At 43.7% G+C, this 144,179-nt stretch overlaps 1 protein-coding gene across 3 annotated transcripts; it reads left to right on the top strand.

Moving 5' to 3' along the window:
• Positions 1-57,734: 57,734 nt before the first annotated feature.
• Positions 57,735-133,046, top strand: S1PR2 (sphingosine-1-phosphate receptor 2). Of its 3 annotated transcripts, none has more exons than XM_087710949.1 (3): positions 57,735-57,915; positions 121,651-121,768; positions 130,550-133,046. In XM_087710949.1, exon 3 carries the CDS (start codon positions 130,665-130,667, stop codon positions 131,712-131,714), a length of 1,050 nt encoding a protein of 349 aa, XP_087567075.1. In that variant the 5' UTR covers positions 57,735-57,915; positions 121,651-121,768; positions 130,550-130,664; the 3' UTR covers positions 131,715-133,046. The 3 variants fall into 3 exon arrangements, with proteins under 3 accessions (XP_087567075.1, XP_087567077.1, XP_087567076.1); XM_087710951.1 differs by lacking the exon at positions 57,735-57,915 and adding an exon at positions 80,874-80,962; XM_087710950.1 differs by lacking the exon at positions 57,735-57,915 and adding an exon at positions 101,530-101,724.
• The last annotated feature ends 11,133 nt before the right edge of the window (positions 133,047-144,179 follow it).

Below are 144,179 nucleotides of genomic sequence, written 5' to 3'. Positions count from 1 at the left end.
GCTGCCATATTTTTTTGCATTTTGGCACACATCACAGCTGGTGCCAATATACATTTGGATAGTTTTGTTTTTTTTTAAAAAAAAAACATGTTTTAAGGGTAAGAACTGCCATAAATGTTTTAGGGAGAAAGGTGATATTTTGTGCAAATAGAAGTTTAGGGGGAAATGTTGCTTGAAATATCTGGTTTGCAATCCTGACAGGCTACAGTTTGGGAATCATTTGTTGTGCAGTTGGTTTTGTTCTGCCAAGTTACTATGACATTAACACATTAGCCAAAACTGTTGTACGATGGCATTGTTACTAGGCAAAAAGAAAGGAAAGGTCAAGTTGGAACAAAAAGAAAATAGTGAAGTTTCAAGACTTCTACAACAACTCTGGAAGGCTGAGTAGAATGAAACATAGGAACAATTAACAATGAGATAGGCAGAATATAAATAAAATAATAAAGTATAATAAATAAAATAAAATTATTTACCTGGGAAGATTCTACAAAACGGACATTCCTGGTAAATAACAGTTGATTGAAGAATCGCCCAAGTTTAGAAGTCCACTGAAGATATTTTCCAAATCAGGAAGTAGATTAAGAAGAATTAAGAGCAAAACAAACTATTTGCAAGTTAGCATCTCAAATCATAGTAATTTGTTTCAATCACAATTTACTGACTAAGCCACTATTGTCTGGTTCTCATGTAGCATGAAAAACAAACCTCAACAACTGAATTCAATGTGAAGATCCAGATATTTTCTAGGCTTTTGCTGATTTGTGTGTGTGTGTGTGTGTGTGTTTCACACTTTCCTAGATTGAAGTTTAAAATGTTCCGACTGAATTTTCAACCTTGATTTTAAATTGAGATATCAATTGAAGTGTGTGTGTGTGGATGGATGGATGGATGGATGGATGGATGGATGGATGGATAGATGATAGATAGATAGATAGATAGATAGATAGATAGATAGATAGATAGATAGATAGTCAGTTAAACATTTATTCAGTACAGTATGCTGATAGTGGGTCACAATAGAATTGGAAAGTATTGATAACAAATGCACTATTACTGTCATATCCTATAAAATATCACAGATAAACTGAGAAATAAAATAAATAATGGAACGGTGTATTTAAAAAACATATAAAGGGAAAAACAATAAAATAGAAATTAAAGGCAGCGATGGAACTACCAGAGAGCTCATTCTAATTCTTTTTGTGAGGGTTTTGATTGAGAAAAAGTTGTAAAATGTATTTTAAAGGAACCATAAATTTTGCCCAAGGAAAGTCAGGACTCTCTTTCAAAGGGACGCTCGAACTAGAATCATAAAGTGCGTGGGCAGAAGTAAGCGATCACATGTTTTAACCTGAACCTAGTGAACTCCTATTTCGAATGCTACAGATGCTTACCCTTTTTCCACCCCCTGCCTAAGAACAACTCATTGTGGTCTGTTCGAAGTTTTGTTAACCTGGGACTAAGCCAGTTCCACTCTATTTAACACGGTAGCCTTCCCATAAACCATTCTGGGCCTTTCTGCCAGCGTGAGATCATTGTCTTGGAGAAGAGAGGGTGGCTGAGGAGGGGGTGGGTGGGGGGCGGGATAGGACCTTTGCAAACAGCTGGGACCACTTCACGTCTGAGTTTGTTGACTTCACCGCTCGGCAAACACAAGATAAATCCCTCAAGTGCAAATGTGCCTGAACTATGCCAGAGACAAATGGATTCCATGTGAGCTGAGTAATGCTGGGGAGAAAGGCGGAGGGGGGATGACGGTCAGAGGAGAGGGAAGGAGAACAAGACTGGGAATGCAAGTGCGAAGGAATCTGTGTTCCCTCCACCTCAAACAACTGTTGCTCAAAAACACCAAATGTCACCACTAGTCCTGCTTAAGGAAGAACTTTTGTGTGGGGGATATGGAAACTCCTCCGGGCATTGTTCTGGCCCTTTCAGAACTCCTGCTTCAATTTACTGGAGCCTCCCACCCACGCATGAGGCCCTCTTGTTGAATGCCAGAAGATTTCTGGCTTCTAAGAGGAAGGGGCAAAAGTCAGGGGGAAAAGGGTCTTGGAAGCAGGGAACCAATCCAGGGCTTTACCCTGCTCCTGACACTTCTTTCTCGTGTTGAGGCTACAATTTCCGGCCACTAATCAAGTTTGTTGTGCCTCTTCCATCATTCCCTGTTGCCCAGGGGTCTCAGTGGATCCAACGTTGGTGTATAAAACTGACAAAGGGGAGGAATTTTGCACTCAGCAGGGTACGGACTGGTGGCCACCGACTTCCAATTGATTAAATGATCAATTAAATGGTCAAAATATATTAAAGCAATTAATGGAGGATTGATCTCTCACTAATTATTAACAACAGCTATGTACTGGAATTTGAGATTATTCTTGCTGTTTCTGTAGTGGTTATAATTTTTACAGGGACCAGTTCAGAGGTGGGTTCCTACCAGTTCGCACCTATTCGGTAGAACCGGTTCGTCAAATCTACCGAACCGGTTAGAAGAGGTTCCACCAGTGGACCCGGAAAGCAGGCCACTCCTACAGAAGAGGTTCCAAGATTTTTTGAAACCCACCACTGGTCCTTGGATATGATTATTCTACAATATCATGCTCATATTTATAAAACTCAGTGCCTCTGTGAAAGGTAAGGATGACTGCTGCGTTTGTGGTGCAATCGGAACATTGCGTGTGTTGACGTTGTTTTAACACAAACCAAAGATGCCTTTTAAAAAACAAGTTGACATCCTATTCTTATGCAGGCCAGTGCTGTGTGCGAGGTAATTTAAGGTGGTTCTGACAAGTGTCGTCGGCATCTTCGTATCCGGTCACATGGGCGGCAAGCCACTCCCATCCAGTCACATGGACGGCAAGCCACTCCCACAAAAGAGGCCACACCCACAGAGTAAGTTCGAACAATTTTTGAAACCCACCACTGGACCAGTTGGTAGCCCGATGCCCAAATCCTCCTCTTTTCTCATCCGGGCTTGGGACCAACAATGGCGGAGTGATAGCAATTAGAAGATTAAAACAACAAGGCAGCTGGCTTAGAAGAGATAACCGCAGAGATCCTAAAACGGGACAGCTAGGCTGTGGTGAAAGAGCTAACAACGTTGTTTAATAAATGTTGGCAAAATGGTGTAGTTCCAGAGGACTGGCCAAGTGGGGTTATTGTTCAAATCCCCAAGAAAGGCAATGTCTCAGAAATGCACCAATTGGCAGAGCATTACCACCCTCTCAGTGCCTGAAAAGACCTTTTGAATAATTCTCCTTAGGCAACTACAAAGTGCCATAGACCAACATCTGAGAGAAGAACAAGGATTTTGATGTGGAAGTTCCTGCTGCAATCAAATCTTCACCTTACGAAATGTCATACAACATTGCATTGTATATCAACATCTGCTGGTGATTGATTTTATTGATTTTAAGAAAGCATTTGACAGTGTCCCCAAGAATCTTATGTAGTAATAGAAAGTTATAGTTATTGTTATGAAGTTGTTTTTTTTTTGTTATGATATAGAGCACTACTCACATGATATATAAAGGACAATAATGATTTCAATGTATAAGAGTGGGATGATTTGAACACTTTGGCATAATTGTATGTAGTGACCATTTTATATTAGAAAGATCTTTGTATATTAAACGAACCAATGATGATGTAATGAACAATTGATATACATATTATTTGAAATACTTAACCACTATATGGATTAATAATTAATAATGGAAAACTATTTTTGGAACTCTGGATGATTGGTGACATTATGGTCAATTGAAAATATGAATGTATATTACAAATTAATGGGAATTCTTTGTTCTAATTTCCGCTTTTTCTCCTTGGAGATAGGTTATATTATAATACTTTAAAGACTTATTGTTATTTGATAGGTAATTATGAATTCAAGGAAATAAGGATTGTTACAAATGAAAGAATATTAATGGTAATTTGAACACATAATGCTCAATGACAGTGAAATATTCGGTTATGTTTCATACAAAACCAGTGATGTTATTCTTAATCTTAAGAATCGATGCACAAAAACTTGTAATCAAACGACATGCTTGATGAAATGGAGGAAAGTTGTTGTTTTTTTCTTGTTCTTGTTTTGTATGTGTTGTTTTGTTTTTTTAAGAAAAAGAATAAAAATATATAATAAAAAAAAGAATCTTCTCTGGCTGACCCTATATTTATATGGTGTACAGACAGTCTTTATTATTATCTTTATGGACTTATACCTACAATCAATCTGCTGTGTTAAGACCGAAAATGGTCATATGGAGATCTTCACAATTATTAATGGGATTAGACAAGGCTGTATTCAATCACCACTTGTCTTCCTCGTGGCCCTCAATTATATTATGTTATGAACATCACCCACTGGGGAACACATTCATTTTTCCGTGGCACGACAACACCACGCTCGTCAAAATAGCGGTGATAAAACCGTGTCGCTAAAGCCGCGACATCATCACCGCGCATCATCACCGCCGCGACAACAGCGCGGCGACAGAAGGGCGCTTTAAAACAGCGCGGTGGCAGAAAGCCGATTTAAATTAAGGTAAGGGTTAGGATTAGGTTTAGGGGTTTGCTTTAGGGTTAGGTTTAGAGTTAGGTTTAGGGTTAGGGTTAGGGTTAGGGTTAGGGTTAGGTTTAGGGTTAGGTTTAAGGTTAGGTTTAGGGTTAGGTTTAGGGTTAGGGTTAGGGTTAGGGTTAGGGTTAGGGTTAGGGTTAGGGTTAGGGTTAGGGTTAGGGTTAGGGTTAGGGTTAAGTTTAGGGTTAGGTTTAGGGTTAGGTTTAGGGTTAGGTTAAGGGTTAGGTTTAGGGTTAGGTTTAGGGTTAGGGTTAGGGTTAGGGTTAGGGTTAGGGTTAGGGTTAGGTTTAGGGTTAGGTTTAGGGTTAGGTTTAGGGTTAGGCTTAGGGTTAGGTTTAGGGTTAGGTTTAGGGTTAGGTTTAGGGTGCTGAGTGCTTCGGAAGGCGCGGATTTGCCCTCCACGATTATGTCATCGCGGTAGGGTCGCGTTTTTCCTTAGCGCTTTGAACGGCGCGGATTTGCCCTCCGCACTTATGTCAGCGCGGATAAGGGCTTCGCGGTTTTTCTGACCATGGCTGTCTTGGTGACCTGGAATTTGCACATGATATTGCCTTACTTGAGGAAGAGGAGATGAAACTGCACAAGTGACAACTGCCTTAGATGAAGAAGCAACCAAAATGGGCTTCAGGATAAGTGCCAAAAACATTAATGGTCAGGTATATGAGCTCCAGTGCATAGATACAAGGAATCACAATTGGATCACAGTGACTTGAGGGAGTAGAAAGGTTTGATATAGTACGCTATTTGGGTACTATAATCACCCAAAATGGAGATTCAGAGACGGAGGTCAAGTGTCACATTGGAAAAACAACAGCTGTTTTCCAGAGGACGAACAACATCTGATCTTTGTTGTCTATATCACTGAACCTTAAATTCCGTTTTCCCAAAGTTGCTTTTCAAAAGGCAACGGGACTATTTTTCCAGTTTTTGGTTTTTTTTCCCCTGAAGACGTTTCACTTCTCATCTAAGAATCTTCTTCAGTTCCAGTTGCCTTTTGAAAAGCATTTGGGGACAACCATGACCTGGATGACTGAAAATCTCCACAAACATCTAAAGTCCATTTGCTCATCTCTATAGTCAGCGACGTGCGGTGAGCTTCATGGCCGGTGAGGCAAGCGCAAAAGCCTCGCCGAAGCTCCACTGCCGCATCCGCCATAGAGCGGGTCCCGGTCCCAGATGCTGCTGCTCCCAGATCAGGAGGCAGGAGAATCACGTGCCTCCTTTGCATAAGGAATTTTTCGCCTTTTAACCCTTGCTTAACTCTGAGCAAGGGTTAAAAGGCGAAAAATTCCTTATGCAAAGGAGGCCTTCCCCTACAGTTAGCACTAAGCAGACTCAGAGTCACTGTGACTCTGGAGTCTGGCAGCAACTACCTTAGCCTTTTTAATTATTTTAAATATTCCTTTCTTTTCCTCATGACACTGGTGAGGCCTCCCCTGACTGCACATCCCTGTCTATAGTGATCCCAACAGCCATTTATGACAAGTGAGATCTGGAAGGGTCAGTGAGAATTAACAAGAGACTTGATGTCTTCCAACTAAAATGCCTTCGCTGAATCCTAAAGATTCCCTTTTTTTGACCATATTACTAACAAAAAGTACTCTAAAAGAGTTTCACCTGCAAATCACATAACATTTCACACGCAGATGACTCCAACTTGCAGGTCATATTCTCTGTATGGAGAACAGAACCCCCAAGATGGCAATGATGGACTTCCCTGATGCCAAATGACTAAGAGGACATCCTTGAAATACATGGCAAAGAAAATTCATGGAAGACCTCAAGAGTCTAAACATCACACTGAAGTATGAGCCCAAACCAGAAAATGCTTGATAAAAATCCCTTGCTGCCCAATATGTTACACAGCAGGAGAGGATCTAATGCTTATGCTAATGTACTGGAAGCTTCCAATTCATGGCAATGCATCTTTATGTAGAGAGGCATTGTTCTGCCGAGGTGGCGCAGTGGTTAGGGTGCAGTACTGCAGGCCACTTCAGTTGACTGTTATCTGCAGTTCAGCGGTTCTAATCTCACCGGCTCAAGGTTGACCCTATGAAGCGGTATATAAGTCTAACTGCTATTGCTATTGCTATTGCTATTCTGGGAAATGGGGGAGGAAATGACAAAAACAGCATGATATTATATTTATAGAAAAGAAACAGAGCTTGCAGCTTGACAGTGTAACACTGCTTTCTTCGTTTGGACAAAGGTTTACGATCCCCCAGTGGTCTTTATCTGCCTTTATCAAGATAGAGAGAAGCCATCAATTTGATCCGTTGTTCTTGAATGCAGTAAAGAATCTGGCCACCTGCGTTGGGAAAGAAAACATCTGACTAACCGATCTTTGCTTCTTCAACAAGACCAGTCTAATTTTCATAAGAAAATAAAGATTAAGAGCCTCGGATATGCCAGTGTCAGCCTCTGCTTTGCTGCTGCTTCAGCTGCCATTGAAACGGGGAGGGGGGGCATGGTATTTGGGAGGGGAATACTAATTGTGCTGGAGGAAGATTCTGGAGTTATGCTGCCTGTCTTACTGCGCATGCAGAGGAGGTTTCCCGCCAAGGCCAACAGCACCGACATTCCATCTTGGTGATGCCTTTCGAAGTTATCTCGCACCTGACACTTGGGAGAATTATGATTGGACTGTGACTGGGATGCCAAGGGGAGGGGAATGGGTTATTCTATATATCATTTGCTTTCGCGCCTAAATAATCAGTCTTCACTTTGCTACGCTTCTGTTCATTTATAATTAGTAAAAGTACACTTGATTTCTATCAATGGAGTCTTGTGGTCTTCTTTCCTGATTATCCAATGAAGGAGTGCTGACAGCCAGTTTCTGGTGAAAGTAACCAATTGCCCTTGTTTAGCTTATCCCTCCCTAGTTATGGTATCTTTGATGTGGGGTCTTTGGTGCTCTCTGAGCTCGGTCATTTTCTTGCAGATGTTTCATTATCCAACTAGTTAACATCATCAGTGCTGAACATGGACTCTCACAATTTCCAAGCCAGCATTGCGGAGAATAATAGGAAATGAAAACCACACGTTTAGAGGTCATCTTGGTTGTGATGAAAGAAATGTCCTTCTGGGTTCGGCTCCAAGTGGGGAAAAAGACACTGGAGACATGGAGGCTGCTTGGAAAAATGGTTTATTGGTGGACGGGACCACATGGATTGAGGTCCTGAACAGAAAAGGTGATCACGTGCTTCAATGTTGGTGGAGAAGAAGAGAAGGGCTGAAGGAGGGGCTTGCTAGGCTTTTTATAACCTGTTCAGTCCCACCTCTCTGTTTCTTGTTCCTGTGTAAGAAATGTATTCTGATTGGTTGTCAGACTCCCATAGGGCCATGCAGGGGCAACTCTCTGGGCTTTGTTTTGAATCCAGGTTTAGTTGAGTTCTCAGATGCCATGGGGTCAGTTGGGGCCAATATTATCATGCTTTAATCCCATCCCCTGGAGCTGAAGTGGAGAAGTCTTCATTATGTAAAGTGGACTAGCTTGGCCTTCTTAATGGCCCATTGACAAAGTGGGGATGGGCAGGAAGCTACAGGCAGCTATTCTGTCTTTTAAAACATGTTTCTTTCTTTTCACATCCAGAGAATTATTCTGTCTTTTCAATATTTCCTAGGATATTTCGTTTTTCTGGGAGGGGGGCTGGATAATAACTTCCCACAGTTGAAAAGGTAGATCTAATGATAGTGGAAACTGTCCCCCTTTGTGTACACTGTGCATAAAAAGATGTGTATAATCATTTGAAACAGGCAAGTGAGTATTTCCAGCAATATACATGCCTTCCCGGCATCTTTGCTAATTTCCCTTCTGTTCAGTCACCAAGCATAATCTGAATGTGGTACATGACCTTTTTTTTCTGGAGCCCAGACTATAGCATAAGCCAAGTTGAGAGATTTGACTGGCGCCACTCGAGAAGAACAGCAGCCGCCTGTATTTGCTGTCAGTCATCTGGATTCACAGAATCCTTCAAAGCTGCTTTCCAAATGGAACATCCTCCCTCTTTCTAACAGCAAGTTTGATTATTATTTTTCTTCTGGAGCCAAGGGCTGTCTCTAGTTGGGTGACCTCAACTAGGCTTCAGTAGTTGTGAAATAATTTACCCCAAATGATAGAAGTGGGAAAATGCATCCAAGGCTCAGGGTTAGACCAATGTTTTCCTGTAGGATCCGGATCTGGATCAGTTCCTGGGGCCAGAGGTTTAATGTTCTGAGCTTTCCGACTCCTGCTGGAGCCCATCCTCAGGGAACTCTCTCTCACCAGAAAATTAGCCTTCATTTGCAAGGTTTTCCTATTCAGAAGCAATACAAAGCCATTGGGACCAGTTCAGCAGGAAATAATGAAATCATCTCTTGGGGGAAAAGTATTCCAATGACACAATCCAGGAATGTGTTTGTTTGTTTGTTTGTTTGTTTGTTTGTTTGTCTGTCTGTCTGTCTGTCTGTCTTGTATGCCACCCACTCCCGGAGGACTCCGGGCGGCTCACAAAAGACAAGGGAAAGGGGGGAACGAGACAAAGACAACATATTAACAACAAAACCAACATTCACAATTTCCGTGGAGGCAGATGCTTCTCAGCTCCCCCCAGCCTGCTGGAACAGCCAGGACTTGGTGGCTTTGCGGAAAGTCGGGAGGGTAGTAAGGGTCCGGATCTCAACAGGGAGCTCGTTCCAGATTTCTCTGGATATGAAAAGAAAGAAACATGTTTTAAAAGACAGAATAGTTGCCTGTAGCTTCCTGCCCATCCCCACTGTTAATGGGCCATTAAGGCGGCCAAGCTAGTCCCTTTTACATAATAAAGACTTCTCCACTGCAGCCCCAGGGGGGATGGGAGTAAAGGCATGATAATATTGGCCCTTTACCCAACTGACCATGTGGCATCTGATAATTCAACTAAACCTGGATTCAAAACACAGCCCAGAGAGTTGCCCCTGCATGGCTCTATGGGAGTCTGACAACCAATCAGAATACATTTCTTACACAGGGACAGGAAACAGAGAGGTGGGGCTGAACAGGTTATAAAAAGCCTAGCAAGCCCCTTCCTCAGTCCTCCTTCTCTTCTTCTCCATCAACATTGAAGCATGTGATCACCTTTTCTGTTCAGGGCTCAAGCCATGTGGTCCTGTCCACCATTAAACCATCTTTCCAAGCAGCCTCCACGTGTCTTTTTCCCCACTTGGAGCCGAACCCAGAAGGACATTTCTTTCATCAGCTTATGTGACAGCTATAAATGTAATGGAAAATGAACATGGGGAGGGTTGTTGGAAGAGGCCTGGAAGACATCTGTACCTGCTATAGGCAATGCACTAATGGACTCACCAGTAAAGTAACTTGACTCCTAGAGATTTAACTTTCAGAGCACCAAGGCAAAGGGCTTAAACTCTGAACAATGAAGCCTGGAGCTACTCTCCACAAGTTTTGCTTCTCAGCCTAGCCCGAGCAATCCTCACATTAAAGATAAAAAGAAGCACAATGGCAAAGAAAGCTGTTTGTTTACTGAGCCTGGATTCCAGGGAGCATAGACCATCCTAATTAAACAAAGAAAGCTGGAGCCAATTGCAAGCAGAAACTTTTTTTGCAACTGCAGGATTAAATGGCAATAGTGGAATAGGTAGTGTAAAGTGAGCCTTTGCTTGACAAGTTTTTTTTGCTGAAGAAATAGCGGCTGAACAGAGATGGAGGGAAATCTCATGCGAAGGCCTTTTGCAAAGCTTGGGGGAGGGCTAGTCTCTATGTATTTCCTTGGTCTCCAGACTCTGTGTGTGTGTATAGTCTGCATACATTCACTCTATAGGTCTTGGACGAAAGCCCAGGCTTCATCCGTCAGTGCCTTTTGCAAACTCACACCCTTTCCCCTTAATTTTGAAATGGGAGCTTCAGACTGCCGTCATTTCTCCCTGCAGCCGAGTAGGGCAGAAATGGGAGCATCAGGATACCTGTTTCCAATTAGTGTTCTTCCCGTCAGCCTAGAAAGAAATCAAGGAAATCTGATCTACCAGATCCTTCCAGCCAAAAACGTGGGAGAAAAGTGGGGGCTGTTTCTCTTCCTTAAGAAGGAAGAGCTAAATTTATTTATTTGTTTGTTTGTTTGTTTGTTTGTTTGTTTGTTTATTTATTTATTTATTTATTTATTTATTTATTTATTTATTAATTATTTATAGGCCGCCCAATCCCGGAGGACTTTGCTTACAAAGCGAGAAGAAGAGTAATTAATAAAAAATAAAGGAAAACAATTTAAAACGGTTCCACCACAAAACTGCGTTTGACTAAAGCACGCTCGACAAAACCGCGTAGCTGACGTCATCACAGCGCGACAACAGCGCGGAGAAAAAAGCATGCTGTAAACGCTAAAGCTAAAATTAACCCCTAAACCTAAACCTAACCCCCCTAAACCTAACCCTAAACCTAACCCTAAACCTAACCCTTAACCTAACCCTTAACCTAACCCTTAACCTAACCCTAAACCTAACCCTAAACCTAACCCTTAACCTAACCGTAAACCTAACCCTAAACCTAACCCTAACCCTAACCCTAACCCTAACCCTAACCCTAACCCTTAACCTAACCCTAAACCTAACCCTTACCTTAAGTTGAATCGGCTTGCTTTCAAAGCGCTATTTAAAGCGCCCTTTTTTCTCCGCGCTGGCTGTTGTCGCCCTGCTGATGACATCAGCGACGCAGTTTAATCAGGCGCGCTTTAGTGGAGCACGGTTTTGTCGTGCCACGTTTAAAACATCACCCATGCACCCAATCTGATTGGGGCTGTACCTCAGCAATGAGGTCAACAGCCCCAGGCCTGCCGGAATAGCCAGGTTTTAACAGCTTTTCGGAAGGCCATGAGAGTGGGCAAGGTCCGGATCTCTGGGGGTAGTTCATTCCAAAGGGTCGGAGCAGCCACAGAGAAGGCCCTCCTCCGGGGAGCCGCCAGCCGACACTGGCTGACGGCATCTGGAGGAGGCCCACCTAGCTGACTCAAGCCAAACAAGCAAAATGCCTAATCTATGGGTTCTACCAGCTTGAAGATCTGACTTCAGTGACAATCTAAGTCAGTATTTCTCAACTTTGGCAACTTTTAAGATGTGTGGACTTCAACTCCTGGAATATTCCAGCAGCCATGTTGAAAAATACTGATCTAGCCTCTCAAATCCAGGATGCATTTTATTCTGTGGGAAGTTATCATCCAGCCCTCTCCCAGAAAAATGAAATATCCTAGGAAATATTGAAAAGGCAGAATATTTCTCTGGATGTGAAAAGAAACATGTTTTAAAAGACAGAATAGTTGCCTGTAGCTTTCTGCCGATCCCCAGTTAATGGGCCATTAAGACTAGCCAGGCTAGCCCACTTTACATAATAAAGACTTCACCAGCAGCTACAGAAAGGCATGATAATATACTCAACTGACCACAAGGCATCGGAGAACTCATCACAGCCTAGAGAGAAGCCCCCTGCATGGCACCATGGGAGTCTGACAACCAATCAGAATACATTTCTTACACAGGAACAGGAAACAGAGAGGTGTGACCGGTTATAAAAAGCCTAGCAAGCCCCTCCCTCAGCCCTTCTCTTCTTCTCCACCAACATTGAAGCATGTGATCACCTTTTCTGTTCAGGGCTCAAGCCATGTGGTCCTGTCCACCAATAAACCATCTTTCCAAGCAGCCTCCATGTCTCCAGTGTCTTTTTCCCCCACTTGGAGCCGAACCTAGAAGGACATTTCTCTCAACAATTCTACTGAATTCTAATTTTATGATGTGAGATTTTGCTCCCAAAATTCATGTGAACACTTGTTACTCATAAGGTTCCAGCTGAACGTTGGTTGACTTGGGTTGGATCCATATAGCACGCTGAATCATGGAAGCCAAACCACATTTTAATTGAGCAAATTATGAACCCAACCATTTATGGTTCAGCATTGTGTGAACCTAGGAATTATAAAAGCCAAGCACAGCCTTCGTTCTGAAACCACGTTGTGGAAACCAAAGCTCTCCACAGTGATATAACGCTTCATGGAATGGATTGCTTGCTCTTTTCTGGATTTTTTTCTGGCATGTTTGTGATGTAGGGGCCAGAACAGTCCTTTCATCCAAGTTGTTTCCAAAGAATACAACAACAGCAGTTGATTTTGATTATTTCCTAATAGGATTCATTGCATCTTTCATGCTAGTCATCTATGAATCATGTCCAAACCTCCAGTGTTTTTATCTCCCCAATGTCCTTTTGGCATTGGGTATAATTGTTCTCCCACAATTGTTCTCCCGGAAGCAGTCAGTGGGCTTCTCATTCACGGGGGAGTAAAAAATATGATCACCTTACAATTATGTTGTGAAATAGATTAACAATGATACAATGAAAAACTGATGCATATATGAATGGAATACTTTAGAACTGGCCAATATCATACTGTCATCCATTGCACTTGTGGGAATTCTCCATTGGTCTCAATTAAATGTCACCTAATGATAGAAGAGTCTGCAGAAGGCTTCTATCGGCCCTAGCCTCTTAGCAGTTAGCAGTTAGACTTATCTATCACTTCATAGGGCTTTCAGCCCTCTCTAAGCGGTTTACAGAGTCAGCATATCGCCCCCACAGTCTGGGTCCTCATTTCACCCACCTCGGAAGGATGGAAGGCTGAGTCAACCTTGAGCCGGTGAGATTTGAACAGCCGAACTGCAGATAACAGTCAGCTGAAGTAGCCTGCAGTGCTGCACTCTAACCACTGCGCCACCTCGGCTCTGGTGCATGCAAGGAATAGAAAGGAGGTGAACTGAATGAAGGTTTTACCATTTATGTTGTCCTCCCACAAGTCTGGAAAGCCTCCTTGGGTATGCAATGGCTTTTCCTTAGGGGTGGCGTCGCTGTGGCCTATGTACTGAGGCAGATCAACTCCTGTGCCCTGTGCTCCAGCCACATCAAGTCTGGATGTTTTCAATTTGCTTCCCCTTGGAGGTTGCGCCAAAGATTGATTTATGTTTCTTGGAATCAGCCAGGACATGGATTCCTGGGAGAGAACATTTCTCTGGCCAAAAGAGGAGGATGGAGGAAGCTGGGGGAACCTTTCTCTGATAAGCCTGACCCACATGATACGGATACTGACGGATTTAGCGTGTTCAGAATAATTTCCTTTGTGTTGGTAGGAGGGCCCCTAAGACAGAAAAAAAGTAAGGGTTTTTGAATGGTTTTTTTTTTTTAATGGTTTGCAAAAGGAGAACAAATTCATTTTAAAAATATGGTTTGCAGGAAAGAAACTTTTAAAGAGCAGGGAGTTCGTCTGTGGGAAGTTATCATCCAGCCCTCTCCCAGAAAAAATGAAATATCCTAGGAAATATTGAAAAGGCAGAATATTTCTCTGGATGTGAAAAGAAAGAAATGTGTTTTAAAAGACAGAATAGCTGCCTGTAGCTTCCTGCCCATCCCCACTTTGTCAATGGGCCATTAAGAAGGCCAAGCTAGTCCACTTTACATAATAAAGACTTATCCACTTCAGCTCTAGGGGGATGGGATTAAAGCATGATAATATTGACCCCAACTGACCACATGGCATCTGAGAACTCAACCAAACCTGGATTCAAAACGCAGCCTAGAGAGTAGCCCCCTGCATGGCCCCATGGGAGTCTGACAACCAATCAGAATACATTTCTTACACAGGAACAGGAAACAGAGAGGTGGGACTAAACAGGGTATAAAAAGCCTAGCAAGCCCCTCCTTCAGCCCTTCTCTTCTTCTCCACCAACATTGAAGCATGTGATCACCTTTCCTGTTCAGGGCTCAAGCCATGTGGCCCTGTCCAACAATAAACGATCTTTCCAAGCAGCCTCCATGTCTCCAGTGTCCTTTTCCCCACTTGGAGCCGAACCCAGAAGGACATTTCTTTCATCAGAGGAAAGCCAAATTTCTGCACTGTTTTATAGTTTTGAAGGAACCGAATACCTGATTTAAAGCATTCCAGAGAGGTGATTGTCTAACCTCCACTGCAGTGGTGGGTTTCAAAAATTGTTGGAACCTACTCTGTGGGTGTGGCCTCCTTTGTGGGAGTGGCTTGCCATCCATGTGACCGGATATGAAATTATGAATTACTACTTAGGTCGGTCCAAGTATCTATTCAGAAACTCTGGCATTGAAGCATGCAAGTCTTAAAGCTGTCAAGTTACAAGATCCTTGCATCCCTAACCCTTTAGCAGTGGTGGGTTTCAAAAAAATTTGGAACCTCTTCCGTAGGTATGGCCTGCTTTCCGGGTCCACTGGTGGAACCTCTTCTAACCGGTCCGATAGCTTTGACGAACCGGTTCTACCGAATAGGTGCGAACTGGTAGGAACCCACCTCTGCTCCACTGGGATACTTCTCAGAGTAGCTGGTTTTCGCTGACATGTTTTCCCACTTATCTACCATTGTCCATTCCTGTTCCCAAAAAGGCACTACGCTGTTTCCTAAGATGGCCTGCGAGCGGGAATTTCCAAAGCAGCTTGTGCAAGGCAAAATAATTGCTCCTATCCCCTTGATGGGGAAGGCAGGAGACTTTTGGCTGACTCCATTCCAGCTATGATGGTATTAATCTAAAGGCGAAAGCTAGTGGGGAGGGAGTATCATTTCTCGGTCTGGGGAGAACTATTATGTAAATAGGGAAGCAGCTGTCTCCAACTCTCCAGGCCTGGAGAAGAACAGGCAAAAGTTAATGGAAGGAAAAGGCCTGCAATTTAAACCCTGGAACATATTTATAAATAGGGCTTGATTTTTATATTCGGCAGTCAACAGATCTTTGAGATATGTACATCCCCATCGCCAATAAAGAAACTTATTATTCATGTTAACACTGCAAAACTTCACACTGTAAAATAGCAATAGCAATAGCAGTAGACTTATATACCGCTTCATAGGCCTTTCAGCCCTCTCTAAGCGGTTTACAGAGAGTCAGCATATTGCCCCCAACAATCCGGGTCCTCATTTTACCCACCTCGGAAGGATGGAAGGCTGAGTCAACCCTGAGCCGGTGAGATTTGAACTGCTGACCTGCTGATCTAGCAGTAGCCTGCAGTGCTGCATTTAACCACTGCGCCACCTTGGCTCTAACTGTTAGGAAGTCCCTGAAGGAGGGAGGAGGGGGGCATTTTAACTCCGTGACCCGACAAAAGCGCAAACGTCATAAGCGCGCCGACAACACCGCGGCGCTAAAACCGCGATGTCAAAAGCACGCCGACAACAGCGCGCCGACAACAGCGCGCCGACAACAGCGCGCCGACAGAAGCGCGATTTAATTTAAGGTAAGATTTACGGTTAGGTTTAGGGTTAGGGTTAGGGTTAGGGTTAGGGTTATGTTACAGTGCGCTTCTGTCGGCGCGCTTTTGTCGGCGTGCTTTAGGGCTCATTCGTCGCTCATTCGTCGCACGGTTTTGTCACCGCGCTTTAGACACCGCGGTTTAGTCAGGCGCGCTTTTGTTGTGCGCGCATTTGTGGTGGAACCTTTTAACTCAGCTGGGAGGAAGAGACTTTATAACTGTGTCACTCAAGTGTTGAGGTTGAAATGTGGGCCAGCTGTAGAGAGATATTTATTTGCAATACAAGTGGGCATTTTTTTTTCCCCAGAGCAAAACTGATTTTTATCCTCAATCTTAAGAGCTGCTTTAACTTCCCTTCAAGGAAAAAAGGTTTAAGGCAGCCTTTACCATCATGGAGGCTTTTTAGATAAGTTGGGGTGCAACTCCGGTAATTTTTCACCAGTACAGCCAACCATTTGGGAAACATGGGAGATATTGTCTAATTGATGTAGAGCAGTGATTCTCAACCTTGGCCACTTGAAGATGTCCGGACTTCAACTCAGCGAATGCTGGCTGGGGAATTCTGGGAGTTGAAGTCCGGACATCTTCAAGTGGCCAAGGTTGAGAAACACTGATGTAGAGGATAAATATCTGGGAGAAAGTAAATGTAAGGAGGGAAAGGTTTAGATGGCAGTGGACAATTATTATTTTTTTTCATTTTTATATTATGTTGCTTTCAGTGACGTGCGGTGAGGTTTATGGCTGGTGAGGCAGTCCTTTCCCCTGGCACCCCACTGATTAAAGCGCTTTCTTTCACCCCCAGCAGAGCTTTCAAGAGCTTTCAAGAGGCAAAAGCCACCCCGGTACTATGTCCGTCATAGAGGTGTCCCGCCTCTATGGCGGACACAGCGCCGGGGCATCCAAAAGCCCTGCCATTATGTCCGATATAAAAAAAAAGTGCCAGCCCGCGCGCCAGCAGAGGCAGATAAAACACACACACACACACACACACACAAATTACTTACAATAATACAATTGCTCACAAATCACATTAATTTTGAATTCCTCCCCCTCCCTCCGACCCACCTACCTTTTCCAGCTGTTTCACAGAGGATTTCAACTCTGCTCTTACCTGCCATGATGAAAATGTAAAAATGTAAAAGGAAAAAGGCAAGAGCTGCGGAGGTCAGGCTGGGTTAGCCGCTGCCAGAGTCTCCAATGGATGACTCTGGTTATCTCTTTAAAAAAGCCTCTTAAAAAAAACGCCCTCTACAGGAAGAGGCGAGAGAACCACGTGCCTCATCTACATAAGGAATTTTTCGGCTTTTAACCCTTGCTTAACTCTGCTGGAGTGATCATAAAGTCAGACTAAATGAGGCACGTGGTTCTCCCGCCTCCTCCTGTAGAGGGCACTTTTTTAGAGGCTTTTTTAAACAGTTAAGCACTAAGCAGAGTCATCCACTGTGACTCTGGCAGCAACTAGCTCAGCCTTTTTCCTTTTACATTTTTCTTTTCTTTTCATGATGACAGTGGTGAGGCCCCGTCTCCCCTGACTGCACGTCACTGGTTGATTTGTATTGAGCAACCCATATTATTTTCACAGATATTAGTGGAAAATATAAAGAGGTATACTTGTATATACTATACATATACTTATGATTGTCGGTTCTGGTATAAATGCAGGAATAGAGCAGGGATCCCAAATGTGTCCTCGTTTCTCTTGCCATCCCTCTGCACCGAGCAGAGTTTTTCTTTCTCCACGATAATGTTTTTTTTTCCCCCTGGGAAATACAACGTGGAGGAATCTTGCTGGGTGGTAACTGGTAGCACAGGGAATATTTTATCCCCCCCCCCCAAAAAAAATGGTTTACTCTCCCCAAACATAAGAAAAATCCTTCCCAAAAGCAATGCCAGTATGAAACTGTTATTACCATCTGCCATCTATAAACTTGGTTGAACTAAGATATGATTTGCTTATAGCTGCTTTATTGGGTAAACCATGTTTAGCTTCTCCACACAACATGCTAAGCCATGAACCATGGTTTTTCAGCTCATAGTGCCTTCTACAACTTGATACACTACAAATAAGCAGCCCACTTTATAGCTTAATGTGAATCCAGTTAAGACCTTATGGGCAACTGATAAAACAATTTGTGTGTGTGTGTGTGTGTGTGTGTGTGTGTGTGTGTGTGTGTGTGTGTGTGTATATATATATATATATATATGTATGTATGTATGTATGTATGTATGTATGTATATATAGTGTTTTTTTATTTGTGATGATAAATAAATAAAGAGAGACTTTATCAGCACAAATAAAAAAACACAAATATAACAAAGGCAACAGTAAAAAACATTGGGTTTCTGTCGTGATGGACTCTTGTGACGAGCCGATTGACAGATGATGGAAGCAGTTAGCTTCCTGCCATAATTGGGGCTTACCAGGGGTTGTAAAAATCTAATAAATAAATAAATATATATATACACACACATCAGTGGTGGGTTTCAGCCAGTTCGCACCTATTCGGGAGAACCGGTTGGTAACTTTCTAAGCAGTTCAGAGAACCGATCGTTGGAAGAAATATCCTTTTGTTTTTTCCCCCACTTTGCAGGGCTAATCCTGTAAGGAAGGCAGGAAGGAAACATTCTGGTGTTATTTCTAGCCTAATCTTTATTGCCCTGCTTACAGAAACTGCCTCTCCGGTTAACCCTTATTACATTGCAACAGCTAAGGCAAAGCGCCCATCGACCTGAGTGACCTTGAGTTGGCCACCCCCACCCAGTCACATGACCACCGAGCCCCACCTACCCAGATGGTCATTAGGGCAGAGAACCGGTTGTTAAATTATTTGAATCCCACCACTGATATATAGATGTGTGTGTGTGTGTTTCACTGGCATCTCAGCCAGGTGAAAGAACATGCTTCATTCTTTCCTTTCCAGATTTATTTTCAAATGATTTAAGAGAGACAAAGGCAGATGCAACCAATTGATATTTTAAAACAGCACATTGTGAATGAATCACATGTTCCCTGAAATGGGGGTTAGGGAGACATGAATTCATTCTGCAGACATGAATTAAGAGAAGATACCACTTTTAGCACAGGGGTGTCAGCCTCTGCTTTGCTGCTGCTTCGGCTGCCATTTTAACGGGGAGGGGGGGCATGGTATTAGGGAGGGGAATACTAATTCTGCTGGAGGAAGATTCTGGAGTTCTGCTCCCTGTCTTACTGCGCATGCGGAGGAGGTTTCCCGCCAAGGCCAACGGCACCGATGCCTTTCGAAGTTATCTCACACCTGACACTTGGGAGAATTATGATTGGACTGTAACTGGGATGCCAAGGGGTGGGGAATGGGTTATTCTATATATCATTTGCTTTCGCGCCTAAATAATCAGTCTTCGCTTTGCTACGCTTCTGATCATTTATAATTAGTAAAAGTACACTTGATTTCTATCAATGGAGTCTTGTGGTTTTCTTTCCTGATTATTCAATGGAGGAGTGCTGACAAGGGGTCTCCCCAGAACTGTCTTCCTGATGCTACCTCCACTTTTCATTCCCTTCCTAGGTAAATAAGGGCTGCCTTTGCAATGAGCTTATCCACCTCAAAGAACCACATACAGATTGGAACCCAGCTCTAACTTCCCATCTAACCTCCTGAGTCACCATTACATTTTAGATAATTGTGACTCTGCTCCATTCCCGGTCTGTTATTCTTCCAAGCCTATAATACTACCCTGCCTCAATTGGATAATTAGCGGCATGTCAGTGGCCGCACCGGGATAAATGTTTCATGCAGCTGCCGGTAATGTCTTTCTTTGCCAGATGTCTTTGCCAATGGACTTCAATTAGTGTACGATTAATAACTTCCTTTTATTTAGGGAACGGCCTTTGGATTGGCACAGGCAGGAATGTGGTTTCCTAGCTGTGGCCATCAGCCCAACCAAAGCCCAGCATTGTAGCCCGTGGATTAGGGGATCTTGAAAGATGGTAGTTAGCAAGAGGGAAGCAGACATGCTGGGTGATCCATCAGTTAAAGTTCATGCTGGGAGCGCCTAAGTCTCCCATGAAAGAACTAGAAACTAGTTTCCAGTGTGAAAGAGTTGAGTCAGGAGGAGAGATGGTTAAGGGGCTCAAGGACACCAGTCTAAAAGTGACAGGGCAATTTTCCTGCTGCTCTTACAGCCTCCTTCTCTAGGTGTGTGAGCCCAGAATTTATTTTTATTTATTTTTAATAAATGTTTTTTTAATTTTAGTTTAAAACAGGTACAGCATCTTTCTTTACATCTGTAGAAAATGTATCAATCAATTACAGATAAGTTTTGGTACATCTCCTCCACAGTCAATCAACATAACTCGTATTAACTAAAGCATTATTATATATCCATTTTCATTTAACTGTAATTATTATTTAGGAATATTGATGAAAGTAATAATCTTGGACAATCCCTGCCCACACCAGTGGGGGAGGAAAAAATCAAAAGAAAAAAAAAAGAAAGAAAGAAGACGGATAAAAAATAAAAATTAAAATAAAAAATAAAAATAATACAAAAAAAGACAAAAACGACAAGAGACAAGGCAGGAAAACAAAACAGAACACAGGTGTCTCTCATAAGGAAAAAAAAAGAAGTATATCAACTGGTTACAACATGCTTTGGTGCTTCTCTTCCATTAACTCACATTAATTCAAATATCTCAACTCGAATATTTACCATATCAACATCATTATACCTCCAGTTTTAATTACCTATGGTTATTTAAACATCCCTCATCCTTAGCTATGCATTACATAATTAATCCATAACACATGCTGACATTTCATTTACTTATTTGTAAAATCCTCTATTATCATCAAATCCTCATATCCTATTTTAGCTGGACATCCATAATATTTAATTATATCATATATCATAACGTTTTCCCAGTATTGATTAACATTTGATTGTATGTATTTTATTTAGTTTTTTAATAGCGATAATTATTGTAGTTAATACTCTTTATGTATAATCTTCCAATTGTTAGTTATCATATCAACTCCACATTATATACATTGCTATCAATATCAATTATTATTATTCAACTACATCTGTTACAAGAAAAAGCAATTAGATTTAACTAGTTTTCAATTGTATTCTTCAATCTATCAGCCAGTTCCAAATTATATATATTGCTATCCATATCAGTCATTATTCAGCTATATCTATTACACATTAAGGTAATCAGATTTAGCTAGATTTTAAATTACGTTCTTCCATCTATCAGCCAGTGTCTCTCCAATAGCAAGATCTTCTCCAGCCAATTGCCACGCGTTGGATAAATTTACCAAATGTTTTCATAATCAAAGAGCCCAGAATTTCTGATCAATTCCAATGCATCAGGAAGGCATCATGTTGAGAATTTTGAGAACCCTCTTTCGGCCTCTGCTGAACTAACAGCAATTGTCCTGGCAATATCTCTAGCTTTTTTTAAATACTGTCAGGAATTTTGTAGGTCTTTGGATCTTCGATCACATTTTCCAAAAAAATCTCTGTAGTCATTCAAATCAATTTCATGATTAAGCATCTCGCCAAACTCAATCAATCCTGCCTCTGCTTCTGCTCACGGAATGACTACATCTTCAATGTTCCAGTAATCTGGCTCCAAATATGTGAGAAATTCTAATTTGTTTGAGTCTGGCAATTGGCTACCTGTTTTTAGATGGTCGCAATCCATCAGCCTTTTCTTCAAATTGGTGGTGATGCTTGCCAAAAAATTCTCATGAGGAAGGGCAAGAAATTGTTGATTTGGAACTAATTTTATGTTTTTGAAGGCTTCTGAAGCTAACATTCCATCAACCTTTTTTTCATATGGGCCCTTTCCCTGTCTAAGCATTTCAAATGCTTTCATTGATCGCAATATCAATTTTTTGGCCTTGATGACATCTGTGTTTCTCCCCCGCAGGGCATTTGACAGAAGAGAAATCTCATTTAGAATATCAATCATGAGGGCCAAATCGTTAAAAAAAAAATTAAATTTTCAAAATGGGAAGCCATGCCTGGGAATCTTTCATTGCCAAGAGTAGCAATAGCAATAGAAATAACAGTTAGACTTATATACCGCTTCATAGGGCTTTCAGCCCTCTCTAAGCGGTTTACAGAGTCAGCATATTGCCCCCAACAACAATCCGGGTCCTCATTTTACCCACCTCGGAAGGATGGAAGGCTGAGTCAACCTTGAGCTGGTGAGATTTGAACAGCCGAACTGCAGAACTAGCAGTCAGCTGAGGTAGCCTGCAATACTGCATTTAACCACTGCGCCACCTCGGCTCTTTTTGAAAAAAAAATGATGTAGTGCCGAATAAGCACGCCACACAGTTATGGTTGACCTTAAACTACAGGCAGCCCATCTTGGTCCCAAAACTGGCAATCTTCATGATTTGAATGCCCAGTTGTTCAGAGATTTGGAAAAGTTCATTCTGGCTCTTGCAGGATTTATGGAAAGTGGTGTGTAACTTGTTAAGGAATATCTTGAAGTGGTTCACTTGTTTTCTTTCTTTTATCACATCATCCAGCACAAGTTTGGGGGGGGGGGGGGAGGTGTTTCAAGCAGTGCCAGATTACAATGTTTGGGAAATCTTGAGCTATTCTGGTGCTGACTCCAGATTTTCCCCCAAGCATAATGATCACCACTGGAGCAGAATGCTATTAAATTCTTATGCAGATATTTGGTGGTAAACCCAACTTTATGTCAGCTTCCCATCGCTGCAGAACATACGGTCTCCACATCTTGTTTTTCCAATTCCAATAGCTCAACGAAAATAGTTGCTGGGCATTCTGAATCCTCAACTTTAACAAAAACTATCAGAACTGCTTTCATTAATAGCATTGAGGCTTCATCGATTATTAAACACACCTTTAGGTTCTTTGCAATCATGCTGGCAAAACCCAGTGGTTTTAATTTCGTTTGCAAAGAATTCAACTATTTTTACTGCGGATCTCCGTGAATGCAAGCCTACTCCCACATCTACTCGAATCACAGTTAGCAAATCTACCTGCTCTTCGATGTCTGAGAATGGTTTTGAATTTTTGTACTAGATTGTAAACAATAAAAAATATTTTGCAAGTACTGGATAAATGTTTGTCAGGTGACTTATCTATGGATTTGGTTTAAGCATCCTGCTCCTGTTGTTTACTATTCTCTCTACAAATAAGGTGTGCTTTTGATTGAAAATGTTCCTTCAATATTTTTTTTCTGAGAGATGATTGCTGATTCTCCTTAGTTTTCCCTGTTGCCACAACCTGGAAATTTTTCCACTCTCTAGAAACATTAATACCTTTCTCTAATGAGAACATGAGTTTTGCACAGTACTCACAACTTAACTTTTTGTCAGCTACTGCCAGTCCATCATAGCCGAGGTGGCGCAGTGGTTAAATGCAGCACTGCAGGCTACTTCAGCTGACTGCAGTTCTGCAGTTCGGCTGTTCAAATCTCACCGGCTCAAGGTTGACTCAGCCTTCCATCCTTCTGAGGTGGGTAAAATGAGGACCCGGATTGTTGTTGGGGGCAATATGCTGACTCTGTAAACCGCTTAGAGAGGGCTGAAAGCCCTATGAAGCGGTATATAAGTCTAACTGCTATTGCTATTGCTATACTTCTCCTTGAAGTTTCTGTATTGCTGCAAACTCCAGCAATGCCAGATCCATCAATTAATCAAGTCAGTAAGGATCGGATCAGCAAGCGAGCTACGACGCGAGAGCCAAAGCAGAAAAAGAGGTAAGTGGGCCATCTGCGCCATGGTATATATAGGGCTCTCAGAGGCGGGGCGATCGGTGAGTCAGTGAGCGGCAGGCGGGTAGACAGGCGGGGCAAGTATGGTGCGGATGGGTGGGGGGAGCAAGCGAGCGGCGATCGGATGGGCGAGGGAAGCAAGCAGGGTGGCAGGCCAGGGGCGGGGCCATTCTGGGGCAGCACCTCTGGAAGTCCTGGTACGGGAAGGCACGCTAAATTCTACGACCCATTACGAGCGTACTAGGGTGTACCGGCTGAAACCCACTTCTGTCATGCCCCCTCCTCCCCCATTACAAGTGGTAAAAAAGATTTGTTTTATTCCATTCTCTTTTAAAGGTGACATGCATCTACTGAGGTAGCTGTCTCAGGTTCCTGAACTAGCCAGTCCTATCAAGAGAACATATACCTGGATCAGTAAATTTAAAATTGCAGTTCTATACCAGTGGTGGGTTTCAAAAATTGTTCGAACCTACTCTGTGGGTGTGGCCTCCTTTGTGGGAGTGGCTTGCCGCCCATGTGGCCGGATGGAAGTGGCTTGCCGCCCATGTGGCCGGATATGAAGATGCCGACGACACTTGTCAGAACCACCTTAAATTACCCCACACACAGCACTGGCATGCATAAGAATAGGATGTAAACTTCTTCTTTAAAAGGCATCTTTGGTTTGCGTTAAAACAACTTCAACACACGCCATGTTCTGATTGCACCACAAACGCAGTAGTCATCCTTACCTTTCACAGAGGCCCTGAGTTTTATAAATAGGAGCATGATAGTGTAGATTAATCATATCCAAAGACCAGTGGTGGGTTTCAAAAAATTCTGGAACCTCTTCTGTAGGTGTGGCCTGCTTTCCGGGTCCACTGGTGGAACCTCTTCTAACCGGTTCGGTAGATTTGACGAACCGGTTCTACCGAATAGGTGCGAACTGGTAGGAACCCACCTCTGTTCTATACCCTAGAAGCAGGCAATCCACTGGCCACCTGATGGTTGGGATCAGCTCTTATAACTCCTAGCCAACATGGCTAATGGCAAGAGATTATGATTGAAAGGTATCAGGTTGCCATCACAAACATATAGTAGCAAGTATTATGGATTCCATTCCTAATCATAGATGCCAAAATACAAAAAATCTTGTGATATAGTTAAGCATAAGCTTCTCCCTTTCGTGTTTCCATTGTATGGCATGCAAATATATAAAGAGTGGAGTTTGAGTCATGAGGTCACTGCTCAAATTTTTTTGTTGTTCGCCCCCTCATGCTCCTTAGGATGGTCACCTGCAAAACAAACTTATACATTTGAGAAAGGGGGAGGGCAGGCCTTGCTTTGTAAGAGCCGAGGTGGCGCAGTGGTTAGGGTGCAGTACTGCAGGGCACTTCAGCTGACTGTTATCTGCAGTTCAGCGGTTCTAATCTCACCAGCTCAAGGGTTGACTCAGCCTTCCATCCTTCCGAGGTGGGTGAAATGAGTACCCAGATTGTTGTTGGGGGCAATATGCTGACTCTGTAAACCGCTTAGAGAGGGCTGAAAGCCCTATGAAGTGGTATATAAGTCTAACTGCTATTGCTATTGCTTTTTCTCTGCCAGATCCATCAATTCTAAAGCCTTTCTTTGTGTTAAAAAAATTAAAATCATAGAATAATTAAGCATCAAAAGGGAAAAATCCTAAAATGGCCATTTAATGTTGGATTATTACAAGCATCTGGGAGGGGCTCTCAAGGAACTAGCCAGCCCCACATTTGCATGGTCAACTGTGTGTTCCCCTGTGCCCTGATTTGCAGAAGACCAAGAGAGTTTCCCTTGGTAGTGAACTCTGCCCGTTATAATTTGCAAACTTTTGATTATGATTTAGCACATTAAATAAACTATGGTTAAACACGAATCACCAAGATAGATGAACCCATCTGATTGTGATCTAGATCAGGGGTAGTCAACCTTTTTACATTTCAAAAGTTTTATTTCTTTTAAGGCAAACATTTCATCATTCCTCAATCAGTAAGACATCGAAGTACAATTTCTTGTATATCAAAATAATTCTAGTTTACCACCAAATTCTTGTCCAGCCTAATATATACCCCTCCCTCCCTCCACCCTCTCCCCCAACCCCCCTCCACCTTCCCCCCCCCTCGACTTCCCAGAACCCGTACACGGTATGGATTTCTAACAAACACAGTCTAAAATCTATTGAGAAAAAAAAAAGAAATAAAAAAAAATTAATAGCATTCTACATTGACCTTAGCTTCTTCTTGCTGAACCAACTTTAAACAATTTAAATCATTTCTGATCTTAAGCATAGGCTAACTGGAATTTCTTGGTCCCATATTTATTTTGTATATAGTCAATCCACTTTTTCCAGTCTCGTTTATATCTCTCATTTGAGTGATCTTTAAGAATCCATCTGATTGTGATCTAAATCAGGGGTAGTCAACCTTTTTATACCTACCGCCCACTTTTGTATCTCTGTTAGTAGTAAAATTTCTTAACCGCCCACCGATTCCACAGTAATGGCGATTTATCAAGTAGGGAAGTCAACTAAATTTTTAAAAAAGCAAAGTGCTTCAGGATCGGATAAAACTCCTACCGCCCACCATGAAAGCTGGAATGCCCACAAGTGGGTGGTAGGGACCAGGTTGACTACCACTGATCTAGATCGATAAATCTTGCCTCAGAGTGCCAGGACCTATCAAGTGGAATTCACTTTTGCAGATGTGGTTCTTTAAAAACTGTGGGAGATCCGGGGATAAATTTCCTATTGTCTTTCTTAATTGCATTCTATAACTTCCACTGCATAGGTATGTGGGAGGTTTGCATTTTATATTCCATCAGGTTCAGAAGAGGATTAACACAGCTGGATCAGCCCCCTCACAGAGGCACTGAGTTCTATAAATATGAGCATGATAGTGTAGAATAATCATATCCAAGGACCAGTGGTGAGTTTCAAAAGAGTTTGGAACCTCTTCTGTAGGTGCGGCCTGCTTTCCGGGTCCACTGGTGGAACCTCTTCTAACCGGTTCGGTAGATTTGACGAACCGGTTCTACCGAATAGGTGCGGACTGGTAGGAACCCACCTCTGTTCAGAGTTTTACAGCTTTGTACTTGCACACTGGAAATCACTTTGTGCTTTCTTTCTCGTTTTTGCCTGGCTTGTCCTCTTAGTTGCGAACCCTTTGCTAGATCTGATGACATCATCTGAGGAGTTTCTTTCATTTCCCCTTCTCTCTCACCCTCCTCCCAGCGAGTTCGGTCACCCTGTCCAGTCATAGAGAGAGCCAGTTTGGTGTAGTGGTTATGACACCAAGCCAGACAGCGGGAGACAATAGGTCCTAGTTCCTCCTTCGCTTTGAAAGTCAGCTGGGTGACTTTAAGCCCATCATTCTCTCTCAACCCACCTCAACTCGTAGGGTTGTTGAGCCGAGGTGGCGCAGTGGTTAAATGCAGCACTGCAGGCTACTGCAGTTCTGCAGTTCGGCTGTTCAAATCTCACCGGCTTAGGGTTGACTCAGCCTTCCATCCTTCCAAGGTGGGTGAAATGTGGGGGCAATATGCTGACTCTGTAAACCGCTTAGAGAGGACTGAAAGCCCTAGGAAGCGGTATATAAGTCTAACTATTGCTATTGCTATTGTTATGGGGAAAATAGGAGGAGAAAGACATCTTGGATAGGTTTGTAAAAATAATAAAGACAGGATAAAAGTGAAGAAATGAATGCAGTTTGAGGTAAGTTGATCCAAAATGCCAAAAGCCAAACCAGCACTCCTTGGCAGGCTACGGATAGAAAATGTTGCTGTCCTGGCCATGGCAACCAGATTTCTAACCTTCATGCAGCTGCATGATAGAAACTGCTTACTATAGTTAGTGTCGTAATCAACATTTGTTTTAGGTAATTCAGGGAAACTATAAAACCAGCCAAGGTAAAGTGTTGTGGCCCGGCAGGAGCCGTTGGAGCTGCCGCCAGATTCCGACAGCGAGGGGTCTTATGAGTCAGCCTTGGAGGAGGTGGAGGACCCTGGACAGGGTGTCGACTCCGAGCAGGGCGAGGAGAGACTGGTTGGCCACCGGGTGGCGGCAGAGCATTGGATCAGAGGGAATGTTCAGGAAAACACTGGGGAGTTGTTTCAGGATGCACGCAGGCGAAGGGCTACTCGAAGGAAGGAACAACTGCATAATTGTAGGAGATGATTGTGAGTAGCTGATGCTGATTAAGATCCCCTCTTGAGTATAAAAGAGACTGTTTGTGCCACACCCTGGTGGCAGGAGTCAACGTTCTCGTTCACGTCCATGATTCAGAGAAACCAACTTGGATAAGTGGTTTGCTGTGAGAAGCTTATTTGTATTAGCAATAGCAGTTAGACTTATATACCGCTTCATAGGGCTTTCAGCCCTCTCTAAGCAGTTTACAGAGTCAGCATATTGCCCCCAACAACAATCCGGGTCCTCATTTTACCCACCTCGGAAGGATGGAAGGCTGAGTCAACCCTGAGCCGGTGAGGTTTGAACAGCCGAAGTGCAGAACTGCAGTCAGCTGAAGTAGCCTGCAGTGCTGCATTTAACCACTGCGCCACCTCGGCTCTAGGTTATTGCCTATTGCCTAGGTTCGTAATAATTACTGCCAGAGAGCTTATCTATTTGTTTATTTTGGCTTGCAGCCAACGAGAGTCTTGCCTGATTAAAAGAAACCTTTTTAGTTACGTGGCTTTTGGCTTTCGTTCCTGGACGGAGAAGGGGGGTCTGAACAGTAAAGTATATCTTCTTAAGGGAAAATAGCATGAGGAGAGCAAGTTCAAGAACATATGGTCCTCCTTCGGAGCGACGAAGATATCCTGGGACACTAAGACAACACATGTGCTAATTAATCCCAAGGAAGCAAACATTCCAATGTAATTGCAGCAGCAACAAAGGAAAAAAGGTCAATTAATCCAAACAGTAGGTTCAAGTTGTGATAACACTACTGTACTCCGTGATTGCATTATTGAACACAAGGAAAGGATAAAATAATTACTGCAGGCTTTTCTTTTTATTGCTCTGAAGCAGTGGTGGGAGTCAACTATTTTTAGTGCCGGCTATGTGGGCGTGGCTTGGTGGGCGTGACATGGCGTGGCTTGGTGGAAGGATACTGTAAAATCTCCATTCCCTCCCCACTCCAAGGGAAGGTTACTGCAAAATCCCCATTTCCTCAGCTGGGACTCGGGAGGCAGAGAATAGTTGGGGGCGGGGGTGTCAGTCAGAGGTGGTATTTACCAGTTCTCCGAACTACTCAAAATTTCCGCTACCGGTTCTCCAGAACTGGTTAGAACCTGCTGAATACCACCTCTGCTCTGAAGGTTGGAAACTAAAGCAAAGGGAGATTTTTGTTAGAATATTCACGACTGGGAGAGACATGGGAACAAGGTCAGCCAATGAATAGGCATAGCAACTAAGTCAGCCAATGAGAGCTTAAACAGTTCTGAGTCTGTGCTGAGAATCGAAACTGAAACTGGTGGGTAAGCTCTGAGCTCTGAGTTTGCTGCTCTGAGAAGTAAACTTGTCAGGACTTGCTCTGTCTGCTCTGAACTCTGACATGAAACTAACTGTTCTCTCCTGCTTATGTTCTGCTTGTGGCTTCTACCACGTTGAAAGAATCTACTATTGGTATTGTACATTTATTCATCCGTTTTTATGTATATAAAGAAGTTAATGAATCCAGATGAATCAGTTATCTGTGTGTGCTTTCTGGATTTGATTTTTTTGCAATAAACTCTGACAGATTTGGACCGGAAAACCAGCCAGCAGAATGAATGAATCACCTTTTTTCCCACCACTCCAAACCATGCACTAAAACCAGGTTGTCTGGCCTGGATAAATTTAGATCTGTTTATCATTCCTGTATCTATTAGCCTGATTATTTCCTTCTCAGCAGGCTTTGTTTCTGCTAACCAAGCACTAGCCATTTCTCCACTGTCCCCATCTCCCCCTTCATTTTAATATATATGAGGAGAAATATATTTACATTGTGTGTCAGGTGTTTTCAAGAAAAACTAAGCTTCTTTACCCCACAGTTATTTTTGTTAGGTATAATTACTGATTGTACAGTTATAGAGACTAACTTGATTTTGCATTTAATAATGGCAGCAAGACTGTTGGTGGCGCAATACTGGAAGAAGGAAGATTTGCCTACTATTCAAGAATGGACATTAAAAGTCACAAACTTAGCAGAGATGGCTAAAATATCAGCATATCTCAAGGACCACTCAGACGAGAGATATAAACTGGAGTGGAGAAGATGGATTGACTATACTCAAAATAAATATGGGACTAAGAAATTCCAGATAGCTTATGACTGAGGAAACAAGGAATGACATAATCTGTTTAGAGTTAGCCTAACAAAGAGGAGTTAAAGCTCAAATGGTAGAGGATATTAATTTTTTTACTTTTAAGTTTACTTTAGAATATTTTTGTTAAAGATTTATACCCTGTATTGGTTCTGGGAAGTTGGGGGAGGGAAGGCTGGGAGGGGTGGGGTTTGGGTGGGAAGGGTAGGGGGAGGGAAGTAAACATTTGTAAAAGGTTTTTTTTTTTAATTTTCAATTAAAAAAAGAAAAGAAAAACTAAGCTTCTCAAGAATACACAGTGGTCATGAGTATTTACAAAACGTGCACTCAAAAACTGTGGCAAATAGGACAAACACACAATGCACGCATACACATTCATGTGGGAGTGCTTCCAATCTTTATTGAAGAGAGCTGCCGCATTTCAACTATTCTATTGCTTTCTAAGTCACCTTTGTCTCATGTATTAAAATAGAAAATGCACACTATGGGTCACATCTCGGCACCCCAACAACCAGATCTTGTGGACATAGTGATTAAGGAGAGCAATACTTAAGAAACTTTAGGTGAATTAGTGCCAGACTGAATAGATGGAAAAGGATACTCTGGGTGTGGATCTGTAGGAAGTTATCACCCAGCCCTCTCCCAGAAAAATGAAATATCCTAGGAAATATTGAAAAGGCAGAATATTTCTCTGGATGGGAAAAGAAAGAAACGTGTTTTAAAAGACAGAATAGCTGCCTGTAGCTTCCTGCCCATCCCCACTTTGTTAATGGGCCATTAAGAAGGCCAAGCTAGTCCACTTTACATAATAAAGGCTTCTCCACTTCAGCTCCAGGGGGATGGGATTAAAGCATGATAATATTGGCATTTTACCCAACTCGTCACATGGCATCTGAGAACTCAACCAAACTGGGGATTCAAAACGCAGCCTAGAGAGTAGCCCCCTGCATGGCCCCATGGGAGTCTGACAACCAATCAGAATACATTTCTTACACAGGAACAGGAAACAGAGAGGTGGGACTGAACAGGTTATAAAAAGCCTAGCAAGCCCCTCCCTCGGCCCTTCTCTTCTTCTCCACCAACATTGAAGCATGTGATCACCTTTTCTGTTCAGGGCTCAAGCCATGTGGTCCTGTCCACCATTAAAACCATCTTTCCAAGCAGCCTCCATGTCTCCAGTGTCTTTTTCCCCACTTGGAGCCGAACCCAGAAGGACATTTCTTTCATCAGATCATATATCCATAAGTTCAGAAGTTGATTGCCCTACATTACTTGAGCAATATGGTTACGATAACAAAAAGTCCATGTTCACCTAACATACAACAAAATTATCACGGATCCTCCTTTCAATTCTAGATACAATTCTTCTCCCTCCTGAAGTGTCCCGTCCCTTTTTGCTGCTGGGAACGGTCTCAGCTGGAGGTCTGAAAAACAATTTTTTACTGCTAGATAAACACAGGGGCAGGAAAATAGCGTTGGTGAGCTAAGACAAGGGTTAGTGGTGGGAAAGCGTCTGTATCAAATTATCTAGCCCAGTGTTTCTCAACCTTGGCGACTTTAAGTCCTGTGGACTTCAACTCCCAGAATCCCCCAGCACAGCTTTGAGAAACACTGATCTAGTCAATGCTTGGGGAAAAAAATACGTCTTTCAGATCTTGCCATTCAGGACAAACACAAAAGGCCTTTGTGTGTGAACAGGGCACCTAACAACTAAATTCCATTCACTAACAATGAGGGAGAAAAAACTACCTGCTTAGCCAGAAACACCCCCAACCTGTCACGTGAACTTCAAGGAAAGAGGAAATTTCCAGGAATGGTCCCTGCTGGCCCTTTTTCCTTTCCTACCAACCCTTCCCTTGGGAGGGTTTCCTCCTGGCCCTCCCCAGACTGTAATTGCTGCTGCAGAACATTTTAGAGACTGCCTCCTAAATTGGAGGTGGGGAGGGAGCGCATTTCTCCCAGGTGCTGGTTATTACCTTTAAAGCCCTACATGGCTTAGGACCAGGGTACCTGCGAGACCGCCTACTGCCACATAGCAATAGCAGTTAGTCTTATATATAGCAGTTAGACTTATATACCGCTTCATAGGGCTTTCAGCCCTCTCTAAGCGGTTTACAGAGTCAGCCTATTGCCCCCAACAACAATCCGGGTCCTCATTTTACCCACCTCGGAAGGATGGAAGGCTGAGTCAACTTTGAGCTGGTGAGATTTGAACAGCCGAACTGCAGAAGTAGCAATCAGCTGAAGTAGCCTGCAGTGCTGCACTCTAACCACTGCGCCACCTCGGCTCTATACCTCCCAACGGCCAGTGAGATCCCACAAGGTGGGCCTTCTTCAGATGCCGTCAGCCAGACAATATCGGCTGGCGGCTCCCCGGAGGAGGGCCTTCTCTGTGGCTGCTCCGACCCTGTGGAATGAGCTACCCCCAGAGATCCGGACCTCGCCCGCTCTCATGGCCTTCAGAAAAGCTATTAAAACCTGGCTATTCCGGCAGGCCTGAGGCTGTTGACCCCATTGTTGAGGTCCAGCCCCGAGCAGTTCGAGTGCATGAGTGATGTTTTTAAATTTGTATTTCTTTTACTTTTTACCGACTCGGGATTGGGCGGCCTATAAATTTTTGCAAATAAATGAATGAATGAATGAATGAATGAATGAATGAATGAATGAATGAATGAATAAATAAATAAATAAATAAATAAATAAATAAATAAAATGAAGGCAGGGGCCATGCTTGGCCATTGAAGCACTGTGCCTAATGGGCCCAGACTTCAAAATGAAGTTGGTTTGGCAGAGAGAAAAAGAAAAGGCTATTTCCTTCCATTTACCTATACTGCAGGGGTGGGTTTCAAAAATTGTTCGAACCTACTCTGTGGGTGTGGCCTCCTTTGTGGGAGTGGCTTGCCACCCATGTGACCGGATGGGAGTGGCTTGCCGCCCATGTGACCGGATATGAAGATGCCAACGACACTTGTCAGAACCACCTTAAATGACCTCACACCCAGCACTGGCATGCATAAGAATAGGATGTAAACTTGTTTTTTAAAAGGCATCTTTGGTTTGCGTTAAAACAACTTCAACACACGCAATGTTCTGATTGCACCACAAACGCAGTAGTCATCCTTACCTTTCACAGAGGCACTGGGTTTTATAAATACGAGCATGATAGTGTAGAATAATCATATCCAAGGACCAGTGGTGGGTTTCAAAAAATTTTGGAACCTCTTCTGTAGGTTCTGCTTTCCGGGTCCACTGGTGGAACCTCTTCTAACCGGTTCGGTAGATTTGACGAACCGGTTCTACCGAATAGGTGCAAACTGGTAAGAACCCACCTCTGCTATGCTGGTTCCTTTAATATGGAATGAAAAGTAGCTTTCTCATTCAGAAGATGTACCAGATTTCCCCCTTTCACCAGACTATGATGTCACTTAAGGGGCTTCAGCCAAGGCTTTCAAGAAACCTACCAGACCCCCACCTCTGTTATAAATAATGACTGAATGACTGAACAGAGCACATATGTTGTCTCCCTGTTAACTAGTTATGCCTTCAACTATTGATAAAGTCATAAAATTAGAAATGCTGGTTAGGGATGGCAATGTATATGTGTAATGAAAATGATTGCTGTAAATGACAGGCAGATGATCTGTTGAAATGGATCTGAAAATTGATGGATCAAAAACCAAGGTAATTATGGGGATAAAGAGAAAGAGAAAATGGTTATTACAAGTTATGCATAAAGTTATGCATCCTTCATCTCAGTACCTGGAGTAGCCCTTCTAGGATAGCATCGTTCACCCTCAAATGAGTCAGGGGGTTAGAAAAGGAACCTTGAACACTGCCTGGCTCACAACAACATCTGGCTAATTAATCACAGGCAGTAGATCATCTCCCTGGCAATTGAGAATTAAGGAAACAATCAAAACTCATTTTTGGAACCTGGAACATCTGGACTTTGCTGGATAGAGACAAGGTATCATAGCCTGAAAGATGAACACCCGCATAGGAAGTGAACTTCGGGCAGACGAGAGTTCATGGCAGGAAGCAAAACAGTGGTTATATGTTATTTTGGCAAAGGAAACCACAGACTGACAACAGGACTCACAGAGAGGATTTTGCAATAAAAAACTGCCTGCAGAAGAACATTTTCTGTTTTACCCACTAGAATAAATGAATTCCTAACGAAGTTCCACTTTCTGCTCAGCATGTCCCAGAATATCGCCACTGCCAGTGCCTACGCACCAAGTCTCATGAGTCCAAATGAAGATAAGGAAGGTTGTACGTGCAATGACCTAAACCCGATTATTTGAGCAACCTTCTGCCAGTGACTAACTCGTGATTCTGAGTGATTTCAATGCTAGTGTGGGGACCAGTGGTGGGTTTCAAAATGTTTTGGAGCCTCTTCTGTAGGTGTGGCCTGCTTTCCCACTGGTCCACTGGTGGAACCTCTTCTAACCGATTCGGTAGATTTGACGAACCGGTTCTACCGAATAGGTGCGAACTGGTAGGAACAACTGGAACAGAGTCCTTGGGAGACATGCTGTGGGGAAACTAAATGGTAATGGCCTGCTACTTCTGAGCAAATGTGCTGAACCCCGTCTATGCATCACTGACACAATGTTCAGACTTGCAAACAAGTGTAGAACTACCTCTTTGCATCCCAGATCCAAACTCTGGCACTTATTTGACTATGATGTAGTACGTAAAGGCATCAACATCTCTCGTGCCACGCAGGGTTGGACCAGCCTGTGTACAGATCACAGGCTGGTCCAATTGTTCCTCAATATAAACACACTCCCTTTACATCAGGGGTGTCAGACTGGATTTCATTGAGGACCACATCAGGGTTGTGTTTGACCTCGGGGGAGGGGGTGAGCTTTGTGGCCAGGTTGACAGCACTTGTGTCAGGGGCACCTATGATGCCGGTCCTTTGCTGTTTCCAGATCTAAGCACCCTGTGGGCGAGAGGTGGGTTCCTACCAGTTCGCACCTATTCAATAGAACCGGTTCGTCAAATCTACCGAACCGGTTAGAAGAGGTTCCACCAGTGGACCCGGAAAGCAGGCCGCACCTACAGAAGAGGTTCCAAAAGTTTTTGAAACCCACCACTGGTCCTTGGATAGGATTATTCTACACTATCAAGCTCCTATTTATAAAACTCAGTGCCTCTGTGAAAGGTAAGGATGACTATTGCGTTTGTGGTGCAATCAGAACATTGCGTGTGTTGTTGAAGTTGTTTTAACGCAAACCAACCACACACACACACACACAAACTCACACAGAGAGAGAAAGAGAAAGAGAAAGAAAGGAAGGAAGGAAGAAAGAAAGAAAGAAAGAAAGAAGAAAGAAAGGAAGAAAGAAAGAAGAAAGAAAAAGAAAGAAAGAAAGAAAGAAAGAAAGAAAGAAAGAAAGAAAAGGTGAGAGAGAGATGAAAGAAAAAAAGGAAAAAGGGACAGAGAGACAAAAGGAAGGAAAGAGAGAGAGAGAGAAAGAAAGAAAGAAAACACATGGCCGGCAAGCCACTCCTACCAGGTCACATGGCCAGCAAGCCACTCCCACAAAGGAGGCCACACCCACAGAGTAGGTTCAAAAAACTTTTGAAACCCACCACTGATTTGGAGGTTAAATCGATGAAAGGAACAAAGTATGTTTAGCCTAATGTATAGAAGGCTAAAGTCAGGAGTGTCAAACTCAAGGCCCAGGGGTCAGATCCGGTCCATGGGGTACTTAGATCTAACCTATGGAGCCGCCCTGGAAACAGCGAACTTCTGCCAGTGAAAACAGGCTCCTGAGCTCCATTTTTGGCTGCAACCCTCTGCCAGTGAAAATGGAACTTGGGAGCCTGAGAGCATTCGGGCCACCACAGGCACCCCTGATAGGAGTGAGGTCGAGCTGGCCCTGGGTTAGGTTTAGGGTTAGGTTTAGGGTTAGGTTTAGGGTTAGGTTTAGGGTTAGGTTACAGGGTTAGGTTTAGGGTTAGGTTTAGGGTTAGGTTACAGCGCGCTTCTGTCGGCGCGCTGTTGTCGGCGCGCTACAGCGCTCATTCGTCAGCGCGGTTTTGTCGGCGCGGTTTTGTCACCGTGGTTTGGTCAGGCGCGCTTTTGTCGTTCGCGCATTTGTGGTGGAACCAACCCTTATTACCATTGTAACAACTAAGGCGAAGTGCCCATCGACCAGAGTGACATTGACTTGGCCACACCCACGTGATCACATGACCACCGAGCCCCGCCTACCCAGCTGGTCATTAGGGCAGAGAACTGATTGGTAAATTCTTTTGAATCCCACCACTGCAGTTGACTTACTGGTCAGGAAATTACTGGCCAGTGATTTTCATCATGGGAGAACAGCAGTTCCAGGCCATCACTGACTTGACCTCTCTTGCTTGGGTGACTAGATTAGATAATTAAGATTGTGTCACTAAAAAAAGAGAAGTCTCTAATCAACTCTGGTCTGAGGGACAGAGTTGGTTCTCTAGCAGATTGATTCAATCCAAAGCTGAAATCATACGGAAAATCATTGCACTGAAGCAATTTTCTCAGAATAAGTGCTTTTTTTAAAAGCTAAACACTAAGAATAGAATAGGAAGATGAGTCAAGATTATTCAGAATTTCTTAGCCTTTGTTCAGTTTCTTTTTACAGAAAGTCCAGATGACTTCATAAAAGACAGCTGCGTTACTTTCTTGTTTGTTTAAACCTGATTTGGTCATGATTTTGCAATAAAATACAACTCCCTGTCAGCTGCCCGACTGGGTAGGCAAAACATCAACACCGTTTTTTAAAGTTGTTTCTTCACTATTTCCTTTCTTTAAACTTTTTTTCGGTTTTGCTATCTGCTTAGCTTTTGTGGAATTAATGACAGACAGCCTGTTAACGTTGAGTTCCTGTTCCCCCCAATAATAGGGGATCATTTGCTGGTTCCTTTTTATCTGTTTTTTTTTTCTTTTGTTTTGTGGGTGGATGTTTCTTTGTTTTTGGGGTTTTTTTTTTGATCCTATAAAAAGCAGAACAGCTGGAAAAAAAGAACACGATGAAATGAAATATTTGATTTAAACCTTGCCCTTTTTGGAAGGACAGGGATAATTTTTCAGCTGTACTAAATGAGAAAAAAAAATGAAATGGCTTAGAGCAGTGTTTCTCAACCTTGGCAACTTGAAGATGTCTGGACTTCAAGTCCCAGAATTCCCCAGCCAGCATTCGCTGGCTGGGGAATTCTGGGACTTGAAGTCCAGACATCTTCAAGTTGCCAAGGTTGAGAAACACTGGCTTAGAGGAAGCACCTTATTAAATCTAATCTATGGTTTACATGCGAGTAAGTATTGGGGACCACAAGGAACAGATAATACAGTCATTCTGTGTGCAAAAATCACCAATGAAAAACCCACTTCTGGCTCATTGATTAAAAAGAAATCAACTTTGGCACGAAAGGAGTAAATTCTTCAGTATAAGTAGAGAATGAAAAATTATTTTCTTCCTCTTCTTCTTCTTCTTCTTCTTCTTCTTCTTCTTCTTCTTCTTCTTCTTCTTCTTCTTCTTCTTCTTCTTCTTCTTCTCCTCCTCCTCCTCCTCCTCCTTCTCCTTCTCCTTCTTCTTCTTCTTCCAGGATGGATTTTAAGAAAGAGACAGCTATGAGAAGAACACCATTTCCATTTTGGCCTTATCTAAACACAGGTTGGTTTTGTGAAGCTCTACACTAGAGTCTTCCATAAACTCCTTGTTACATATTTGTTGAGAAGAAGAATAAGTGAAGCCAGGAAAGCAGATCCAGCCTAACTATGGGGTGATGAATTACAGAATTGGAGTTGTTACAAGCTCACACCAAGAGGCTGTTGGAAGAAATGTCCATCTTGATCTGGGAGAAAGACACCAGAAACATGGAAGCTGATTGGAAAGATGGTTTATTGATGAAGCAGAACCATCAAGCATGTGGTTCTCTGGTGCAGCTGAACCAGAGGTGGGTTCACACCAGTTCGCACCAGTTTGGTAGAACCGGTTCGTCAAATCTACCGAACCGGTTAGAAGAGGTTCCACCAGAAAGCAGGCCACGCCTACAGAAGAGGTTCCAAACATTTTTGAAACCCACCACTGACACACACAGACACACAGACAGACTCACACAGAGAGAGAAAGAGAAAGAAAGGAAGAAAGAAATAAAGAAAAAAAGAAAAAGCGAGAGATGAAAGAAAAAAAAAGGAAAAAGGGACAGAGACAAAAGGAAGGAAAGAGAGACAGAGAGAGAGAGACAGAGAGAGAGACAGAGACAGAGAGAGACAGAGAGAGAAAGAAAGAAAGAAAACACATGGCCGGCAAGCCACTCCCACCAGGTCACATGGCTGGCAAGCCACTCCCACAAAGGAGGCCACACCCACAGTGTAGGTTTGAAACTTTTTTGAAACCCATGGAGTTGAGAGTGAGGGGATTTTGTTACTTTCTCTTGGGCTTTGAACCTCAACTTCCTGTTCCTGTGCAAGAACATGTATTCTATTGGCTGTTGTCAGATTCCTATGGGTTCATGTTTGTCTGAGCTCCCAAATTTGGCTGAAGTTTGCTGGGTGATGCAATGTCCTTAGGAGATTGCCGTGCAGTGGGCTCTCTGTCCTCTGCTAAATGGTCCTATTATTACCCTGAAGGGCCATGCTTTAATCCCATCACCCTGGAGCTGAAGGTCTTTTGTCTTGTAGATAGGCTGGCCCAGTCCTGCTGGGGCAATTAAGAAAGACTAGGGGGCTGCCTTCTGTCCTTAAAAACATGTTTCTCCTTTAGGGGAAATATAATACTCTGTCTTTTTAATATTCCTTTAATATTGGCCTTAGACTAAGAAACCTGTCCAGCCTAAGGAGAAAGTTGGTGGCTTATGTTATGGTTTCACAAAGCGTCTATACCAGTGTTTCTCAACCTTGGCAACTTGAAGTCCACAGGACTTCAAGTTGTCAAGGTTGAGAAACACTGCTCTATACCAAAACAGTCAGCGCTGCAGAGCTCCAGATGGCCACCCTGTGGTAGCAAAGAGCGATTGATGAATTGGCGCCTTCTAGTGGTTGTTTGGGATCTTGCAGCTTAGTTCCGGAGCTCTATTCTAAATCCTTGCTGTATCAGACAGACTGCATCCAGTACAGTGCCAACCTATTTGCTTGTAGAACCAAAACCCGATAATTCCGATAAGGCTGACATGGCCTTAACACAATGGATTCCGAACGGGAAACATTCTGAATCTCGGATCTCTCAAAACCAGATAAAGGGTCACCTCTTATTCTTCAGAGATTCCTCAAAACCTCACCTTCCATTTGGCACAGCTCTTTCCCTGGTAGGAAGTTATCACCCAGCCTTCTCTCCCAGAAAAAATGAAATATCCTAGGAAATATTGAAAAGGCAGAATATTACATTTCCCTGGATGGGAAAAGGAAGAAACATGTTTTAAAAGACAGAATAGCTCCCTGCAGCTTCCTGCCCACCACCCTTGTCAATGGGCCATTAAGATGCCCAAGCCAGTCCCTTTACATAATAAAGAGTTCTCCCCTTCAGCTCCAGGGGGATGGGATTAAGGCATGATTAGTCTTTACCTACTCACCACATGGCATCTGAGAACTCAACCAAACCTGGATTCAAAACGCAGCCTAGAGAGTTGCCCCTGCATGGCCCTATGGGAGTCTGACAACCAATCAGAATACATTTCTTATACAAGAACAGGAAACAGAGAGGTGGGACTGAACAGGTTATAAAAAGCCTAGCAAGCCCCTCCCTCAGCCCTTCTCTTCTTCTCCACCAACATTGAAGCATGTGATCCCCTTTTCTGTTCAGGGCTCAAGCCAGGTGGCCCTGTCCACCATTAAAACCATCTTTCCAAGCAGCCTCCATTTCTCCAGTGTCTTTTTCCCCACTTGGAGCCGAACCCAGAAGGACATTTCTTTCAACCCCCTGAAACGAAAGAGCTCTGCTCTATAGTTTCAGTGTTGAGATTCAGTTCTCTTCACCAATACTTAACGTTTGCAGAGAAGGAATCTACCTTTGAATGTCAACGGCTGGGTGAAAAATATTGGGAGAGCCGCTTTTTCTGGACGTGGGGAAGCCTTAGCTTGTTATGGCAAGAGATTCTGGGCATTTGAGCTCTGGTGGGGCAGCCTCTTAGAGCAGCAAGCGATGTGCTCTGACCCTATTTTTTCATGCATGCAGAGTGCAGGGGTTTTTTTCTTCCTTTCTAAGTGGACCATGCAAGAGGCCTCTTTCTCTCTGCCCCACATACACCCTTATTGAACTCCTACAAACAGTTTCCCTCAGGCAGACACAAGGACACTAGGAGCCTATTGTTCTCCCGCAGACATTTACGCACGCTGGGGTAGGGTTCTTTCTCCCTGGGTGCATCCCATCATCCTTAATCAAGGGGGCAACGCAAGAGAAGTGACCAGCTGCAGGCCTTTATCCAAGAATGGGTTGATTGTGCCTGGAGAATCTTCACAGGCAAAGGCAGAGAGCCAGGGCAATTAAATACCCAAAACCTCCCTTTACTGTAGAAGGATAATCCTGCATTTAGCCTCAGTTCTTTATCTGTAAAATGGAACATAATTGTCCCTGTGTTTTTTCCCCCTATCAGCTATGAAGATAGGTTCTGCAGCAAGAAAAGCTTATTTGTGCAATGAAGATAAATTGTATAATTTAAGCGTAACTCTGGTCCTGCTACCGGTGAAGGACCACAACCAGACACAATGTAGGACACTCAACGTCCGTCCCCCCCCACCGTTTGCCCTCAAAGATACCATATTATCCATGCGCTTTCAAGTCTCTTTGGATCACTGGGGAATAGAGCATGAGTTAAGCTGCCTCCTCGTCCCTCTTTTGGGGTGCTTATACTGTACTCACTTCCGTGGTGGGTTTCAAAAGTTTTTTGAACCTACTCTGTGGGTGTGGCCTCCTTTGTGGGAGTGGCTTGCCGGCCATGTGACCTGGTGGGAGTGGCTTGCTGGCCATGTGTTTTCTTTCTTTCTTTCTTTCTTTCTTTCTTTCTTTCTTTCTTTCTTTCTTTCTCTCTCTCTCTCTCTCTCTCTCTCTTTCCTTCCTTTTGTTTCTCTGTTCCTTTTTCCTTTTTTTCTTTCATCTCTCACTTTTTCTTTCTTTTTTCCTTTATTTCTTTCTTCCTTTCTTTCTCTTTCTCTCTCTGGGTGAGTCTGTCTGTGTGTGTATGTGTGTCAGTGGTGGGTTTCAAAAGTTTTTTGAACCTACTCTGTGGGTGTGGCCTCCTTTGTGGGAGTGGCTTGCCGGCCATGTGACCTGGTGGGAGTGGCTTGCTGGCCATGTGTTTTCTTTCTTTCTTTCTTTCTTTCTTTCTTTCTTTCTTTCTTTCTCTCTCTCTCTCTCTCTCTCTTTCCTTCCTTTTGTTTCTCTGTTCCTTTTTCCTTTTTTTCTTTCATCTCTCACTTTTTCTTTCTTTTTTCCTTTATTTCTTTCTTCCTTTCTTTCTCTTTCTCTCTCTGGGTGAGTCTGTCTGTGTGTGTATGTGTGTCAGTGGTGGGTTTCAAAAGTTTTTTGAACCTACTCTGTGGGTGTGGCCTCCTTTGTGGGAGTGGCTTGCCGGCCATGTGACCTGGTGGGAGTGGCTTGCTGGCCATGTGTTTTCTTTCTTTCTTTCTTTCTTTCTTTCTTTCTTTCTTTCTCTCTCTCTCTCTCTCTTTCCTTCCTTTTGTTTCTCTGTTCCTTTTTCCTTTTTTTCTTTCATCTCTCACTTTTTCTTTCTTTTTTTCTTTATTTCTTTCTTCCTTTCTTTCTCTTTCTCTCTCTGGGTGAGTCTGTCTGTGTGTGTATGTGTGTCAGTGGTGGGTTTCAAAAATGTTTGGAACCTCTTCTGTAGGTGTGGCCTGCTTTCTGGTGGAACCTCTTCTAAGCGGTTCGGTAGATTTGACGAACCGGTTCTACCGAACTGGTGCGAACTGGTAGGAACCCATCTCTGACTCACTTTCACTCTGTCGATGTTGCCTCTGTCAATGCCAAAGATTTTTCCGATGTGACATCTGAAAAAAAGAGCTATAAAGCTCCTGCTAGGATTGATCCAGCTTATCAGAAACTGAGCATTTGCTGACTTTGAGGGATTTTACATCTTTGGGCAAAGTTTCTCTCCATCCTGCAAAACGCCAAGAACAAAAGGCAGCCGCCACATTTTTCAAGCAGCCTGAGCAGATAGAAAACAGCCTTTTTTGCGTTCAAATCCTCACATTGTCTTTTTCTATCCCAGCCAAGCTCTGAAAACCAATTTGGCAAGAGCTGAAAGCAATTCCTTTAAACTGGGGGGGAAAAGCTGGCTAAGGTGGCCTAAAATTGACCAGTGCTCGGGAGACATCAGCTTCTCAATAATTAGCCAATAAATCAGTGGTGGGTTTCAAAAAAATTTTAGAACCTATTCTGTAAGTGTGGCGTGTTTTGTGGGAGTGGCTCAGCAGTCATGTGACCGGTGGGCACGACTTGGTGGGTGTGTGACCGGGTGGGTGTGGCCAACTTGGAAAATATGGTGAAACTCACTTAACAATGCTCTTGCTTAGCAACCAAAATTTTGGGTTCAATTGTGGTCATAAATTGTCTTTCTTCTTTCTTTCTTTCTTTCTTTCTTTCTTTCTTTCTTTCTTTCTTTCTTTCTTTCTTTCTTTCTTTCTTTCTTTCTTTCTTTCCTTCCTTCCTTCCTTCCTTCCTTCCTTTTGTCTCTCTCTCTCTCCCTCTTTCGTTCTTTCTTTCTTTCTTTTGTCTCTCTCTCCCACTTTCTTTTTCTTTCTTTCCTTCCTTCCTTCCTTTTGTCTCTCTCCCCCCTTTCTTTCTTTCTTTCTTTCTTTCTTTCTTTCATCTCTCTGTCCCACTTTCTTTTTCTTTCTTTTTCTTTTTTCTTTCTCTCATTCTCTTTCTATCTGTCTCTCTCTTTTTTCTCTCACTCTCCCTCCATTTTTTCCTTCCTTCCTTCCTTCCTTCCTTCCTTTCTTCTTTCCTTCCTTCCTTCCTTCCTTCCTTCCTTCCTTCCTACCTACACTAAATTTCACGAACCGGTTCTGGCGTACCGGTGCGAACTGGGAGAAACCCACTCTTGTAATAAATCCTGATATCCATGAAAAGACTAGCAGCTTGATTGACAGACACAAAAAGAATTAGGTGGTACTAAGACCAAGAAAACCTGTTTCAATCAAGTCCACCTTGGCCATTGAAACACAAGTGGGATTTGGAAACATCCGCTCTTTCTGAGCCCATCCTACTTTTGTTTATTGGGATGAGAAATTGAAGGAAGGCATGCATTGGAGGCCCTTTGAACTTCTGAAGTCAATAATTCGATTTGCCCCCAAGATCCCACATGCAGAGCTGAACTATGAGACTTTTTCAGTCCTGAAATAGTTTATTCTAACACATGTCTGAAGTCTTCTCTCCATTAAAAGAGCCGAGGTGGCGCAGTGGTTAGGGTGCAGTACTGCAGGCCACTTCAGCTGACTGTTATCTGCAGTTCAGCGGTTCTAATCTCACCGGCTCAAGGTTGACTCAGCCTTCCATCCTTCCGAGGTGGGTAAAATGAGGACCCGGATTGTTGTTGGGGGTGATATGCTGACTCTGTAAACCGCTTAGAGAGGGCTGAAAGCCCTATGAAGCGGCATATAAGTCTAACTGCTATTGCTATTGCTATTATCTTGGGTTGAGTAAGTCCCACCTGCTCTATGGAAAGCACTTTTGAACTTAGTGCAAAGGTACCTCTTGATCTCAGACTAGGATTTTTGTTCAGTTTATAGTTGGAAAGAATATGACCCAATCTTGACGAGCCGGACACCTATCCAAGTTCGTATGGAATTCCTTACTAACAAATCAATTTAAAAAAAAAAATCAAAACATATCTACATAGAATAAGTTGCATTACGCAATAAAGGTATTTCAACATGCACATTTGGTGAAGTAGTTCAAAAATAGAGTGAATGTGGGCATAAGCCTGAATTTTTGTGCAGTCGATTATGATTCTGCTGTCCCATTGCTGACAACGAAATATTCCAAACACCGAGCAAGGCAGCAATTCATTCACCTTGATCTATGAATGAGGTGCAAACCTGATACAGTTTTGCTGGGGGGTGCAGGAAGCATCTTGACACGACATCCTTTTTTCTGAAACATCAGCGTTTCCTTTCTAACGCGACTGCTACCTCTACCTTGCAGCTATTATTACTCCTGTTCCTGTGTGGGTGAGCAGGCTGATGCCACAAATATTGGGGATTTCCCAAAATACATGGAGACGAGAAAGTACTTGTTCCATGACGTTTGATGTCCTGGCACCCAGGATGTCTGCAGCCTTGACCATGTCATGGGGCTAGCAAGAACCTGCAATGCACGTGGCGGAGTGGGAATCAGAGAGTAGACAGTAGCCAGCACTATCTGTTCAGAGTTGACTCACCACCCACGGATTTACTCACTCTATGAATGTGTTTTTAAGAAAAAGACCACGCTGTTGGTGAGATAGGACAGTCCCCAAATCAGAATTCTGAAAGGGAAATCAGAGTTTCGTCATCTTCGCCATCCCAGTCTAGACTACATGCCTTTGCTTGCTATTGGTACTCACTGATGCAAGGAAAGTTGAACTGTGTTTATTTATTCAGTCAATGGCCAGCAATATCAAGTAATAATAAAAAGGGAGGTAAAAGATAGCAAGAACAATCAGGATCAACCAGTAGAAGTGGACGCACTTCAGGGACATGCAGTCATTGGAGGCAGGAGAGGCGTGGCCTCCCCAGTCTTATGAGGAAAAGGAAAGAATTTTTAAAATAATTAAAAAGGCCATTTTTAAAAAAAATTAAAAACCTATTCTGTAGGTGTGGCCTGTTTTGTGGGAGTGGCTCGGGAGTCATGTGACCGGGCAGGCATGACTTGGTGGGCATGTGACTGGGTGGGTGTGGCCAACTTGGAAAATGGTGAAACTCACTTAACAATGCTCTTGCTTAGCAAACAAATTTTGGCTTCAATTGTAGTCATAAATTATCTTTCTTTTTCTTTCTTTCTTTCTTTCTTTCTTTCTTTCTTTCTTTCTTTCTTTCTTTCTTTCCTTCCTTCCTTTTGTCTCCCCCTCTTTCTTTCTTTCGTCTCTCTCGCCCACTTTCTTTTACTTTCTTTTTCTTCTTTCTTTCTTTCTTTCTTTCTTTCTTTCTTTCTTTCTTTCTTTCTCTCTTTCTCTTTCTCTCTTTTTTCTCTCCCTCCATTCCTTCCTTCCTTCCTCCCTTTCTTGTGTGTATCTCTCCCCATTCCTTCCTTCCTTCCTTCCTTTCTTTTGGAACGGGTTTCAAAAGGTACACTAAATTTCACGAACCGGTTCTGGCGTACCGGTGCGAACCGGGAGAAACCCACCCTTGATTACTTTCATTTCCTTTGCATTTTCACATTTATTTGTAGCACTCTATTTAAAAATATTCCTCAACCACCCTGTCACTTCTCCTACATAATCTACCTAAGTATCTATATTTATTATCATAGAAAAAAAGAAAGTGGAGAGGGAGGGGGGAGCGTATCCTGAGATAGTGAGCAATGCCAGGAGTCTGGTCCTGGTTGCTATTTCTGTCCAACAATTCTCCTGGCATAGGGTGGACTCATATCATGATGCAAAATGTAAATAGAGTTCTCAAAAATCTCTATGCATGGAAAAGTCCCATGCCGATAGATCAATATAGAAACACATCCGATCCATAAATTCCTTAATTTATTAAGTTATTATAAACAGGCTATAGAACCGATGATCTGGCCCTGCTTTGCCTAGAGACTGTGTTTTGATCTGTCTCCCTTTCGTGTGACCTTTCCACATTATGAATACCTTGGTCTTCAGCCCAGAGCTGATGTCAGAATTGGCACGTCTGAGTGGATACCAGAGTCCATCTAATTGAGGACATTCCAGCTGCCACTGCAGATGTCATCAGGAATAATCCATAGCGCAAGAACCTTGGAAATACCATTCAGGAATCTGGACCAGAAGAAGGTAAGAAGAGATGTGCTACGTCAAACCAACAGCATAAAGAGTCTAATCTGCCATTGTATCATAACAACCTGACAGATGTCTCCAGGGAGCTCAAAAGCAAAGCACGAATACTGTGGCAACCTCCTACAAATATATCCTTCCATGAGCTTCATCACATTAAACTATAGGGACAATATAGGTTTGTGTTGTGGCCCAGCAGGTGCCATTGGAGCTGCCACCAGACTCCGACAGCGAGGGGCCCTCTTGAGTCGGCTCTGGAGGATGTGGAGGACCCTGGATAGGGTTCCGACTCCGAGCAGGGCGCAGAGAGGCTGGTTGGCCACCAGGAGGCACCTGAACCTTGGATCAGTGGGGAGGAGACAAGGGAGAGTGAGCCGGAAGCCAGTAGTGAGTTGTTCCTGGATGCACGCCGTCAAAGAGCTAATAGGCGTCAGGAACAGTTGTGCAGTTACAGGATGCAATTGCACTCAGCTGGTGGTCATTAGGCTCCTCTCCAGACTATAAAAAGACTACTTGTGCACACACCCTTCTTGCAGAAGTCAACGCAGGAACGAATGTTGGAGAACATTATTGTGAGCTTGGCAGGCTGGATTGCTGCCAAGCCTTATCTGCGTTTATTGCTGCCCAAGCTTGTCTGTGCTGGTTTGCTGCCAAGGACCTGTCTGTCTGTTAATTAAATGCCGTAACTTATCTTTGGCTCGGAGTGTGCTTTGGTGTGGAACAAGGGGGGTCAGAACAGGTTTGTTACTTCATATGTCAACTCTGAGTTCGACTGGGGTGGGTGGGGGCTTCCAGAGGACATTTCTCCACTACAGCTTAAAGCTGTGGATTTTCCTTGATAAACCAGCTGGAAATTAAGCCAGCTTAATCCACTTTGGTTACTATGGTGGCCTGATGTTCTGCAAGTCTAGAGTGGATGTGTCTGCTTCTTTATCTCTCTTGGACTAGTTAAAGAAGGGAAGGAAAGACACATGTATCCTAGGTTAACCATTTTTGCTATCTCTATGGGGAAAGTAGCTGATATTTTTTTTAAAAGTTCCTAGTTCGAACAAAGCCAAATCCATCCTTTTATTGTACTGCTTTACTTAGTGGCGATGAGCAGTGATTGGAGAGAAGGGGGACATTCCTGCCAGAACATACAGTAACCAAGTCGAGCAGTTGCCTAAAATGAGCCACAAAGCAGACAAATCAGAAAACTACCCCAAGTTAGGAAACATCACTTCTAATGCACCCTAGAAAAGAGGGTGAAAAAGAGGACATCATTTTTCTAATCCTCAAGAAAGAGTCGATAGCCTGAAAAGTTACTGTAGGCTGTTTCTACAGATTCAGCAGGAGAGCCTGAATTTGTATGAATTTGGTTTTTTTTCTTCTGATGATTTATAAATTTTTATTTTAAACACATGAGCACATCAACAGAAACAAACACATGACTTAAAAACAACATAGGAACAATAAGTTCCGTCGTATATTCATACAGCAGTTCTGAATCGGTTTCTTTGCAGTTAGTGTTTTCCCTACTATACATTTCTATCTTGCGTTCATAATCTCCTTGTTCGTTATCCATTTTTATGTACAATTCTTTCTTTATTTATACTTAGCTACTTATGACCAAATATTATTTACCTATATTGTGCTTTATATTTTTACTGTCATTTATTCTCTTACATACAGTTATAGGTATACGTTCACATAGTTATTCTTTTTCTTTGCCATTCTAATATTATTATTATTCCATTTAAAAGGTTATAAGGTATAGTTTGGAGTGCTTTGTTTACCATCCTTCGCACCTGCTATGACACCACCTTATTTTCTCTTACTTTTCTTTTCTCCCTCCCTTTTCTACTTCCTTCCCTCCTCCTCTCCATCCCCTTCTTCCTTCCCATACCTCTCCCCTACTCCTACCTTCTTTCTTCTCCTTCCTACCCTCTCTCCTTCTCTCTCTCTCTTTACCTCCCTCCTCTCCTTCTCTTTCTCTCCCTTCCACCCACCTCTCCTTACCTCTTTCTTCTTCCCCTACCTCTCCTCCACACTGAATTTGTATGAATTTGTACCTACCTGTAGCGCACCTAGAAACATAGGCTCACTATCTAATTACATAGATAGTACCGAGAGGGGAACATATAAAGCATCCATAAAACAGTGTGGAATATATATAAAGTTTAAAAGTGCTTACTTAGGACTCAGATTTTATTTATTGGTGTATCATAGAATTTGATTCTGTGGTAGGGAAGAGAAAGAGTGGAGGAGAGGCAAGGGAAGAAGAAAGAGGTAAGGAGAGGTGGGTGGAAGGGAGAGAAAGAGAAGGAGAGGAGGGTGGAAGGGAGAGAAAGAGAAGGAGAGAGGGCAGGAAGGGGAAGAGAGGGGGTAGGAGTAGGGGAGAGGTAAGGGAAGAAGGAAGGGGAAGGAGAGGAGGAAGGAAGGAAGTAGAGAAGGAAGGGAGGGAGAAAAGAAAGGGAAAATAAGGTGGTGTTACAACAGGCGCAAGGGATGGTAAACAAAGCAACCCCAAACTGTATATTATACCCTTTTAAATGGAATAACAACAGTATAAGAATGGCAAAGAAAAAGAATAACTATGTGAATGTATACCTATAATTGTATGTAAGAGAATAAATGACAGTAAGAATATAAAGCACAATATAGGTAAACAATATTTTGTTATAAATAGCTAAGTATAAATAAATATAGAATAGTACATAAAAATGGATAACGAATAAGGGGACCATGAATGCAAGCTAGAAAGGTATAGAAGGGAAAACACTAACTGCAAAGAAACCGATACGGAAGTGCTGTAGGATATACGATGGAACTTCTATGTTGTTCCTATGTTGTTTTAAGTCATGTGTTTGTTTTTGTTGATGTGTTTATGCGCTTAAAATAAAAATAAATTTAAAAAAAGAATTTGATTCTGTGGTGATACTGCCTTACTATAAAAGGAAAGATTATTGTCTTGAAAAGAAATTAAAAATAGGAAAGACATTTAATAAAAGCTAAATATTTTAAAAAAACAACAACAATAAAGCCCTTTCCACAAGCTGAGCTATATACTTCATGCTACACCAGTTTTTAGAAAGCCCCTACTTCCCATAAATCCACTGTTTTGTTTATTTTCTCAACTTCTCTTTGATGCTGGCCTCAGCAGCGCCAGTGCCCTGAAATTGGTCTTCCTTAGTGCAGCTGGCTACCAGCTGTTCCTCTTGCGTTTTAAAAATTTCCTACACTAATGGCAATGGGGATGTTTCTCAGAATGATGTGCTTGTACCTGAGGTTGATTATGAAACAAGGAACTTCATGGCATTGGGGTGGTTTTTCTAAAAAAATCCTCCCCCCCCCCCATTACTTCCTTTTAAAAGAATCAACGGGGAAGCATCACAAGGGGAAACCCCAGATCATGTTGCTGGATTTTTTGACTGGGGCAGTCTAGAAAGTATGATAAAGTAAATACCTACAAATAAATAAAGTTAAAAAAATATATTCAACAGACATTTCTTACTGCGGTAGCGATGCAGCTCCAGAGATGATCGGGCCGCCTATATTAGGCATGGTCAACTGAATATACTATACCAGCCAATTTCAAATATTTTTATTTTTAAACACAGCGGCTCATTTGGAATTTTGAGGTTCCCTTGTTGTATTTTTTTTAACGTAGCTTTTGTAATAAGAGCAAACAAAACGGCACTTTCCGAAGTATTATTTGATTCTCTGATCTTCTTCTACCCAAAGCTCCTCTGTGAACACCATGTTTAGAAATTGTAGTTTCCAGCTGAAGCTTCTGCAGAAATTGTAGTTTCCAGCTGAAGCTTCTGCAGAAATTGTAGTTTCCAGCTGAAGCTTCTGCAGCTTCAAGATTTTTGTAGCCGCCAAACTTTTCTAAATATGGCCTTCCCCACCTTTCTCTCTGCTCATGGCAATTTAAAAAAAAATTAATTTAAAAAAGGGATAAAGTTAGAAAAATGAGCCAATCATGAAAAGATGGTGGACAGAGATTAAGAAAAATATATACATCTGGATAAGCCCTTTTATCTTGCCATGCTCAAACATGGCCCACAAATTTGGTAAAGAATTTTAAAAGGCCACTTGTGTGTGTCCCAGAATAAACTACAGCCATCACACATAACATCCTGAAACATTGTTCCCTTACATCAAAGATGTCAAACTTGATTTCATTAAGGGCCGCATCAGGGTTGTGTTTGACCTCGAGGGGACCGGGGTTGCTGTGGCCAAGGTGGGGGTGGCCAACTCGACATCACTCGTATCAGGGGTCCCTGTGGTGGTCTGAGCACTCTGCCAGTGAAAATGGGTTCCCGAGCTCCATTTTCAGCTGCAACGGCCTCCTGTAACCTTCTGCCAGCGAAGATGGAGCTCAAGAGGACCGCATGCAGCCCTCCCAAGCTCTGTTTTCTGGCAGAGGCACCACAGGCTGGCCCTTTGTAGTTTCAAGGGTGTTGTCACATAACTCTTTGTGTAGGTGTGGCGGTCACCCATGGCCCACTGCTTAACAGGGCATGCGCAGCCACGCTGAACCACACAGGAATAAACAAACTCCATAACATCCTGATAGTGCATAACATAATATCCTGATAGTTCGCTCTAGATGTGCCTTACCCAACGACGCCCAGGATTTTGACCATATTTAGACAGAACTTCCCTGAGCAGTAGATTAGCAATTGTAGTTTGACAGGCTGTCTTAAATCACATGCTGATTGCTCCTCCTGCCTTTGTCCTAAAAGGAGCTACCAGAACCCAATCTGGGTCGTCCTATCCCGAGAAAGCTCGTGTCCGTGTCTTTTTCTCAACATTGGCCTCATGGGCGAACCACGGGTACTTCACACAAGGGTGCCCCCCCCAGGCCAGATCAAAGCACCCCTGGGATGGATCCAGTCCCGCGGGGCTTGAGTTTGACCCCCCTGGCTTACATGCTCCAATCACGCCACTCATAGGAAGCAAGATTTCAGTAAGCGTCAATATGTATTGAGGGAAGGCGGCATGTGTGAGATGTGTTTGCTTTTCATGATATAAGAATTAAGATATTCTTCTCCACTTGCAAATATTTATTTTATTTCTTTAAAAAAAACACAAATATTTCATCATTTGTCAATCATTAAGACATTGAAGTACAATTTTTTTTGTGCCCCTCCCTCCCTCCACCCCCCCAACCCCCCTCCTCCTTCCACCCCCCCCCCCGACTTCCCAGAACCCGTACACGGTATGGATTTTTAACTAACCCAGTCTAAAATCTATTGAGAAAAAAGAAATAAAGAAATTAATGACATTCTACATTGACCTTAGCTTCTTCTTACTGAACTAACTTTTAACAGTTTAAATCATTTCTGACCTTAAGCATAGGCTAACTGGATATTCTTCTTGAGTCAAAAGCTTAGGCTGGAAACTCCATTAGTTGCTGCAGTTGAGGAACTATTGAGTTAGTCTGTGATATTTCAGCGATGAAAAGAAAACCACAACCAACATTTGTCTCGCTTGGCTGCCTTGTCTGATTTGGCAATGAATTTTCTAAAATGACGTGTGGCATTTCCATCTTTTTCTGGCTAACACAGTAATTATCCGCTCCCCTAATAAACCCGAATCTGGGTGCAATTTTTCTCCCTAATCGAAAATGTGTAGATGGGATTATTCAGCAGTGAAAATGACTACCGTAGTTCCATCTGTTAAATTAAAACGTGGAACCGAAAATGGGCTCTAAATGCAATTTTAGGATTAACTCTAGTTAAAAAGAAAAAAAAAAAGCTTCCCCCTTTTTTCCTCTTTTGGAAGTCTGATTTTTGGAGGCTGGGTTTAAGAAGAAAGGAGGGGAGAAATGGCATGTAATATATGCATTACAGAATGAAGTATTCTCTGGAACTTTCAATGGCTTTGATATACTTGTTGTAAAAGGACGCATACATTTTTCCCCTTTAAAAAATTCATGCGCTGAACAGCCAGCCAGGTGGCCTCACTTAACAATGTTTAGATACCTTATCCAGCTAAGGTTTTTTAAAAAGGGAAACAGGTATCTTCCTGCTAGTATGAAAATTATATGCAGACTAAGTGCTTAAAAGGACTGTCTTCTCTGACCACATCAAGTCATCCAAGGCATTCCCTCCCCCCCCGCCAAGAAAATTGTGAGTAGTGCACCCTCTTCATGAAGTGAGGGGAGCTGAGCTAGGAGATCCTTTCTAATAATCCCCCGTACTTTGGCGCAGCCCCTCCTTGGAAGCTAAACTAGCTCCTTCTAGATTTCCCTCCTGGAGTCTGGTTAAAAAGCAACTCTTCCAAAAGATATTTAGGTCTTACAACAGGGGTGGGTTTCAACCGGTTCGCGGCGGTCACTGCGAACCGGTTGGTCGGCAAACCCGGAAGTAAGTAACTTCCGGGAACGGCGAAGGGCCCACCCACCCGCCCGTGCTCCTTACCGGTCTTTGAAGGCTTCTGCGCTTCCACGCAGGCGCATGGCACATACAGCGCCTGCGCGATTCTCCGCAAGCAGCTGGATGGCACATACAGCGCCTGCGCGAGTCTCCACAAGCAGCTGGAGCATCGCGCAGGCGCTAAGACGCATGCGTGAACTGCGCGCGTGCACGAGGACGCCGCCGGCCCCGTTCCAACCGAACCGGTTGGAACTGGATTAGCAACCCACCCCTGTCTTACAACCACAATTGGGGCCAGAAGTTCCATTGGTAAGCAAGATGGTTGTTAAATGAGTTGCACCCAATTTTATAACCTTTTATAGCATAGTGGTTAAGTGAACCACATGGTCATTAAGTGAATCTAGTCCACCCATCCCCACCCCCCATTGATTTTGCTTGTCAGAGGCTGGCTGGGAAGGTTGACAATGGCAACCACATGACTTTGGGACACTGCAACTATCATAAAAACATGCTGGTTGCTAAGCAACTGAATTTTGGTCACAAAACTGTGATGGTCATAAGTGTGAGGCCCTCTTGTGCATCACTTTTTTGCAGTGCTATTGTTAACTTCAAAGGGTTGCTGAGGAAGCCTACTGCTTCCTTTCTCTGTCTATCGGCTCGTCACAAGAGACCATCCAGACAGAAACCCAATATTTTTACTGTTGCCTTTGTTACATTTGTGTTGTATTTGTGCTGATAAATAAATAAAGGGAGACTAGTATAGATCTATTTCAAGCTATTTAGCTCTCATCAGCTAGCCATACCCTTACTGAGATTCGAACCTGGGCTGTATTACATATCAGGCAGATGCGTTAACCACTAAGCCACAAGGTTCTCCTCCTTTATCAGCTGAGCCAGGGAAATAGGTATGTATTTAGTGTCACAACCCCTGGTATGCCCAAATATGGGAAGAAGCCTACTGCTTCCTTTAATATGTAATACAGCCCAGGTTTGAATCCCAGTAAGGGATTGGCTAGCTGATGAGAGCTAAATAGCTTGAAATAGATCTATACTAGTCTCCCTTTATTTATTTATCAGCACAAATACAACATATACATACATACATACATACATACATACATACATACATACATACATACATACATACATACAAACTGCATCAGAGGTGGGTTCCTACCAGTTCGCACCTATTCGGTAGAACCGGTTCGTCAAATCTACTGAACCGGTTAGAAGAGGTTCCACCAATGGACCCGGAATGCAGGCCACACCTACAGAAGAGGCTCCAAAAGTTTTTGAAACCCACCACTGCCACACACACACACACAGACAGACAGACAGACTGACACAGAGAGAGCGAGAAAGAGAAAGGAAGAAATAAATAAATAAATAAATAAATAAATAAGGAAAGAAAAAGAGTGAGAGATGAAAGAAAAAAAGGGACAGAGAGATAAAAGGAAGGAGAGAGAGAGAGAGAGAGAGAGAGAGAGAGAGAGAGAGAGAGAGAGAGAGAGAGAGAGAGCACATGGCTGGCAAGCCACTCCCACCATGTCACATGGCTGGCAAGCCACTCCCACAAAGGAGGACACACCCACAGAGTAGGTTCGAAAATTTTTTGAAACCCACCGCTGCATTTACAGTTTCATTATTTATATTGCATGATTTTATTGTTGTTAGCTGTTGGAAGTCTTGGGAGATTTAGTGGCATACAAAACTAATAAATAAATAGGCAAATCTCCCTAGCAAGGAGCTATGATTAATGAAGTCTGCTACTTTTTTTTTTTTTAAGCTCTGCTCATCTGACATCAAACCCACAGAAAATACCAAAAGGTTGAATTGTAGGCTGCCCAGGGACATTGGCTGAGAAATTGAACAAACAAACTAATAAAAGACAGGTGTGTATGTGTGTGAGGGGGTGCTGCTGGAAGTAGAGAACGCAGCAGCAAGGAGAAGAAAGACAATATCCAGCTTTTTCCCAAGGAATTATGCCACGACTAATCCAGACATCCAGAATCTAGAACAGTGTTTCTCAACCTTGGTGACTTTTAAGTCCTGTGGACTTCAACTCCCAGAATTCCCCAGCCAGCTGCAGGGGTCTCCAACCTTGTCAACTTTAAGTCTGTAGGACTTCAACTCCCAGAATTCCCCAGCCAGCTGCAGGGGTCTCCAACCTTGTCAACTTTAAGTCTGTAGGACTTTAACTCCCAGAATTCCCCAGCCAGCTACAGGGGTCTCCAACTTTGTCAACTTTAAGCCTGGTGGACTTCAACTCCCAGAATTCCCCAGCCAGCTGCAGGGGTCTCCAACCTTGTCAACTTTAAGTCTGTAGGACTTCAACTCCCAGAATTCCCCAGCCAGCTGCAGGGGTCTCCAACCTTGTCAACTTTAAGTCTGTAGGACTTCAACTCCCAGAATTCCCCAGCCAGCTGCAGGGGTCTCCAACCTTGTCAACTTTAAGTCTGTAGGACTTCAACTCCCAGAATTCCCCAGCCAGCTGCAGGGGTCTCCAACCTTGTCAACTTTAAGTCTATGCTGGCTGGGGGATTCTGGGAGTTGAAGTCCACAGGACTTAAAGTCACCAAGATTGAGAAACACTGAATTCTAGAACAAAAAGAGCTCTTTCCATTGCTCCAGCGACGGGGAAGGCGAAGTAACAGGACGCCTTTCGAGTTGAGGTTGTTTGGAGCACCGTTCCGGACTCCGGACCAAGCCTTGCTCAAATCACGAAATCGGAACCGCCTGTCCGTAAAAACAACACGCCAACACTCAATTCAGCCTCCCTTCGAGTGGAATCTCCCAATTGCTCACCAAACTTTGGAGGGGCTGAGATTCGGTTTGGTTTTTTCCCCCCGGCTGGGATTTCCTCTGGTTCATTTTAAGGTTTACCCACATTGAAAGACTCACAAGAGTTCCGTTTATTGTTGCACGCGCATTTTATTATTATTATTATTTTGGCACGGAAAAGAAGCTTTGCGCATTCTGCCAGTACAGTAACAAGTAACTTGCTGGGCTGCGTGGCGATCATTTGTGTAGCCTATTATTTCCCAATAAACTGAAGAGCGGTATGTTGATCTAAGGCAGTGTTTCTCAACCTTGGCAACTTGAAGATGTCCGGACTTCAACTCCCAGAATTCCCCAGCCAGCATTCGCTGGCTGGGGAATTCTGGGAGTTGAAGTCCGGACATCTTCAAGTTGCCAAGGTTGAGAAACACTGATCTAAGGGCCTGTTGCGATCCAGTTAATAATATAATCCAGTTAATAATATAATAATAATGCTGGCTGGGGAATTCTGGGAGTTGAAGTCCAGACATCTTCAAGTTGCCAAGGTTGAGAAACACTGCGATCCAGTTAATAATATAAGCGAGCCGTAACCGCCAGTAGTTGTTCTGCCATCCCACTCCGCCCTTTGGATCGCTCTCATTACCTAACAGTTTCAATCAAGCATTTTTTTTTTTAATGAACAAGAAACGACCCAACTCTATGGAGGGAAGAAAGGATGTAGAAAGGGGGAGGAGAGAGGGGGAAGAAAGTGTCGTATAAGGTATAAATATGGTGTATGGAGAGCAGAAGAGCCAATAACTGTTGTTTTTTTCTCCCTTTGGTAGTCGATGGCAAGATGAATTGATGTAATTACTTAATAATGCAACATGATATTGACTATGTAATAGTATACATGTGATTATATGCTATGAAAATGGAAAATTAAAAATTTTCTATGGGGGGGGGAAGAAACGACCCAACTCTCTGTAACGCATTTATTTTTTAAAAATTTTTATTTTAAACACATAAACACATCAACAAAAACAAACACATGACTTAAAACAACATAGGAACAAGAAGTTCTATCATATATCATACTACAGCAGTTCCGCATCGGTTTCTTTACAGTTAGTGTTTTCCCTTCTATACATTTCTATCTTGCATTCATGGTCTCCTTATTCGTTATTAATGTACATTTCTATATTTATTTATACTTAGCCATTTATAACCAAATATTGTTTACCTGTATTGTGCTTTATATTCTTACTGTCATTTATTCTCTTACATACAATTATAGGTATACATTCACATAGTTATTCTTTTTCTTTGCCATTCTTATACTTTTGTTATTCCATTTAAAAGGGTATAATATACAGTTTGAGTTGCTTTGTTTACCATCCCTAGCGCCTGTTGTAACACCACCTTATTTTCCCTTTCTTTTCTCCCTCCCTTCCTTCTCTACTTCCTTCCTTCCTCCTCTCCTTCCCCTTCCTTCTTCCCTTACCTCTCCCCTACTCCTACCCTCTCTCTTCCCCTTCCTGCCCCCTCTCCTTCTCTTTCTCTCCCTTCCACCCTCCTCTCCTTCTCTTTCTCTCCCTTCCACCCTCCTCTCCTTCTCTTTCTCTCCCTTCCACCCTCCTCTCCTTCTCTTTCTCTCCCTTCCACCCACCTCTCCTTCTCTTTCTCTCCCTTCCACCCACCTCTCCTTCTCTTTCTCTCCCTTCCACCCTCCTCTCCTTCTCTTTCTCTCCCTTCCACCCACCTCTCCTTCTCTTTCTCTCCCTTCCACCCTCCTCTCCTTCTCTTTCTCTCCCTTCCACCCTCCTCTCCTTCTCTTTCTCTCCCTTCCACCCTCCTCTCCTTCTCTTTCTCTCCCTTCCACCCTCCTCTCCTTCTCTTTCTCTCCCTTCCACCCACCTCTCCTTCTCTTTCTCTCCCTTCCACCCTCCTCTCCTTCTCTTTCTCTCCCTTCCACCCTCCTCTCCTTCTCTTTCTCTCCCTTCCACCCTCCTCTCCTTCTCTTTCTCTCCCTTCCACCCTCCTCTCCTTCTCTTTCTCTCCCTTCCACCCTCCTCTCCATACCTCTTTCTTCTTCCCTTACCTCTCCTCCACTCTTCCTCTTCCTTTCCTACTATCTCTCCTTCTCTTTCTCCCCCTTCCACCCTCCTCTCCTTTCTTTTCTCCCGGAACGCATTTAATCCCGCATTTAATGCCGAAAAGTTGCTCTTGCGAGGCTGAACCAAAATCCAGGGAGTTCCCCTAGCGCCGTAAGTTCGACCCTTGCCGCCCCCTGCAATTCGCCGGGTAACTTTGGCCTCCTGTGTTCAAGTGGAGACTCGCGACCTACCTTGGAGGGTCGTTGTGTTGGTTGCTAGCGCGTGGATTTCCCTCGCCTTTGGCCACGGCTAAGCACTGTTGGGTTAGCCGGAAAGGGCAGGTATTGTAGCCGGGGGAGTTTGGGGACGGGGGCGGGGATAGCGGCTATTCTGTGTTGAGATTTTAACCCTTAGGCGTTTTACGCTTCCTTTGGGGCGATACGAACTCGCCGCCCACGCCCCTTCCTCACGCCCCCCGCTGCCTTATTGCGGATCTGCTCCGCCGGCTGCAGACAGAAGAGGGAAGAGCCCATGAATATCCCCCGCCTGCCCCGGCTGGCTTGCGAGCCAAAGCAGCGCGAGGGGCGGGCAGATCGAAGAAAGGGGCGCACCCCCCCTGCCGGAGGAAGCGCCGCTGAGCCCGCCGGGCGCCGCGCCTCCTTTCCGCTGCTGCATCCAAGGCACAGCTGGATCGCATCGACGGCTGGGCGGGAGGGAGGTCGGGCAAATGGAGGCTGCTCGTCAGCCCCTCGGCTCGAGCCTGCCGCCGACGTCGCTCGGGCTTCCACAGCCGGCTGAGAGGAGACCTCGCCGCTGCTTTCTGGGCCCCTGACCGAGCCGGGGAGGTGAGTCCGGGCGGCTGCGGGGAGGGGGGGGGGCGCTCGCCTCTTCGATTCGGCTCTGTCCCGCCAAGTGGGTGGGTGGGTGGGGTGGCTTCTCTTCCCTCTGCACCCTCCGCTTCCCTCTTTTGTGGAAGTCCGGGCATCCCCCGCTCCTCCTGGAAGGGAGAGAATCGCCTCTTTCTCTCCCTCCCGACCCCCTCCCCTTCCCCGCTTGCAACTTTTGTCCTCGGCTCCGGAGTCCAGCCTTTGTCAGGTTGCCCTCGCTTCCCGCTGCCCCTTCGGCAGACCCTTCGCTGGGGGCTTTTTTTTTCTGCAGGAAAAACAAAATACCGTGGCTCTTCTTTCTTCCCCCACCGCCGCCGCCGCCGCCGCCGCTGCCGCCGGGACAGCGGAGCCGTCGCGCCCGCCCTCCGCCCCGCTTCTGCTCTTTCCAAACGTCCCCTCCATCCTTTCTTCCCATTTGAAGGCGCCCCCTCCTGAGCGGACGCTCTCGTGTACACAACACACACACACACACACACAACACACACACACACACACAACACACACACACACACACACACACACACACAGAGCAAAAGCGGGAGAGGTGAAATCTCTGCGATTGTCCCGATGAAGGCCTTAATGCAGGGGTCTCCAGCCTTTTGTCAACTTTAAGCCTGGTGGACTTCAACTCCCAGAATTCCCAAGCCAGCTGCAGGGGTCTCCAACCTTTTATCAACTTTAAGCCTGGTGGACTTCAACTCCCAGAATTCCCCAGCCAGCTGCAGGGGTCTCCAACCTTTTATCAACTTTAAGCCTGGTGAACTTCAACTCCCAGAATTCCCCAGCCAGCTGCAGGGGTCTTCAACCTTTTATCAACTTTAAGCCTGGTGGACTTCAACTCCCAGAATTCCCCAGTCAGCTGCAGGGGTCTCCAGCCTTTTATCAACTTTAAGTCTGTAGGACTTCAACTCCCAGAATTCTGAGAGTTTAAGTCCGCCAGGCTTAAAGTTGACAAGCTGGTTGGGGAATTCTGGGAGTTGAAGTCCGCCAGGCTTCAAGTGGACAAGCTGGCTGGGGAATTCTGGGAGTTGAAGTCCGCCAGGCTTAAAGTTGACAAGCTGTCTGGGGAATTCTGGGAGTTGAAGTCTGCCAGGCTTAAAGGTGACAACCTGGCTGGGGAATTCTGGGAGTTGAAGTCTGCCAGGCTTCAAGTCTACAAGCTGGCTGGGGAATTCTGGGAGTTGAAGTCCACCAGGCTTAAAGGTGACAAGCAGGCTGGGGAATTCTGGGAGTTGAAGTCCACCAGGCTTAAAGTTGACAAGGTTGGAGACCCCTGGCCTAATATAGCTGTTATCAACCCGCGGTGTTAACGCCTTTGGTTCTTGGAGGTTATATTTTTTGCTTCGGCTGGGTTTGGTCACTGCTATTGTTTGCTGAAGGTTCAGGCCGTCCTGTGTTGTAGCCGGGCTGGGTTTGTTTGAGTACTTTAAATACCGTATGCATGCAGCTGCTTTCATTCTTCTGTAGAAAAAGTCAGTGGCTCTTGTGAAAAAGAAGTGCACTGGTTTTGGGGGGGGGGGGGGTTCTTTCCAAAAGTCCTGTTGCATCCAGACATGATCCAGGTGACTGGGCTTTCCAAACAGAAGTGGCAGACAATAGCTGAAAATATGAAAGAAAATTAAATGGTTTTTTCCCCCCTACAATATTTAAAAGTGCAGCGGCAAAGAATTATACAAAGCAAAGGTTTTTCACGTCGCTAAGAACAGTCTCCAGTTATACATTCTTTCATTCAGACCTGGGTCCTTGAGAGACCACCTGCTGCCAATTACCTCCAATAGACCCATTAGATCCCACAGATTAGGCCTCCTCCGAATTCCATCTACTGGCCAATGCCGTTTGGCTACTACCCGGAGGAGGGCCTTCTCTGTGGCTGCTCCGGCCCCGTGGAGATTCGGACTATCACCACCCTTCAGGCCTTCCGCAAAGCCCTTAAAACCTGGCTGTTCCGACAGGCCTGGGGCTGATGAGTTCCCCGCCCCCACTCGAATTGTGTGGTTGTTGACTGTTTTTAAATTGTTGTAGTTGTTTGTCCGTTGTCTTTCCTCCATGTTTGTATTCCCCCCCCCCCTTACTTTGGTTTGTGAGCCGCCCTGAGTCGCTCTGGGAATAGGGCGGCATAGAAATGCAATAAATCAATAAATCAATCCACAAGTCCAGCCACACTGGGCAACTAAATGCATCCTGAAAACCTACAAACTCAAAATAGCTGAAAAAGCCCGTGGCACGACAAAACCGCGGTCCACTAAAGCACGCCCGATTAAAGCGCGTACCTGACGTCATCAGCAGCGCGACAAATACGACCGCGGAGAAAAAAGGGTGCTTTAAAAAGCGCTTTTAAAGCAAGCCGATTCACGTAAAGGTAAGGGTTAGGTTTAGGGTTAGGTTAAGGGTTAGGTTTAGGTTTAGGGTTAGGTTTGGGGGGGTTAGGGTAAGGTTTTCGCGTTAATTTTAACTTTACCGCTCACAGCGTGATGTTTTCGTCGCGCTGTGATGACGTCAGGTACGCGCTTTCGTCGAGCGCGCTTTAGTCTACCGCGGTTTTGTGGTGGAACCGAAAAAGCCACCCTCGAGGAGGGCTGCTGCCCAAGGTATCAAGTGCGCCAAGACAAGTATGGATAGTTTTAACTCAAGATGGCTTTTCAAGTGGTTGGGCACATTCCTAGAGATCAGGTCAATCAGGGGCTGCTAATCTTCAGACTCCCTGTAATCTGTGAATTGAGGGCACATGTTTCCGAAGACCAATGGCAGAAAAGGAGCAGGAGGGGACTCTCTTCCTCTTGCTTGGGAGCCCACAGAACCGTGGAGTTTTCCACTGTTGAGAAACAAAGTTGAATTAATAATAGGCTTCGTAGCCTGTTCCAGATCCTGTTCTTGAGCACAGGGAGGCAGGATAATTAGGCAGAATCTTGGGGGTGTTAGGGTTAGGGTAATTCTCGACTTACAGCAGTTCATTCGAAGTTAAAACAGCACTGAAAAAGGTCACCATTTTTCACACTTAGGATCATTGTGGCATCCCCATGATAACATCATCAAAATTCAGATGCTTGGCAATGGGTTCATATTCGTGCTGGTTGCAGTGTCCCTGGGGTCGTGTGATCACTTTTTGTGACCTTCTCACAAGCATAGTCAATGGGGACAACCAGATTCACTTAACAACAGTATTAAGTAAGAAGAGCCGAGGTGGCGCAGTGGTTAAATGCAGCACTGCAGGCTACTTCAGCTGACTGCTAGTTCTGCAGTTCGGCTGTTCAAATCTCACCGGCTCAGGGTTGACTCAGCCTTCCATCCTTCCGAGGTGGGTAAAATGAGGACCCGGATTGTTGTTGGGGGCAATATGCTGACTCTGTAAACCGCTTAGAGAGGGCTGAAAGCCCTATGAAGCGGTATATAAGTCTAACTGCTATTGCTATTGCTAACTAACTTAACAACTGCAGTGATTCACTTAACAACTGTGGCAAAAAGGTCATAAAATGAGGCAAAACTCACTTTACAGATGTCTCACTTAAACCGCATAGATTTTGGCCTTAATTGTTGTCATAAATTAAGGATTATCTGTAGTATGCATTTTTATTGTCTTTAGATAGCATGCTTTGATAGTTTTATACATAGAATTTTATACTTTCATTTATATAATTTTGTTAGAATGACATTTAAATCACTTTGAGATGGCTGCAAAACTCTCTCTATAATATTTATCCTATTTCTTTAAAAAGCTGTCCACGTGCATTTTGGCCATCCTACTTCTTCTAGTGTTATGCCTATATGTCAGAGGTGGGTTCCTACCAGTTCGCACCTATTCCGTAGAACCGGTTCGTCAAATCTACCAAACCAGTTAGAAGAGGTTCCACCAGTGGACCCGGAAAGCAGGCCACGCCTACAGAAGAGGTTCCAAAATTGTTTGAAACCCACCACTGCCCCACACAAAGAGAGAGAGAGAGAGAGAGAGAGAGAGAGAGAGAGAGAGAGAGAGACTGACACAGAGAGAGAGAAAGAGAAAGAAAGGAAGAAATAAATAAAGAAAGAAAGAAAAAGAAAGAGTGAGAGAGAGATGAAAAAAAAGAAAAAAGGGACAGAGAGACAAAAGGAAGGAAAGAGAGAGAGAGAGAGAGAGAGAGACTGACACAGAGAGAGAGAAAGAGAAAAAAGGAAGAAATAAATAAATAAAAAAGAAAAAAGAAAGAAAGAGTGAGAGAGAGATGAAAGAAAAAAGAAAAAAGGGACAGAGAGACAAAAGGAAGGAAAGAGAGAGAGAGAGAGGAAGAGAGAGAGAGAGAGGAAAAAAACACATGGCTGGCAACCCACTCCCACAAAGGAGGCCACACCCACAGAGTAGGTTCCCAAAAAATTTGAAACCCACCACTGATATATGTGTATGTTTAACAGGACCCAGGAACAAAAGACAGATATTGCAGAGAGACCAAATCTCTAACTCTTTCCCCTCTGGCCAATTCCTGCTCAAAACAATCCTTTCCTCCCCCCCCCCCCCCCGCCCCACTTGTCACATCACTGCAAAAGAGACTTGAGAGAAAAGATCCTTGCAGCTGGGTGTCATGTGTAACATGAGTTGACGGCCATCCCAACATCCTGAAGCGATGAATTCTTTCAGCCAACTGTGTGTTGTTGTATGGAGCAAAATTTTCTTTTGTTTGCCTCCTCACTTTCAGCCAGTCAGTTGAACTCTTTGATCTCAAACTTGTGTCATGTTACCAAGAATCCTTTTCCTTGTTCCCATTTCTCTCTCTTGTCCCCAACTCTGTGACATTTGTCCACAGCCTAAGCTTCACTCGTTATTCATTCAAATAGAGATGGGCCCATCTTCTAGCGTTGTCTCCAATGGAATAAAACCATCAGTGGCTGCTAATCTTGATAATGGCATGCCATTCTTAAATCAACAAAGAAAGAGGCTTTTCCTCTCCTAAGTTTGTGGGTTTTCAGGATGCATTTAGTTGCCCAGTTTGGCTGGAGTTGTGGTTGAAAGAGTGTATAAGTGGAGACTGTTCTTAGCAACGTGAAAAACCTTTGCTTTGTATAATTCTTTGCCACTGCACTTTAAAAAATATTGTAGGGGGAAAAAGACATTTAATTTTCTTTCAGCCTTGATGGAGTGGTCTATGAGGAATACCCCAAACCTCCCACAGACCCATTAGATCTCACAGGGTTGGCCTCCTCCGGGTTCCATCTACTAGCCAATGCCATCTGGCTACTACCCGGGGGAGGGCCTTCTCTGTGGCAGCTCCAGCCCTCTGGAATGAACTCCCCGCAGGGATTCGGACCCTCACCTCTCTCCAGGCCTTCCAAAAAAGCCGTCAAAACCTGGCTTTGCCGGTAGGCCTGGGGGTGATGAGTTCCCCTCCCCTCTCGACTTGTATGATTGTGTGACTTTTGCTTATTTTAATTATTTGCATTTCGTTTTATGTTCCCCTTTTCCCCCCTTTTGTATTGTTCGCCGTCGTGAGTCCTCCCGGAGAAGGGCAGCATATAAATAATAAAATTCAATTCAATTCATATTATTTTTGTTAAATAACAAAAATACTCAGCAAGCATGCAATCATTTTGCAGGAATCTCAGCATTTGGGAGGGAGCTGGTTAACTGCAATTTGGTCATCTTTTGCTTTAGAAAAGCCAGGTGATTCTGCATTCTTGGAAAAGTCTGTTTAATCTAGATGAGTTGTTGGGAAACATCTCTACAAAGAAAGCCTCTAGAGAGATAGTAACAATTTGCATCCACCCCCCCACCCCCCCAAAGACCTGGGCTCTTCATTTCAAAAACTCTTAAGCTGCCTTCCAAGTCAAGTGTCCCCCTTTCCCATCCCAAGCTGCTCTTTGCTTGCTGTCTTGCCAGCTAGGGATCCCCTTCTTCATTTGCTCATGTGCAAATTTAACTAGGGGTTCTTCTAAAAGTACCTATGAATCATCCTTCCCCCAGTTCTGTCTTTCATAAACTCCCACTCTAGGAGATCGGTTCCCTGCTCTTTGAGTAATTAGCTTTCCCAAAGCCTCTTGCCAAATCTCAAGCCAGCAACAAGAACCATCTGTTGTAATCCGTGGCCAGCCCAACTCCGGTTCCTCGGACTTCTGGCCTCGAATGTCCTAGAGTTGTCAGGGAACTCTGGTTTTGATTAAGCCAGTCAGGAGGCAGTTGTTACCCTGCCCTGTGCTGCGTGACCCGTCAAAAGCGCGTTCCACAAAAGCGCGGTCGACGAAATCGCCTATGTGACGTCATCACAACGCGACGAAAAAGATCGAAAAATTGAAATAAAAAATAAATTACAGCAAGCCGATTCACATAAAGGTAAGGGTTAGGGTTAGGTTAAGGGTTAGGGTTAGGGTTAGAGCGTTAGCGTTACGTTTAGCGTTAGGTTAAGGGTTAGCGTTAGGTTTTTCGTTACGTTAAGGGTTAGGTTTAGGGTTAGGTTTAGGGTTAGGTTAAGGGTTAGGTTTAGGGTTAGGGTTAGGGTTAGGTTTGGGGGGGTTAGGGTAAGTTTTTAGCTTTATTTTTACATTTTTCGATCTTTTTCGTCGCGCTGTGATGACGTCACATACGTGCTTTCGTCGACCGCGATTTTGTCGTCCGCGGTTTTGTGGTGGAACCCCTGTGCTGCACATGTCCCCAAGATGAGTAAATTAAGAGCTGGATGGCAAGATTTAGCATTGAAAAAGCAGACCAGGAAGATATAGCTATTCTCCGCCCACTCGTGCTATTTAAGAATTGAAGGAATTCTCTTCAGCTAGGATGACTTCACCCATTATAAGCCATCTCTCTGCCTCACCCTGTAACTCCTACAGATAGTGTTAAGTTCCATGGAACAGGAAGTGCTTCATGGTGCTTGGCATCTGAACAAAGATCCCTTCTTGGCTCTTTGTGCCAAGGAACACAGGTAAACAAAGGTGGTTGGACAAGAAGGGTCCATGCTCTCTTTAAAATATCCAGATAGCAGAAAACAGAAGTGCCTTAATGCAGAAACCAATACCCAGCAGGTCTCTGGCATTTGCCTCTGATGTTCAGGATAGGAAGCAGATAGCAATAGCAGTTAGACTTATATACCGCTTCATAGGGCTTTCAGCCCTCTCTAAGCGGTTTACAGAGTCAGCATATTGCCCCCAATAATCTGGGTCCTCATTTTACCCACTTTGGAAGGATGGAAGGCTGAGCCGGTGAGATTAGAACCACTGAACTGCAATAGCAATAGCAGTTAGACTTATATACCGCTTCATAGGGCTTTCAGCCCTCTCTAAGCGGTTTACAGAGTCAGCATATTGCCCCCAACAACAATCCGGGTCCTCATTTCACCCACCTCGGAAGGATGGAAGGCTGAGTCAACCTTGAGCCGGTGAGATTAGAACCGCTGAACTGCCGATAACAGTCAGCTGAAGTGGCCTGCAGTACTGCACCCTAACCACTGCGCCACCTCGGCTCTTATGTTGGCCCTTAAATGGAATAAATAGGCCGTAGCTTCGTCTTCAAGTTGAAGAATCCTTCCTGATTTGCAATTGGAATAGCAGCTAATGGTTACATAGGAAGAAAGACTATTTGCTTCTTGCTGATAAAATCTCTCTTAATATTATCGTGCTTCAAGGTCGAAACCTGTCCTCTTTGTTTATGTTCAAGCTGCATCTTAACACTGTCCAGCTGGGGAAGACTACCGGCTTCCAGTGATGGCAGCTCCCTTCTTCTCTTATTTAGTGATGGAGGGTGTGCAGGTTGGAACACCTCCAGAAAGCTGCTAGGTGTATTTCACTCAAGCTAGGTGTATTTCACTCAAGCAAGGAGCCACTTTTGATTTGGAAAGGGAGAAGAACGAGATTCCAGAGGATGTGTCTTGGATACAATTAAAGGAAAATTGTGGGAAAACATTTTTTCTTTTTTTTTTAGATAATTAATTGCATGAAGACTGCAACATTCTTGTCAGTACAAATCGGTAAACCCCTTTCCTTATTTTTACAGGCATACCAAGTAGATGAGTTCATTTAGCAGTTTATAATAGTAATGTGTGCAGTTTCAGATCTGAAGGGAGAAACATGTTTCAAAATATAAATGTAAGCACATATGGCAAATTTTGGCAATTCCTTGGACAAACATAATTTTTCTTTGCAGCTGTGTGGGGGATATTCTGAGAGACCTTTTCCCTTTTGGTTTGAACTGCTGCATTGTTGGGTTAGATTCATATTCTCTCTCTCTCTCTCTCTCCCCCCCCCTCTCTCTCTCTCCCTCCCTCCCTCCCTCCCTCCCTCTCTCCCTCCCTTCCTCCCTCCCTCCCTCCTTCCTTCCCTCCCTCCCTTCCTCTCCCTCTCTCTCTGTCTCTGACAAGCAGACATCAGAAGTCTGATGAGCAGAGAGGATTCATCTTGTACTTTCATATGAATTCTTCTCCAGCTCTCTGTGTGACTGCCGGAACCAATATTTTGCACCTGGTTTGTACTGGTCTGACAACTCTGGTTCAAATGCAACAACAATTGCAAAATGCAACAAAATTGGATTAGTACAAACTCTTTAGAGCAGTGGTTTTCTAAGTTATTATTTTCTAGGAAATCTCTTCCGGGGGAAATGAGCATATTGAATGGATCTTTAGCTGTGTATTGCAAATTAAGAACAGTAAGAAGTACTGTATTGTTTGACACAGTGGTACAATTTTTCAAGATACTAAGAAAACTCTAGGCGTCTTAGTAACGTAGTTTGATAAACTACTATTAGAAGCTCAGCAAAGATCTTAACTGGGCACAGTTAAGTGATACATGTTTAGAGGGCGATAGTGAGCATTCATTTAAGTTCAAAAATTTAAAAAGAATATAGGAAAGCTGCAAAAGAAAAGGAACATTGAAAATAAACTACAAATATGTCAAGAAGAACATAGAACAGAAAGTTAGAAATGAGTTATTTACAAACTCAGGAAAGTAGATTTGCGGTTAAAGATTAATTCTATCGTTAAATAGTAAACTTTCAACTAACGGGAGCAAGTAAAAAGGAGCAGGTCTCTCTTTCTTTGAGCTTATCAAGAATATGTTGAATAATGTCAGGAATGCTAGATGGCAGATACCACATTTTGGAGTGGAGGTATCTATCCAAAGCAATCTATCCAAAGCAAGACCCCTTACATTATCCAAAAGTGGCATTTTGTTACAAAGCTGCAAGAACAATGGACAATATCTCCTGTGGAGAAGTGGAAGATCTCCTTTATTCCTTAGATATGTCAAAGAGCTATCTGGCTCCAGTTGTGGATTCTTTTCAGGAAAAATGGTAAGAAAGTTCTTGTTTGTGGGTGTTGCATCTGGCCCATCACATAATTTCCTCTATGCTCCTGTACAATTTTGACACAGATTTCCCAGATGGACTTTCAAAATGTGCTCTCACTAAGGAGCGGAGGAACAGAAGAGCTTGACTGGGATAGGGTAAAAGATAAGGACTACTAGGAGGAGAGAGACAGAGGTGGGTTCCTACCAGTTCGCACCTATTTGGTAGAACCGGTTCGTCAAATCTACCGAACCGGTTAGAAGAGGTTCCACCAGTGGACCCGGAAAGCAGGCCACACCCACAGAAGAGGTTCCAAATTTTTTTGAAACCAACCACTGCCCCACACACACAGAGAGAGACAGACAGACTGACAGAGAGAGAGAAAGAGAGAGGAAAGGAAGAAATAAATAAATAAATAAATAAAAAAGAAAGAAAGAAAGAAAAAGAGTGAGAGAGACGAAAGAAAAAAAGAAAAAGGAACAGAGAGACAAAAGGAATGAAAGAGAGAGAGAAAGAAAGAAAGAAAGAAAGAAAGAAAGAAAGAAAGAAAGAAAGAAAGAAAGAAAGAAAGAAAACACATGGCTGGCAAGCCACTCCCACCAGGTCACATGGCCAGCAAGCCACTCCCACAAAGGAGGCCACACCCACAGAAGAGGTTCCAAATTTTTTTGAAACCAACCACTGCCCCCCCACACACAGAGACAGACAGACTGACACACAGAGAGAGAGAGAGAGAGAGAGAGAGAAAGAAAGAAAGAAATAAATAAATAAATAAAAAAGAAAGAAAGAAAAAGAGTGAGAGAGAGACGAAAGAAAAAAAAGGAACAGAGAGACAAAAGGAAGGAAGAGAGAGAGAGAGAGAAAGAAAGAAAGAAAGAAAGAAAGAGAAAGAAAGAAAGAAAGAAAGAAAACACATGGCTGGCAAGCCACTCCCACCAGGTCACATGGCCAGCAAGCCACTCCCACAAAGGAGGCCACACCCACAGAAGAGGTTCCAAAATTTTTTGAAACCAACCACTGCCCCCCCCCACAGAGACAGACAGACAGACTGACACAGAGAGAGAGAGAGAAAGGAAGGAAGAAATAAATAAATAAATAAATATATAAAAAAGAAAGAAAGAAAAAGAGTGAGAGAGAGACAAAAGAAAAAAAAGAAAAAGGAACAGAGAGACAAAAGGAAGGAAAGAGAGAGAAAGAAAGAAAGAAAGAAAGAAAGAAAGAAAGAAAGAAAGAAAGAAAGAAAACACATGGCTGGCAAGCCACTCCCACCAGGTCACATGGCCAGCAAGCCACTCCCACAAAGGAGGCCACACCCACAGAGTAGGTTCCAAAAAATTTTGAAACCCACCACTGGAGAGAGATCACAACTAACCTGAAGAATGGGAGGGAGAATGAAAACGAGAAAGATGCAAAAATTGTTCTGCTGCCTTACAATGAGTATCAGAAGTGAGTGGGGGGGGGGAGAGGGGGAAACCACAGAAAGTAAACAATGAAAGGGATTCTCCTGGGATCTGTTTTCCATAAAGGTGCAGTAGGTACAAGTGGAAATGTAGAGAAAAAGAGCCTTAAGAAGGGAGAATAGCCACTTCTACCGAACATCTTTAAAAAAACGCAGTTTGTTTTCTGACCTGTAATACAGGTCACACAAAAAACACCCTTGGTGTGTCTCTGAATTAACCACATGATGAGTTGGAAGAAGAGTGTGGATCACTTTATTGTGCAATTGCTCTGTTTTTTTTCAGAGGACTTTAATAAGGACCCAGATGATGTCATGTGCCCTTTAGAATCCTTTTATGCCTTCCCACCGTTTCTCTTTTTTTCTTCCTCCTTATCAGTAAAATATATTAAGAAAGGACTGAATTTCTATTTAAGATCCCTCAGTTTGGAAATAACCCATGCAGTGATACAGAGATATTGTAAATGCTGTGTTTTAAGACTTGGTTCTCCATGCACTGGGCCTGGATTGATTTCACCTACCCTTTTCAACATAACCTACACTGTACGATATCAGAAGACTGCTCCCCACTTCTTTCAATCCATAAATATTTGGAAGCAAATAATTTATCACATGGTAAACAGCTTCTGGATCACTTGGAAAATTATCTGAATTCTGAATTGACTTTTTTTTTTTAGTAATGGTGTAAGGGAATGACATAATGTCGTTTGTAAAACTGTGCTTCGTCCCATATGTCCTAAATAGGAACTTCACTGGATATTGATATATTGATGAGGACAGTTCTGATGTCTCTCTTCTACTTGAAGATCCACCTTGGTGATGTTCTGAATAGCCAACCCTCTTGATCTTGTTAGACGTGATAGCAGATTTTGATATTATCCACCAGTCTTTCTGGACCAACTGTGGGGTTCAGGAGTAGGAGTTCTGTTAGTTGTTTCCTCCTTCCTAACTAGTTGCTATCAGTTCATTGGGAAAGAGAAGTCAATTGAATTGAATTGAATTGAATTGTTTATTTGTATGCCGCCCTTTTCCCTGGGGGGACTCAGGGCGGCTCACAATCAAAAGGGAGGGGGGGGACAGACTTTTACATATAAGACAGTACATGATTAAAACGCAACATTCATACCATTCGGGCGGGTTACAATCTTTAGCCCCAGGCCTGACGGGATAGCCAGATTCTAAGGGCTGTGCGGAAGGTCTGGAGGGTGGTGAGGGTACGAAGCTCCACGGGGAGATCGTTCCATTGGGTCGGGGCTACCACCGAGAAGGCTCTCCTCCGCGTGGTGGCCAGTCGGCATTGGCCAGCGGATGGAATTCGGAGGAGGCCTAAACGATGAGATCTAATGGGTCGTGTGGAGGTGATCGGCAGTAGGCGGTCTCTCAAGTACCCAGATCCACTACCATGAAGGGCTTTATAGGTGGCAAGTAGCACCTTGAAGCGTATCCGGAGATCGACAGGTAGCCAGCGCAGCTCGCGGAGGATAGGTGTTACGTGGGTGAAACGAGGTGCACCCACAATCGCTCGCGCGGCCGCATTCTGGACTAGCTGAAGTCGCCGAATACTCCTCAAGGGCAGCCCCATGTAGAGCACATTGCAGTACTCCAGCCTAGAGGTCACAAGGGCCCGAGTGACTGTTGTGAGAGCCTCCCGGTTCAAGAGTATCCAAGTTACTCCAATTTAAAGTTCCTCAGAGTATCTGCATGAAGCTGTTGATTAAGGTCATTCATAGGCCAGGGATTCATCGATAGGTTAATGATATCCAGCTCTACATATCAGCCCTTATACAGACACTTGTTTCAGTGGATGTCCTGTCCTGATTTCTAGAGAGCTTTAGGGTCTGGATGGGAAGTAGCAGGTTGAACCCTAGTAAAATAATTCAAGGCCTTCTAGAAGGATTATGCTCCCCCCTTCAGAACTGGCATGAAATAATATAGAGATAACCTTGATAAAGGAATGCAGGAATAATTAAAGGGAACTGACAGGCAACTCAGTCCTGAGAAAGGAGAAGCCATAAGAGAAATTCAAAACAACCCCACCTTGAATCTATTTGGTGAAAGAGAAATCAGGTTCTATTATTATTGCATATAACAGTAAAGTAGTATTCCTGTAATCCTTGTTTTGTTTACTTCTGAACTGATTTTCTACCAATTACCTCCCAAAGACCCGTTAGATCACACAGAGTCGGCCTCCTCCGGGTTCCGTCCACCAGCCAATGCCACCTGGCTACTACCCGGGGGAGGGCCTTCTCTGTGGCAGCTCCGGCCCTTTGGAACGAACTCCCCGCAGAGATTCGGACCCTCACCTCTCTCCAGGCCTTCCGGAAAGCCGTCAAAACCTGGCTGTGCCGGCAGGCCTGGGGTTGATGAGTTCCCTCCCCTCTCGACTTGTATGGTTGTATGATTCTTGTTTATTTTAATCACGTGTATTGTGTTTTATGTTCCCTTTCCCCCCTTTGAGTTGTTCGCCGCCCTGAGTCCCTCCCGGAGAAGGCGGCATACAAATAAACTAAATCTGAAATCTGAAATCCGATTTACCTGGAACTGACAACATATTTGCAGTCTGGAAATCCTCCTGGACTCGGATGGAAACATGGCCATGAGACCCTTTGTAGAATTACATTTAATGTATCAGTGTGCCATTTCCTGGATCAGAATGCATTGCTTATAGGTGATCATGACCTCATCACTTGACTTCACAGTTGTCCTACTGCAGTTCACACCAGATGGGGTGTCGTGAAACCATCTAGAAGCTAAACCTAGTCTGTCATGCAGCTGCTGGAATAATTGGAAGCTGCACTGTCTCATCACAAGGAATTTTACAGGAAAGAAACAGTTCAGGAAAGGAAAATAGTTAACTACTGGGACTTATTGGAAAAGAAGCATGGATAATATGAGATGAAATCAAAAGAGCAGCTAGTTGTAGACACATTTAGTTTTCAATAGTTTTTGTATGCACTAACGTTAAGAAAAGGAGTTAGGGCAGATAATAAAGAGAGAGACCGCCTCCTGCCAATTACCTCCCTACGACCTATTAGATCACACAGATTAGGCCTCCTCCGAGTTCCATCCGCCAGTCAGTGTCGACTGGCAACTACGCGGAGGAGAGCCTTTTCAGTAGTAGCTCCGACCCTTTGGAACGATCTCCCCGTGGAGATTCGCACCCTCACCACCGTCCAGACCTTCCGCACAGCCCTCAAGACCTGGCTATCCCGTCAGGCCTGGGGATAAAGATTCTAATCTGTCCCCACCCGAATGATGAATGAATGTTGTGTTCTATTTTTACTTATGTCTTGTCTCATGTCTTGTCTTGTATTCCCCCTCCCCACAAATTGTAAGCTGCCCTGAGTCCCCTCAGGGAAAAGGGCAGCCTATAAATAATAATAAACAAACAAACAAACAAACAAACAATAAAGTATCTGGAACTGAGCAGCAGAAGGCAGAATTTGAGTCAGAGGTGGTATTCAGCAGGTTCTAACCAGTTCTGGAGAACCGATAGCGGAAATTTTTGAGTAGTTTGGAGAACCGATAAATACCACCTCTGACTGGCCACGCCCCCATCTATTCTCTGCCTCCCGAGTCCCAGCTGATCAGGAGGGAATGGGGATTTCGCAGTAACCTTCCCCTGGAGTGGGGAGGGAATGGACATTTTACAGTGTCCTTCCCCTGGAGTAAGGTGGGAATGGAGATTTTACAGTGACCTTCCCCTGCCACGCCCACCTGGCCACGCCCACCAAGCCACGCCCACAGAACTGGTAGTAAAAAATTTTGAATCCCATCACTGATTTGAGCTATATACAAATGCTGAGCATGCAATTGTTAAAATGTATAAGTGTTTATTGAAATTTGAAACAGAAGAACAAGTGAAAGATTGTATGATAAAATGGGTTAAGAACATTGCACGATTTACATTGATGGAACAATGGCAAAATAAGTGATTAAAAGAACTGAAATTTAATTTATGTTATAACCTAAAAAATTATGTATGTATGTATGTATGTATGTATGTATGTATGTATGTATGTATGTATGTATGTATGTATTAAGTGTCACAACCCCTGGTATGCCCAAATATGGGAGGAAGCCCACTGCTTCCACTCTCTGTCCATCGGCTCGTCACAAGAGACCATTCAGACAGAAACCCAATATTTTTACTGTTGCCTTTGTTACATTTGTGTTCTATTTGTGCTGATAAATAAATAAAGGGAGACTAGTATAGATCTATTTCAAACTATTTAGCTCTCATCAGCTAGCCATACCCTTACTGGGATTAGAACCTGTGCTGTATTACATCTTAGGCAGATGTGTTAACCACTAAGCCACAGGTCCTTCTCCGTTATCAGCTGAGCCAGGGAAATAGGTATGTATTAAGTGTTACAACCCCTGGTATGCCCAAATATGGGAGGAAGCCCACTGCTTCCACTCTCTGTCCATCGGCTCGTCACAAGAGATCATCCAGACAGAAACCCAATATTTTTACTGTTGCCTTTGTTACATTTGTGTTGTATTTGTGCTGATAAATATATTATAAATGATGTACCATTGGTATATGACTGAAGAAAAATTGTCTAGAATGTGTAAAGGTGCTTCAAATTTATACTGAAAATGGGGACAACAAACACAAAGGGTGATTTTTATTATGATTGGTGGATTTGTAAAAAATAATAATAATAAAAAAGCCAGAAATAGGGAAGGAAAGAAGGAAGGAAGGATTGATTTCCTATTTCAATAGCCAGATCACATCAATCTCAGAGTTAATTCCAGCTGCTGTGTGATGTGTGATATATATTTGGCTTCCCATCAAGCTCCTTCAATTGACCTTAGGCCTCGTCTAGAAGGCTTTAAGGCAAACTGGACCTCATTTGCCAACAATACTTGGTTAAGATCTAATTAATGTTCCAGAAGGCCAACAAATGTTGTTTTTTTTAAAACAACATTTTTTGGAAGAAGAACTTAAAACCTTAAAATCTCTTCTTCTTTCTTAACCATTTGTTTTTAGAGAAGTTTAAGAAACCAGAAATGCAAGAGATTCAGCATAAAAGGAAAATTACTGAGTGTCGCTGTTGTGACATTACATCTCCCCACCCCATCTAAGCTTTTACAGATATATCAGGCTGGTGTGATTATGGTGTAGAGAGACTCAGTTCCCCTGTGGTGACTTTCATCTCATGTCAGATTAGTAATGTGAGGTGATAAAACAGGGAGGAAAGGCCTCGTAATTCTTGTGAAGGCTGCTGTCGTGTCACCACTTGATATTTCAGATTAATGATGACATCGTGCATCCAGGCCCTGGGATACAGCATTCCCCTCTCTATAAGCCAACTAAATATAAAATAAAGCTGTGAGGGGAATTGACTGGGGGGAGTATTGATTGTGCTAAAGGATTTTGAGGTGGTTTCCTACTTTGCATTCTCTGCAGAGAAATAGCCCCAGGAGCGCAATTTCCTGGAGAAGTAGTGAGAGTCTTCTGTGGCAGCCGGTTCCACCACAAAACCGCGTTCGACTAAAGCGCGCTCGACGAAACCGCGTAGCTGACGTCATCACAGCGCGACGAAAAAAGCACACTGTAAACGCTAAAGCTAAAATTAACCCCTAAACCTAAACCTCACCCCCCTAAACCTAATCCTAAACCTAACCCTAAACCTAACCCTTAACCTAACCCTTAACCTAACCCTTAACCTAACGCTAAACCTAATCCTAACCCTTAACCTAACCCTAAACCTAACCCTAACCCTTAACCTAACCCTAACCCTTAACCTAACCCTAAACCTAACCCTAAACCTAACCTTTACCTTAACTTGAATCGTCTTGCTTTCAAAGCGCTATTTAAAGCGCCCTTTTTTCTCCGTAGTCGCTGTTGTCGCCCTGCTGATGACGTCAGCAACGCGGTTTAATCGGGCGCGCTTTAGTGGAGCGCGGTTTTGTCATGCCACGGTGGCAGCCTTCCAGTATATGCCAGCGTTCCAAGCCTCATGTAGAATTAAATCAGAGTCCAAGGCAAAACAATCCTTAAAGTTCCAATTTAATAAAGCAGACATCTTAGCACATTGTGAGCGTGGGGAGAAGATCATGAACTTTTCACTGGGTGGGATTCTGATGTCATTTCCAGTATTGGGATTAACACAGATGTGCCTAAGACGTCTGCTTTATTAAATTGGAACTTTAAGGATCGTTTTGCCTTGGACTCTGATTTAATTCTACACGATGCTTGGAACGCTGACATTATCAGCGGCACTAATGCAGCAATGAAAGTGGAAGAGAACTATTTTTAAACTGCCTGGCAAAAATATAGGTTCCACAATTGTTGGGTCAGCTAATTTTAAACAGAATTTGATCCAGGGGTGGGCTGGATCCAATCTGCAGGGCACACGCAGACACTCGGGGAGAGGGGAAAATGGGCCTCCCGGAAGTTCTGGAAGACCAGAAACTGGCCCGTTTCCAGCCCCCGGAGGCCAGAGGAGGCAGCTTTCACCCTCCCAGAGGCTCACGGAAAGCCTCCGGAGCCTGGGGAAAGTGAAAACGCCCCCTCCCCTGTGGTGCAGGAGGCTGACTAAGTCACACCCACCATGGTCACGCCCACTCCACAATGGGGCAGAGAACCTGTTGCTGAAATGTTTGAAGCCCACCCCCCTTGATTTGATCTGAAGTGAAAAATACAAATTGGAGCATTTTCTAAGAGTGCAAAGCTCTCACGTTTTCGCAATGCCCTACCAATGAATGCCAGGGACTGAAATTGTGGATTGTGTTAGTTGCCTTGGTGCTCTCTCCTTCCTCTAGAGCAGTGTTTTTCAACCTTGGCAACTTGAAGATGTCTGGACTTCAACTCCCAGAATTCCCCAGCCAGCATTCGCTGGCTGGGGAATTCTGGGAGTTGAAGTCCAGACATCTTCAAGTTGCCAAGGTTGAAAAACACTGCTCTAGAGGCACTCAAGGATGAAGCCAGGTTCCAGTAAAATTTTCTAAAAACCAGAATAAAACATTGAGAAATGTGTTCCGAAAGCAAATGCTTGCTTTCAATCAAGAAAAGAATCAATTCTTGAAAAGTTTCTGCTACCACTTGATTATATCGTCAGCACCTTCTCTTTCAAATTCCAGAAGCCAATATTGTTTAGTTGTTCTGAGTTTGCCATACTGGTTGATAGGTAAAGAGAGGGAGGAAGAGAAGGAGGGGGAGAATTTAACATGCTTGCTGAGTTTTATGCACCTGATGTAGAACGTTTGGCCTTTTTTCCCAACTGTTATTTGCTGGGATGTATATCTAATAGAAATGGCAAAATCAAGGTTGCGGTAGAACAATCTCCTTTTATAATGCCATGTTTGTCTTTAAGTAGAAAGACATTTCCATTATGATGTTTATGGAAGTTTGTTTATGAGTCTAACTCATAAAGCCCATCTCCATCTCCTTTCTTCCAGCATATACCCTTCTCAGTTGCCTGTAAAAATGCACTAAGAGTCCATATAAAGGGCCTGAAGAAGATGGTACTGAACAGCCTTTATATTGGCAGCAGACCCAAGCTAGCAGCTTCCAAAGGTGTGAAATCTAAACATGTAGGCATAGGGTTTATATTTGACTGCAGTCAACTCCCTTAAATAAATAACATCTTTCATTACCAAAAGCTTAATGCATCTGGAATTTAGTTTTCCGATCTTGAGATTTAGCTGGATCCAAAATATGGAATGGAGCAGTGGTGGGTTTCAAAATTTGTTAGAACCTCTTCTGTAGGCATGGCCTGCTTTGTGGGAGTGGCTTGCCGGCCATGTGACCGGGTGGGAGTGGCTTGCCAGTCATGTGACCGGGTGAGAGTGGCTTGGCAGACATGTGACCAGGTGGGAGTGGCCAACTTGTAAAATATGGTGAAACTCACTTAACAACGCTCTTGCTTAGCAACCAAAATGTTGGCTCAGAAATTCTGGCATTTGAAGCACGCAAGTCTTAAAGCTGTCAAATTACAAGATCCTTGTACCCCTAATCCTTTAGGAAAAACCCCCCCAGGGGCGTTCAAACTTGACAGCTTTAAGACTTCAACTCCCAGAATTCCTCCTCTCGCTCTTCATCTTGATGATGTGCGGACAGGGAGAGGGGAAGGAGCTGGAACCGGTTCTAAATGGCACTGTAGATTTGTGGAACCTCTTCTATAGAAGAGGTTAGAACTGGCAGGAACCCACCCCTGGAATGGAGTGAAACATATTCTCCTTAAATTTTCCCAGAATGGATTTATCCAAACCTTGTAGCATTGTCTTGCTGTTTGCAGTGAGCTTCGCTCATTACAGATTTTGAAGAAGCATCTTGTTGAGGAATCTTTTTCCTTATCTATGTTGTCTTGTGAGGTAAGCAGGCTGTTCAGCATGATCCAGTATTGCAGGAATTCTTGAGGTGCTCTGTGTTTTCTTAAGAATTTGGGATTTTCATAATCAGAACCAAATCCATTCAACAATATCTTACACCTTTTCTCTCTGTCTCTGGCATGCCCTCCATGTCTGTCTCTGGTATTGCTAAGATGCTGCCTACATGGTTTCAGCTTGGGTTCAACTTTCCATTGGGGCAACTGTCCTATGATGGGATAATATACTATCTTTGGAATAGAAGAAAAGTTGTTGCATTCTTTCCATCAAACCAATCTACCAAAGGTCATCTCTAGGCTCTATGCTTTGCTACAGTTGGAGGTAGTATATACTGTATATTATGTATTCCAGGAGGACACACGCATTGGACATTGGATTGGGAAAGGCTCTTGTGATATTTGCCTGTGTCCTCCTTCCTTCCAATCTGCCTCATTTCCATTGAAAGTCATCCTTCCAGAGCCTGAAAAAGTACCACTATCTATGGAAGACATAGGCAGGGCCGGATTTAGATGAAAAGAGGCCCTAGGCTATTCCACTTATGAGGCCCTTTCACCTCCCATTTTTAAGTTTGTAAATTACATGAGAGACAATAAAATACATCATTACTGTGATATATATCAATATATATCAATATATATAGCTGGCCTCCCGACGGAGGGCGGCTCTGCTCTGCGGCAAAGGCAGTGAGGCCAGCCGCCTCCCCTGCTGCGCTCAGCTGCCCGGCTCCACCCCCTCGCCCTCACCTGCCTGGCCGCTGGTGGGCTCCGCGTCGACGGGGCGGCTACTGGGAGCGGCCACGCCTCTCGCCCGACCGCCGGTGCCGGGAACGTGGGCGGGCTCCCCAACTGCCGCGGTGCTGGAACGATCTTAACCAATACATTTTTATGTTTGTTTATTAGTCATATGCGTAGAATTTCTCCTTATTTTCGGTTCAGTGTTTTAGTGTTCACTGTTTTTAGAATAGTGTAATTTTAATTTTGCTAACAATTTGAATGTAGGCCCCTCTTGATCTTGAGGCCCTAGGCTGAAGCCTAGTTAGCCTATAGGAAAACCCGGCCCTGGATATAGGCCAGTATCTGGGCAATCCCACTTCAGTACATATAAACCAATACACAATCCAGGTGAATTAATATTGTAAGTTACGACTGATGAAGCCCCTTGACTGCAAAGGCCAGGTAAATGAGTGAGAGTTATGGGATGAGAGTCTTACTAGTGAATGCTTCCCTTCCTGCAAGAGAAAATATGGAGCTATTACAGTAGTAGGGAAGGACAAGACTAACTACTATCCTCCATGTCACATAGATCAGCCTGATAATCCAAGGTGTTGTTCTAGGACTTCTAGAACGATCGCTCTGCAGGTTTAATATGTACATTTTTGGATTTCAGTCTTGTGAATTTTAGCATCTCAATGTGACTCCCATCCCCTTCATGTTAGACGGTGACCTGTAAAAAGCCACTCTCATTGGGGAATCTATCAGGAGCTAAGAATTCCTTCCCAAATCTTGTTTTGACAGCATCATGAGCTTGGATCTATATATACTGTGAACGTGTGTGTATATATAATTATTCTACTGGGAAATTGTTTATTATATGTACTCCCTACAAAATGTCATGTTTGAATGCTCTTATGTCAAGTTGATAATAATATCCCCATAGTATATATCCTGTGTGGCATTTTCTCTTACATTGACCACCAGGAGACAGTAGGTAGTCAGTTTCATTCTTACTAGAAGTCATTAGAAGTAGAGGCCAGTCTTATTCTATGGGGTTTAACATCTCTACCACAAACTGTATTTGTGTGAACCTTGATATGATCTAAAATGCATTAGCTTTAGGAGCTGTCTAGATTCTGGTAAAGGACAATCACTTGGAGCAGGGGTGGGTTTCTCGCCCCGTTCCAACCGGTTCGGTTGGAACGGGGCCGGCGGCGTCCTTGTGCACGCGCGCGGTGCACGCATGCGTACTAGCGTCTGTGCGACGCTCCAGCTGCTCCTGGATGATCGCGCAGGCGCTGTATGCGTCCTGCGCATGCGTGGAAGCGCAGAACTCGTCAAAACCGGGTAAGGACCGCGGGCGGGCGGGCGTGCCCTTCGCCGTTCCCAGAAGTAAGTTACTTCCAGGTTCGGCGACCAACCGGTTCGCAGGGACCGCCGCAAATCGGTTGAAACCCACCCCTGACTTGGAATCATGTTTTACACAATGAAAACTGAGGATGAGAGATGTTACTGGCTTAGAAGCTTCTGTATATTTTTATGAGTGAGCTTCGATGGGGAACATGTGACCAACAGGAACCCCCATCCTAATGTCCTGCAGGTTTCGTTGTCAACTGGCTCTTCAGATGCTGTAGGTCCACCAGTTTTTTAGACTGTCTCACTGGGATTCACTTCCTCTTCTGCTACGGACCTGTGAATAGAAAGTCAAGAAGAGAAAGAAAGCGTGTGTAACGGTATATATACTGTATCTCTGTGTTTTTAGGCGACAAAAGATTCCAGTCCTGCCGAGTGAGATTTCTATGGTGGTATGATAAGAGGCTTCAGCCCATGATGTGAGAACTGAGGTTGAATTAAACTAATTTATTCCATTCGTACAATACTTTTATTGCATAAGATGATGCATATCTCAGCTTGTGTTGAGTTATAGTGCATGACGGCTGGCATTTATTTTCAGCCAAGTTATCTTCAACATACAAGCATGCACAGAGAGTTACCGCATTCCTTTGCAACACCAATCTATCACTTCTGCTCTTCTTGTGATCGTCCCTTGTGCTTAAGTGTTCATATGAAGTTCCCTGTTGGTCTTGCCCTCTGGTGTGCAGAGTTGTATGCACAATTAATGGCTGTCTGCTTGTACAGTTGGAGCTAAGACAGAGCGATCTCTGCTGTGGCACTCAGGCATCGCTCATCTTTTAGTTGGGCCGTCTGCTTGCTTGTTTGCTAGACTGGTGTATTCAAGTTACTTCTCTCGCTGTCAAATTGTGATCCACTTCTACTTTGGCTTGGTGCTCAGCAGGGGTGGGTTTCTCCCGGTTCGCACTGGTACGCCAGAACCGGTTCGTGAAATTTAGCGTACCTTTTGGAACCTGTTCCAAAAGGAAGGAAGGAAGGAAGGAAGGAAGGGGGAGAGATACACACAGGAAAGGAAGAGATACACACAAGAAAGGAAGGAAGGAAGGAATGGAGGGAAAGGGAGAGAAAAAAGAGAGAGACAAAGATAGAAAGAGAAAGAAAAAAGAAAGAAAAAGGAAGTGGGAGAGAGAGAAGAAAGAAAGAGGGAGAGAGTAAAAAGGAAGGAAGGAAAGAAAGTGTGAGAGAGAGAGAAAGAAAAAGAAAGAGAACTTATGACCACAATCGAGCCCAAAATTTTGGTTGCTAAGCAAGAGCATTGTTAAGTGAGTTTCACCACATTTTCCAAGTTGGCCACGCCCACCTGGTCACACGCCCACCAAGCCACGCCCACCCAGTCACATGACAACTGAGCCACTCCCACAAAACAGGCCACACCTACAGAATAGGTTCTAAAAATTTTGAAACCCACTCCTGGTGCTCAGGTATTTTTGAAAACGCTTGCTTACTTTTTCTCTCTCAGATTCCGTTTCAGCTTTTTTTTGAGTCTAACATTCTTCCAAACATCTTAACTTTGCTGGCTTTTTCTGGCAGAATGTGGCAAGATTGCTTTCTCTGGCTTGAAATGCTCTTTTCCAGGTTTTTTTTTTAAGTAGTTGATTCTCCACTCCAAAACAAGTCTTCCTTCTTGATGATGCTGCTGCTGTTGCTGCTGGTGACTCAACAGCCTGGAGCCATAGGCTGGGACGTGCCTGAATATGATTTTTTGGGCTGGCTATGCTGGTACATCTTGGCATTCTGGGTTAGTGCAGTTATTTTATCCGCTTGCGACCAGCTGGTTTCTTCGCTGAGTAAGCCGCTTTCCGGTTTAGGACAAAACCAAGGATGGGAGACCTGTCTGAAGAGCCCTCTATCAAAGTAAGGTTGGGAACATTTGAAGATTTGAAAGGGGGGGGGGAGGGAGATTTGTCTTCGCTCCTAGAATTGCTGCAGTTTTGTGAGCCAAAGTTGTAAAACTCCCTACTTTCAGATGGATCAGGAAGCGCTGATTCCTCTCCTGCCCCTCGATACAATTGTCTGTAATTTTTCTTAAAGTGCTTATAAATAAGTTGCAAGTAGCCCTTTGGGTGATGATGCCTTTGAGGATCATTACCACCACTCCTTCCAGGTGCAACTCTCAGTAAGGTGAGGGTGATGTACACTCCACACCATATCGGTTTTCCTCATATAAGAACAAGCAGGGTCAATGAGTAACTAGCACCCATAACCTGTTGGTATGTAGGAGAAAGTGTCTTATATAATTCAGCCGGTAGAAGACGTGTTGTGGTGCATTTGGTTGATTTGATATTGCATGCATGGGAATAGGTGACTTGCATCTGATTGACAAACCTCCCTCCCCCCAAATAGTTCAGAGGAATCTTTGCAAGATAGTTTCGTTTCGTTTCGTTTCTTGGTTTTGTATGCCGCCCACTCCCGAAGGACTCCGGGCGGCTCACAATGAAACGGGGGAGGGGATTAGTAAGACAATACAAACAATATTAAAATAGCAATAGCAATAGCAGTAGACTTATATACCGCTTCATAGGGCTTTCAGCCCTCTCTAAGCGGTTTACAGAGTCAGCATATCGCCCCCAACAACAATCCGGGTCCTCATTTTACCCACCTCGGAAGGATGGAAGGCTGAGTCAACCCTGAGCCGGTGAGATTTGAACCACTGAACTGCTGATCTAGCAGTCAGCTGAAGTAGCCTGCAGTGCTGCATTTAACCACCGCGCCACCTCGGCTCTTAAAAATACACAACAGTCACAAATGAAGCGGGGCTGGATACATCAACAGCCCCCAGCCTGCCGGAACAGCCAGGACTTGGTAGCTTTGCGGAAGGCCGGGAGGGTAGTAAGGGTCCGGATCTCCACGGGGAGCTCGTTCCAGAGGGCCGGAGCTGCAACAGAGAAGGCTCTCCCCCGGGGGGTCGCCAGCCGACACTGGCTGGCAGATGGAACCCGGAGAAGGCCGAGCCTGTGTGATCGAATCGGTCTTTGGGAGGTAATTGGCAGGAGGCGGTCTCTCAGGTACCCAGGTCCGATGCCATGCAGGCCTGTACCAGAGATAGAGAGGGTCCTTCTTTTGCTGTTGTACAGCCAATCTTACGTTGCTCTCCCATGTCCTTGGGTTTGGCGTTCTTTCTACTTGAGATCCACCAGGATGCCAGGGGCTGAACAGAGGTTCCTTCTGCCCTGTGTGTGTCTTTGAATAAAATTAGGCAGTCTCCACAATTTCAAACAATGGAGTTTACACATGTCCCTCTTCAAAACTATTAGGGTGTTTGGCATCTCTGAAACCGCCGAATTTCATTTTCCTTTATTTGTATGCCGCCCTTTTCCCTGGGGGGACTCAGGGCGGCTCACAGTTCAAAAAAGGGGGGGGGAGGACAAACAATTTCTAACATAAAAGCAATACAACATATTAAAAACACAACAGTCACACAATTCGAGTGGGGTTAGAATCATTAACCCCAGGCCAGCCGGGACAGCCAGATCTTTAAAGCGGCGTGGAAGGACTGGAGGGTGGTGAGGGTCCGGATCTCCACAGGGAGTTCGTTCCAGAGGGTCGGAGCAGCCACCGAGAAGGCTCTCCTCCGAGTAGTTGCCAGTTTACACTGGCTGGATGATGGAATTCGGAGGAGGCCTAATTTAATTTTTTAAGAATCATAGCTGGAAGGGGCCTATGTGTATGCCCCTATGAAGGCATTCCCTCACTCAGTTCTGGAATCCAAATTAAAATATTCCATATAGATCAATGTGTAGTAGACTTTACTTTCACATATCTGGCGAAGAGTAATCCACCAGTACTCCCACTACAACCCTGGGTTGTTTTTCCTATCCTCAAGACTTCTTATTGTTAGGATTTATTTTTCCTGAAATTCAGCTGGAATTGGACTTCCTCTAATTTAAGTCGAATGTTTTTGTCTCCTGCATTGTGGAATGAGACACGCCTTGTCCTTCTATGTTGCAGCCATGCAGCATGTGAGGAGTGTTAATTTATCCTATGTCAAACATCTTTTCTCAAAGGTAAACTTTCTCAATACCTTCGATCTCTTTCTATAGTTCTCTGATCAATTTAGGCCAGTGGTAGTCAACCTGGTCCCTACCGCCCACTAGTGGGCGTTCCAGCTTTCATGGTGGGCGGTGGGGGTTTGCTCTGCTTTATAAATTTTATAAAGTTATTTCCCTACTTTATAAATCACTGTGGAACCGGTGGGCGATTAGAAAATTTTACTACTAGCAGAAATACAAAAGTGGGCGGTAGGTATAAAAAGGTTGACTACCCCTGATTTAGGCGATGTTCTTTGAACCTATTCTAATATCTATGAACACTTCTTAAAGCATGATACCAGGGGTGGGTTTCAACCGGTTCGCGACGGTCCCTGCGAACCGGTTGGTCGGCGAACCCGGAAGTAAGTAACTTCTGGGAACGGCGAAGGGCCCACCCGCGTACCCGCGCCCCCGCGCCCCCGCGCCCCCGCGCGCGCTCCTTACCCAGTTTTGACAAGTTCTGCGCTTCCACGCATGCGCAGGACGCATGCAGCGCCTGCGCGATCCTCCAGGAGCAGCTGGAGCATCGCACAGATGCTAGTATGCATGCGTGCGCCACACGCGTGCGCCAGGACGCCACCGGCCCCGTTCCAACCGAACCGGTTGGAACGGGGCGAGAAACCCACCCCTGCATGATACCCACGATTAGCCACAGTAATTGAAATGTCTGGCCAAAGAAGAATGAGTGGAATAGTTGTTACTCATGATTTGGAAATGATACTTCTTTTAAAGCATCTTAAAGTAGCATTCACTGTCACTGTAGTCAAATCACACTTTGAGGTCCTGTATAGTTTTTAGTCACTTACTTCTCTCTTTTTTTGCAAACAATATTAATCTTTTGGTCACATAAGTTTCCTAAGTGAAGAATTTCACACTTCCTCCCGTTAAATGTCACTCAGTTACTTTCATTCCATTTAACCAGACTACCAGATTATCATTAGTATTATGTGTGGGTAATCTACAGTTGTCTCAAAGGGGCTTTTTGAAAAGGCAACTGGACTATGTCTCTTGAGGAAAAAGAAGACATTTCACTTCTCATCCAAGAACCTCCTTTTTTTTTCCACTTCATGTCTTCTTTAGAGCCAAGGTGGCACAGTGGTTAAATGCAGCACTGCAGGCTACTGCTAGATCAGCAGGTCAGCGGTTCAAATCTCACCGGCTCAGGGTTGACTCAGCCTTCCATCCTTCCGAGGTGGGTAAAATGAGGACCCAGATTGTTGGGGGCAATATGCTGACTCTTTGTAAACCGCTTAGAGAGGCCTGAAAGGCCTATGAAGCGGTATATAAGTCTACTGCTATTGCTATTGCTATTATCCTCAAGGGGGAAAAATACATAGTCCAGTTGCCTTTTGAAAAAGTATCTTCGAGAAAATCATGACCTGGATGACTGAGAATCTCCATAGTTAGACTCACTGTCTAAGACTGTATTGTATTGTATTGTATTGTATTGTATTGTATTGTATTGTATTGTATTTGGTTTATTTGTATGCCGCCCTTCTCCAGGAGGGACTCGGGGCGGTGAACAACTCAGGGGGGAAAGGGAACATAAACAACAGTACACATAACTAAAATGCACGAAAATCACACAGCCATACCAGTCGAGAGGGGAGGGGAACTCATCAACCCCAGGCCTGCCGGCACAGCCAGGTTTTGACAGCTTTCCGGAAGGCCTGGAGAGAGGTGAGGGTCCGGATCTCTGCAGGGAGTTCATTCCAAAGGGCCGGAGCTGCTACAGAAAAGTCCCGGGGTAGTAGCCAGATGGCATTGGCTGGTGGACGGAACCCGGAGGAGGCCGACCCTGTGAGATCTGACGGGTCTTTGGGAGGTAATTGGCAGCAGGCGGTCTCTCAAGTACCCAGGTCCAATACCATGAAGGGCTTTATAAGTTACGACTAGCACTTTGAAGCGTATCCGGAGACCGATCGGTAGCCAGTGCAGCTCGCGGAGGATAGGTGTAACGTGGGTGTACCGAGGTGCACCCACAATCGCTCGCGCGGCTGCATTCTGGACGAGTTGAAGTCTCCGAATACTCTTCAAAGGCTGCCCCATGTAGAGCGCAAGACTGGTTCAGTGCATAGTCAACCAGATGTTTAGACTGGATTTGGCATTTTTACCCACCTATTGAATCCTTCCCAAGGACTTAACGATGGCGAGATATTGTTCTTTGATGGTATTAGACATATTGTAAGCTGTTCCAAGTAAAACTGCCATTCTCAATTGATTGAAAATAATTTTGTCAATGCTAGTTGGTGTTCAAGTGGTGCCCTGGAAGATTTGGGATTGCACCCAAGGTGCCTGTTACTCTTATTATTTTGCCTTTTAGAGTATTAGTTGTCCAAGCTATGTTGTATCATCTGCAAATTGACAAGCATTTCCTCAACACTAAATCAGGGGTGCCCAAACTTGGGAACTTTAAGACTTGTGGACTTCAACTCCCAGAATTCCCCAACTTGGGAACTTTAAGACTTGTGGACTTCAACTCCCAGAATTCCCCAACTTGGGAACTTTAAGATTTATGGACTTCAACTCCCAGAATTCCCCAGCTGGGGAACTTTAAGACTTGTGGACTTCAACTCCCAGAATTCCCCAGCTGGGGAATTCTGGGAGTTGAAGTCTACAAGTCTTAAAGTTCCCAAGTTTGGACACCCCTGATCTAAATCATCAGGAAAATGATTGAACAGTAGAGGAGTGATTGTTGTGGCACTCCATTCAATTCCTGACTTCAATTTTATATAGTTCTGTTAATCTGCAAATTTTGAATTCTTTTAATGTTTTTAACATGATTTTTTTTTAAAAAAAGAGATGAGCTAGTCTGCAAAAGACTAGCTTCGAGCATAATTTGTACTTCAGCAATGTTTTTGGGCTGCATCTAGAGCCCATTTCATTTTTTGTTTCTTAAAAATGAAATAAACTCCAGGATTTGGTCAGCCTTTTGGTGCCACTAGCAACCTAGAACCATTTTGTGAGTGCCCATATAATTCTCACAGAGTTCCATACATGATCAATAGCAATAGCAATAGCAGTTAGACTTATATACCGCTTCATAGGGCTTTCAGCGGTTTACAGAGCCAGCATATTGCCCCCACAATCTGGGTCCTCATTTCACCCACCTCGGAAGGATGGAAGGCTGAGTCAACCCTGAGCCGGTGAGATTTGAACCGCTGAACTGCAGATAGCAGTCAGCTGAATTGGCCTGCAGTACTGCACCCTAACCACTGCGCCACCTCGGTTCCTCCATCAAGAATCTCAAAGGTGGGTTCCCTGCTTTAAGGTCAAAGTTGGGGGATTCTTATTTGATCTTCCAGATTTTGAACAACCTTAGAAGCCTTCTTATTTCCTTTAAGCATCCATGAAACATTTGCATACTCTTCAGATTTGACTTGATTCTAAGGACACTAACTAGCATCCTATGTGCTGCTTGAAAATGTAGATTCCTTCTCAGGGCACTTGTATTGGCTGACACAGGACCTTGCCATCTGACATAAGATCACCCTTGTCCTCCCTAATATTTGCAATAGCAACTACAGACTGGAACAAGTTTGTTTACTTTAATGTTTAGCAAACCATGCTGCAGTTAATCTCAATTATTTTGATTGCTTTAGTTTCAGGTCTGTGCTGTGTTCCCGATAACTGCTTCTTTTATTGCTTTTCTTCATAGAACTATTTTGTTACATAGGTCCCCTCTAAATTACAGACCTGAAGCTTGCACAGAATACTCTGAACATGGTAAAATTGGGCTTTGGTTGTGCTTATGGAATGCCAAATGTAGCCAAACTGACGGGTGCAGTCCATACTACTATCTGGGAATGCTGCACTTTGCACGGGTTCAACCAAGGTGGGTAACTTAGCTGACCCTTACAAAAGTATTGCAAAAGCCTTGATTGGCCAAAGCGATGTTGGGTGGCAAATATAAATATGTCCACAGCAGTGGTGGGATTCAAATAATTTAACAACCGGTTCTCTGCCCTAATGACCAGCAGGGTAGGTGGGGCTCAGTGGTCATGTGACTGGGTGGGCTTGGCCAACTCAAGGTCACTCACGTTGATGGGTGCTTCACCTTAGCTGTGACAATGTAATAAGGGTTAACCGGAGAGGCAGTTTCTGTAAGCAGGGCAATAAAGATTAGGCTAGAAACAACACCAGAATGTTTCCTTCCTGCCTTCCTTACAGGATTAGCCCTGTAAAGTGGGGGAAAAAACAAAATGAGATTTCTTCCAACAACCGGTTCTCCAAACTGCTTAGAAAGTTACCAACCGGTTCTCCCGAATAGGTGCGAACTGGCTGAATCCCACCACTGGTCCACAGATTGTGACTTGGAATGTAGGAGGAGTAAAGGGGAAAGAGCATAAGCCAACAAATGAAAGGAGAGAAAGAAAAATATTGTGTCTCTGTGAAATTAAGGGAATGGGGAGCAGAAGTCTTCTTAACTGTTCATGTATTTTTCTAAACTTAAGTGGCTAATGCACAAGCCCAAGAAAAGGGGTAACTTATTTAAAAGGCAGCCAACAGATGGAGAGAGAAGCTATGCAGGATTTTTCTCTGGTTCACATCTGAATGCTGCCTCTCATTAGTCTGATCTTGTAGGGCAGAGTTGATGAATGCATGCAGGGAAGTGAACGCTATTCATAGAAAAATTAATTTCCAACTTAATGCATAAAAAGTGGGCGTAGCCTTCCATAAGGGGGAACCTCTTGGAATAAAACAAATGGTTCCACCACAAAACCGCGTTCGACTAAACCGCGCCCAACTAAACCGCGTCGCTGACGTCATCAACAGGGCGACAACAGCGCGGAGACAGAAGCACGCTGTAAACCTAAACCTAAAATTAACCCCTAAACCTAAACCTAACCCCCCTAAACCTAATCCTAAACCTAACCCTAAACCTAACCCTTAACCTAACCCTAAACCTAATCCTAACCCTTAACCTAACCCTAACCCTTAACCTAACCCTAAACCTAACCCTTAACCTAACCCTAACCCTAAACCTAACCCTTACCTTAAGTTGAATCGGCTTGCTTTCAAAGCGCTATTTAAAGCGCCCTTCTTTCTCCGCGCTGGCTGTTGTCGCCCTGTTGATGACGTCAGCGACGCGGTTTAATCGGGCGTGCTTTAGTCGAGCGCGGTTTTGACGGGTCACGAAAACAAATATGATTATGTGATGGAGTTCCACAGAAATGTATAAAATTACAGTAATGGAAAATATGAAAGAGCATGCTTGATGGAATGATTAACTAAAAGAGGCTGTTAGTAAGAGAAATGCATATGCAAAAATGACTAAAGCAGTGACAGAGTCAAAAGATATTTGTAAAGCATAAGGGCAGAAAAAAAAAGATAGTTGCGAAGAATGTACTCAATGACCAGCAGAGAACTATTAAGTTTACTATAAAGGGGCAGAGAAAATGCAGAGTGCTTTTGGTTAAAATAAAAAAATAGTTTGGGAAATACTCCAAGCAAAGAGGTCTAACCAAGGAGCCCCCACTAATTTCATCAGTGTGAATGGAATTAAAGGATGGTCCAGACATTGCACCTCTTAGCCTGGGGGTGTGTGTGAAATTATACACCCCTCGGAGAGGGCCCGCAATTTGGGTGTCCTCCTGGATCCACAGCTGGCGTTAGAACACCATCTGTCAGCTGTGACCAGGGGGGCCTTTGCCCAGGTTCGCCTGGTGCACCAGTTGCGGCCCTACCTGGACCGGGAGGCACTTCGAATGGTCACTCACGCCCTCGTCACCTCAAGACTGGATTACTGTAACGCGCTCTACATGGGGCTGTCCCTGAAGAGTGTTTGAAGACTACAGTTGGTCCAGAATGCAGCCGCGTGAGCGATAATGGGTGTACCTAGATACACCCATGTTACACCTATCCTCCGCGAGCTGCACTGCCTCCCCATTGGTCTCCGGACGCGCTTCAAGGTGCTAGTCGTTACTTTTAAAGCCCTACATGGTTTAGGACCTGGCTACCTGAGAGACCGCCTCCTGCCATTCACCTCCCAACAACCAATAAGATCGCACAGGTTGGGCCTCCTCCGGGTGCCGTCGACTGGACAATGCCGGCTGGCGGCCCCCCAAGGGAGGGCCTTCTCTGTAGCTGCACCGGCCCTGTGGAATGATCTACCCGTTGAGATCCGGACCCTTACCACTCTCCCGGCCTTCCATAAAGCAACCAAGACCTGGCTGTTCCGGCCGGCCTGGGGCTGTTGATTAATATCCAGCCCCACTTAGACTGAATGGATGGTGTATTAATTTTAATAATTGTAGCTTTTCTTAACTTTTTAAAATGCTTTTATCTTGCTTGTGAGCCACCCAGAGTCCCAATGGGAGTGGGCGGCATACAAATTTTATTAAACTGAAACTGAAACTGAAACTAAAGTGATGAGATGATGCGGGATGTACTGTAACTCAAATGAGGGAATTTTTGAAAGAGTACTTTAGAGATTTGGGTGGGAATGACTTGTCAAAGAATGTTTTCAACAAACACTATAAATGTTCGCGTTTAATGAAAAAAATAGTGAGAATGTTGAGAAATGATAAGGCTGTACAGGTGGAGCTGGTGTAACTGGAGAAATGTTTTAACTATGGATGTGGTTTGCCAGCTTGCGTGGCATGACTTGTACAACACGTGTAAAGATTGAAGTTGTATCTGACGCTTGGAAGAATCAATTATTGTTCCCATGTACAAAAGAAAAGTAGCAAAAGTGGGAAAAAAAACCACAAGAGTGATTTAGTATGTTAATTGGATTTAGTATGTTAATCTATTTAGTGTGGTAATAGGAGTTCTGTAGCACAGTGGTTAGAATGCAGTGTTGCATGCAAAAATGTGCCGACTGCCAACAGTTCGATCCTGACCGGCACAAGGTTGACTCAGTGTTGTATCCTTCCAAGGTTGGTAAAATGAAGACCCAGATTGTTATGGACACGGTGCTGACTCTATAAACCACTTAGAGAGGGCTGTAAAGGATTACAAAGTGGCATATAAATCTAAGGGCTGTTGCTATTGCTATTAATTGTGTCTGGGAAGGCATTTAGCAGTTTTCTGATCAAAAAGTATAAGGAGAGAAAATGAGTAATATTTGAGGCATGCAGGATGGAAATCTGTGCAGGTGATATTTACTGTTTATAGCATAGTTGTTGGTTTAGAAAACTATGTAATGAGATGAATAGAATTGAATGATAGAATATTTTTTATGAATTTGAAGTGGAGGGTAAGTTGCTGAATTGAAGAATATACAATGAAATTCATACAGAAATCAGTACATAAAATGATTGTCCAGTAGTTCATATTGAGCAGCCAGTGCAAATAGGTATAATAGAAAAGTGTTTTTTTTTTTTACAAATGTATAATAAGGAATACTTGTGTTTAAAACCACAAGGTGTGTTGGTTGGGTATGTGGATATGTACATACATTTAATAGGCAGTAAGCATAGGATGCTATGTTTTTCCTTCAGAAACTGATTGATGTGCTAGAGCATTTGATGCAACTTAGAATTATGGATCTGAAAATTAATGTATCAAAAACCAAAGCGGATGCGTTGGACAGGGAAAATGCAGTGAACAAGCAAAATTTAAATATAGATGGCAGATACCAGAGCACCACCAGCCTCTTGAGAAAAGTTTTACTCAACAGGTAGGTGGGACTTGCTTTCCAAAGAAGAAATTCAAGTTCAAAATTAGTCCTCAGTGATCTGATATGCTATCTCCCAAGTCATTTCTACATCCTTCGCATTTAGAAAGTTAAGCGATAGGAAAATCAGCCAGGCATGTAATCAGGTGAATTTTGCTCTGGGCATGGTCCCTTGACACAGTAATAATCAACTAAGTGGGAATCTAATTCTGTTATAGCATTTCCCCTATGGGCCATTGCATTTCCTGGGACTAAATAAATTTAATAAATAAATAATTGAACCTTTATGATCAGATATATATTTGCCCAAGTTCTCCACTTCCCCCGCCCTCATACCAAATGTTTTCAGATGCTGGTAAGATTAGTGTTACATTCCATCTTTGGATATTCAGACATTTGTTGTGCAGAGGATGAGAAAAAAAAAAATCATTCCAGCAGTTTTTGTAATGGAAAAAGTGATCATGTACAGCATTCAGACATGTTGCCAACAATTTTCGATGCAATCCTAGTAATTTGTCACTGCATTGGAAGTTTTGTGTGAGTCCTTTTTACCCTGTAACACTGACCTCTGTAGGCACCGTTAGTGATTCTTCAACAATCTGTTTTCAGCCACTGCTCTTTTAACAGTTTTGAGTTCTGCTTGGCATTTAACAAAACCCATTTTTTCTGTACCCACAACTATAATGTTCATTTATTAGATTTTTATTCCACCTTTTCTTTAATCAGTTCAAGTTTGCATACATACCTAAAGGTCCCAGCTTCCCACAACAACCTTGTGAGGTGGCTTGCTCTGAGTGACTATTCTGAAATCACCCAGCTGCCTTCCATGCCTAAGGGAAAACTGGAACTCGTGATCTCTTGGTTTCTAGGATAGCATCTTAGCCTCTACACCAAACTGGCTCTAGATCCTTTGGGGCAACCTTTTGGAGAATGAGAAATTTATTGATATGGGTGATATCGAGAAGTACAGAGCAATAATATAAAACAGATACACCTATATCAGGTGTATGGATTTAAGCGTAACTTGACAAATGCGCACACGACAAAAGTGCACCGACAAAACCATGGTGCTAAAACCGCGACATATCAACACAACGTCATCAACGCGCCGACAACAGTGCGCCGACAGAAAATACCTTCAGAAAATACCTTCAGTTAGAGAAGAGCACAGGCAAAAATTGAATCAACCAATAACCTCGAGGGAAATCTTACAGGTAATTAAGCAATCAAAGTTAGGGAAAGCACCAGGTACAGATGGTTTGACAGCGGTTTACTATAAAAATGTACAGTTAGAAATGGTAGAACCTCTTAGAGAATTATTTAATATGATTCAAACGGAAGGTAAAGTGCCCCCATCTTGGAAGACAGCGTTTATATCTTTGATACCCAAAGAAGATCAAGATACTACTCAACCCAAAAATTATAGACCTATTTCATTACTGAATGTAGATTATAAAATTTTTACTAAAATATTAGCAAATAGGTTAATGTTGGTTATTCAACAATTGATACACATGGACCAAACAGGTTTTATACAGGGGAGACAGATGAAAAGTAATGTCAGATTAATTATTAATGCATTAGAATATTTGGGAAAGAACAACCAGATCCCTGCTGCGTTTATATTCTTGGATGCTGAGAAGGCCTTTGATCGAGTTAACTGGCAATTTCTGTTGAAGATATTGCAAAAAATGCAGATAGGAGATAATTTTTTAAAGTCAATTAAAGCAATATATCAACAGCAAACAGCACAAATCATAGTCAATGGAAGTTTAACAGACTCTTTTCAAATTGGAAAAGGTACCAGACAGGGCTGTCCTTTGTCCCCATTATTGTTTATTATAACTTTGGAAGTATTGTTGAATAAAATACGGGGCTTGGATAGTTTAAAAGGGATCAAGATTAGGCAGCAAGAATACAGAGTCTGCGCTTTTGCGGATGATTTGGTCATAATATTGGAACAATCGCAGGAATCCAGTATGGTCTTAATGAATACGATTAATCAATATGGTCAAGTGTCTGGTTTTAAAATAAATTTAGGAAAAACAAAAATATTAGCTATAAATATGAATACTAAACAAAAGGAAGAATTAGGAGTGATGCTAGGATGTGAGGTAGTTAAAAAAGTCAAATATCTTGGAGTTAACATCGTAACTTCAAATGGGAAATTATATAAGCATAATTATGAACCACTTTGGCATAGCATACAGACAGAGATGAAAAAATGGGAGAAATTGCACCTATCTTTGTTGGGTAGGATAGCGGCAGTGAAAATGAACAACTTACCAAAATTTTTATTTCTTTTCCAAATGTTACCTATACTTAAAAAAGATGCGAATCTTTTAGAATGGCAGAAGGGTATCAACAAATTTGTGTGGGCAGGAAAGAAGCCGAGGGTAAAGATGAAAATAATGCAAGATGTACGTGAGAGAGGAGGATTGAAACTACCTAATTTAAAACTATATTATGATGCAGTGGCATTATCTGTAATTAGTGATTGGACTCATTTAACTAAGGCCTGGAGAGAGGTGAGGGTCCGAATCTCTGCAAGGAGCTCATTCCAAAGGGCCGGAGCCGCCACAGAGAAGGCCCTCCCCCGGGTAGTGGCCAGGTGACATTGGCTAGTAGACGGAACCCGGAGGAGGCCTAATCTGTGTGATCTAATGGGTCTTTGGGAGGTAATTAGCAGCAGGCGGTCTCTCAAGTACCCAGGTCCAATACCATGAAGGGCTTTATAAGTGACGACTAGCACCTTGAAGCGTATCCGGAGACCAATCGGTAACCAGTGCAGCTCGCGGAGGATAGGTGTAACGTGGGTGTACCGAGGTGCACCCACAATCGCTCGCGCGGCTGCATTCTGGACGAGCTGGTTTGTTCATGTTGTTGTTATGTCTTTATTATTTCTATTACATATGAGGCACCGAGAGTTATTTTGGAGTCAGACGGCAAAAGGGAAAGGAAAGGAAAAGATTTTCACCATGTAGAACGTTCCTTTACCTGGATTCTAATTATATGGCAAAGCTCTATCATGTATCATAGAAATGATTTTCCGCATTTGTGGAAGGTTGCCAAGAAGGATCTGACTTTATGGGTTCTGTGTGTTGATATGTACTGTCCTTATACGAATCTAATCAGTTATGGAGCCAAATAAATGAACTGGGATACAGAGCCGAGGTGGCGCAGTGGTTAAATGCAGCACTGCAGGCTACTTCAGCTGACTGCAGTTCTGCAGTTCGGCTGTTCAAATCTCACCGGCTCAAGGTTGACTCAGCCTTCCATCCTTCCGAGGTGGGTAAAATGAGGACCCGGATTGTTGTTGGGGGCGATATGCTGACTCTGTAAACCGCTTAGAGAGGGCTGAAAGCCCTATGAAGCGGTATATAAGTCTAACTGCTATTGCTATTGCTATTGCTATTCTCTTTGTAACCTTGCTTAGATTCTCTCTTATTTTAGCCTGTACTGTATTGCAATAATCAATCTGTATAACCTTCAAATCCACAGATTTGTGTTTTCCCCTGCACTTTGACTCCCAGTAAAACAGTTTGCTTTTCACATGTAACCCTCTTTCTTGAGTACATAAATTTACTCAGTGTATTAGTTGCTTCCTTTGCTTCTTCGAAGTTTTTCTTTCGTTTGTGGTGCAAGACATCTCCATACGCATGCCTTTCCAAAAACTGGCAGTTCTTGGCAGCCTTGGTTTGAACACAAAGTTTCCTGGAGGCTTTTTCTTAATTGTTTTTTATTTTTTTATTTTGATATTTTAGTTTTAGAATCTGCTGTTCTCGATGCTGCAGATTTTAAACTGATGCTCCCTTAATAGAATGATTCAAGCAAATTCTACTTCAGTTATAAGGCTGTTGGTTAACTGAATTCAAAATTGCTTTGTCTTTGTCTAACTGATGAAATAAATGTCCTTCTGGGTTCGGCTCCAAGTGGGGGGAAAAGACACTGGAGACATGGAGGCTGCTTGGAAAGATGGTTTATTGGTGGACAGGGCCACATGGCTTGAGCCCTGGACAGAAAAGGGGATCACATGCTTCAATGTTGGTGGAGAAGAAGAGAAGGGCTGAGGGAGGGGGCTTGCTAGGCTTTTTATACCCTGTTCAGTCCCACCTCTCTGTTTCCTGTTCCTGTGTAAGAAATGTATTCTGATTGGTTGTCAGATTCCCATGGGGCCATGCAGGGGCAACTCTCTAGGCTGTGTTTTGAATCCAGGTATGGATGAGTTCTCAGATGCCATGTGGTCAGTTGGGGCCAATATTATCGTGCTTTAATCCCACCCACCCCCTGGAGCTGAAGTGGAGAAGTCTTTATTATGTAAAGTGGACTAGCTTGGCCTTCTTAATGGCCCATTGACAAAGTGGGGATGGGCAGGAAGCTACAGGCAGCTATTATGTCTTTTAAAACATGTTTCTTTCTTTTCACATTGAGAAATATTCTGCCTTTTCAATATTTCCTAGGATAATTCATTTTTCTGGGAGAGGGCTGGGTGATAACTTCCTGCATAACAGAATAATGGAGTTGGAAGGGATCTTGGAAGTTTTCTAGTCCAACCCCCTGCTCAAGCAGGAAATCCTATACCACTTCAAACAAATGATTGTAGAGCATTCTAATTTCTACTGTTGTGTTCTATTTCTATTTTATTTTTCATTTTCCAATAGGTTGGGCTAGATACTCTTATTCTTAAACACTTTCTATATGAGTGGTTTCACACTCTCTGTGTGTGTCTCTCTCTGTCTCTGTCTCTCTCTCTCTCTGCCTCTCTGTCTCTCTCTCTCTCTGTCTCTGTCTCTCTCTCTGTCTCTGTCTCTCTCTCTCTGTCTCTCTCCCCCTCTGTCTCTCTCTTTGTCTCTCTCTCTGTCTCCCTCTCTCTCTCTGTGTCTCTCTCTGTGTCAATTTCCCAACCTACAGTAAGCACAGAATCTTTGAGATTAATATCAAGAGCCTGCCTTTCAACAACATCCATGGGAAATGTGGATCAAAAAAGTGAAGAGGTGGGCATAGCAATGCAATCAAAGCCCCGTGACTTTTGTGTGTGTGCCATCTTCACTTTTGATCCTACCGATACTTGAGTATAGGCCAACCCGAATATAAGCCGAGGCACCTAATTTTACCACAAAAAACTGGAAAAGTTATTGACTCGAGTATAAGCCTAGGGTGGGAAATGCAGCAGCTACCGGTAAATTTCAAAAATAAAAATAGATACCAATAATGTTTTTGAATATTTATTTCAAAGAAAAACAGTAAACTAGCGGTGTATTCAATGAAATACTTCACTCACCTCATAATGCTGATGTCCCGCTGTGATGATGATGTCCCGTGCAGCCGCGGGAGCGATGTCCCGCCTCCTATGACACACGGCACAGTGATTCCTATCATTGGATCACTGTACCAGAGGAGGTGGGACATCGCTATGTGGCTGCTTGCCATAACGAGGAGGAGGTGGGACATCGTTGCAGAGCGGCAGGAGGGGGAGGAAGGGGAATCGTAAGACAGCCCTGCATTACATTAGAACGTGAGGAGGGGGGATGGTGCGGTGCGCGCTGCGCGGCAAACTGACACAGAGGGAGGGGAAACTCACAGGGGCGCCGGGCCATTCACGAGCCTCACCCAGCGGCATGGCCCCGCCCCTTTTTCTCCTCCATTTCGGGCAATTTTTTCACTGACTCGAGTATAAGCCGAGGCAGCTTTTTTCAGCCCAAAAAGTGGGCTGAAAAACTAGGCTTATACTCGAGTATATACAGTATATGTAAATATTTACTGCTGTTCAACTGGAGTCTGATAATTATTTGATCCTTTTACACTTCTACTGTCAGCAAACCAAGACTTTAACCAAACGGCTGAATAAAAACAGGAAATGAGGTCTAGTGCAGAGGTTTGGAACCTGTTATTTTTTTAAAAAAGATGATAAAATATCTGATTAAGAAACAAAGCTCTAGTACTTTAATAGAAAATTGGCTTCATCTGGGTGATTTTTCCCCTTAGTCTTTCATCAAATTGCCTATTAAAATTTTTGGGAAAACCTAAGAGTTCCATGGGGGTACAGTTTGAAAACCCTAGTCTTGTGTTAGCCCTCACTGTAATTGCTCTAGTATTTCGGTTGTAATAAGCAGGATTTTTTTCATGATATCTTAAGTAATTACAATTTAAAAGTTCCATTCTGAAGCAGGGTAACCTGGGGTCAGTGAGGTCTTAGAGAAATATTGCAAATTTGAAAGGAGCACAAGTATCACTGCCTTTTAAAAAAAAAATACCTTCCTCTTCTTAAAATAAAAGTAGGAGCCTAGGTGGCGCAGTGGTTAGGGTGCAGTACTGCAGGCCACTTCAGCTGACTGTTAGCTGCAGTTCGGCGGTTCAAATCTCACAGGCTCAAGGTTGATCCAGCCTTCCATCCTTCCAAGGTGGGTGAAATGAGGACCCAGACTGTTGGGGCCATATGCTGACTCTGTAAACCACTTAGAGAGGGCTGAAAGCCCTATGAAGCGGTATATAAGTCTAACTGCTATTGCTATTGCTATAAGCATTCATTTTGTAAATAAAGACTGCTGTTGTGATATCAGAAATTGAAAACCTTAAAAAAAAAAATTAAAAGCCCCAAAGATGAATCACTCCTCAAAGCAAAGCAAATGCATCAACTAATCCTATCCTAGGTTAAGTTTGTGAAATGTCTGTGAAAAGGAATAAATGTTGACATGTTTATTATGGCATCATCACACAAATAATGCATCTTACAGGCTTGTATTGAATACCAAACTGCCAGTACTTGTCATTTGAGTGATAAGGTCATGAAAATGCCTCTGACTACGGTTTTAATGTATACATGAAATACATATATTTCATACACACAGACACACACATACGAGAGATATGTGTATCGGAGGTGGTATTCAGCAGGTTCCGACCAGTTCTGGAGAAGCGGTAGCGGAAATTTTTTGAAGAACTGGTAAATGCCACCTCTGACTGGCCCTGCTCCCATCTATTCTCTGACTCCCAAGTCCCAGCTGATCGGGAGGGAATGAGGATTTTGCAGTAACCTTCCCCTACAGATGGGAGGGAATTGACATTTTACAGTATCCTTTCCCTGCCACACCCACTAAGCCATACCCACAGAACCAGTAGCAAAAAAAAATTTGAATCCCACCACTGGTATGTATATAGCAACTAGACTTATATACCGCTTCATAGGGCTTTCAGCGGTTTACAGAATCAGCCCCCACAGTCTGGGTCCTCATTTCACTCACCTCGGAAGGATGGAAGGCTGAGTCAACCTTGAGCCGGTGAGATTTGAACTGCTGAACTGCAGATAACAGTCAGCTGAAGTGGACATGTTTTATAAGTAAGTTCTTGAACACAGAATTGACTTTCTGTAGTATTGATTGTTTAATTCAATTTCTACAGCCACCTAATCAGTCAATGACTCTGGGCAGCTTAGTGGCCTGCAGTACTGCACCCTAACCACTGCGCCACCTCGGCTCTATTACCCAATGCTCAATACAGTGTTGGCCTACCCAATGAGAAAAGGCTTTATCTATCCCCTTCCCACACCGCCACCAGGGTTCCTCTATCTATGGGCCACATAATAGAGAAACCATAATTATTGGCTCCTGGACTCTACAACTGTTAACATCTTCCTATCATTTCTGAACTAGTGGAATAGCTGCAGAAGCAGAGGTGGGTTCCTACCAGTTCGCACCTATTCGGTAGAACCGGTTCGTCAAATCTACCGAACCGGTTCGTCAAATCTACCGAACCGGTTCGTCAAATCTACCGAACCGGTTAGAAGAGGTTCCACCAGTGGACCCGGAAAGCAGGCCACACCTACAGAAGAGGTTCCAAACTTTTTTGAAACCCACCACTGGTCCTTGGATAGGATTATTCTACACTATCATGCTCATATTTATAAAACTCAGAGCCTCTGTGAAAGGTAAGGATGACTCCTGCGTTTGTGGTGCAATCAGAACATTGCGTGTGTTGAAGTTGTTTTAACGCAAACCAAAGATGTCTTTTAAAAAACAAGTTTGCATCATATTCTTATGCATGCCAGTGCTGTGTGAAAGGTAATTTAAGGTGGTTCTGACAAGTGTCGTCGGCATCTTCATATCCGGTCACATGGGCGGCAAGCCACTCCCATCCGGTCACATGGGTGGCAAGCCACTCCCACAAAGGAGGCCACACCCACAGAGTAGGTTCGAACCATTTTTGAAACCCACCACTGTGCAGAAGGTGCACGTTTTTAATAGCTTGGGTGTTAGGCAGCTTACAATCTAATCTACATTAAAGAAGGCATCAAGACTTAACTGCATTTGATCCTTATTATGGGGAATGCAAATGTACAGTAAAGTAATTCTGTTTAGATTGGCATGCAGCCCGTTCGCCTTCTTAGGATTTTTGAATGACATTTTTATGAATTTGGACAATTGTTGCATTGTGCATTTGGACAACTTGCTCATTTATACTGAAGGTTTTGTCCTCCGTGCTGAGAATATCTGGAGCATTGCAGTTGTGACTTGCTGTCCAGTTTCAATTCAAAAAAACGTATCTTTCATCTAAAGCCTGGTTTGAATTATTTGGACCATTGTATTTTCTTGAAATAAATTGAGATGGGTTCCAGCTAGTGTTGAATCTATTTTGTTTTCTTAGAACCTGCAGTATCAGGGACATAAAGGATATTCTTAGCTTTTCTTATTTTTATTGTAAATTTGTTCTTAATCTAGATTCAACTTAACTAAGAAAGTGTCTCACTTACATTTAGCAGATTTCTTCTTGCACACTTGTTATGCCTTTACTACTCTACCTCCTCTGCTTCATCTCAGACCACAGTGCTGCTACATATATCTAAGAGCAACAGATTTGGTCAAACTTCCTTTACTGTATTGAGATTCTACCTGATCTCTCCCTCAACCACACTGAAAAACAGAGGATATGAATGCATCTTTAAACAGCACCGTCTTTGCTATGTACAGAAAGATAGTTGGCTGAATCTTTTAACTTGTATTCAGTTTGTTTATAACAACTCAGTTCATACGTCGACTTAGATGTCATTTGTTTAGGCCATCTATATTACCGCCGGTTCACCGACAAAAGGGCGACCGACAAAACCGCGCCCGACTAAACTGCGGTGACAAAACAAGTTCTAAATTGCACCGACAACAGCGCAGCGACAGAAGCGCGCTGTGAACCTAACCCTAACCCTAAACGTAACGCTAACCCTAAACCTAAACCTAACCCTTACCTTAACTTAAATCACCCTTAAATCGTCCTTCTGTCAACGCGCTGTTGTCGGCGCACTGTTGTCGGCGCGTTGATGACGTCACGGTTTTAGCGATGCGGTTTTGTCAGCGCGCTTTTGTCAGGTCATGATTACCACCTACTCCTGCTGGAAATACTTTCAGGTCTTCTCCCATTCCAGAGACCTCATTTTCTCCAAGTTATTTATGAAGGATCAATTGGCCTGTTAACTATCATCATTACCCCCTGATGATGATGGAGACAAGCCTGGTCTAGTTTTGTACCAAATTTCTTCCCTTAGAGTTTAGGCTGTCTAAAGAGATGGGTGCCAATCCTATGGCATTTTGTTGGCAGCTTCTAGGCTTGGAATGCTTCTCCATACCCCATCTTGTATACGAGGTGCATATTGGATTACAGTATTAGTCCAATGAACCAGAAAACATACAGGAACAACTACTCCAGCCAGCCAGATGCATTTGAGGAGGTCATCCTGGAAAAGGCTGCTTGTGGTACCCTGTTTTTGTGAAGTGGTGGGAGCTAAGATCAGAAAGCAGGGACCCTCCCTCATGGTGCCTATGCTATAGAACAGCCCCCCCTCTATAAAAATTATAAGACTGGCCTTCTATTCAATGCCCTTCTGGACATCTGCTTTCAAAGGCAGATTTCCTGGATGGCCTTTGGCTACCTATTGTTTTTATGAGTAGGTTTTATAATGATTGTCTTGGATGTATTGTGCACTGTGTTTTTATTATTTCTTAATCATTGTGGAAGTTTAGCATGCCATATATAAGTATATAGGCCTGATATGTGATCATGTCTTTCCTGCCTGCAACAAAACAAGTTGCCTACTACATTCATGTCTGGGAAGCTTCGGCCTTAAGCCGGATCCTGATACAAAGCCGAGCGTACTGTGGTAGCTGATGTAAGTTCTGGCAAAAAAGGGAATCTGGGCTCTCCTTTTCCTTCTACCAAAGCTTTAAATGAATGATAGATCTGGTCTGCTTTGTGTAAGGTGACCAGATTTTAACATTGGTAAAGCGGGACACCATTGACGAGGGTGGGGGGGGGGGATGTTCTTCATTAAAAATTTGGTCTATATGGATTCTCTCCTCTCCTCCTGGCACGCACCCCACTGAAAGCGCTTTAATCAGTGGGGTGCGTGCCAGGAGGAGAGGAGAGATTCCTCCCAGCACGCACCCCACTGCCTAAAGCGCTTCCTTTCGCCCGCAGCAGAGATCGGGCAGGCGAAAGGAAGCGGGGTGCGTGCTGGGAAGAATCTCTCCTCTCCTCCTCTCCTCTCCTCCCGGCACGCACCCTCCTGACACCCTCGAGCTCTGCTATGGGCGAAAGAAAGTGCTTTAATCAGTGGGGTGCCGGGGGAGAGGACTGCGTCGTGCATTCTTTCCAAAAATTGGGACTTTTTTAAAACGCCGCGGGACAAATTATTAGAAATCGGGACTGTCCCGCCAAAAGCGGGACGTCCGGTCACCTTAGCTTTGTGCACTCTTAGTGAATTGCCACCAAAACATGTGTGGCTCTATTCAGCTACTACAGCATATAAAAAGAATATCCCCACCATTGAATCAAGGTATTATTCCTTACTTCTGGGTGTCTCCATAGGTAAAACGGGCTTGTTCTTTTGAACTTCAATCCTGATGTATACCTGACTCTGCAGTGCGCCGCTTCTAGGAGACAACAAACGGGTGTGGAGAATGGAGCTGCCTCCTGCTCAAAAGCATGTAAGTTGTAGCCTCTAGCTACATCAGTCTGCAGTTCCAAGGGCTTAGATAAGGGCATCGGAAATATTTGGAAAATGTGGTTCCAATAAAGCCGTTGCTATGTGGCATTCATTCCTGGAGACAAGGTGCTTATGTTAGCCTCATGTGCTATGGAAACAGCAGATGATCCCCTGCCAAAACTTCAAAGGAAGGAGCGTGGAAAATAGCCGCACACACCCATTTACCTATTTTGCCTAGTATGAAGGAAGGAGTGAACAAAGCATACTTATTTTCCTGAAGCATTTTTGCTGCTTCAGTCAAGCTGGGAATAACTTTTAGTGAGCTGAAGATCATTTACACTCCTTTGGCAAGTTTGTCAGAGCTTGGAAACCTGCGAAATGGTGGCGAAGTGCTTGGCAATGGCAAAAGAATATGCATCGGTATACCATTCAGAAGGTAATGCCTCCCCCACACCAATTTCAAGGTTTTTAAATTGCCAAAGGCTGCTGATAAAAGAGCTTTCTTGCAGCTCTTCGTTTTTTATTTGTTTCTTAGAGCCCTAGAGTCTTCTGTTCTTCCCAATATTGCATTTTTGCAATGCCCCCTGTTTTATTTTTATTTTTTTGATGCTCCCTGTTTCATATTGTATTTGGTCTCCGGACGCAATTCAAGGTGTTGGTTATTACCTTTAAAGCCTTACATGGCTTAGGACCAGCGTACCTGCGAGACCGCCTACTGCCACATACCTCCCAACGGCCGATAAGATCCCACAGATTAGGCCTCCTTCGGATGCCGTCAGCCAGTCAGTGTCGGCTGGCGGGTCCCCAGAGGAGAGCCTTCTCTGTGGCTGCTCCGACCCTTTGGAATCAGCTACCCCCAGAGGTCCGGGCCTTGCCCACTCTCATGGCCTTCAGGAAAGCTGTTAAAACCTGGCTGTTCCAGCAGGCCTGGGGCTGTTGACCTTATTGTTAAGGTCCAGCCCCGATTAGAACGAGTGTGTGTTGAGAATTTTAAATTATTCTTTTTATTTTTATTTTATTTTATTTTTTCTTCCTTCTTTGTAAGCCGCCCGGAGTCCTTCAGGATTGGGCGGCCTATAAATTCAATCAATCAATCAATCAATCAATCAATCAATCAATAATTTTTTTCTGATGCGCCCTGTTTCAGAACCTAAGAGCCAAGGTGGCGCAGTGGTTAAATGCAGCACTGCAGGCTACTGCTAGATCAGCAGGTCAGCGGTTCAAATCTCACCGGCTCAGGGTTGACTCAGCCTTCCATCCTTCCGAGGTGGGTAAAATGAGGACCCAGATTGTTGGGGGCAATATGCTGACTCTCTGTAAACCGCTTAGAGAGGCCTGAAAGGCCTATGAAGCAGTATATAAGTCTACTGCTATTGCTATTGCTATTTCAGGAATGCATTTCAACATTCAGTTTCCACCCTCCTCCTCCTCCTCCTCCTCATTTTGTTACTCACTTTTTTTTACACTTGATTTTTAAAATGTTAATTCATCATCACATGTACCCACGTGACGTGTGTATATAAAATTCCAGTAGATTGTAAAAAGTATCTAGGAAGCCATAATGGTCTATTTTTAGGAGAAGACATTGCTGGTTTTGTACAGCTATATTAGTGAAAAAGTAAAGAGACAATGCCTGATCCTCTTGGCTATTCAGGGTGCAAAATGCATCTTTTGAGCCTCAAATAACTCAGCTCTACTTCTTGCAACCCCAAGAACAAGTTCCTGTCAGCTTCTGCTTTGCTGTTGCTTCAGCTGCCATGAAACGGGGAGGGAGGGCATGGTATTTGGGTGGGGTTACTCGTTGTGCTGGAGGAATGTTCTGGAGTTCTCTGGATGGTCAGACTGCGCATGCGTGGGTGTTTCCCGCCTGGACTAACGGCACCGACATTCCATCTTCATGATGCCTTTTGAAGTTATCTCACACCTGACACTTGAAGGACTTATGATTGGACTAGGCCTATGATGCCAGGGGGTGTGGAATGGGCTATTCTATATATCAACTGCTTTCGCGCCTAATTAATCAGACTTCGCTATGCAACCGCTCTTTAACCATTTTTAATTAGTAAAAGTACATTTGATTTTCCACGTATGGAGTCTCATGGTCTTTCTTTCCTAATTATTAAATGGAGAGGTGCTGACAGTTCCCTAAAATGATCGCGGCTCCAAATTTTGGTCCATTTAGAATGTGATAACTTGGTTGATGAAAGTTAAAATGCAAAATAAGTTTTTCAGAGGCTTAAGACATTAATTTATTTCTTTCATCCCCCTCCCTGCCCCAAATCAAACTAACTTTGAATTCTGTCCCTATGTACTTAAGTGAAGCCTTTGAGATTCCATGCAAAGACCCAAGAACACCTCAAACTGACATACTGTACCGTATACCTCAAGCTAAATTCAATCCAAAAAGGTGTGTTGTTTTATCAGATGCTACTATTAAGCTCCTTCATCTTCTCTTCCCACTTCTATCCACACATCTTTTTCCTTCTACGTAGCTTTATCACTCCCACTTGGGTTTCTGTTCCTGTTTTTAATCTGATTTAGAGAGAGGAGGTGCTGATCTGATTTGTATCAACCCCAATGCCCGCAGGAGGTATGGTATATGTATGTGCAGAATGATGTCTACATCTGTAGTTAGACATGGTCTAATCTGGAATGGAAAAAGTGTTTGGGATGAAGACAAGGAAATAATGGGGCTTCTTTCTCTGTGTATATAATCAGCTCCCAGATAGAATGGGCTTGAGTCTTGGGAGGGTTTGAACAAGCTCTTCTTTGTCTTGTCATCTCTGAAGCAACCCTAGAGGAACAACTTTGTATGGAAAAGTAAGAACGTTTCATATCTCAAGCAAAGCTAAACTAGATAAAAAAGCAGACCCTTAAGTCCGCAATGGACACCGAGCAAGAGATAAATAGGATACTATCGCTAAGAAAGGATGATTCAAAACTTAACAGCCTTGTTGCAATTTAATGGCCATGCCACTCCACTGCTATAGCTCTTGATACTCAGCTGTGGTGGTGCAGTGGGTAGAGTGCAGTACTGCAGGCCACTTCAGCTGACTGCTATCCGCAATTCGGCGGTTCAAATCTCACCGGCTCAGGGTTGACTCAGCCTTCCATCCTTCCGAGGTGGGTAAAATGAGGACCTGGATTGTTGGGGGCGATATGCTGACTCTGTAAACCGCTTAGAGAGGGCTGAAAGCCCTATGAAGCGCTATATAAGTCTAACTGCTATTGTTATTGCTATTCTCTCTTTGATGGTCTGGGACTGTTAACTCTTTAGCGTCTTTGGATGGGACGGCTTATTTATCCATGAGTGAAACTTGAGAACCTATTACTTTTGGCTAGAATACAGTAGGTAGGACAGGAACAAGAAGAATTTATTCATTTTCCATTGTTCAGTGATCAGTTTCTTACTCGAGCCTTTTGTGACTCACGTTGCGTAGATGATTCTAAAGAAAGGATAAGATGCATTGCGTGATCCGACAGATCCTTCCTTTAAAAACCTGCCAGTCATAAACTCATTCAGTTATTTTAGAAAAAAAACATATTGTGCCATCTTCAGTCTACACCCCAACACCCACTCCTGTACCCTCTAGCCTGCAAAACAGCAATAATATTGTTGAACAGTTCCACAGTATTCTGATAAATCCTGAAAACATGAGTAAATTGGAAAATGGCTGCAAGCACTTGAACACTTTCACTCAGGAAAGCTTGTCTACTGTTTCTAAACAAACTCTAAAAATGGATAAGGAATAAGGGGACCACGAATGCAAGATAGAAATGTATAGAAGGGAAAACACTAACTGTAAAGAAACCGATACGGAACTGCTGTATGATATATGATGGAACTCCTTGTTCCTATGTTGTTTTAAGTCATGTGTCTGTTTTTGTTGATGTGTTTAAAATAAAATTTTAAAAAAATAAACAAACTCTGGGTTGTTTTTAAAAAAACAAACAGCGTGGAAAGCAATCGGGTTTAGTTCTTGGCATTAAAAAAAAAGAAAATCTGACATATGATTGCCTGATTTGGATGTTTTATTCTAAACTTGAAAGGCATATATGGGCGAAGGAGGAGTCATTGACATTTGTATACTTACACATTCGAAACCCTTCCCTTATTTTTCACCCAGTTAACACTTATTGATAATTTTGGCGTCCAGCTTGTGGAAAAACGAACTAAAATGGTTGGAAGAATATGACCTGGAAAAGCGACAGTGAAGGGAAGTATTTTCACCACCCTTAATCAATTATTTTTTCCCTGGCCCCCTTTTTTGCTCATATGGCTCCTTTGAAGCGAACGTAAAGTCATGAGCCCTGGGTTTGCCTTGTGATGCTTGGCTCATTTACTTATTTTCCTTTCTTGTTTCCTGAGTAAAAGGAAGAATCAGTAGGCATGCTGAATTCATAAGGCTCCAGTTCTAAACAATGGAGTGCTTTGTAGACCAGTCTTGCACTCTTTTCGAACAAAACCTCTCATTCACAAGACAATTCTGCCTAAAGAACTCTGGAAGAGCTAATATCTTTCATGGCTTTATTGGAGAGCGGCATGCGCCTGTTGAAAAGAGAGCATTCTTTATGAGCACAACTCCATTCAGCCCGGAGGGACTCAACAGTCCTCTCCCACCCACCCCCATGGATCAACATGTTTTCATAAAGCCGCCTTTTTTCCAGTAAGAAATCTTTGTTTTCTAGTTAAAAGTGGCGGCTGGCTGACTTCCGCAAGGCAAATGTATGGGCAACGTGGAGAAAGAAACTGAGGTGCACGCAAAAAGAAAAATGCCAAAATGATTGCTAGCAGCTGGTAGATAATGAGGAGCCTTTGGCCTCTGCTGAGTGGCTGGCTAACTCGTGCGGCCACCTCAAAATTGGCAGACTGGCATGGAACAGGCAATGGGCTGCCGCAAACACAGGCGGGCGAAAGAAAGTGCTTTAGTCTGTGGGGTGTCGTGGGAGAGGACTGCCTCACCAGCCATAAACCTCACCGCACGTCACTGCTTTGCTATGAAATGGTATTGGACCTGGGTACTTGAGAGACCGCCTGCTGCCAATTACCTCCACTAGACCAATTAGATCCCACAGATTAGGCATCCTCCGAATTCCATCTGCCGGCCAATGCCGGCTGGCGACTACCCGGAGGAGAGCCTTCTCTGTGGCTGCTCTGACCCTCTGGAACGAACTCCCCGTGGAGATTCGAACCCTCACCACCCTCCAGGCCTTCCGCAAAGCCCTTAAAACCTGGCTGTTCAGACAGGCCTGGGGCTAAGAACTATTGCCCCTGTCTCTAATTGGTATGACTGTTGTGTATTTTAAATTATGTATTGTTTCTGTGTCGTTTTAATTTTCTGTCTGTATCCCCCTTCCCTGGTTGAGTTGTGAGCCGCCCTGAGTCCCCTTTGGGGGAAAAGGGCGGCATATAAATAAAATCAACATTCAACATTCAACATTCAAATGTTTCATGCAGAACAATACTTCACATACCTAAAAAGAATATTTTGCTTCCCTGATCATTTATCTGTAAAAGGAGGAAGATTGGCTTACTGGCTACCGTAATAGAGGCTGGTGATGTTTTTCTCTGCCTTCTCTTCCTGGTTTTGGGGTGGCTGGAATCTTAAATTCAGACTGCCTTCTTTTGGATGAGATTCTGATTTGAAGACAAGGTGTTGACTGATTGTCCGAAGTTGTCGGAAGCAAGAAGGCACGCTGGCAATTCCCTTCAGCCTCCCTTGACCTTTTGGGGAACTCCATGGGGAGTCCTGGCCTTCTGCCAATTTTGTGGGATGGGCAGCCAGTGTCCAAGCCTCACCAGCTTCTGCGACTCAAATCTTGCTTTTCATGGACGCCTGCTCGGCATCACAGTAAAGTGACACAGAACAGGCATTGCTAACTTAAGTACAAAATACTGAACTCCTAAATTCAAGCATGTCTTGTGTTTATTTAGCACAGGACACATTGGGGCTGTCCAAGACTAGGAAACTTTCCAATTCTAAATGCAGCCTTTAAATCAGATTTGAATCTGTTCTACAGAGATAATTCTAGAGGCTACAAGGCTGCCTTGCTACGTATCCAGTGGTGGGTTTCAAACAATTTTTGAACCTACTCTGTGGGTGTGGCCTCCTTTGTGGGAGTGGCTTGCCGGCCATGTGACCTGGTGGGAGTGGCTTGCCGGCCATGTGTTTTCTTTCTTTCTTTCTCTCTCTCTCTCTCTTTCCTTCCTTTTGTCTCTCTGTCCCTTTTTTCTTTTTTTCTTTCATCTCTCTCTCACTCTTTTTTTTTCTTTCTTTCTTTCTTTCTTTCTTTCTTTCTTTCTCTTTCTCTGACTCTCTGTGTCAGTCTGTCTGTCTGTCTGTCTCTCTGTGTGGGTGTGTGGGTGTGTTTGTGTGGGTGGGTTTCAAAAAAATTTGGAACCTCTTCTGTAGGTGTGGCCTGCTTTCCGGGTCCACTGGTGGAACCTCTTCTAACCGGTTCGGTAGATTTGACGAACCGGTTCTACCGAATAGGTGCAAACTGGTAGGAACCCACCTCTGTACGGATCTCAGGGTAGCTAGCCCAGAGACTCCTGTGAGCTGTTTGAGGAACCTTTTACTCAGGTTCTGAAAGGTTGCATGTGATTCTTGTTGGCCCTTTATGCCAGAATAATAGCCTCCAAATATCAGATATTTATGGAAAGCTGTTTTCTGTATTCTGCGTGTTTCATATATATAATTAAAAACCTGTTTGGGTTCAGTTGTGGGTTTTCTTTTTTTTAATCCTGAAAATCTGGATTCTGTGACCTTCCTATATGATGCAGCCTGGGAACCTTTGCGTGATTCCTGTTTTACTACTATGGCCCTTTGCAGCCATCCCTCTAGCTTTGGAGATTTCAGTAGGCATTGCCCACTGAATTGGAATATATCTCCAGTCATAGGAGGTACAAACTTGTTTCTTGTTGCTATTCTATTAAAACTGAGTTTCTTGATAAGATGGATTTTTGCCTATTGCTATATTCTTGGTCATTTTTTCTTATTTCCACAAAGTCACAGAACTCGGGTTCCTACAAGACACAGCTCAATATTATTTCTCCCTCCCTCCCTCTCTCTTTCTCTCTTTTTCTCTCTCTTTCTGTCTCTCCCTCCCTCTCTCTCTCTTTCTTTCTCTCTCTCTCTCTTTCTCTTTCTCTCTCTCTCTTTCTCTCTCTCTCTTTCTCTTTCTCTTTCTGTCTCTCCCTCCCTCTCTCTCTCTTTCTCTCTCTCTCTCTCTCTCTCTCTCTCTCTCTCTCTCTCTGCTAGTGGCTGCATGGAAGAACTTGTAACTCAGTTGCTCTTCCTCCTTTAAACTAGACCCAAGTATTCTATTTTATTTTATCATTGCGGAGCCTATTGTTACCCACATAAAGTCAGTTTGGTTAAAATAAGCAGTTAAAAAACACTGACAACTTCTTTAAAAATTCTACCAGACGTAAAATACTCGAATTATACTGTGTATAATCTGTTGATCTGAAGATGTTTCTCCCTTCCGGGGCTGCAAGCCTGCTCCATGCACTGGGCTGAAGCATGCAGAGTAAACTAGTTGCCTCTGGAGATTCTCAGGAACTGAGTGAGGAGGTTCCCAAAGTTATGAAACTTGAGTGTTTGTGGAAGTATGTGCATGCATGCGTGGGTGTGTATATGCGCAGGCACAAGTCTATGCTAGGAGAGAGTAATATTTTCTCTGTGGGTAGAGGAAGTTAAGCCAAGCAAGTTCTTGGCAGCTGGTAAGAAATGGCAGAACTGAAGCACTTTGGATGGCTATCCAAATATGGAACACCTATGGCTCCTCTGTTCTTCTGATGTTAGAAAACCTTGGGACAGGGGTGGGTTGCTAATCCCGTTCCAACCGGTTCGGTTGGAACTGGGCTGGTGGCGTCCTTGTGCACGCGCGCAGTTCACGCATGCGTCTTAGCGCCTGCGCGATGCTCCAGCTGCTCGCGGAGACTCGCGCAGGCGCTGTATGTGCCATGCGCCTACGTGGAAGCGCAGAAGCCTTCAAAGACCGGTAAGGAGCGCGGGCGGGTGGGCCCTTCGCCGTTCCCGGAAGTTACTTACTTCTGGGTTCGCCGACCAACCGGTTCGCGGGGACTGCCGCGAACCGGTTGAAACCCACCTCTGCCTTGGGACATCAATGTTGTGTCCTATTAACTCAGATTCGATGAAAGCTACTCTCCTGACAGGTGACGCGGTAGCTCAGTGGCTAAGACGCTGAGCTTGTTGATCAGAAAGGTTGGCAGTTCAGCGATTCGAATCCCTAGTGCCACGTAACGGGATGAGCTCCCGTTGCTTGTCTGAGCTGCCAGCCTAGCAGTTGGAAAGCGCGTAAAAATGCAAGTAGAAAGAGTTGCCTTCTAAGTTTCCTAGTTGAAAACCCAGCAGAAATGTCTGTGTGTTATAATTATTTTTCTTGTCCTTCGTTTTTTCCCTGTGTTTTTTTTTATTGAAGAGTTTTATTAGATTTTACAAATATTTTCCCCCCTTCCCTCCCTCCCCCCAACTTCCCAGAGCAAAATACAGGGTATAAACATTTAACAACCATACATAAAGATAAGCTAACTAACTATAGCATCCTACCTCCCTCTTGTACTTTAACTCCCCTTTTATTAAGCTAACTTTAGATAAGTTGTAACCTTCCTTGTTCATTCATTCATAAGCTAATTGAAATTTCTTAGTCCGATATTTATTTTGAATGTAGTACAATCCATCTTCTCCATTCCAGCTTGTATTTCTCATCTGAATGGTCCTTCAAATATGCTGAGATTTTGCCCATCTCTGCTAAGTTTACTACTTTTAACGTCCATTCTTGAATAGTAGGCAATTCTTCCTTCTTCCAGTACTGCGCCACCAACAATCTTGCTGCCGTTGTTAAGTTCAAAATCAAATTAGTCTCTGTAACTGTACAATCTGTAATTATACCTAGCGAAAACAGCGACTCTTATTTTTAAAAAAAACTGTTTTTTTTTAAATAGAGTCGCTCGAGAGGCCAACAAATATTGGGAAAAAATATTTTAAAGCTGATCATTGTATTTTTGTGTTATATAAATTTTGATGCTTCACTTCTGCACAGTATGTGTATATAACATTCAATTTAATTATTAACCTTATGTACACAGCATGTGCGCACACATGCAAAAACTTCTGCATGCATCTATACACAAACATAAAAGTATACATCTTCAGGAAAACTCAGGAGCACATCAGTTGGGACATTGTGGGTGCACCAAGGTACACCCACGTTACACCTATCCTCCGTGAGCTGCACTGGCTACCTATTAGTCTCCGAATCCGCTTCAAGGTGCTGGTCGCTACCTATAAAGCCCTACATGGCATCGGACCTGGGTACCTGAGAGACCGCCTCCTGCCGATTACCTCCCTCAGACCAATTAGATAGCACAGGTTGGGTCTCCTCCGGATTCCATCTGCCAGCCAATGTCGGCTGGCGACTCCCCGGGGGAGAGCCTTCTCTGTTGCAGCTCCGGCCCTCTGGAACGATCTCCCCGTGGCGATCCGGACCCTTAGTACCCTCCCGGCCTTCCGCGAAGCCACCAAGTCCTGGCTGTTCCAGCAGGCTGGGGGGAGCTGAGAAGCATCTACCTCCATGGAAATTGTGAATGTTGGTTTTGTTTTTAATATGTTGTCTTTGTCTCATTCCCCCCTTTCCCTTGTCTTTTGTGAGCCGCCCGGAGTCCTCCGGGAGTGGGCGGCATACAAGACAAATAAATAAATAAATAAATTGTCCACTGGGAGATGTGATCGCCTATTGTCCAGACTGGGTCCCTTACAAGCTATTGCTGAAGTCTAGAAAATATTGTTTTAAGCCATTTTAGAATCAATCTGAAAAGAGCCGGACAGAAGCAGCTTAAGAGTGCAATGTGGATAAGCCCTGTGATTGACTTAACCTAACAGCACTTTAATCTGAAGTTTTAAAGCTGGTCCTTGGGAGAGAAATATGCAATGCTAAGACTATACAACAACCTGTCAAAACTAATAGAACACACAATCAGAAGTCATTTCTTCTCTCTCTCTCTCATTCTGTAACTGCTGCTAGAACTGAGTCCCGTCTATGGCATCATAGCTGTGTGTTCTGACCCCCCTCTTCCCACACCAACACACTCCGAGTCAAAGATCCTTTCCGGAATTTATTAACAGACAGACAGGTCCTTGGCAGCAAGCCGGCACAGATAAGTCGTGGCAGCAATCCAGCCTGCCAAGCTCACAATTCTATTCTCCAACATTAGTTCCTGCGTTGACTTCTGCAAGAGGGGCGTGTGCACCAGTGGTGGGTTTCAAACATTTTTGGAACCTCTTCTGTAGGTGTGGCTTGCTTTCCGGATCCCACCAGTGGACCCTCTTTTAACCGGTTCGGTAGATTTGACGAACTGGTTCTACCGAAAAGGAACCCACCTCTGGTGTGCACAAGCAGTCCTTTATAGTCTGGAGAGGAGCCTAACGACCACCAGCTGAGTGCAATTACCTCCTGTACTTGCGCAACTGTTCCTGGCGCCTATTAAGTCTTCGGTGCCGAGCGTCCAGGAACAACTCACTGCTGGTGTATGGATCACTCTCCCTTGTTTCCTCCCCACTGGTCCAAGGCTCAGGCACCTCCAGGTGGCCAACCAGCCTCTCTGCGCCCTGCTCGGAGTCAGAACCCTGTCCAGGGTCCTCCACATCCTCCAGGGCCCCTCGCTGTCGGATTCTGGTGACACCTCCAACGGCTCCTGCTGGGCCACAACAGCTGTGGGGAGTTACTAGCTGAGATGTTCACTATCTAAGGAAATGGGGGAAGGGGGGAATAGATTGCTATAAATCATAGAAGTAATAATTGTATACACTGCTCTTTATACACCCTTTAATGTACTTCTTTCTTCTGTCCTCCCGTACAATGGCCTTCACCTTACCGGTAATATACTGTATATAATCAGCTGCATTAGGCTAAGGTCAAACCAAGTAGTTCACTGATGTTCTCCCTTGTAAAATTGATAGCAAAAGATGTCAGATAGGCAATCAAGTTAAAGTATGATCAATGCAGAATCTAATCAATGTTTACAATCTGAAAAAAAAGGGGGAGGGAACTGAAACCATATAGAAACTGTATGAGTTTCTATATGGTGAATTTTATCAGGCTATGATAAAAATCTTCTTGTTGATGCAAAAATTCCCTGAAAGGGGGGGAGGGGGAGGTGCATCTGTACCTAAAATTAGAAGTGAACCAGAGGTGGGTTCCTACCAGTTCGCACCAGTTCGGTAGAACCAGTTTGTCAAATCTACCAAACCGATTAGAAGCGGTTCCACCAGAAAGCAGGCCACACCTACGGAAGAGGTTCCAAAAAATTTTGAAACCCACCACTGACACACACACACACACACACACACACACAAACACAGACTCACACAGAGAGAGAAAGAGAAAGAAAGGAAGGAAGAAATAAAGAAAAAAAAGAAAAAAGAAAGAAAAAGTGAGAGAGAGATGAAAGAAAAAAAGGAAAAAGGGACAGAGAGACACAGACTCACACAGAGAGAGAAAGAGAAAGAAAGGAAGAAATAAAGAAATAAAGAAAGAAAAAAGAAAGAAAAAGAGTGAGAGAGAGAGAGATGAAAGGAAAAAGGAAAAGGGGACAGAGACAAAAGGAAGGAAAGAGAGAGAGAAAGAAAGAAAGAAAGAAAGAAAGAAAGAAAGAAAACACATGGCCAGCAAGCCACTCCCACCAGGTCACATGGCCGGCAAGCCACTCCCACAAAGGAGGCCACATCCACAGAGTAGGTTCGAAATTTTTTTTGAAACCCACCACTGAAGTGAACTGTATGTTTTTACCCCCTCCCCATTAATCATCATCGCATTGTAAAGTGTTGATTTCATTGTCTTATGCATTGATCACATGTCTCTGGTAAATTGGTCCTTCAGTTTTCAGTTTCTTGCACAATATGTCCCAATACTTACTTGCATTTATTGCTGAATTATGCGGAGGGAGGGAAAAAGGCAAAGAGTTGCAATACTCCATTGGGAGGAAAGGTGAATTTCCTGATCTGGCCAACAAAAGCTATCGTCAGCTAGCTTCATCTGAATTGCTAATTTTTTTTTCCTAAATTGAGTCCAATGATACATTTTTGATTAATTGCAATAAATGTGCATCCACCACAGAGCCACCACTTAGTCTTAGTACATCGCTGTATGTATCCTAAAATTAAAAATCTTGTGCTTTCTATACATGGCGCACGTATTGCATTACGCCATCAGTTATTTATTAAACAAGCCCTAGAGTCCTGCTGAACTATAAACTATGATTAATAAACTACAGACCCCAGGTTCCACATAGCATACTAATTCAAAACAAAAATGCATTTCTGCTTAGCACATTTTGGGTCTCCTCTGTGTGTTTTTCTGCATATGCATTAGTATGCCTGTACATAAGATTTAAAAAGTCACTGGAAAAAAAAAGAAATTTTAAGTCCATGCAGATCATTTGCAGCTTTATTATTCTCTGGCACAGCAAATTGGGGCACTTGAAATTTGATTACTTTAAGGGGATAATGGAAAACCTGTCGCTTTCCAGATGGCGCAGTGGTTAAATGCAGCACTGCAGGCTACTTCAGCTGACTGCAGTTCTGCAATTCGGCTGTTCAAATCTCACCGGCTTAAGGTTAACTCAGCCTTCCATCCTTCCGAGGTGGGTGAAATGAGGACCCAGATTGTTGTTGGGGGCAATATGCTGACTCTGTAAACCGCTTAGAGAGGGCTGAAAGCCCTATGAAGCGGTATATAAGTCTAACTGCTATTGCTATTGCAATTGCTATGTAACATAAATACATTTGAAAAACAGTGTGGTATAGTGATTTAGGAGTTTGGACTAGGAACAGGGAGAGTTGGCTCTAGTCTGCCCTCAGCTATGGGAGGTCCCTGGGAGACTTTGAGTAACTACTCAGTACAGTCCTACCTTCCTCAAAGAATATAGGTGTGGGGGGGGGGATAAGAAAAAAAAGGTGGAATACAAATAAAATAAATAAACTACAATCCCCAGCATCCCTCACCTTTGCTCATTTTGTGGAATACAAGTTCTATAAATCTGGCATATGTTTTCAAATTGAAGAACGATTTTGACAAATATTTTGGGAGTAATGATTGGGATATCGTTTGTTAGTAATATTACTGAATAAGATTTTATTTTGTAACACATTAAGATTAAATAATTTATCATGGTCAAAAGTATTTAGCATAATAACACATTATTTCCTATGATATATAGTCATATTAAACTTTAAAAATGGGAGGTATTTATGAGCAGTATTTCTCACAATTGGCAATGCTGGCTAAGGGTAGTAGGGTATTTAAAACATTTGAACTTGAAAAATGGACAAACATGGTAAGAAAAGGAAAGATAAGATACTTTATTTTTTTATTATATTTTAGATCAGTTTCTTGTTTAAGTAATTAAATCATTCTTGGGCCAGAATTCTTAAGTCTAGAGATGTTTTGCACAAAGGAAAATATTTATTTTTGATATTCAAAATTATTTATGATGTGGATGCATTTACTATTACGTGCTTCACTTTTAAAAGCTCTAATTAATAGTTTGGGCATGGTTCTACATAACTCCACCAACATAATCCAAAATTGTATCATATGAAATGCTCAAAAACCCAGCTGCAATTCGGTCTTTTCACTTTGCCAGAAGAATATTAGTATACTTCAATGCTCTTCCTGCTGCAATTTTGGAGGGGCATTACAAAAAAGTCCTCTATGAGCTAAGACCAGTGGTGGGTTTCAAAATATTTTCGAACCTACTCTGTGGGTGTGGCCTCCTTTGTGGGAGTGGCTTGCCGGCCATGTGACCTGATGGGAGTGGCTTGCCGGCCATGTGTTCTCTCTCTCTCTCTCTCTCTCTCTCTCTCTCTCTCTCTCTCTCTCTCTCTCTTTCCTTCCTTTTGTCTCTCTGTCCCTTTTTCCTTTTTTTCTTTCATCTCTCATTTTTTCTTTCTTTTTTCTTTTTTTCTTTATTTCTTTCTTCCTTTCTTTCTCTTTCTCTCTCTGTGTGAGTCTGTGTGTGTGTGTCAGTGTCAGCCGAACTGGTGCGAACTGGTAGGAACCCACCTCTGGCTAAGACTATGTCTCTGTGGTCAAAGAGCTATTGAATCATCAGTTCATGTCTTGCTGTATTTTACCATCTATAAGTACTCAATGACCCGCCTTGTAACTCCTGGTTCTATTATGAAGATGATTTCATGTCACTGTTTCTCAGTATGAAAAGAATAAATTGAATGGGGGGGGTTTCCCCCGCTGTAAGATGGACATTTTAAGTTTGAAGTGAAACAAAGAAATGTCTGCTCACTTCTTTCATTCCCCTTGTTCCTATGTCTACCATCAGTGGGGGCATGTCAGCCAGTTCGCACCAGTTCGGTAGAACCGGTTCGTCAAATCTACCAAACCGGTTAGAAGAGGTTCCACCAGAAAGCAGGCCACACCTACAGAAGAGGTTCCAAAAATTTTTGAAACCCACCACTGACACACACACACACACACACAGACTCACACAGAGAGAGAAAGAGAAAGAACGGAAGAAAGAAATAAAGAAAAAAGAAAAAGAAAGAAAAGTGAGAGAGAGAGATGAAAGAAAAAAAGGAAAAAGGGACAGAGAGACAATAGGAAGGAAAGAGAGAGAGAGAGAGAGAGAAAGAAAAAGAAAGAAAGAAAGAAAGAAAGAAAGAAAGAAAGAAAGAAAACAAACACATGGCCGGCAAGCCACTCCCACCAGGTCACATGGCTGGCAAGCCACTCCCACAAAGGAGGCCACACCCACAGAGTAGGTTCGAAAAATTTTTGAAACCCACCACGGGACATGTTAGACATAAATAAAATTCAAGCAGATAGTAGAAGGCTGATTTGCAAAAGTGGGACTCTCGACTGATTTCTTTTGACATTTTCAACTGAAAAGCATGAAAAAAAACATTATCCTTCCTGTCTAACATACTTACTTCACACTTTATTGAGCCTGTCAGCCTCAACATAATACCCTCCATATGGGTTGGATTATAATTCTTAAAACCCACAGTTATTGGCTTTTCCAGCTCGCTGGCTGTGGATGAGGAATATTACAGAGCAACACATTTCTAGGACTTGACATTAGGGGAGACTAATCCTAAATTTTGTAAGCAACCAATCTTACACAGTAAAAAATATTAACATTATTTTAAAAAAGAAAAAAAAATGACTGATTTTCCTAAGAGGAAGTGGAATTAGTCAAATAACAGAGGAGCGAAAGCTTAAATTACATTTGTTAGGGTGTTCCAGACGGAGGAATGAAAAAAGCCCTCCTCCTCTCTTTTCTCTCGTCCTGAGCCTGTGCTTAGCCCAATTATTAAGCTGAGAGAAGAGATAGCAAAACATTCCAATTCAGTACAAGTGGAAATGAAAATGGAAATGTGGCCATTAACCACTTACGTGATGCTTCCTCTGTGATTTCTGTTTTGTGTTTTTTTTTTAGAAGATTCGCATCAGTGCAGGCTTTGTTATTTTATGCGTTATTAGCCATTTGCTGTCCCAGACTATCAGCCACGACCGATTCACATTTTTTGAGAACTAGACTGAAAAACGCATGTGTTTCTAGAGGGTTTGTAACACGGGTAAATTGCCTACATGAATGGTCGAATTAGTTATGCAAATCCATTATAATTATTTTGCACCATTACCCTGCTTCATGAATCTTTTTTTTTTCTTCGTTGGGTTAAAACCTAATATTGTATTAGATAAAATGTGCAAATATTCTTTTTTTAAAAAATTATTTCTCATATATACATTCACAATTATATGATCTCATAACTGTTATTAATAATATGTATTTGTAACAATTTTTCTCCCCTACAGTTGACAATATAAATGAAGTTGCTTTCTTACCATCCCATAAACCCATCTTATTTTACAACAATCCTACTTCTTCTTCCTTCCCTCCTTCCTTCCCTCCTTTCTTCTCTCCTTCTCTCCTTCCTTCGCTTCTTCCTTCCCTCCCTCCTTCCCCCTTCCCTCCCTCCTTTCTTCTCTCCTTCCCTCCTTCCTTCCCTCCTTCCTTCCCTCCTTCCTTCCCTCCTTTCTTCTCTCCTTCTCTCCTTCCTTTCCTCCTTCCTTACCTCCTTCCTTCCCCCTTCCTTCTTTCCTTCATTCCCTTCTTCCTTCCCTCCTTTCTTCTCTCCTTCTCTCCTTCCTTCCCTCCTTCCTTCCCTCCTTGCTTCCCTCCCTCCTTCCTTCCCTCCTTCACTTCCTCCTCCCTTTCCTTCCTTTCTTCTCTCCTTCTCTCCTTCCCTCCTTCCTTCCCCCCTTTCTTCTCTTTCTTCTCTCCTTCCTTCCTTCCTCCTCTCCTTTCCCTTCTCTTCTTCCCCTTCCTCTCCTCTACCCTTCCCTTCTTCTTCCCTTCCCTCCCCTCCCCTCTCTCCTACTCTTACATTCCCTCCAATTCTTCCTCTGCTTTTCCCTCACTCCTTTTCCTCTCCTTTCTCCTCTCCTTCCTCACTTTCCTTCTACTCCTCTCTCCATCCTCTCTATCCGTTGTTGTAATTTATGTGCAAATATTCTTGCCTCACAGACAGATTACAACAGCAGTGTAGTGAAGTGATTCAGGCAACTTTTCGTGTTAATTTTTTTTAGACAAATGGAACTTGCGCAGAGCTTCAACTTCCACATGTTTTTTGTCTTGCAATTTACAGATTTTGAGGTGGAAAGGAAAGGTTATGTATGTTGCCCATATGTGGCATTGCTTCTTAGTTCCCAAACACACAAAAATAACTTGAAAAGGAACCCACAGTTCTCTTCAAATGTGCTAATTAACTCCAACCGAGGCGGGGGGGGAATATGTGTGGACCCAGCAGAAATCCCACAAGTTGTCTTCAGTACTTCTATAACAAAGTTCTTCTCACTTGTATACCACGCAAAAGAGAAATGAAGCAATTTGCTTGTGTACGTGACCCGTCAAAAGCGCGTTCCACAAAAGCGCGGTCGACGAAATCGCGTATGTGACGTCATCACAACGCGACGAAAATTCACATAAAGGTAAGGGTTAGGTTAAGGGTTAGGGTTAGGGTTAGGTTAAGGGTTAGGGTTAGGGTTAGAGCGTTAGCATTACGTTTAGCGTTAGGTTAAGGGTTAGCGTTAGGTTTTTCGTTACGTTAAGGGTTAGGTTTAGGGTTAGGTTTAGGGTTAGGTTAAGGGTTAGGTTTAGGGTTAGGGTTAGGGTTATGTTTGGGGGGGTTAGGGGAAGGTTTTAGCTTTATTTTTACATTTTTCGATCTTTTTCTATCTTTTTCGTCGCGCTGTGATGACGTCACATACGCGCTTTCGTCGACCGCGATTTTGTCGTCCGTGGTTTTGTGGTAGGACCGCTTGTGTAGGCACACACACACAAACGTCCATGTTTTACTTGATGTTGCATGCCTGACTATATCCAAAAATAAATAAATCTGGGAAGCAATGGCATCTTTCAGAAAGCATGACAATGACAAAATAATAAGATACGCCATCATGCCGTTGTCTAATTGGCATTATTACATAATGTCATCATGACACCCGATGCAAATATGTACGTTGCATTATTTGTGTTATGATGTGATGATCATGTTCCACCCTTCCCCAGCATGCAAAACACCATAAGATAAAGTAGAAATTTCTGCAAACGGGAAACCGAGCTTTACATAAGCTCAATGGAGTTGTAATGATTTAAGGAAATACATCAGGTTCTTATTTTAAGACAGACGTGAAGTCAGAAATCTGGAGATGCTTTCAAAGCGGATTTTTTTCCCCCCAGAAGTGATGTAATATTTTTCGGTGGAAATGATGTAAGGTGAACTACCTTGCATAATATTTCAAGCTTCCTCTTTTTCTACAATCTTATCTAATTGATTTTGGCTAGTTTTCTACCGATGGATTAAAACAGTGTTTCTCAACCTTGGTGTCTTTGAAGTCCTGTGGACTTCAACTCCCAGAATCCCCCAGCCAGCACAGCTGGCTGGGGAATTCTGGGAGTTGAAGTCCACAGGACTTAAAAATCGCCAAGGTTGAGAAACACTGGATTAAAAGAAAGAATATTGGAAGACAGTGTAGTTCTGCTGGTTAGATTTTATCTATTGAGAAGGCTTGTATTCCATTTGCCTTTAGGTGTCCGCCAGTCTATTTTCGAATATGCTTCAGTGCAAATTGCAGTCAAATGGGCTAGAAGTTGACTTAAAATGACAGAGAGCTAGGGGTCTTTCAAATCAAAACAGCAGAAATTTTGTGGAAATCAGAAAGGTACAAGTTGTAGGTAAAATCTTTGTGAACCAGAAGGACATATTGCTTGGAATACTAAAGTAGCAAAGCTCTTCAGTTGTGGGTGTTCTTCAGGAAGGATCAAGTACAAATTCAACCTTAGTCTTCTGAACAAGCAATTTCCAAACTTTTCCAGGCCTTGAAACCTGTTGGTTAAAAAGAAATTCCCTAATCAAGAGACAAAGCTCTAGTGACAGAAGATTGACCATCACAGTGAACTTTCTTCTTTCTCCATTAAGTTCTCATGAAAAGCTAAAGAACTCCTTGTGGAAAACGTTACTCTAAACCATGCTACGGTTCTCTCTGCATTATATAGAAATGGAGAAAAGCTATATTTAAGGATGCAAACCAGGAGTTTCGTACTGATGCCAATCAGCAGCTCAGTTATGGGATCTCACATATTTACTATCAATGGCAGTAATCTGAAATACCGTATTTTTCGGAGTATAAGACGCATCTTTTTCCCCTCAAAAAAGAGGCTGAAAATCTGGGTGCGTCTTATACACTGAATACAGCATTTTTGCCTCCTGAAACCTGCCCCCTTCACCAAAATGGCTGTGCGTAGCCTGTAGAAGGTTTTCAGAGAACTCCGGGGGGGCAGGGGAAGGCAGAAATGAATGAAAAACGGGCTGTTTTATGCTCAATAGCAATAGCAGTTAGACTTATATACCGCTTCATAGGGCTTTCAGCCCTCTCTAAGCGGTTTACAGAGTCAGCAACTTGCCCCCAACAATCCGGGTCCTCATTTCACCCACCTCGGAAGGATGGAAGGCTGAGACAACCTTGAGCCGGTGAGATTTGAACAGCCGAACTGCAGAACTGCAGTCAGCTGAAGTAGCCTGCAGTGCTGCACTCTAACCACTGCGCCACCTCGGCTCTCCCCAGGAGTACCTCTCCCCCCCAGCCCCCAGGAGTACTCTATAAGCCTCCTAAAAGCTATGCATGCATTTATTTATTTTTTGGAGAAAAACGGGCCGTTTCTGGGAGGTTTGCAGAGTGCAATATGTTTGTTTGGAGGGGACACCCCAGGGGTGGGTTTCGACCGGTTCGCACCGGTCCCTGCGATCCGGTTGGTCGCCGAACCCGGAAGTAAGTAACTTCCGGGAACGGCGAAGCCCACCCCACCCCCCCCCGCGCCCGCGCCCGCCCGCACACCCGCGCCCGCTCCTTACCCGGTTTTTTCGAATTTTGCGCTTTCCACGCCTGCGCAGAACGCCTGCGCGATCCTCCAGGAGCAGCTGGAGCATCGCGCAGATGCTAGTACGCATGCGGTTGGAACGGGGCGAGAAACCCACCCCTGGGACACCCCCACCCCCAGGAGCACTCTGCAAGCCTCCTAAAGGCTATGCATGCCTCTTTTTTGGTGGGGGGAGAAAAACGGGCCGTTTCTGGGAGGTTTGCAGAGTGCAAAAACTTTTTTTTTTTTAATTTGCCGCTTGAAAACCTTGGTGTGTCTTATCCTCCAAAAAAATACGGTAGTCAGAATTTGCAGCTTCATTCAGTGCTCTTATTGTTTCAGTTTGTTATAGAGTATGCTGTTTTACAGTAAATATAATGTAACTTCGGACTGTAAGAAGCTGGAAGTTAAGTGACATAGAATGACCCATCTGCTAATTCTTTTGCTTTCTGTACATTTCCTCAGGAAAATCTAAGGCTGACTGCTGCTGAAAGGCTGGGGGATCAGAACTAGAGATGAATCCTGGGCTTTCTGAATCAGGCCAGCATGCTGCCTCGGACGCCTTAACGAAGGATCTCCCCAGGTAACCTGCTTTCTTTCTGTTGGTGCCCTTGAGAAATGTTGAGCGAGGTTCTCCATCTGGGGGCCCTTTGAAGAACTCACCCACCCAATTTCCCTGCCCACATATTTGGTGAGGAATTTGATTTGATTGATTGATTGATTTATTACAAGGCGGCTCACAATTCAATCAGGGAAGGAGGTACAGACAGGGGGATAAAAAAGACGAGACATAACAATACAAAATTTAAAAACACACAACAACCATACCATGCGAGGAGGGGGGTAAAAAGCTCTTTAGCCCCAGGCCTGTCGGAACAGCCAGTTTTTAACGGCTTTGCGGAAGGCCTGGAGGGTGGTGAGGGTCCGAATCCCCACGGGGAGCTCGTTCCAGAGGGTCGGAGCAGCCACAGAGAAGGCTCTCCTCCGGGTAGTCGCCAGTCGGCATTGGCCGGCGGATGGAATTCGGAGGAGGCCTAATCTGTGGGATCTGATCGGTCTATTGGAGGTAATTTCTAAGGGCCAACTGGGCTCCTGTTGCTCTTGTTGGTATGCAGGGAACCGCCTGTTGCTACGAGAGTCAGATATGGTCAGCAAACTTAGTGGGATGACGAAACAGAGACCCAGAATGGTAAATGCTTCTACAGCTGAAAGGAAATGATTTACCAGCTGTGATTGACGTTTCCTACAATAGCTGTGTCAATATTTGGTGCGCGTGGCCAAGTTCCCCTTGCTTCTTGCATACATCCTCTTGCTTAGGAGATGGAAACTGCCTGAAAGTACTTGTTTGAGAACCAGTTTGCCCCATAGTCAGTGGTGCCCATCCCAGCAGGCGTCCTCCTATCCAGAGACCTCGGGAGGGGCTGATGTCTAGTTGCTCTTTAAGTAATTAATAATTTGGAGTGGAAAGTAAGCAAGAGGGCTTGCCTAGTGTTTTTTTTTTAAGTTGGAGGGAAGCAATTTGACTTTGTATTCCATACACACTCACACACCGTGGGAGTGTGAGAAGCTGCTCCCAATCCGCCTGGGGTTCGGGCCTCTAACTTTTGGAGACTCACGTTTCAGGGGAAGGTGAGGCTCCCAAATTACTACTTAAGTGAAAGTTGAAAGACAATGTATTTTAATGAGGGGGGAAAAAGGGCAACGCTATTACTTGAATATCTTGCCTTGTTTCTCTGACAATCATGTTATGTCCTTAAGTAAGCAAAGGCACACCTTAATTGTTATACAGAGGTTTGGATTAAATGTGGGAATCTCATTATCGTCCGGCTGTATGTACTCTAAAACCAGGCTGAAAAGATCAAAGCCAGGAGTTGTGGAAAACTATAACTTAAAAGCGAGCGATGTTGGTGGGGCTTCTTTTAACTAGTCTTGTGTTCAGGAGACCTAAGTATTTGAACCTTAGTTCTGCTAATCTTTCCTCAAAGCCTTGGGCTGATTTATTGAGCCGATGCAATAAATTGTCAGCCAAGCCCAGTAGTCTGAAACTTTACAGCTTCTTTGCGGTTCCACACAACCAGAGTACTAAGATGCTCAAATCTAGGCCTGATATTAGTCCTTTCATTTCCTTTCAAAAAAAATGACTTAGTTGGATCTAGGTTATTAGAAAAAGAGGAGAAAATGATGCCATAGATCCAAGCTTTAGGCCGCTTTTCAAGCTGGCCAGCCAAATGTAGAAAATAACTTTCCTTGGAACACCAATTATATTATTCTTATTTGAACAGTCACTATCGGGTGTTTGTTCCAGTGTTTTGACTCAGCATGAATTATATTAGCAATAGCAATAGCAATAGCAGTTAGACTTATATCCCGCTTCATAGGGCTTTCAGCCCTCTCTAAGCGGTTTTACAGAGTCAGCATATTGCTCCCAACAAGAATCCGGGTCCTCATTTTACCCACCTCGGAAGGATGAAAGGCTGAGTCAACCCTGAGCCGGTGAGATTTGAACAGCCGAACTGCAGAACTGCAGTCAGCTGAAGTAGCCTGCAGTGCTGCGCCACCTCGGCTCTTCTCTATTATCTAGAGCTTGATCATTAGTGCCTTTCACCCTCATAGATTTTCCAATTTAATTTAATTATCAAAATTTATATGCCGCCCAATCCCGAAGGACTCCGGGCGGCTTACAAAAAAAGTAGGAAAAAAAGAGAAAAAAAGAAAAAAAGACAGTTTAAAATCATAAAGATGCCAGTGAATCTTTAATTATTGCTATGTTTGGATTAGGATTAGGATTTATTTCATTTATATGCCGCCCTTTTCCCCAAAGGGGACTCAGGGCGGCTCACAATTCGGTCAGGGAAGGGGGTACAAACAGGGGATAAAAAAGACGAACATAACAATACACAATTTAAAACACACAACAACCATACCATTCGAGGAGGGGGGCAAAAGCTCTTTAGCCCCAGGCCTGTCAGAACAGCCAGGTTTTAAGGGCTTTGCGGAAGGCCTGGAGGGTGGTGAGGGTTCGAATCTCCACGGGGAGCTCGTTCCAGAGGGTCGGAGCAGCCACAGAGGAGGCCCTCCTCCAGGTAGTCGCCAGTCGGCATTGGCCGGCGGATGGAATTCGGAGGAGGCCTAATCTGTGGGATCTGATCGGTCTATTGGAGGCAATTGGTTTGTTTGGAGTAAACAAACACAGAGGTGGAATGGAAAGGAATGGTCACTGGACAATTTGTGATGAGAAAGTCAAACAGCTACCGAGCTGGTAATATGCCCTAATGATTAGAAAAATCACTAACTGGGATGTATGTTTCAAAGCAGCTCCTTAGAGAAGAGGCTTCTGCAGCCTGAAATGGATTCTTAAAGCTGGTATGTCCTGAAAAACAGATCCCTCTCCCATCCCTCCTATGCATCAGAGGACTTGCTGCCTGAACAAGAATAAGGAATCATAATTGACCTACAAATAATCCCACGTGAGAAAGGAAGGGGTGGTACAGCAGCTTGCTGCCAGGACACCTCTGCTCCTTCTGCCCTCTAGCCAACAGGTGTAAATCTTCCCCAAGAGACTGGTGTTTTGAACAGGAAGTTTGTACTGCCAGTCACACCACAGCCATGTCCTTAGTTAACCCACATTTCTCTCCTAGTTGGCCTAATGTGGAAATCATAACACTGACCTACCTTGCAACACCACTGCAAGGATGATTCCAGAGATAATAGGCGTGAAGCATTTAGATAGTTACCGATCAACAGTTCTAACTCTCCTGACTTCCTTCACAGCAGATGGCAGCATGTAGCCAACCTCGATTGATCTCAGAAAAGCTGCATGATATCAGAACCTGATTAGTTTTTAAATAGGAGACTGTTCTGACCCCCTCCTCCGCCCAGTAACGAATGCCGAGACAAGCTTAACTGTAATGTACTTTAATAGCAAGACACCAAAACCTCGGTGTCTAAAAGCCAAGCAGAACAAACAGATAAGGGACCTTGGCAGCAACTCAGACAAACTCAGGCAGCAATAAACACAGATAAGGCTTGGCAGCAATCCAGCCTGCCAAGCTCACAGTACTGTCCTCCGACATGCAATCCTGCGTTGACTTCTGCAAAGAGGGAGTAGCTTTTTATAGTCTGGAGATGAGCCTAATGACCACCAGCTGAGTACAATCACCTCCTGTAATTGCGTAATTGTTCCTGATGCCTAGTAGCTCTTCGATGGCGTGCATCCAGGAACAACTCACTACTGGCCTCCGGCTCACTCTCCCTTGTCTCCTCCCCACTGGTGCAAGGCTCAGGTGCCTCCTGGTGGCCAACCAGCCTCTCTGCGCCCTGCTCGGAGTCGGAACCCTGTCCAGGGTCCTCCACATCCTCCAGAGCCGACTCAGAGGGCCCCTCGCTGTCGGAGTCTGGTGGCAGCTCCAACGGCACCTGCTGGGCCACAATGGGAGATTATCAAGGCTGTAGGTTACATTGGGAAGTTAAAAAATGAAAGAATCCCCAGAAGGCAGTAGTAGCAATTCACTTGTATATTGTTGTCACTGGGACATGGAAGACTTTATCTTACTTTGACATTTTTCCATATCTCTCGAGCTTTTTTTTGTGTTTCTCAAATATCAAGTTCTCTGAGCCTTTTAAATAAAGATGCGCAAAGCCCTTTGGACCTGGTTTCTCCAGTGCTGGTGGAAGATTATCAGGTATTTCTAGGGAGAGCTTTGCATCTAGCCGAGTTCAGGGATACCCATGGTTATTGGACCATTTTTGCACAGTGCTAAATGAAGTATCTATGCTGGTAACGCCCAGCCAGTATCTGGAATTATAAGCATGATGAACTTAACTATATCAGTGGTCTCCAACCTTGGCAACTTTAAGACCTGTGAGCTTTGCTGGCTGAGGAACTCTGGGAGTTGAAGTCCACAGGTCTTAAAGTTGCCAAGGTTGGAGACCACTGAACTATATGACCCAGTCAAAAAAACCCTCAGACCATTATGAAGTGGATGGAGACCAGTGGTGGGTTTCAAAAAATTTACTTTGTGGGTGTGGCCTCCTTTGTGGGAGTGGCTTGCCGGCCATGTGACCTGGTGGGAGTGGCTTGCTGGCCATGTGTTCTCTCTCTCTCTCTCTCTCTCTCTCCTTCCTTTTGTCTCTCTGTCCCTTTTTTCTTTTTTTCTTTCATCTCTCACATTTATTTTCTTTTTTCTTTTTTTCTTTATTGCTTTCTTCCTTTCTTTCTCTTTCTCTCTCTGTCTGAGTCTGTCTGTCTGTGTGTGTGTGTCAGTGGTGGGTTTCAAAAATGTTTGGAACCTCTTCTGTAGGCGTGGCCTGCTTTCTGGTGGAACCTCTTCTAACCGGTTCGGTAGATTTGACGAACCGGTTCTACCGAACTGGTGCGAACTGGTAGGAACCCACCTCTGGCTAAGACTATGTCTGTGGTCAAAGAGCTATTGAATCATCAGTTCACTCTTTTTCTTTCTTTTTTCTTTAGTTATTTCTTCCTGTCTTTCTCTCTCTTTTTGTCAGTCTGTGTGTGTGTGTGTGTGTGGCAGTGGTGGGTTTCAAAATTTTTTGGAACCTCTTCTGTAGGTGTGGCCTGCTTTCCGGGTCCACTGGTGGAACCTCTTCTAACCGGTTCGGTAGATTTGACGAACCGGTTCTACCGAATAGGTGCGAACTGGTAGGAACCCACCTCTGATGGAGACAAAGGAGTATAAGGGAAGATTGACGGGAGACGCATGGAATGGCAGTGAATAAGGATCAACAGAGTTTACTAGTTTCTTTTGGCCAAGACAAATGTTTTTAAAGAGCAGTGAGTAAGGCTAGCATTTGCCTTTTCTATGGCAACCTTCTCCAGGTTTTTGGGGTTTACCACTGTGAGATTATTCATCCAACATGGGTGTTTGGAGCAAAGGCTGATCCAAGATCTGATGTATCTAAACGCACATACTCTTGTTTCTGTTTCTGTTCTGTGGTTCTTAAAAAAAAGATAATTGCTGTTAGAGGGCAAAAGTTCTCTATGTACACATTTCATCCTTAAGTCATTTGTAATATTGGTGGGATTGATTTCCCCCCAAGGGAAGGGGAAAAAACCCTATTCAATGCATTTTCAGGGACACTGGAAACATGTCAGTTCTCAGTCCAAGGAACTGAAGTGGTATGTTTGCCTGTTGGTCTTTCGGTTGGAATCGCTCGGAATTTCAAAGTTTCAAAGTTTAATAACATTTGTATGCCGCCCAATCCCGTAGGACTCCGGGCAGCTAATTTGCCATTTTGAGAGAGAGCCCGTTCCAAGGCATCAACTAAAATAGGTGACGAAGCAGATAGTCAGATTCCGATCATACCTGCTGCCTTGACATTTAAAATAGACCAAGAAGTTTTGCCTTCCAGTTATTAGGGTCTGCAGAATGAGAACAGGAGCCCATAGAAAGAAAATGTGTTTCTTGTGCAGGTCTGAGATCCAAACTCTTGTAAAAAATTGATAAAAGAAGAAACACACCATGATCTCGACATCAAAACACTGATTTGTTAAAGGCCTCTGTGAATATTTTCTAACTCCCTTTAAAACTTAATAAGGAAGACGTTTCCTTCAGCTCAGTGGTGGGATTCAAATAATTTACCAACCGGTTCTCTGCCCTAATGTCCAGCTGGGTAGGCGGGGCTCGGTGGTCATGTGATCATGTGGGCGTGGCCAAGTCAATGTCACTCAAGTCGATGGGCACTTCACCTTAGTTGTTACAATGGTAATAAGGGTTAACTGGAGAGGCAGTTTCGGTAAGCAGGGCAACAAAGATGAGGCTAGAAACAACACTAGAATGTTTCCTTCCTGGGTTCACCGACAAAACCGCGCCCGACTGAACCGCGCCCGACTAAACCGCGTCGCTGACATCATCAACAGGGCGACAACAGCGCAGAGACAGAAGCACGCTGTAAACCCTAAACCTAAAATTAACACCTAAACCTAAACCTAACCCCCCTAAACCTAATCCTAACCCTAACCCTTAACCTAACCCTTAACCTAATCCTAACCCTTAACGTAACCCTAAACCTAACCCTAACCCTTAACCTAACCCCAAAGCTAACCCTAACCCTAAACCTAACCCTAAACCTAACCCTAAACCTAACCCTAACCCTAACCGTAAACCTAACCCTTACCTTAAGTTGAATCGGCTTCCTTTCAAAGCGCTATTTAAAGCGCCCTTCTTTCTCCGCGCTGGCTGTTGTCGCCCTGTTGATGAAGTCAGCGACGCGGTTTAATTGGGCGCAGTTTAGTCGAGCGCGGTTTTGACGGGTCACGTCCTTCCTGCCTTCCTTACAGGATTAGCCCTGTAAAGTGGGGGAAAAACAAAAGATTTCTTCCAACAACCGGTTCTCCGAACTGCTTAGAAAGTTACCAACCGGTTCTCCCGAATAGGTGCGAACTGGCTGAATCCCACCACTGCTTCAGCTCCAATAACAAGTTCAACGACAATGTGGACCCTTCCAGAAAAAAGTAGAATGAGAGAGAGCCCATCAATGTCAATGAGCAGCATATCTGCTAGGATCCTCAATAGCTAGGACCTAAGCTTTATACATCTTCCTGGGCTTTTTTGACATGGCATGAAACAAAATGCTGCTGTCTCTAACAATTCCTAGTTTCAAACTATTGCCATTTAGTTCTCTGCAAAAATAAATATGCATCTACACAAAACTGCATCTACGACTAAGAAATGTACATGAAAAGCATGTATCTTGAGGAAAATAAAATGTACTGTGGAACATTTATACAGAAGAAAATGTTTTTCCCCCAGACTGCAAATTAGAAAAATTGAAATATGCAAAGATCCTTATGTAAAATATATACTTTCATTTAGCTTGTTTTTTTTTTTGTAAGTTACATCACAAAGCGATGCAGAAACAGGATGAACTGAATTTCAGGTAAGACAAATGTAAAAGTGTACCGAAATTGTCAGGTTCGCTCCTCCCTAAGCTTGTCAGCACAAATCAGCAAAGAACTTAATTATGTATACTCGAATATGATTAATTTGGTCGAACCATAAAGCCATTTCCCATAGAACAAGCGATGTCGTGTAAATGAGGCCATTCTTTGGGACATTTCCATGTTAAGCATCCAGAAGGTAGGAAACAAGGCTCAGGTTTTTCAACTGAGGAACTGGCTAGCCACTACCTCAACTATCTCCATTAATCCAAAATATTGCTTTAAAAAAACAAAAGATGAAATCTGAGCATTTAGGGGGGGGGAGGGATTATTTTACAGGGAAATCTCTTCAAATGATGGCCACGTTGATGAAGTGAAATGAGCATACTTAATATACCTCTATTCCAGTGGTGGGTTTCAAAAATTGTTCGATCCAGTTTTCTTTCCAGTCTTTGATAAGAATCAAAAAGTCCTCTACATGCGGAAAAAAGTCTCTGAAATGAAATCTTAGAGGTATTTTGGGACGCCATGATGTGTGTCGCAGTTAGAAATTGCAAACTCTTTTTTTTTTCCACAGACTTCTTAGTCTCTCACAGGCTGTGATTATAAACAAAGCCGAGTAGTAAAGTGATAAAAGTGTCGAATCGTGACGGGCTAATTAGTAGAAAATAAATTTTACGATCCACTTAAGGAGATTCAGAGGGGGGGGGGGGTGTCGAGGAGTTTCTTGAAGCATTTAAGAAGTAAAGTAACCACCAGCCATAAATCCATTAGAAAAAGCCAATTCGCCGCTAAATTTCCCTGTTCTTTGGTTTCAGTTATCTTAAGTTTTTAACGCGAACAGTCTCTCTTGGATAATAAAATCAGCTTACCAGATGACATCACTTCTAGCATTCTTAGGGGCAACCTGCAGTTTCAGTTAGCACGCAGCTAATCCAGAAAGGAATTGGCACGAGGAGTTAATACCCCCCCCCAGAGATTTGCGGGTATCTCTGAGGTCCTGGGTCTCTCCCCACCTTCACTGTCGTCTCCGGGACAGCTAGAGTTCAAAGAACCCGTCCAAAGATCCTTCGGTATAGAGGAATTTCAGGAGTAGCCTGAAACTCCATCTTCTCACTGCTAAGCCCCGCCTTCTTGCACCACAAACGCAGTAGTCATCCTTACCTTTCACAGAGGCACTGAGTTTTATAAATAGGAGCATGATAGTGTAGAATAATCACATCCAAGGACCAGTGGTGGGTTTCAAAAATGTTTGGAACCTCTTCTGTAGGTGTGGCCGGCTTTCCGGGTCCACTGGTGGAACCTCTTGTAAACGGTTCGGTAGATTTGACGAACCAGTCCTACCGAATAGGTGAGGACTGGTAGGAACCCACCTCTGCTCTATTCAACGTAGCTGTTCTATGTTGGTTTTTCACCTGCTGTTTTAAGCAATAGCCTGATTTGTATGTCTTTTTTTTTTGTCTTCAGATTCCACCTAGTTGATCCTCAGTTCCTCTGCTCCAAATGAACTCATTCCTGGTGGACTCTTATCCAAATGTCCTCTGAGAGAGACCTCCCCAGGGGGGCACCTCGGTAACCAGCCATGGGAAACGTTTACAAGTACTACTTCAACAAGGACAAAATCTTCCAGCATTACAACTATACTAAGGATAAGCTGGAGAAAGACGAGTCTCCCCTGACTCTGATTGCCACCCTCACCATTGTCCTCTGTTGCTTCATTATCCTGGAGAACCTGCTGGTGCTCGCATCCGTCTGGAGGAACAAGAAGTTCCACTCCGCCATGTTCATCTTCATTGGCAACTTGGCTTTTTCGGACCTCTTGGCTGGCTCGGCTTTCATAGCCAACATTGTACTCTCGGGCCCAGCCACCTTTCGCCTCACTCCCATTCAGTGGTTCGTGCGAGAAGGCACAGCGTTTACCACCTTGGCTGCCTCGGTCTTCAGCTTGTTAGCCATCGCGATCGAACGGCACGTGGCTATCACCAAGGTGAAGGTCTACACTAGCGACAAGAACTGCAGGATGCTGATGCTGATTGGGGCCTGCTGGGTCATCTCAGCCACCATTGGGGGGCTACCCATCCTTGGCTGGAACTGCATGTCCGATCTGGAGAAGTGCTCCACTGTCCTGCCCCTTTACTCGAAGAGCTACATTGTCTTTGTGGTGACCATTTTCACCGTCATCCTCTTCTCCATCGTGGTCCTCTACGTCCGGATCTACCGCATTGTCCGTTCCAGCCATGCCGAGATAGCCAGCTCCCAGACGATGGCCTTGCTCAGGACAGTTACCTTCGTCCTGGGGGCCTTCATCATCTGCTGGCTGCCTGCCTTCACCATCCTCCTGATAGACGCTTCGTGCGCCAGGAAGTCTTGTCCTATCCTTTACCAGTCAAAGTATTTCTTTGCCTTTGCCACCCTCAATTCAGCCATTAACCCCCTCATTTATACCCTCCGGAGCAAAGACATGAGGAAGGAGTTCTTAAGGGTGCTGTGTTGCTGGGGGATGATGGGGCAGGGGAAGCCGGCAGAGCGTTGCATGATTCCTCTCCGCAGTTCCAGTTCCTTGGAGCGGTGCACTCCCAAACAGGATCTTCCCACTTTATCTTTCATGAAGGAACATTCCACGTTTGTGTGAAAAAGACCACCGAGAGAGGGACTGTGGAGCAGCCAGGCAGTGGCAAAGAATGGTGGGGTGGGATTGGACCCAAGAAAGCGGTACAGACCTGATGAATATATTGTCCTGGTGGTCAAATCAACCTGCCTTGGACTGACACGGAGGTATCCATTTGTTCACTAAGACCCGCACAGTATTATGATTTTATGTCAGGAGTGTGTGTGAGAGACAGAGTGATTGGCTGCTGAATGATTGAGTGACATGAAGTGGGCAAGCCGGGCAGCTGCTGAGCTACCAAGACTCTGATTCGGTACGATTCTCCTCTTTTCTAAAAAAAAATTCCCCTTGCCTGTGTATAGACCCACAATTTTATTTTTTTTTAACCTGCATCTCCGAGCCATTCGTTCTCCTCTTTGCACAAAACCCTCACCTGCTCTTCCCCTGGAAAGCCATTGGTTGCTCGGATCAGGTGGGCCCTTTGCAAGTTTAGTTGATTTAAACCAGCCTTCAATTTCAAGAGCCGAGGTGGCGCAGTGGTTAGGGTGCAGTACTGCAGGCCACTTCAGTTGACTGTTATCTGGTTCTAATCTCACGGGCTCAGGGTTGACTCAGCCTTCCATCCTTCCGAGGTGGGTAAAATGAGGACCCGGATTGTTGGGGGCGATATGCTGACTCTGTAAACCGCTTAGAGAGGGCTGAAAACCCTATGAAGCGGTATATAAGTCTAACTGCTATTGCTATTGCTAATTTGAGGCACAGAAAATTACAAGGACTCATAATCCCCACCCCTTGAACCCTGGGTTTCCTGTCTAGAGGTATAGTCCTATTACAGCAGCATTGAAAAAAAGTGACATGGCCTTTTTTCTTCACACAACCATTGCAGCATCTCCAGAGTCGCGGGATAAAAATTTGAGCGCCTGGCAACTGACTAATGTTTATGACAGTTGCGATGGTCCCACGGTCATGTGATCACCTTTTATGATCTTCTGGCAAGCAAAGTCAACGGGGAAGCCAGATTCACTTAACAACCATGTTACTAACTAGGGATTCCCTTAATATTGGTGGCGAGAAATGTCATAACATGGAGCAAAATTCACTTACCTGTCTTGCTTAGCAACAGAAATTTGGGGCCCAATTGCAGTCGTAAGTCAAGAACAAGCTATAGTGACAGAAGCTGAAGACAATCATTTTAGAAGCACAGAGGCTATTTTGGTTATACTTCTGCTGCTGAAAATATGAAATATCTGGCTCTTTACTTTCTGAGGGGAGGGAGGGTGCAAAGGATAAGCTGGAGAAAGACGAGTCTCCAAAGATGTATGTATGTATTTTTGAGTACATATCTGCTAATGTCTATGACAGTGTTTCTCAACCTTGGCGACTTGAAGTCCTGTGGACTTCAACTCCCAGAATCCCCCAGCCAGTGCACTGGCTGGGGGATTCTGGGAGTTGAAGTCCACAGGACTTAAAGTCGCCAAGGTTGAGAAACACTGATCTATGACACCACAGATGCCAAGCTATATGTTCTCTTCATCCTTGCCAAGACACTTTTATCAATGTTTTTAAAAGTCATCTTCCTCTACTGTAGCCTGGAAACCAAACAAGTTTTTTTTTTGTGGGGGGGGGGATATTTAATGGCATATTGGCATAATGATTGGCATAATGGCATATTGATTGTGATAAACGCACCAAATTTCATAGCGAGCATTTGTGGATAGAGAAGATAAATAATTGCAAAATTATCATAATCCCTACCAAATTTATTCTTTCAGTTCTTCGTATTTTTCACTCAACAGAACAGAAAGCATTTACGTTCTCCAGGGCAGGATTCACATCTGGCTTTAAAAAATGTTTTCAAAAGCAATAACAAAAGCATTTCTCCACCTTTCAGCAGCCACCTCTTCCCCTTCGTATCCTGAAGTAGGTTTCCGATTTCCTTCCTTAGCCTTGTCTTTTCGACGCTCCACTGAGATAGAATCATACGAGCAATTAAGGGGATAGTTTTTCTGAAAACATCACATGCACAAGCAGCCTGGATCTGTAGGCTTGTGTTCACCCACACTGCTTCCTTGTAGTAAGCATGAATAGACTTAATGCATATTAAGAAAGGGTGGGTTTAAAAAAAACAAAACAACGTTTTAAACGAGAGAGGGAAGATTTCTGCTTTAATTTTATTCCTTCACTTAGAAGTTGCTGAAATAAAACTGGCATTTCTTAGAACTTTTGGTGGAGAGAAAAAAAACCCTCATCAATGCTGTAATTTTATGTTTTCAGCATGGATGTCATTATCAGTGATGATGTCATTATTATTAGTCATTAATCCTTTGGATCTTCCTTCAGGAATCAAAAAGATTTTTTTTTTTAATATGGACAGTTTTTAATCCGCCTTGCAGACAGGCAGTTTAGGTACTATTGGCATGCCCTGGTTTGGCCAGAGATCCTTCAGGCAAATGCCAACCTCTTAATTTATTAAGATGCAGTCCAGAGGAAGTTTGTCTGCAGAAGCATGATTGAAATGAATGGAATTTATACCATTCAAACACGAGCACTTATCTACTCTGAGCCTTTTTTTAAAAAAAAATGTGAGAAAGACCAGCTTCTCTCTTTCTATAATGCATTAAAATTCAGGAACATTAAAATATTTATAACCAAACGAAAGACAAAAAAAATAATAATCAGACCAGCAATTTTGGGACCACCATTTTCATAGGTTTTGTATTTGCCTTGCCGCTCTATAGAATTACTAGAAGAAAACTTCCTTGAAACAAGTTTCCCATTCTCTCTATAGGGACCTGTTCTGACCCCCCCTTCTTCGCTCGTTCACAAACGACAGTCAGACAGAACTTCAAAGGAAATAACTTTATCAGTCCTGGCTCAAGCTGGCTGCGAGCCCCAAAAATAAACGTAGATAAAGTCTCTGGCAAAAAGGTACACAGCAAAAGCAAAAACAAACAGCTCTTACAGCAAAACCAGGTTTACAGAAAGAAAGCAAATCACTTCTCCAAGTGCCTCTTTGAATCAGGGTTACCGAAAGCAAATCACTTATCCAAGTGCCTCTCACGAACAACAAACCACGACCGATGAACGATGAACCACGAACGTTGACTCCTGCAATTAAGGTGTGGCACTATCCGTCTTTTATCTGCAGAAGACGACCCTAACGAGCAACAGCTGCTCATTATTCCTGCATCCCGACGCAACTCACAGCAAACTGCTGCTGAGTCACAACAGGGATCTGCTTCCTTTCCAGGATCAATACCCTTGTAACACAAACAAGTAGTCCTTGACTTAACAACAGTTCATTTAGTGGTCGTTCAGAGTTACGACAGCACTGATAAAAAGTGACTTATGACCGTTTTTCACACCTACAACCATTGCAGTATCCCCATGGTCATATGATCAGAATTCAGATGCTTGGCAACTGGCTCGCCTTTATCACAGTTGCATTGTCCAGCAGTTGGCCATGTGACCACCTTTCACGACCTTCTGACATGCAAAGACAATGGGGAAACTAGATTCACTTAAAAACCATGTGTCAGCGTCCCAAGTATCATGTAGAATTAAATCAAAGTCCAAGGCAAAACGATCCTTAAAGTTCCAATTTAATAAAGCAGACATCTTAGGCACATCTGTGTTAATCCCAATTCTGGAAATGACATCACAATTCCACCCACTTAAAAGTTCATGATCTTGTCCCTACACCCACAATCCATCTGGTGCATAACAGCCCTTCATGTGTACAGAAATGTGACAGCATCTTCTTGCCAAAGATGGGCATTACGCCATGCCCCTTCCCCTAAAGACAAAAAGGTACACAGCAGTTAAGAGTTCATGATCTTGTCCCTACACCCACAATCCATCACATGGTCCAATCTTCTTCTTCCACGTTGGCGTCTCCACCCAGCTGCTTCCGGTCAGGTGTGAAAGTGCGGAGACAAAAGATGACCTTGGTCTTCTAGTAAAGAATGAAAACAGCACATTCCACAATCCTACTCCTGTCTATTCCCCCCTCCCATCAACTATACTAATGAAACAGCATAATGAAATAAGAGAAAGTGTGGCAGGCCAAAATTCTAAAAGGAATATAATTGCAGGCCTGACACCATGTCAAAAACAACTGCGGTGATTTGCTTAACAACAGTGGCAAGAAAGGTCACACAGAATGGGGCAAAACCCACTTAACAAATGTCTCACTTAACAACAGAAACTTTGGGCTCAATTGAGGTCATAAATCGAGGACTGCATGTACTGTTGTAAAAGGCATGGACAGAGGTTCTTAAAATCCCCAAAGCTTCTTAAACTATGGATGTATGCCTACCTAAATATAAGCCCCATTACTGTATAGATTTAGTTTAACATACTCCCAGTCTGGCATACGGCTGTCTCAATGAACAGAGTAAAGGAAAACTCATATTAGGATGGTACCTCAGGGAATAAAAGCACCGCTGGGACATTGCATGCTTGGAGAACATCTTATCCAAATTCCTTGTCAGTTCCTAGGGTGCTTTTGGAGAACGGAGCTCAGAGAGGCCTCATCTTAACATTCTGGATATCCCTTCTCTGATTATGCAGTAGTGGACTCAATTGAAGATCGGCAATTAGCATCTTTAGAAACAAATAGAGTTAATCCAACGGTGGCAACAGGATGTGCTGGCAATTCATGTTGAAAGTGTATGGCCAACCCATGGTTTGAAAGAAATGGTGATGGGGAAGACTGATCTAGAGCTGCATTTGGCAGCAACGTCTAATCATTCCCCCATTCCCACCTCCCACCAGGACCTTAATTCTGAGAGGAGCTTTTGCATCAGAATAACCATCAGCTCTAAGCAGGGGTGGGTTTCTCGCCCCGTTCCAACCGGTTCGGTTGGAACGGGGCCGGCGGCGTCCTCGTGCACGCGCGCTTTGCACGCATGCGTACTAGCGTCTCTGCGATGCTCCAGCTGCTCCTGGAGGATCGCGCAGGCGCTGTATGCGTCCTGCGCATGCGTGGAAGCGCAGAACTCGTCAAAACCGGGTAAGGAGCGCGGGCGGGCGGGTGGGCTCTTCGCCGTTCCCGGAAGTTGCTTACTTCTGGGTTCGCCGACCAACCGGTTCGCAGGGACCGCCGCGAACCGGTTGAAACCCACCCCTGAATTTGTGTGAAGGAGTTAGGTTTGTGCACAGATGCAGTCCTACCTTCAGCATCCCTGTCTCAACCTGAAATTCCAGTCTGCCACAGAGGCTTTCTAACTTCTGTCCCAATGACAACAACAACAACAACAATCGAGCCCTAATGCGAGAACAAAGGAGCGCTGGGGGGGGCTTGCAGGGAGTGGATTTCTGAGGTTGGGGCATCTCTTAAGAGAGAAGCGATGAAAAGCAGGAAAGGTGGCAATGCCTTCAAGGAGAAAGCCAGAAGTGGGTGTTTCCTGCTTGTATAGCTGGTTCCAGCCTGGGACCGTGATTCACCCAGCGTGATGTGTAGGAACACGCTACGGGAGGGTGAGAGGAGGATGTTTTTATGAATCAGAATGAGATGCAGGCGTGGGAATCATTTCCCTCCTCGGGCCCAGGCAGTGCAGTCCAAAGTTCTAGAGGTAATTTAAAGAACTCGCCGCCCACACTTTCTTTGCTCCAGAATACAACCGCGTTCTGGAGGAACGGGTTCCTGCGTGCAACTCCTCTAGCAACCACAATTAGGATCAGCAATTGGTTACTGCTAGGCGGAACTGCCAATGCGTTCATGATCTCGCTGCAGCTTTCCTGTGCTGTACACACCTGCAAAGGCCATAAATGCACAAATTAATCCTAATCACCATTGTAACTGCAAATGATTGCTAAAGAAGGAGATGTTATAAACATCCCCTCCTCCCTCTCTCCCTCCCTCTCCATAAGCAGATGTTTGGCCCAGAGGTGGGTTCCTACCAGTTCGCACCTATTCGGTAGAACCGGTTCGTCAAATCTACCGGACCGGTTAGAAGAGGTTCCACCAGTGGACCCGGAAAGCAGGCCACACCTACAGAAGAGGTTCCAAAAAATTTTGAAACCCACCACCGCTAAAGGGTTAGGGGTGCGAGGGTCTTGTAACTTGACAGCTTTAAGACTTGCATGCTTCAATGCCAGAGTTCCTGAGCCAACGTGACTGGAGGAGGAATTCTGGGAGTTGAAGTCCACAAGTCTTAAAGCTGTCAGGTTTGAAGACCCCTAGTTTTTTTTTCTAAAGGGTTAGGGGGTGCAAGGATCTTGTAACTTGACAGCTTTAAGACTTGAATGTTTCAATGCCAGAGTTCCTGAGCCAACGTGACTGGAGGAGGAATTCTGGGAGTTGAAGTCCACAAGTCTTAAAGCTATCAGGTTTTAAAGACCCCTAGTTTTTTTTTCCTAAAGGGTTAGGGGGTGCAAGGATCTTGTAACTTGACAGCTTTAAGACTTGCATGCTTCAAATGCCAGAGTTTCTGAATAGCTACTTGGACCGACCCAAGTACTAATTCATAATTTCATATCTGGTCACATGGGCGGCAAGCCACTCCCATCCGGTCACATGGGTGGCAAGCCACTCCCACAAAGGAGGCCACACCCACAGAGTAGGTTCGAACAATTTTTGAAACCCACCACTGGTTTGGCCTGCCTGCTCTAAAGTAAGCCCCATTCAGTTCAATAGGATGCCAGTGTATCTCAAATCTTGCAATCTTAAAACTATGAAACCATGTATGTTTATGCTGCTTGTCGTACTCATGAAGTATCACCGTCTTTGTCGTGCATGTGTGCGTGTAATTGTTAATATGGGAGCGCCAGTTGATGTGGATATGTGACATAGCCCCTCGGTGAGACATTCCTGATGCCTGTATTGACATCAATATACAGTTATGTAGATGCCACCCATATCTACACTTAGGCTGGCATCTAAGCCTATTTGTCTTTAGGTGAAGGAGCATGGCGTAATGCCCATCTTTGGCAAGAAGATGCTGTCACATTTCTGTGCACATGAAGGTCTGTTATGCACCAGATGTCTGGCTCTCTCTCTCTCTCTTCCCTTGGCTAGAGTTTGTACTTTCACTCCTTCTGTATGTTCAAATCTGGGTAAAACCTTTGGCTGCTTTTCATCAGAAATTGATCAGTTCTTCCTTTATTGGGAAGCAGACCCCTCCCAAGCATCTGATTCCATTCAATTCTTACCCATAACAATCATGCTCCCATTAATTGCAGGGGATCTTGAAAGGGAAAACATAAGCAAAATTGCTTACTGATATTAATATTATCAAGAGTTTAAGGTGACAGAGAACGAGTATTGCTCAGGCTGTGACCATTTCATTCACTGTTTCTGCTGGTAAGATTTTTCAGGGTCTTCTAGGCCTTCCAAAATCTATAAAAACTTGTTTTAGTAGAGCAGAATGGATGTGTGTGTGTGTGTGTGTGTGTGTGTGTGTTTGTACACACCCTCATAAGTAATATTGGTTACCTTAAATTATCCATCCTTTGCTATTATCTCAATCCCCGAACCCTGATTAGTTGAGTTGCTATGCATAACAGTACAAATTTAACGATTTGTGTTTTGTGTCTGTTTTGAACCAATATACCAAGATTTCCTTATCATTTGGATTTTGTACATTTCTGAATTACTCTTTTAAAAATGCACTTTTTTTTCAAATTTTGTGGTGCCACAAGTTTGTACATATTCATTTATGCATATGTGATGTACGCACATTTATCATGTTAAGAAAGTTTGTTTGCAGAAGCTATGTAACATCGGGCAAAATCATCAACCAAATGCAACCAAAATTGGATAAATGTTTACCACACTACATTCAAGTTTTGATGGAAACTTGGGGGGGGTGGGGGTGGGGGGAACCCTTAGGTTTGACAAATCAGACTTGACCAATCTGCAAAAACCCAAGAATCAGAGAAGCTGGCAAAATTATAAAAATCAAGTCTGAGAGAAAATGAAAGATTTCTCTATCCGTTATAATCTATGCCCAAATTGAAATATACCTATACATTCATTCTACGCTAAATATCTCTGTGGTTCATTGTTTTCCTATTCTATCCACTTAATGAACCGTAGCAGTTCCTTCACACGCTGGTTTACTGACAGTCATCCTGATAATGAATAGTGGTTAAATCTGGACCTCAAGTTCCCTTGTAGGGATGGGAATAATTAGGTGACCTTGGACCAATTAGTCTCCCTCAGCCCAGCCTACTTCATTTTTTTTGTTGGAAAAACAGGAGGAGGGAGCATTACATACGTTGTTTTGAATTGAACAATATAAAGTGAGATGCAAATTAAATAACAGAGGGGCTGGAAACAAAGCTAGCTCAAGTATGCTTGAGGAATAACAGGAATAGCATGCTCCATTCTTGAGTGCAGGAAACTTTTAGTCGGAAAGGCTCTTTATAGTAAAGAGGTGGCAGTGTAGCAAAAAGTAGAGATGAGGAGGGGAAGGAAAGATCTTGTGTTATACCAATTAACCTAATCACAATAAATTTCCAAGCTTCTGTGCAATCACCCGTGATTTCAACAGTTGAAAGATTATGTACAATGCATGGTATATACGTTATGTCTATAGAGGCTGCAGAGTTGGGAATCTCTGGATCTGGTCTGTGGAGCAAACTTTACCCTAGCAAATGCAGCGAGGAGCATCCATCATTCATACCACACTGTTTCAGTCTCTCTCTAGCACATACACTAAACCAGTGTTTCTCAACCTTGGCCACTTGAAGATGTCTGGACTTCAACTCCCAGAATTCCCCAGCCAGCGAATGCTGGCTGGGGAATTCTGGGAGTTGAAGTCCAGACATCTTCAAGTGGCCAAGGTTGAGAAACACTGCACTAAACGGTACAGTCTTTATCCTTGCAGAGAATCTTGCCTATTGAAACACTAACTTTTACACGTACACACACACACACACACACACACACACTGTCCCTCTTAATGGAGATACATGTGTATTAAAATGTTTGCTTCTAAATTGGGCCCTGGCGCATTTTTGTCCTTGTGCACATTAAACAAGATACACTCATATGGAAAAGCAATAAGGAAAGTGGGGGGGGGGGGGTTGGAATTAGTGGTCCACAGATGATGCTTTCTCCGTATTTGCTTATTTTATTTTTAGGCCGTCACATTCCACTCGTTCAAAGCACTGAGCAGTGAAAACCAAATATAATGGGCAGTTTCAATATAATAAACGTAGTATTTATGATATGAATATAATACGAATAGTAGCATTCTCCATCATTGGCTGCACTGCCAGCTAAGATTACTAAGAATTTTACACCAGCAACATCCAGAAGACCTTTTAAATTTGTTTTTTCTTTTTCATGATGACAGTGGTGAGACCCTGCTTCCCCTGACTGCACATCACTGAGATACTGACATGCATAAACCCACATATAAGCCCAATTCTCCAAGAACTTTAATGCAGCAAAGCCTGAGGAAAAAGGAAATGCCCCTTTCTTTATTTGTCTGCCTTCCTACTTTTGACTAACCGACGCTGTAACCTTTGCTATTTTCTGACTTCATTCATGATTGTAAAGTCCACAATGGGAGAATCAGATTATCAGAGAACCCAACTCCTACGCTGAGAGAATTGTGGGGCGGCTTTGAAGGACTGAATCACAAGGATTCTGGATAGCGCAACCTGGTTTCCATCAATAGAACTGTCGCTTTCCATCACTCCCTTTTGACCCCACACTTCAAACTGAACTTCTTAAGTAAGCCTTCCCAAGGAAAGGAAAGCATAGTTCTCAGCAGGATTTTTACTTAGAGATCTCTCTAGGGAGAAAGAGTGGGGGGAGTGGGATGTTTTTAAATAGAGAGAGAGACTTTTGCAATCATTTTGTCCCCCTGGATATAATTGTGTTTAGCTCCCACAACCTGAGCCAGGCAGGGTTTGTAAGGGGGAAATGCAGCATTCCGTTTTCTAAGAGCGCTTATAAGGAAGGCTATTTTTTCCCTTCTGTTAGCCTGAGGAAGGAATAGGGTGGAATCAAGGAAGGCAAAATCCTGGGCCACATATACACTGCAGCAATAGGATTCATAACAGTGGTGGGATTCAAATAATTTAACAACCGGTTCTCTGCCATAATGACCATCTGGGTAGGCATAGCCGTGACCCGTCAAAAGCACGAACGTCATAAGCGCGCCGACAACACCACGGCGCTAAAACCGCGATTTCAAAAGCGCGCCGACAACAGCACGCCGACAACAGCACACCGACAGAAGCGCGATTTCATTTAAGGTAAGATTTACGGTTAGGTTTAGGGTTAGGTTTAGGGTTAGGTTCAGGGTTAGGTTTAGGGTTACGTTGAGGGTTAGGTTGAGGGTTGGGTTGAGGGTTACGTTACAGCGCGCTTCTGTCGGCGCGCTTTTGTCAGCGCGCTTTAGGGCTAATTAGTCGCTCATTTGTCGCACGGTTTTGTCACCGCGCTTTAGACACCGCGGTTTAGTCAGGCGCGCTTTTGTTGTGCGCGCATTTGTGGTGGAACCGGCATAGCTTGGTGGTCATGTGACAATGTGGCTGTGGCCAACTCATGTCGATGGGCGCTTCACCTTAGCGGTTACAATGTAATAAGGGTTAACCAGAGAGGCAGTTTCTGTAAGCAGGGCAATAAAGATTAGGCTAGAAACAACACCAGAATGTTTCCTTCCTGCCTTCCTTACAGGATTAGCCCTGTAAAGTGGGGAAAAAATAAAATGAGATTTCTTCCAACAACCGGTTCTCCGAACTGCTTAGAAAGTTACCGACCGGTTCTCCCGAATAGGTGCGAACCGGCTGAATCCCATCACTGACTCATAAGTTAACACACTTTCCAATTTCAACCCCAGCACTTAGATTAAGTAGTCCCGAGAAAGACAATTCTCCGAGATCTCTGATCATGATGTCAGTGAAGATAAAGCAAAAGCTATTTGAAACTTTAGTCTCCTGGCCTCGGACTTCAAATACCAAACGCCTCAGCAGCGTCCATCAGAGATGAGGCTGTCTGTCTGTAGTCCGAAATCTCTTCAAACATACATAACAACTTTAAGTTGAGCCGAGGTGGCTCAGTGGTTAGAGTGCAGTACTGCAGCCACTTCAGCTAACTGTTATCTGCAGTTCAGCGGTTCCAATCTCACCGGCTCAAGGTTGACTCAGCCTTCCATCCTTCCGAGGTGGGTGAAATGAGGACCCAGACTGTGGGGGTGATATGCTGCAGACAATAGCAATAGCAATAGCAATAGCAGTAGACTTATATACCGCTTCATAGGCCTTTCAGGCCTCTCTAAGCGGTTTACAGAGAGTCAGCATATTGCCCCCAACAACAATCTGGGTCCTCATTTTACCCACCTCGGAAGGATGGAAGGCTGAGTCAACCCTGAGCCGGTGAGATTTGAACCGCTGACCTGCTGATCTAGCAGTAGCCTGCAGTGCTGCATTTAACCACTGCGCCACCTTGGCTCTTACAGCTATTCTGTCTTTTAAAACGTGTCTCTTCCTTTTCACATCCAGAGAAATATTCTGCCTTTTCAATGTTTCCTAGGATATTTCATTTTCTCTGGGAGAGGGCTGGGTGATAAACTTCCTACACAATGTTGCTCGGAGAAAGACAAACAAGCTTTCTTGCTGGTCTAAGCCATCTGTTGCCTGCGGAGTCAGGAAGAAGCCAGTGACCCTTTTAGCTTTCCTGGGAATGTTTCTCTCTGGGGCTTGATTTTTCAGCATCGCCTTCCTGCACTGAAGAGTGAAGACCACTTGTGCAAGCATCACAGCGAGGCAGAGGAGATGAGAGAGGAGGCAGCCTGGAAGGAGGCAGCCTGCAAAAGCCGGACTCTCGTTTGCAAAAGTTGCCCCGTTTAATCTAGGTTCTCTCCACAAAGGTTGCTCCATCATTGCTGCCCCAAATGTGCTCACGTTCTGCAGTGTTTCTTGCATGAGAAATATCATGAGCCGAGGTGGTGCAGTGGGTAGAGTGCAGTACTGCAGGCCACTTCAGCTGACTGTTATCTGCAGTTCAGTGGTTCTAATCTCACCGGCTCAGGGTTGACTCAGCCTTCCATCCTTCCGAGGTGGGTGAAATGAGGACCCAGACTGTGGGGGCGATATGCTGATTCTGTAAACCGCTTAGAGAGGGCTGAAAGCCCTATGAAGCAGTATGTAAATCTAACTGCTATTGCTATTGCTATTGCTATCAATCAAGAATTTCTCCTCATCACAAACAAAGCCATATGTGAACCTTCACAAAATCAAGGTTGGGTTTGAACAGCAGTAAAGATGCTGGGGGGGATGATTATTTGGGAAGTCTGAACATAACAAGAAAGGAGAATTCTGCGGGCATTCAAATGCCACCCTTGAAATGTAAACTTGGGGAAGAGACTTGCCAACACGTGTTGTGGAAGAAAACAGGACTCCCTCTGGATTGGGTGGGACATGTGACAGCAGCCTACAAGCTTTCTTCACTTGCCTGCCTCCTCCCAGCCTGCTTCTTGAAAGATCCGTTCTTTTTCAAAATTAAGCAATCATAAACTTCTCTCTGTG

Source organism: Thamnophis sirtalis, unplaced genomic scaffold (assembly GCF_051295495.1).
Source record: "Thamnophis sirtalis isolate CommonGarterSnake01/CBP01778 unplaced genomic scaffold, rThaSir2_p1.2 scaffold_3, whole genome shotgun sequence".
NCBI classification, from domain to species: Eukaryota; Metazoa; Chordata; class Lepidosauria; order Squamata; family Natricidae; genus Thamnophis; species Thamnophis sirtalis.
This window is presented reverse-complemented; position numbering and strand designations above follow the sequence as displayed.

Excerpts from the sequence above, each read along its gene's own strand:
- S1PR2 (XM_087710949.1), top strand. The coding sequence starts at position 130,665 with ATGGGAAACGTTTACAAGTACTACTTCAACAAGGACAAAATCTTCCAG.